General features: G+C 39.4%; 2 protein-coding genes across 5 annotated transcripts; one reads left to right on the forward strand and one right to left on the reverse strand.

The window, feature by feature from the left end:
• The first annotated feature begins 617 nt into the window (after positions 1–617).
• On the forward strand, positions 618–93,369 carry ZDHHC17 (zinc finger DHHC-type palmitoyltransferase 17). The gene is made up of 17 exons (XM_005606716.4): positions 618–890; positions 22,653–22,756; positions 26,988–27,110; positions 35,336–35,413; positions 36,004–36,148; positions 41,143–41,207; positions 41,862–42,024; positions 48,636–48,761; positions 58,771–58,913; positions 60,428–60,528; positions 69,374–69,498; positions 70,536–70,598; positions 84,344–84,437; positions 85,320–85,403; positions 86,669–86,826; positions 87,461–87,555; positions 90,534–93,369. The coding sequence occupies exons 1-17, from the start codon at positions 798–800 to the stop codon at positions 90,670–90,672; spliced, it is 1,899 nt and encodes a 632-aa protein (XP_005606773.3). The 5' UTR covers positions 618–797; the 3' UTR covers positions 90,673–93,369.
• Positions 93,370–98,314: 4,945 nt separating this feature from the next.
• CSRP2 (cysteine and glycine rich protein 2) lies at positions 98,315–116,689 on the reverse strand. Of its 4 annotated transcripts, none has more exons than XM_023631768.2 (6): positions 116,386–116,689; positions 106,197–106,309; positions 103,153–103,321; positions 100,007–100,136; positions 99,190–99,283; positions 98,315–98,618 (listed from the first exon to the last, which is right to left on the reverse strand). In XM_023631768.2, exons 2-6 carry the CDS (start codon positions 106,306–106,308, stop codon positions 98,542–98,544), a joined length of 582 nt encoding a protein of 193 aa, XP_023487536.1. In that variant the 5' UTR covers position 106,309; positions 116,386–116,689; the 3' UTR covers positions 98,315–98,541. The 4 variants fall into 4 exon arrangements, with proteins under 4 accessions (XP_023487536.1, XP_023487539.1, XP_023487538.1 ...); XM_023631771.2 differs by having other exon boundaries at positions 116,292–116,671; XM_023631770.2 differs by lacking the exon at positions 116,386–116,689 and adding an exon at positions 115,718–116,362.
• Between the last annotated feature and the right edge of the window lie 27,490 nt (positions 116,690–144,179).

Below are 144,179 nucleotides of genomic sequence, written 5' to 3' on the forward strand. Positions count from 1 at the left end.
CCAATGCTTTCTATAGTTGTCCCATCAGCACATTTCCAGGAAGCAATTCTCCCCCCGCTCACGCAGCCCTAATAGCCGTTTTAAAAAGCCGTTAGTCGTTTTATTTGCTTGGCATTTCAGCGAATTCAGTTTAAATGACTTCAGGTCTGAAATCCCGGGTTCCGTTAGAATGTAGCAGACGGGGCGTGCAGGCTTTGAGCGCGTTCACTTTTCCGGGGCAGCTGTGAACTCCAGACCGACGAGGACGTGCTGGGAGCAGTGCAAGAGGCTTCTCCAGGCGGCGCCCCCGGAGGCCTCCAGCGCGGACGGCCCCTCCGAGCTTGCAGGCCGCGCCGCGTCTCGGTCCGCAGGAGCGACGCCGTCTGCCTCCGAGCCCGAGAGTCCCAGCCTCGGCCCTCGAGCCGGAGGCGGGTCCCGGGTCCCGGGCGGGGCCTCTCGCCGCCGCGGCCCGCGCTCTCCGCTGCGCGCTCAGGCGCTCTGCACTCGCGTGCACGCCTCCGCCAGCGGCCGGCGGCCAGCGGCGCACAGCTGCCCGGCCGGGCCCGCCCCGCGCGGCGCCCACGCCCACGCCCACAGCCTGCCGCCCGCTGCCCGCGCCGTGCCGCAGAGCGCGGCCCCGCTCCGGCCGCCCCGCTCGCGCGCACGCGCGCAGGGCCCGCGCCCTCGGAGCGGGGAGGGGGCCGAGGGGGCGTCACGCCGCGAGGGGAAGGAGGCGGCGGCCGCGTCGCCTCCGGCGGGGCTCGCGCTCGCCCTCCGCCTCGCCCGCGCCCCGCGAGGGTGAAACGCTTTCTCCCGGCATGCAGCGGGAGGAGGGATTTAACACCAAGATGGCGGACGGCCCGGACGAGTACGAGCCCGAGGCGGGCTGCGTGCCCCTTCTCCATCCTGAGGTGAGGCGCCGCGCCGAGCGCTTTCCTCGCCCTGCGGCCCCCCGACCTCCCTCCCCCGGACTCGCGGAGGGCCGTGGCCTCCGCGTGTGGGGCAGTGGAGCGGGCCGAAGTTGGGGAGGGCGGGGAGGCAAATCCAGGCCCGGCGAGCGGATAACGGGGAGGAGATAGCGGGGCGGGCCCGGCCCGGGCCCAGCCGAGCCGGGAGGCGGAGGTGCGGTGGGCTGCTCGCGGGGCTCCGGCGGCGGGGCCTGGCGCTGGGGTGGGCCCGCCGCTTGAGCCCCGGGTCCTGCCCCGAGCCTCTCGGGCGAGGAGGAGGCGCGTGTGGTTTTGATTTCATCTCTTTCCTCCGCCCGGGTGAATGACGGTCTCTTCCTCCCGTTTAGCTCCCTGTGGGGGAGTGTAGGGTACGAGCACAGTTTCTTGGACAAAGTGATGTGCTTCCAGGTTATGCCCTAGGCAGCACCTCGGGGCACCTTGTGTCGGATGTCCTTATTTGAGCGTTTGTCCTTAACCGACTGAAAAGACAGGTCAGAACTTTTGGGACCAGACCGACTCACACATTAGCTTGTCAGAGTACCGTTTTTGTCTTTTTTGGAGCCTGGGGAGGACAGTGCAACACGTTTCGCATCACAACATGAGTATATTCCCATCTCAGTAAACAGTGCCCCGCTCCACGCTCAGTCACACTCTGTACTTGTTTACCTTAGTTTATAGCTGAGCTGGTGCTGGAAGCAGTTCTTGATGCATTCCGGCTTTTAAGGATCCACAGAGATGTGCGGATGGGGCAGCGGCGGAGCTTCCTGAAGAACTCCGGTAGTTTTTGCGACGTTAAGGGATGAAGAATCTTTGTGTTGTAGTAGGATGAGCAAACATGGAAGTCTCTCCCCGGTTACTCTGCATTAGGATGGTTCTCTTTATTTCTGGATTTTGGCTTGTAGCATGCTTATATTATTTTGTAAAATGTGAATAAAGACAAACACTTAACCAGTATTATATATTAATACTCAGCCACCCTCTCATTCATCACTTTGATTTATCAAAAACAGATGAGAGTGTTCCTTAGGAATATGCCATATTTTTCTCAATAGAAAAAGCTCCCCTGGATTTGTGACAAACAGAACTGTACAGTATGATTGAACATTTTTTTCCCCTCACTTTTATAGGGTTTATTTTGTTTTGTTTTTTTTGCTAAAGTGAGATCATGCTATATTGATCTGTGAGCCTTTCTGTTCATATGTTAAGTAAGTAAGTATTGAACACCTGACTTGGGCAAGGTGCTGTCTTAGGAGCTGAACCAGAGCGATGAGCAATACTGACAGGCCTCCTGCCCTCCAGGGATGTGTGTTCCAGGCAGCACCTGCTTGAACATTTTTTTTACCAAAGCGGTAACATTTTCAGGACTGGCGTTGGAGACATCTCTCTTTTAGAGCACACTTAGGCCCTAAAAATATGTCAAGAGACAAAGTAGTTTGCAGATGATACATTGAAACGTTGCTAAGGAATGTTTCTATTCATCTGTTACTGTGAAAGTGTTTCAGATACTTAAATGTTGCTTCTATGTGTTTTAACATAGTGTTCTCTTTTCGTAAAGCTTTACTTTGCGAAGTAGTTTATTGTTTGATACTTTAAGAATAATTTTCTCTGGTAACAAATGCAGAGCTTGCTTGGTATAACGGAATGGCCTGCAGGCTTGAAGTTCAGAGACCAGTCTCTAGGTTACCATATGATAGAATATGACTAGAAAATCGGCTTCCTCATCATTGAAAGTGCAAGTTGAAATAAATGATATCTTCCATTCCTTTTTACCTAACAAACACAAGATCTGATGAGTTTCGATGCTTGGAGTCTTATGCTCGTGACTCTGAGGGCTAAGGACTTTCTGCGTGGTTCCTCTGGTGAGGGCTGCGTTCTCACCTGGTGCAGACGTGGTAGAGTACTGCTGCTTCCTTGCAGTGCGTTCTTGGATAAACTGCTTCTCTGAGTTCCAGCTTCTTCTTTTATAATAATGGGATGAAATAATACTAATAGGTTATTGTGAGGATTAAATGAGAAATATATTCTTTTTGTTGTTCTTAAGCAGTATTTTCAGTCTCCCTTGGAAAGAAACCCATACTCTGCCTTGGTGAACAAATAAAATAATAGTACTTTAAACCCCTTTTTGGAGAGAACATAGACTTTTGGTCAGACAGACTTGAGTTTGCATTCTGGATGTGTAGTCCTTAGCTAAGTGACCTGAGACGAGTACTTAAGCCTCAGTTTGTTCATTAGAAAATGGGGATGTTGCCAGTTCACTTGACTGTAAGGGGTTAGGCAAGACTCTGTGTTGAGGTTCAAGAACTGGCATATTGTTGCTGCTCAGTTACTGTTGTTTCTTTTTCCTTTACCAGAACAAGGAGGGAGGTGTTACACATTTATTTTGGTTTTGGTGTATGGTTTAGAAACTTGTGGGGTTTTTAATTTAGTGGAATAGGATCTTGCAGAAGAAAGTTTTATTTTACTTCTTTCTTCAAATTTAATATTGTGTCACAAAAATAGTGTCTCATTAAATATTTGTTGAATAAATGAATTATTTGTAGGATAAAGAAATTAGTCATTCCTTAAATCTCCTCTTAGTATGCAAACTGCTCTCTGCTAAAATCTTTCTTAGGGGGATTATGTAATTGTGTGAGCAATGAACCCACCTTTTTAGAGGTATTTGCTATGAGAGAACCTTATTTTTTAATTAAGTAATTCATTCGTGTAGTCAGTCATTTAAACGTTTGTTGATCTTGTTTGGGTCAGGCACTGTACTGGACTCTTGAGACTTCGGATTTTTGTGGTAAATTCAGTGAGAGGCAGTATGGGGTACTGGTTAGGAGCCAGGCTCTGATGACAAACTGAGAAGCTAGGTTCTACTGCTTAATATCATCATGGTCACGTTATGCTTTTGTATTCATAAAATGGATGAACCGATTATCAGGGGATTAGGGTGCCAGTCCTGCCTCTGTGACTTGAGGCTGGTGGACATTTAACTACTCTTAGTTTCTTTGCCTTTAGAATAAAATTAGGACTAGACTAGATAATCTCTTAAGATTTCTTCAAACTCTAATGTTCTGATTGTGTGTTGTGATTTTTCAAGATCCATAGGCTTGAGCATCTGTCTATCAGAAGTATAGCACTGTGCTAGGTTATATGGGTGAAAATAAAATACATAGGATGGCTTCTGCTCTCTAGAAGTTAATGATCTAGTTGGGAAGATATATACACTTGAAACACGTAGAATCCAAATAAGTGCTGAATTGGTAGTGTAGCCTATAAGCAGTGTCAGATTCCTGTCATCTACAGTGCTTAGAAGAAAGACTTCAGCAGAACGATAGAGACCATGTGTTTGTCTACAGGTCCATCTGACTTGCTGTCAGCAGTCTTCCGTTTCACCCATTAGTACATCCTCAGTAAGCCGTCTCAGCTCTTTCCAGAATGAGGCCACCGTACTCCCTTCTGCTGGAGTGTCATTATAGGGGCTCTCTGTTTCAGCAAGATCTGACTCAGAGCTTTGGACTGGATTGCCTAGATTATCTAGGCCTTTCATCTCTTGCTTCCTTTTTGTCTCAGTTTCAAAACTTGTATTACTGCCTTTTCTCTCGTTTCTCATTTTCTTTTTAATGGTAACATTTTTTTCCGCATTAATTTTGTCCGTATTCATGTCTAATTTTTTTGTTTAGAATATTAAACTGAAGTATTACTGCGTCTCCTGTCTTCACAGATTTTATTAAATATTTTTTGAAGCTTTTCTTTAGTGAAAGTGATTTTGCCTTTTCCATTACTATTTTTTGACGTATTTTGTAGTTAGAGATATGTATGTGTACACATGTGTAAGTTAACTCATTTGCTTTCAGAACTCAGAAAATTACTTTGAAAATTGTTTTTCTTCTTCTGATAGTTACTGGTACACCCTACCTTCAAAGCATGTTTTTCCGGCAGTCTTTGGCATCTGATGCCTTTTTTTAATTCAGCAAAAATGCTATAGGTCATATAATTGTAATTTACATTTAAAAATACTATACCTCGAGCACAGTAACCACTAAGTCAATATACATAAAATTAAAATGAAACTAGTTAGTAACCGCGTGGATGAGAGCAAAGCCAAAGTTGAAAATTACTGACCTGTAGAACCAAAAATTATATTTTGTTGTGAGAAATGCCATTTAACTGTTTTGATTTCTTTGTTTTATTTTGCTGTTTTTATATAATTTGAGAGAATTATTCCAAAAGTGTTTATTAAGGGTGGACTGCGTGTGGGTGGATACAAGAGGGATATAGGTTAAAAGTGTGAGCGCTGGTGTTTGGCTGCTTGAGTTCAAATCCTAGTTTTGCCACTTATTAGCTGTGTGGCCCTGGGCAAGTTATTGAACTGTGTCCCAGTTTTCCAGACTAAAATGGGATTATAATAGCAGCTACCTCGTGAGGTTGTTGTGCAGATTGAATGAGGTAATACATATAAAGTTCTCTGTCTGGCACTTAGTGACACAATACATGTCAGCTATTAATGTTGTGGTAAGAAGTTAGTAATGTCTTAAGCAGTGGTGGTATACGTAAGTTAGATGGGGAGGCATTGACTAAGGAAGATCATTAAAATTGGTGGCAATTGAAGAGAAGACAGGCAGAGGACTCTTTATTGTGAGGCTTTTTTGCACTATTTAGTTTCCTTAAAGATGTGTGCTTTGATATGAGGAGTGTTTATTGAGCATCTAAGTATGATCTTGACGCTTTGCTAGGCCGCAAAGTAATGAGGAATACAAAATAAGGCATTGCAAAATAACAAAAGATTAACAGTAGGCCTCCAGATCCCTCAAGATAAGTGAAGGTGAGTGTGTGTGCGCATTTTCTTAAAAATTAAAAACGCACTGCAGACCTCCTCTCCTCTACAGAGTATCCTGTGGGTGTGGTAGGGTAGTTGAGTGAGTCAGCTAAGGTGTCTTGACGTAGTATGCTCTTAACAGAACCCCCAAATGCTACATAATCCAAAAAGGTGTTACTTCAGTATCAGGGTTATGTGAAATTCTACTTCTAAGCATCAGCTAATTCTAGTATTATGATTAGATTTTATGACAGATGGGTAATTCAAGAATAAACTACCAGATATTTTAAACTTTGGAGTTTGAAAAATTGATTCAAGGCAATATCATATTATAAAATATGCAAGTGAAATTCCCTCTCAAGGTAATAATTATCCAGTTGTAGGATAATATCTTCTATTAAAATCTCATTAAAATCGAGCTACAGGTGGCTAATTTGAAAGTACAGTGAAACTTCAGCCTTCTGTAAAGGAGATACTGTGAATAACTTGATTTCCTGAGTTATAGAGGGTTAAACAGAATATTTTTGGTTTTTCTTTCAACTGTTGTTGAAAATTTGCAAAATGACTTATTCTGTTTCCTAAGGTTAATACATACTAAATATGATAGTCTTTCTTTGATAAATCAGAATATTATAGTGTCTTAGGCTCATCTTTCTGATCATCGGTGGTTAGTGTTGAAGAGACGGAGATGATAGCGCTAAAGGTACCTGAAGGTTTTTTTGTATATATGTCAGATAGCTTGTGTTTTTTATCAATTGTTTTATACTACGAAAAATCAAGTGAAAAATGCTAACTACTGATTCTGATGTTACTATACTATACCCTTGTTCAGTTTTTAAAAATAACTTTCTGATTATGAACATTTGTTTAATTTAAATTTATGAACATTTAATGAGAGATGACCAAAACTGGTAACCAAAACTATTCTCATTCTCATGAAAAATAAAAGATAAGTAAATAAACCCTTCTATGAGCTGAAGACAGGAGTTGCTTGTTGTGTTAGTTAGAATCCTTGGGTTGCAAATATCACCAACTCTTTCAAAACTTACTTGGGCAAAAAAAGGGAATTTGCTGGCTCACATAACCCACACTCAGGAGGGCAGGGGTGCAGTTGGACTCAAAGATAACTGGAACCCGAGCTGAGAATGTTTTCTCTCTCTCCTCTTCTCTGCCTTTTGGCTTCATTTTCTCTTAACGTAGAACAGTATCTTTCTTCTGTGTAGCGGGGACCTGGATGCCAGCACTTTTTGCCATACATCTCAAATCTCAGCTATCTAGAGGGACTGCCTGTCTTCCGTTATTCCACATTGGAAAGGGGCATCAGGTTATCGTGATTTAGGTTATATGCCCCCTCCTGTGACCGTGGGATAGGGCCTGTAATTGGCCAGGATCTCTTGGAATTGGGGGAGGAACAAGTCCTTAAAAAAGGAATGCTAGCAGGCAAAACTGTTTCTGTCCCCTGTACTCTTAATATAAAGAACTGCTTATTTGCTTTGTTCCCAGTCTTCTCCGCACTTTAAGAGATGTTGTTGGGAATGTAAATTGGTGCAGCCACTATGGAAAACAGTATGGAGATTCCTCAGAAAATTAAAAATAGAACTACCATATGTTCCAGCTTTTCCACTTCTGGATATTTATCCAAGGAACATGAAAACACTAATTTGAAAAGATATATGCACCCCTATGTTCGTTGCAGCGTTATTCACAATAGCTGAGACTTGGAAGCAACTTAAGTGCCCATCAGTGGATGAATGGATAAAAAAGATGTGTTAGATCTCTCTCTCTCTCTCTCCCCCCCTACCCCCCCACGGTGGAATACTACTCAGCCATTAAAAAAGATGAAATCTTGTCATTTGTGACAACATGGATGAACCTCACGGGTGTTAAGCTAAGTGAAATAAGTCAGATGGAGAAAGCCAGAAAGCCGAATACCATACGATTTCAATTCATTTGTGGAAGATAAAAAATGACAACAAACACACAGATACAGAAAATAGATTGGTGGTTCCTAGAGGGTGGGAGAAGGGTGAAAGGGGTAAAGAGGAGGGCACATTTTTGCAGTGATGGATGGCCACTAGACTTTTGGTAGTGAACACGATGTAGTCTCTACAGAAGTTGAAATATTTTGTACACCTGAAATTTATATGATGTTATAAACCAATGTTACCACAATAAAAACATAAATTAAAAAAAGAGATGCTGTAATTACATTTAACTCATTCTTAACACTAAGAGTTCTAGTTGAGCTACTGAATAGCATTCTATCTGAATATCTAGACCAGGGGTTAGGAAACTTTTTCTCTAAAGGCCAGATAGTAAATATTCTCAAGTTTGTGGCCCATATAGTCTCTGTAGCAGCTGCTCAGCTCCGTTGGTGGTTGTATGAAAGCAACATGGAAATGATTGCCTGTGCTGTGTTCCAGTAAAACTTTTTATGTAAAATCAGGTGGTGGGCCAGGTTTGACCTGTGGGCTATGTTCACCAGCCCCTGATCTAGACAATGCATAGAAACTCCAAGAAATTTATGGTTAAATATATGATATTTCTGTGCACTGAATACAGTTAATTGCTGGTGTGCAGTAACTTCATCAGAACTGGATTTGTGTGGGAGATGGGTTGGGTGAAGTCAGAATGTGTGTGTGTATTAGAATCTTATAGAGAACTTTGTTAGAATACACATGCTTCTATACACACCTCTCAAAGTTTCTAATTTAGTATGTGGGTTTGTGGTATGTAGATTTTGAAAAAGCTCTGAGGTGATTCTGATAAGCACTCCTGTACTTTATCCCCCACTCTCTGATACGCCCTTGATGTGTGGGAAAAGTTTTATTAAGGAGGAGGAGGGAAACTAATTTGACATTTAATATGTAAGGCATTGTACTGTGTGCTTTTCATGTTCTCTCTTCAATCTGTTAGATAATAATAGTAATTGTTAACACTTAGCAAATTATAACTTTGAGCTAGCCTCTATCCTAAACAGTTTTGCATATATATTCATTTAATTCTCACACCTTTTTCACAAATAAGGAAATTGAGGCATAGAGGGGGTAAGTAACTTGCTGGTAAGTGGTGGAACTGAATTTGAATCCAGGTTCAAACTGCTTGAATCCAGTTGCTCCTTTTTTCTAGCAGCACAGTGTGATAGTGATGATATAGTTACAGTTGATTGAACATTATTTGCCAGGCACTGGTGAGCTGTTACTGCAAATGTCCTCATTTACTTTTTAAAGAAAATTTTTATTTTTTTAATGGACTTTATTTTTTAGAGTAGTTTTAGGTTTACAGAAAAATTGAGCCGAAATTACAGAGGATTCCCATATACCCGTTCCCCTCCCCCCCATCAACATCCTGCACCAAAGTGGTAAATATGTTACAGTTAGATGAACCTACATCGACACATCGTTGTCACCCAAGGTCCATAGTTTACATTAGGTTTCACTTTTGGTGTACATTCTCGGAGTTTTGCCAAATGTATAATGACATATATCCACTAATATAGTATCATACAGAATATTTTCACTGCCCTAAAAATCCTCTGCGCTCCACCTGTTTATCCATGCCATTTATCCCTCCCTCCCTGCCAGCTCCGGCAACCGCTGATCTTTTTACTGTCTCCATAGCTTTGTCTTTACTGTAATGTCATGTAGTTAGAATCACACAGTGTGAAGCCTTTTCAGATTGGTTTCTTTCACTTAGTAATGTGCATTTAAGGTTTCTCCATGTCTTTTCATGACTTGATAGCTTTTTTTAGTGCTAAATAATATTCCATTGTCTGAGTGTACCACAGTTTGTTTATCCATTCACCCACTGAAGGACATTTTGATTATTTCCATGTTTTGCTCATTTACTGTTGACAGTTGTTCTGCAAGTAGATATTATTGAACGGTTTACAGATTAAGAAATAGACTGTGAGGGGTGAGATAATTTATCTAAATTCACATCATTAGCAGTTGGCAGAGTTTGTGTTAGAACCTAAACTCTCTGACTCCAAACCCATAATTGTCATACATACTCTGCCATATAAATTAATAGGTCAAAACACAAATTATTGTTTACTAGGTAATAGAAAATCTCTATCAGAGTTACTATCAGCTCTCGTTAATAAAGGTGTTAGCAGAGGACTCAGTTTTGGCAGTTGCTGTAAGACCACTTCTTTGAGCTACCCTTTGACTTGAAATAATAAAACTAAATTCCCTTAAAAACCCTCACTTTCAAATTTTCTTTTATTCCATCTATTCTTTTTCTTTCTTTTTCCTGCTTAGTCTGAATTCGTAAGGTAAAATCAATCCCTTGCAAGGAAGTGAGAGAAGCCTCGGTGTGGTGGGGGCTGTAGGTGCACGCTCTCACGTTGCGGCGGTGGGGGTGGTTGACGGGAGGGCAGGCGCTGCTGCCTTAACTACAGGCGCCTCAGGCTCAAGCCTTTTTGAAGAGGCCCACTGTCTTGTGTATTATTTTTTAATCTCTTCTAAAGATTGGTTGCTAGACCACATTCTCTTAGTTAATAGAGCTGTTTGGTTTTTTCAGGGAGAATAATGTAGTTCAAATGTCACATCCAGCTGTTAGTAGCTGTATGATCTTGAGCAAATGACTTAACCTCTTGGTGCTTCAGTTTTCTTATGTGGAAAATGGGGGAAATAATAGCACCTACCTCTTAGGTTTCTTATGAGGTTAAATGCGTTAATATGCCATATTTTGTAGGTTTTAACGTGTGTATATTTTACATTTTAATCTCTCTGAAGTTGGAGTTTGTCTCACGGTGAGTGGGGCCTGGTGGTGGTAGTGATTAGTTGTTCCTGCTGGCGCGTGTGCAGTCTTTGTGATGATTCCTGATGGTGTGATTGTATACTTGCAGCCCCCGTTTCGGTCACCTGTCCGTTTCAGGAACATTTGAGGAAAGAATGAGAATCTTGGTTGCTTTCTGAAAAATGTTGATAGCTCTGGTAAGATCAAGAAAATGCCAGCATCAGACTTGAAGAATGGGTGTCAGCGGCTTGAGACAAAATCCGTGAGATAATAGTGACACCTTCTTTTAGGAAATGCTCTGTGTGTTCTTGGTGGCCCATAAAACAATACTGTAATGAAAAACAGTATATGGATATTGACAGCTCTAGGTTGAGAAGTGATTCAGAAGAGTCTGATCTTGAACATGTTTTAGCAATACCATAACCAATTTATTTGTCTTATCTATCTCCTTTTAATATATCCCAAGAGTAGTATATGACGAAAGTCTGTCACAATAAGTCTGTAAGAGATCTTTCAATTAGTATAAATAAAAATCCTAGGTAAGAAGAAAGCTCTGTGTTGTATGTAGCTCAGTTGGCAGTGTTTCTTTGTAGTGGTACATAAAGGAGTGGTGCATCTTAGAGTCAGCAGTAGCTTTCATTCTGTGGATTTGTCTCTAGTTTGGAACAGTACTTAGCACACAATTAGAGTTAGCTTTTATTTGTTTTATAATCTTTCTTTCTGCAATTTAAGATTATGGGAGAGCGTGTACAGCATTGTTAAACCCGTATCTACCTTGGAGATTTTATCTCCCTTCACTGTAATTAAAAATATCCATTAATCTCGATTTATAATTCTGTAACTATCATCATGAATAAACTGCAGGCATTATTTTCTAAGGAAATCTTGCTTTCTAATTGAACACTCAATATAAATATCTAGGATCTTCCAGCTGTTTATGTAAGAAGTTAATTAATTTGCTTTCATAAGTTCTCATTATTTAAACTTGTTTTTCCTTATTTGTCTGCTTTTTTTCCTGTGGATAACTGAAAGCAACCAAGTCCAAAAAAGGGCCACATTTGGGGAAAAAAAAACATTTGACAAACTAGAATCTAGCACTATATCGTAGCAGACCAAATAAAAATTTAAACTTTCTGAGCTGTCATCCTAACATCTGATTTATTCTATGTTGTTGAATAATCTATGAATTTTCAAGGTATCAGAAATTTAAACCCCAGCGTGGGTTTTTTGGCTTTAAAAAAAAGTGACACATGATTATTGTCAAAAATTTAAATAGTATAGAAGGGTCTATAGTAGAAAGTAAAAGCATATATAAATGTATATTTTATATACATACTACATTTATTTCTTTGTTTTTGTATGTAATGGTATCATACAAAATGTTACGAAATTTGTGTTTTTTCAGAAGAGGGCTCAGAGGAGTCTGACTGAAGTTTGGTTAATAGTGTCTTTGTCTCCATGGGGTGAACTTCACATTTCTCAGAATGCCCCACATGAGAGAGCCAGCAGTTGATATTTATTGCCACTTATTGAGGGTATTTGATAGCCGAGAGAAAACTACAAACAGTGCCCGCTTGTGTAATCTGGTTTGCCTCTACTTTTCACTTTTCCCCCTTTATTCCCATCCTATGGTAGGCAGAATTATTGCCCCCCCTACCCCCCCCAAGATATCAAATCTTAATCCCTGGAACCTGTAAGTATTACCTTATGAAGGAGAAACAGTCTTTGCAGGGATGATTAAATTAAGGGTCTTGAGATGGGGAGATTGTCTGGATTACCCTAATTGCAATCACATGTATCCTTATAAGAGGAAGGCCGAGGGAGATTAGAACACACAGAGGGGAAGGCTATATATGAAGTAGACCAGAGAGATTTGAAGATGCTGGCCTCGAATATTGGAGTGAGGTTGCCACAAGCCAAGGCATGCCAGGAGCCACTAGGGCTGGAAGAGTCAAACATGGCCTCTTCCCAGAGCCTCCTGAGGGAGCGTGGCCTGCTGACAACGTGTGGTATTGGTACTTGATTTTTGACTTCTGACCTCCAGAACCGTAAGATGGTAAATTTGTGTTGTTTTAAGCTACTAAATTTGTGGTAATCTGTTACAGCAGCAGTAGGAAACTAACACATATACCATCACACAGGGCTGTTTTGCGTAATTTGTTTGCATAGCAATAGGAACACAGACAACAGGACAGTTAACTCTGCCTGAGGGAAGCAGGGAAGGCTGTGGTGACGTGTGACTTGTGAATTGAAGGATTTGTAAAAGTTTACTGACTCTGAGGCGGGTGGGGTGTGCCTTCTGAGCAAAAGAGCTCACATGAGCAAAAAGATACTGAGGTTTTTAAAGGACGCGACTTTTTGGAGATTGGTTTACGTAAACATGTAGGATGCTTAGAAGGGAATGCTGGATACTAAAACTGGAAAAAGTAAGCTCGCACCAGGTCATGTGACTTTGTAGGATTGCTGAAATGTTCTCACTTTACCATATGAGCATAATTTTAAGGATTTTAAGCAGGAGAGTGATTGGAACAGCAATGTGGACAGACCATTTTTTGAGAGAATATTGTAGAGGCAAAACAGAAAAGGACTGATAGGGATTTGTTTTGAGAAAAGTAGTAGTAAGACGTGGTAACTGATTTTGGGAGACTGAGTGAAGGTTGAGTGAGTTTTTAGCTTGGACATTTTGGTAATTGGAAGTGCCTTTTAGTAAATAGGACAGGAAGGAGGAAGAATATGTTGTGGAGGTGGTGAGAAGGAAGAAATATCATTAGATGATCCTTTAAAATGACATATCTAATCCTGTTACTTCCTTGCTCAAAATTCCTCAATTGATTCTCTATTGCCTGCTGAACTAGATGCCTAAGTGCCTTTGTTTATTCTCAATTGAAGATGGGATTTGTGCATTCCTTCTTTTAGGATGTATAAGTGTTTCTTTGCCACCCACGTTTGTATTTTGGTAATTAAATTTAAATAACTTAATTTACATGTGCACGTGACTCATACAGTGAAAAAACAAAGTAACAAAATAACTTACAACACTTAAAAGGTACTACTTCAGAATTTTCCAGAAATGGGACATTTTGTGTCTGCCCCAGCTCTCTGGGGCCTAGTTGGAAATGTGGCCAGGACTTGAGATTGGGTTGCTGGTAAGAAGAGTTGACTGTGTATGTGAAGGGCAGAAGGGAGAGTAGATGACTTCCGTAAGATTTTTAGTCCGACTAGGAGGTGTATTAAAATAATGTGAGTCAGAATCCTATAGTTGGAGGACAAAATTGAGACTTAATCTCAAGTGAAATACGAAGTCAGACATATTCTGTAATGCAAGGGTGTGATAAGTGGGCATTTATATCCACATGCAGTGCTATTCATTCTCTGGAATGTATTTGAATAAGGACAATTTAACAACTTTATATATAATGGGTAAACAATAAAGGCATTGTCTTTTTAAAATGGAAAAAAATACAAGGAAATAAGGATGTATTGTTATTATTAATTTTTCCAATCTTGTATTTGAGGTGGTTGCCAATGCCATTTGCCATGGAAATGAAAGACCACACTTAATTGCAGGAGATTTGATTATATTCTTAGACTATTCAAAGAGATTGTTAAAAATCATAGTTTATATTTTTAACAATGTGGTCAGATACAAACGTAAATCTGAACATTGGTAGTACTGCCATATACTAGTTATAAAATACAATGGAAATGGTTTACATAGATCCCCAAATGCATACCACTTACCAAATAACTCTGAGTTGTATTAGTCAGGATAAACTAGGTTTTGCTGCAGTAGCAACCCTGAAATCTTAGTGGCTTACATGTTAGTGGTTTAGTACACATGCATTGTGGGTTGAATAATGGCTGCTTTAGGACCCACACTGATTATCCGCTCTCTGGAACATTGCCATTTTCCGTAGCAGAAGGAAAGAGAAAGTGAAGAATTGCATACTGGCTCTTAAAACCTGTTATCTGAGAGCAACATTTCTCTTTCATTCATATTCTCTTGGTTAAAAAAAAAATCACTTGGACTCAACTTTCAAGGGGCTAAGGGCATACAATCCAACCATATGCTTGGGAAGAGAACTGGAAATGTTTGATGGGTAGCGCTAATGATTATAGTAGTTTTAAATATAAAAGTCAAGACCAAAAAAGCCCAAGAAAAAGATTAATATATGTGACTATAAAAAGTGTAATCCTGGAAATATATTAAAAGCACAGATAACTCTAAAAATGGAACAGAAGTGTTTAGATCAGTATGAAAAAGATTAATATCTAATCTTCTCTATACAGAAAAATTTGACTCAAATATATTAAACAAATTTTAGGACTCATATAGAATAAAATGGTCAAAGGATAAGAGCAAGCAGTTCTCAAAAGACGAACTAGAATAGGAACATATATTTAAAGTTGAAATTTCAAGTATTATTTAATCTATTTAAGTTAGAGGAGAATTAAAAATAACACCTAGTGCCAGTGAGTTTATGGAGAGATGGTTGGTCATATATTGCTGATGGGATTACAAATATAATCCTTTTGCAAAACAATTTAGATACTGTATCAAGAACCATAAAAACATTCATACCCTTTAAGAATCCCTCTCCAGGAAGCTTCCTCCAGTTGAAAAGAAGAAATGTTAAATGAGTTGAAGTGTTTTTAGTAGGAAAATCTATCCGTTTTTTCATTTCGTTTAATGGCACTAATGTTACCAAGCCCTGTGTGTGCCATGCACTGGGAGAACACATGGTCAAGATAGGGCTCTTGCCCTGTCGTAGCTCACAGTCTGATGGTAAAGGGAATGTTAGGGGAGGACGTATAAGAGGAATGCCTAAGAAACAATGTCTGAGTTTAGTTAGGAAATCTAAGAATAACTTGAATGTTCAGTGATTGGGAAATATTCCAGTATGTTTCAATATATCAGTTTAATATTTTGCAATGGTTAAAAACAGTACTTATAAAAACTATGTGTAATGGCATGAAGAAATGTAAAAGGGAAGAATGTAAAAAATATGAGTACTATGATTACAGACTGTGAAAATATATAAACATTTGGGCAAATAAAGATTGTATAGCAGTGTTGAAAGAGATTTTCAAAATTAAGCTAAATTAAAAAACACTTCCTCATAAAAACACAACTCCAGTTTAGTAATGAAAAAAACATCAGGCATGTCCCAGTTGAAGGTCATTCTACAAAATACCTGACTATTTCCAGAACTGTCAAGGTCATCAAAAACAAGGAAGATCCGAGAAATTGTCATAGCCAAGAGGAGCCTAGGGAGTCATGCCAACTTAAATATGATATCCTAGATGATATCCTGGAACACAAGAAGGACATTATGTAAAAACTAAGGAAATCTGAATAAAGTATAGTCTTCAGTTAATAATAATGTATCATTATTGGTTCATTAATTGTAACAAATGTACCATACTGATGTTAGATGTTAACAATGGAGGAAACTGGATTGTGAAATATGGGAACTCTGCATTGGTTTTGTAAATCTTAAACTACCCTAAATAAGAATTCTAAAATTAAAATTTATTTTTAAAAAGATAGGAGATAGAGAAAAATAGACATATTGGCATTTGTTCATCAAATGTCTGTGGAAAAAAAAGTATACCAAATTTATGTATATTGTTACAAATATGTGTATACATATGGATTAATGCTAGAAGAAAATGAAGTGAAAACCAGTTTTTAAAGAAGCTGGAAGGTGATGATTATTTTCCTAGTCTAAAATTTGTTGAAAGCAGTCAAGGTTAATTTGATAGTTTGGATTGAAGCTATGGTAGTACTACAGCGTAAAGAGAACCTGTGCCTGAAGTTGGACTATGTTTATTAGAAACAACAATCATATAATTTTAGCCAGGGATCGGGGACCACAGCAGAATACATAATGTATAAGAAACCTATTGCTGACTAAGAAAATTGATTCAAAAATCTTTCCATTATATAACCAAATCATTTTTGTCCAATTTTCCCTTACAGTGGGTGCGTCAAATAGGTTAGTAAAGGATTCTGTCTTGAGTGTAATGCCATCTGCTGGCACTGTCAACTAAATACATTTTTAAAGAAAGCTATAATTTTCTAGTGGTTTTCCTTATCATTCATTGTTCACGTGGTTATGTGTGTTTGGTGCTTATGCTGTCTTTCTTTTCATTCTGTATAATCAGTATTCCTTTTTAAAAATCCTTACGGTATCCCGAGAGTTTGGTTCATCACTATTGCAGTTTTTAAGAAGGTCTCACATTTGGCTCATCAATTTTAGCTTGGACTTAAAAATGATTCAAGTATTCATGGAGACTTTTTTCCTTTCCTGTCTTCTTCTTGTTAGCAACCCTTTATGAAAGTGCTCTAATTTCATCTTACACATTTAATGGAATTAATTTTGAGCAGGTCAAAATTATATAAGTACAGTTAGCTTTTTGATTCAGAGTCCAGCCTGTTAGAATGATACCTGACAGCAGGTATTTACATAGTGCAAGTCGTAAACATATGCTTGAGCCCTGCTGTTTGCTAATTCACCTATGTATTTGGGCTATGCACCAAAGGCAGGTGGGTAACATGTGTCTTGTAGGTAACATGTGTGTGCCCTTGAATTTTATTGAATTGATTTCTCTCCCTCTTTTTTTTGTGGTTTAGAAATGCATTTGTTTAGTTAATTTAGGATTATGGCATCTTTGCATGCATATATTTGCCCTGTTGTATTTGGCCCTCTTGGAATTATCTTCATATCCTTTGCCTATTTTTCTTTCTTTCTTTTTTTTTTTAATTGCTTTTTCTCCCCAAATCCCCCCAGTACACAGTTGTATATTTTAGTTGTGGGTCCTTCTAGTTGTGGCATGTGTGATGCCGTCTCAACATGGCCTAATGAGCGGTGCCATGTCCGCGCCCAGGATCCAAACCTGCGAAACCCTGGGCCGCTGAAGCGGAGTGTGCAAACTTAACCACTCTGCCACCGGGTGGGCCTCAAGCCTATTTTTCAAATGTGGTGTTTTTTATGCTTTTCTCAGATTTTTAATTTAATTTAATTTAATTTTTTACATTAGGACTGTTATAGCCAATATTCTTATATTTGAATCTTTGGTCTGGCTGGAAGTTATCTGATATAAGAAGTGAAGTGGGAGTCTGTAGGAGGAGTCTTTAGGCAGACTGAGGCCTGGTCCTGCCAGGGGAGAGTCACATCTCTGGGAAGCTTGGGAAGTTGATCTGCAGTTTACCTTGCGTTGCAGTAAACATGTGGAAAAGTCCTGGAGCTGTTTTGAACAAGTTATTTAGAACTGGTGAGCACCAGGCATATGGCCAGAGTCTCTTGGACAGTCAGGAGAGTCCAGTGGGGCGCAAAGACTCCCCAAGAACGAGAGGGTGCGTGCTTCTCTCGCCAGGAGAATGGTATAGTCATCTTTGTGTTCTCATGGGGAGTGTGGCTGACCTGAGAAGCCTCCTGGGAGCCTGCTACCCTGAATTCTGCTTTGTGTGGCCCTATTTTTTCAGTATCATCTGCTGTTAAAGAAACTATATCTGTGGCTGTATTTGTTGACTTCTTTCCATCAAGGACACCATCCTTCTCTGTTGGAGCCCACTGAATTTTTTTTTATCGCAAATGGCTAGCCATTTGTCCATTTATATCATTTATTGAATAATATAGTTATGTGCCGCATAACAGTGCTTCATTCTGTTACGAACTGCATATACAATGGTGATCCCCTAAGATTAGTACCGTATAGCAAGGTGTGTAGTAGGCTATACCATGTGGGTTTGTGTGAGTACCCTCTGTGATGTTAGCACAATGACAGAATCGTCTAACGGCACATCTCTCAGAACATATCCCTGTTGTTAAACAATGCTGTTTATCTTTTTCTCCTGATTCTAATTCTCCTTCAAGCTCTGTTCCATGCTGTGACTGTTGATTACTGCAATGCTCTTATTTTTACATTGGTTTGCTTTCTAATATATTGTAATTGATGGTAGGGCAAGTCCCTTCTCTTACCCTTCTTTCTGAATATTCCTGAATTTACTCTTCTTGCATCTTTATTCTTTCAGTATATTCTACCGTAGAACCGATTAATGGAGGATTTTTTGATAAAGCACTTATAAAACGTCATATTTAGTTGGTAATAAACTAATAAGCTCTAGGCCATAGAGGATTCTTTGGTCAATGCTGCCTCCCTCTCTTTTTTAAAATGAATGTAAACTAAAGGTTTAATAGGTCTAGCATTTCAAAAAGGTTAACTAGATTGCACACAGACACTTGGTAACTAGTTGATTGGTTATATAATTCCACCTGGGCATGTGAATAAACATGTATTATGGCATCTATCTTCTTGACGTACAAGCCAGTGTTTGCCTATACCTGCTGTGTAAGTTTGAGTTCTGTCACATTGATGTCTCTTAGCAGCAGTGTATAGCAGCTGAGCTTCTCCCAGCTCTTCTCGTTCCTATCATTTCAACAGCAGATTTTGGAGGTGCCTTTTCTCCTTCCAGTTCTCTTTAACAACTATCAAGGCTGTAAAAACCTTTCGTTCTTTAAGGATCTTCCTAGTGGCTGTAATTTCTTTATTCCCATATATAAAATCATTGTATGTTAGCCTTAGAAGGGATCTTGGAGGACTTCTAGTAGTTTTTGAACTTTTTAAAAAAGCACCTGAATTTCTTTTATTAATTAAAGAAATCTTATGTAAAGCCCCAGTATCTAAAAACAGGATAAATAACAAAGTGTGTTGCTTAAGAAGGGAATGAATTGAGTGGGGCTGAAACCATGGAGCCATGGATGCCTTGATGTTGGTCCTTGAGACACCTCAGAGGACCTCTATGCTCATCTTAATTGTCCTCTTTTTACCAGTAAGCGACCTGAATCTTACAGTACAGTTGATTGCCTTGCTGAGTTATAGCCAGATAAGAGAGTGGCAGACTTTCAATTCAATAGCCTCTCAGTCTGGGACTTCTTCTATTACACCAAGCTACTTCTAAAGGAATTACAGTCATGCATTGCTTAATGGTGGGGATACATTCTGAGAAATGCGTCGATAGGTGATTTTGTGGTCAGCATCCTTGAGTGTACTTACACGGACCTAGATGGTATAGCCTCCTATACACCTAGCCTATATGGTACTAATCTGATGGGACCACTGTTGTATATGCAGTCCATTGTTGACTGAAATGTTCAGTGATGCATGACTACTGCATTCTTAAAAGTTACAATGACGTATGTATATATTTTTAAATTAGTATTACTTTTCTTGGTAGAAGTATCAATTAAATTGCTTCTTGGTTCCCATTAAAATCAAGGGAAAATGATAGAATTTTAAAGAGTGTCATTAATTAAATATTTGTATGTTGAAAATGTATCTGTTATGATAGTAACTTTGTAATAAAAAATTTAATATCTATACATTTATAAGATATACTTATTTATATCAACACAGTATTTTTTACATTTTTTGTTTTTAAAGTTTACAAATTACAGTTATTATTCCTAAGCCTAGTGGTAGTGATGGTGATCTTGACAGAGACTATTGTCGTTTGTCACATTGACAGCTTACTAGTTCTAGAGATGACTCAGTTTCCAATCTGTTTAAAAGTGAGAAAAATTTTCATATTATAAATTCTTTTTCTTTTGGTAACAAGATCAGATAAAACAGATCAGCGATTTCCTTACACCGTTTCTTCTACCTTTTAGTGGGAGTAACTCCTCCTCTCTAGAATCACTCTATGTAAATCCATCTTTTAAAAGATCAGACTTCTTTTACTAAAAAGTAAAAACAAAGAAACAATCCTTGGAGATGGGATAAACTAGATACTAGTATAGGTTTAATTTTAAAATGTTACAGGAAAAAAAGGTCCAATTTCTAGTACATTTGAGAGGTCACATTTGGCAGTGTTAGTGAAACAAAATGGACTGTAGAGAAACTGAGAATACAATTTAATCATCATGTACAGTAAGTGAAGACTCTGGGGGTAAAAATAAAATTAAAGTCATATGAAAGCAGTGCAATGGTAAGCCTTAAAGAGAGACTTACTTTTTATTTTGTGAATATTCATTATTTGCCTGTAAAAGCAATGTATTTGTCCTTAGAAGAGCAATTTGCCCTAGCAGATTTTCAAATTGAAAGAGCTTATAAAGTTATGTTATTACTTTGTGGACGGTATATTGTCTTTATTTAGATTTTAATGTATTATTGGAAAGCTCTCGCTTCTAATATTTGACTTCTGTTTCTTGTCTACTTTGTTCTTCTGCTCTGGTTTGTCAGGTCCTTGAGGGCAGGAGACCGTATTTGGTACATGTTTGCAGTGCTGCTCTGAGCCCCACTGGAGCCTGGTGCAAAGGAAAAATCAGCCATACTGATGCTGTCTGTAGTTAAAATGGTGATATTTGGGATTTTTTTGTATTGGTTTTGATTTTTAGAAGATAATCCATTAAAATATTTTTTTATCTTCATTACTGAGATTTTTGGCACCTCCTTAAACTTTGCCCTGGCCTCGCTCTGGTCTGGCTTGGAGTCTCAGTACATTGTAGAGTGCTTTATGCATAGCAGGCTCTCAATACAGGTTCTGTCAGATATGTTATTCTGTTCTGCTTGTAAACCGTAACCAGGTTTTTATTTTCCTTAAGGTGTCTTATAGCCCTATAAAAGTCAGAGTCAAAGTTTAAAAAATTATTTTCCTTGTGGTAGGGGAGAATAAAATTAGAAAAGAACATTTAGAAAGAAAGAAGTGCTACTGGTCTGAGAAGTGTCTTTCTTCACTTCGCTCCACTGAGTGTAGAGCATAGAGAAGTTGAGACCTGGAATTCAGTGGACAAATTAAATAGAAACTAGGTTTTAAAAAATTAAATAGGGAAGTTTTATGTATTTTGCTTATTAGTTACTCAGAATATTGCACATATCTAAAATATTATACCTCTTGTTGAAATTTAACTGAGTATATTTTAAAGGAGTCTGGGAACAATCTCTTAGAAAGTCGCTTAGTAAAGTATATGCAGTATGTATGTTGTGAGTCTCAGCTTAAAATTGATGTCTATTTTCTTTCTTCTGCTAAGTGGATTTATAATCATTACTGTGGTATTTTAATATTGGCTGTACCATTTTCATAAGGAACTAAGCATTTATCTGCTGAAATGTTATATATACTAAGCAGAATTTGCTTTTGTGAAACTTTTTAATTCCCTTCATTGAAAATACTCAGATTGATAGTCTTCTAAATTTATAGCTCAAACAAATTAGTTTTGGAATTCTCACACAAACTGAATGGCTAATCTAAAGATAATAGCCTTTTTCCTCCATTAAAATTTGTATTATTAAATATCAGTGGCCAAGAGAGCATGGATTGTTCTAAGGATTGAATTCTTTCCAATATCTTGTTATGACGTATCCTTTTATTTATATTTACTTTTGTGTGTGCGAGTGTGTATGAGGGAAAGATAATCATAGAAATTTGAATGGATAATATCAGAACCAGACATACTCAATTTTTCTGTTTTTATATAAAAGGAACATAATTGTATCTTAGCTGACTATGCACAGCAAGTTTTGTATTTTAAATAGAAAATTGCACACAGCATGTAACCTTTGAATTGATGTAATATTTTGTAAAACTCTTGATTAAATTTTTATGTTAAAAATTCGTTTCCTTAAGGGTGACGTTTTTAGAACTTCTCAAGTGGGTTCGTATTTTATGAGAGCTGCCTCGGTGTTCTTTCTTCACCCAAGGGTAGATGCTCAGCAAGCTGTCAGCATGGAGGAGGATAAGGAACGATAACGGCTGAGAAGAATAGGACAATCATCTCTCTGGTTTCCTTTCTTTAGGATCTGAGAGTTGGTTTGGCATGTGATGAATGTTTTAAAGTAGAGTATTAGAGCTAGGGATTATGCGGAATAATAGAAAAATTGGTCTGAGGAAATGAGAGTTGATTTGATGAAGAAGTAAGAGAGTTCTATGGAGCTAAAGATGAATTTCAGTTACCAGTTTTTCAATAATTTCTAGTCTTGCAGCTTTTCTGTTTTGAGAGTGTGTACTAAGGTAGAGCTATTTGAACATGCTTTTTTTCTAACAGACTTCAGAATAAGGTAAAACTTAATCATTTCAATAATGAGCGTTCTCAAAACAGCACAAAAGCAGTAGTAAAATATTGAAATGTTTCCTGCATGTCTTTTCTCAATTCTTGGCTCTGTGATTTTCTCTTTAACAGGAAATCAAACCCCAAAGCCATTATAACCATGGATATGGTGAACCTCTTGGACGGAAAACTCATATTGATGATTACAGCACATGGGACATAGTCAAGGCTACACAGTAAGTTTTTTGTTATAGTTTTCTTCTTTGACATCTGTATTTTAAGTGAAATATGAACACAGTTTCTTTCTCTTTGTTGATATCCTCTATAACAATGTCTGTGAGATACTCTTTTCATATGTAGGTTTTTAGACATGGTTTCATTTAGTTCTTTGTACAAATTTAAAATAGCTAATTTAAAGTCTTTGTGATGTCTGGGATTCCTTAGGGACAGTTTCTATTAATTGCTTCTCCTCTACCCCCTTATGGGTTATACTTTCTTGTTCCTTTGCCTGTCTTGTAATTTTTTGTTGAAAACTGTTCAAATAATATAATGTGACAATTCTGGATACCAGGTTCTTCCAGGGTTGTTTGTTGTTTGTGACATTTCTAAACTAATTCTGTAAAGTCTGTATCTTTGTCATGTGTGGCCACTGAAATCTCTACTCGGTTAGTTAGTGGTCAGCTGATGATTGGATAGAGACTTCTTAAATCCCTGGAACCGGTGAGTCTTGATCTTTGCTAAGGGTCTCTGTGAATGTTGGGCCACTCAACACTGACAGCTTACAGCTCTGCCTTAGCCTTCACTTTCTGCTTACACAGAACCTCGAGGTCAGTCAGGCGAGAGCTTAGGGCCTTCTCAGGTCTTTGTTGAACATGTGCCACCACCTTACACGTGTGCATGGTCTTCTAGATTCCCAAGAATATATCCAAGCTTTTCAAAACCCCTATGGATTCCTCAGCTTTTGGTTTTAAGCTTTTGGGTTTTTCTGTTGTTTGTTCCAACTGTTATCCATCCTCTGAAGCAACAGTGATGTTAAGATATTCAGCAAACACTCCCCAGGAAAGCTTTTAATTGAATTTGGGTGAGGTCAGATAGATAAGCCTTTCAAGTGAACTCTTCTGGGGAACCACCAGACAGGTCAAATAATGACTCCTCTTTGGGCATGAGGCTTTGAAAGAATTCCATCCTGGTTCTGCTCACTCTGGCACCAGTACCAGGAATACACACTTATTTTTCAAGGATACTGGATGCAGAGGATGGGGCTATGATATATTAAAACACTGCGCAGTTCAGTATTCTAACTGAAATTCAGCTGATATTTTGACTAAATGTTCCTTAGATTGCTGAAAGCCTTCTGCTAATTTCCAGAGGTCTGAAAAAGTTAATTCTGACAGTTTTTTTCAGTTTTTTCATTACTTTTGTGGAGAGGCAAACTTTCAGAGGTCCTTAGCCCACTGACGTCACCCTACCTTTTTGAATGTTATGTCGAAAATCAAAGCACATTGTGCCAACTGTATTTAGCAAACAAATTACACTGCCTGACTTTCATTTTTCCCTTTTGAGGTTTTACTCCTTTTGATATTTCCTTTCTCTCCTTTGTCATTAATCTCCCTCACCCTAATGCATCACTTCTATCAGCAAGTATACTCCAGCATCTTTCCTCTTAAGAGGAAAAAAAAAAACTTTTCTTTTTCTCCAGAGAAAGATTTGCCCTGAGCTAACATCTGTTGCTGATCTTCCTCTTTTTTTACCCCCTCGCCAAAGCCCCAAGTACATGGTTGTATATCCCAACTAGGATATGTGTTCTAGTTCTTTTATGTGAGCTGCCCCCACAGCTCCCTTGGAATATGGTGCTTGATCCCACAGCTGCCGCAGAGACACTTTTGTTTGTGGATAGATGCTGAATATTGTTGGAGGAGGACAAAATGATGGATGTCATATTCCCCCATGATGCTGATGTCACTCTGTAGTCCATTTCTAAATACTGTTTTCTCTTCAGTTTGTTTTATTTTATATAGTACCACAGCTTTTTAGTTATTTCTTAATTGTCAGCATTGTCTATGCTGTTCTTGGCCTTTTACTCTCATAAATGAATTTTAGGGTTCTACTTGGGATCAGTTCGTGAGATATTCATTTGGGATTTTAATTAGAATTTCATTGAATTTGTAGATTAACTTTTAGGTCTTTAATGCCTCTCATTAATCTTATTTACAGTGAGAGTAGTATAATTAAATGTGCTTCCTCATTATTATTTTAGATGGTTTAATATTTTATGCTGCAACCATATGGAAATCTGATCCTAAATTATTTTATTTGGATACTTTGTCTTAATGATTTGTTTGTTTTGCTGAAAAACGTTAACCTCACAAAGATACATAATTCCCTAATAGGAAAGTTACAATGTATGCTGTATTTACTAAGTCACAGTAATTACTTGAAGCAAAGATTTTACTGAATTTTACCTTGTAAATATCCATTTTCTGATGACAGTTCTTGCAAACTAATCAGGTTTTGACGTTTTAGTAATTACAACAAATGGGTTCACACATGTTAGAAAATTGTTTCAAAATTTTTTAGTGTGTCCACATGAGAAGGTTTTTATAGGTAATGTATTTAGATCTTTCAGAAACTATATTATATAATGATGGAAACATTTACAAACATATTTTTTAAAAAATACTCTCTTTAGAGCAGGTATTTTTCTGAAATAAAAGTACTTACTTTCTCACTGTGTCTGAAAAATCTCCTTTGCCTTGAAGGGGGACAGACTAAATATCTTTACCCTTCTTAAGAGCGTATAGTTGATAGCATACTACTCAGTCATTTGCCATCACTAACCCCCCTCCCCCCACCTCTCCTGAGAAGCCAGCAAATTTGAAACATCTGTGTGGTTAAAAAGATTTTCATGGTCACTTATTCAAAGTGCAAGGTAGATTCTACTCATTAAGGTAATATGCCTAGTTCACTTATTGGGCACATGTAAAGAATTTCCTGAAAAAGAAAAGAACTGAAGGTACCACTGTCATCGCCTGTCCATTGTGGAACTCTTGCCCTTCTCTTAGGTTGATTACCTTGTGCATGTGTGTGTGTACAGAGCTGGTAAGGGCAGCAGTGTGAAGGCTGTATTAAATATTAATGAAGCTTAATTTCTTTCTCTATTAGCTAACACATGAATATAGGTAGAAGTTTTAATATTTGCTTCTAGTGTCCCAATATTGTGCCACCCTTCCCCCAGCCTCACCCTGCAGTGTGCCTTCCCCATTTTGGAGACCACTCTAACAAATTACAAATATGGTCAAAGCTCATTTAAGTTTGTTTTTGTGTCTCATATTTCCAAGGACCCAATATTTTGTCTAGGATAAAATTGATGGTTCCTGAGGCTCCATGATGGATTCTTAGTGATTTATCATACTATTCTCTTTACTTTTGCTTATGCTTCAAAATTTCTGTAATAAAAAGTTTAAAAAATATTATGCTGGGGGCCAGCCTTGTGGCATAGTGGTTAAGTTCTGTGCACTCCACTTCAGTGGTCCAGGTTCGCAGGTTCTGATCTTGGGTACAGACCTACACCACTCGTCAGCCATGCTGTGACAGCAACCCACATATAAAGTGGAGGAAGATTGGCACAGATCTTAGCTCAGGGCTAATCTTCCTCAAGCAAAAAAACAAACAAAAAAAAGGAAGATTGGCAACAGATCTTAGCTCAGGGCTAGTCTTCCTCAAGCGAAAAAACAAAAAAAAAAAAAAAAAAAAAGGAAGATTGGCAACAGATCTTAGCTCAGGGCTAATCTTCCTCAATAACAACAACAACAACAACAAAAGTATGCTGCCACACAAGGACCAAGGGCAGACAGGGAGGGAGGGATCGGGCTCTCCGCATGCACCTCTCCTCTTTATCAAATAGCAGCGTCTTTCCTAAATGCTCCCAGTGGGCTTGAACGCACAGGACTCCTCCCCACCCACCCCTCTTCCCAGCCCCACGCATTCTTTTTATTTGCTTTCAGGAATATCAAAGTTGAATTTGTAAATAAAGAAACCTGAGGCTTATAAAATGTCCTTTCTTGATGTTCTTCTAAATCATTGGTATGCTCTTTGTTACTGCTTTTTTACGATTTAGTATGTTTTAACATAATTAGATGTATTTTTATAAACTGCCTTAAGTGTTTTGTGGAATAAGTGGTGATACTAACAAAAATAAGCGACTGATAGACTTTTTATTTCTAGTGTCATTTTCCCTTCTACTTAATGAGATAGTGCATTCTTATACATGAGACATTTAAAACGGTAAAATGGATTAGTAAAAACTGTTGGAATATTGATATTTTAAAGTGACATTTTATGTTGAGAAATCCATTTTGATTTCCATGTATCAAAACGGAGCATTTTTTCCTTCTGGAAATGTTATTTTGAGCTTTAAATTTCTTGTCAAAAGTAGTAACAATCGCCTCTCTTTTCTTTCTTGTCAAGATATGGAATATATGAACGCTGCCGAGAATTGGTGGAAGCAGGTTATGATGTACGGCAACCAGACAAGGAAAATGTTACCCTCCTCCATTGGGCTGCCATCAATAACAGAATAGATTTAGTCAAGTATGTGTTTTCTCTGTTTTTAAGTAATTAGTTATTATTATAAAATTATTAAAAATAATTATAAAAATTAATAATTTCTAAAATTCATACCTTTTAAAGTGTGTATTCTGTGTACCTTTTTTCCTGAAGAAATCTGTTTTTAGTGTATATTGAATGCTTATGTGCCAGGTACTGTACTGAGTGCTTTCCATGTATATTTCCTTTCATCTTAATTCTTGAAATAACTCTGTGTGAAAAATAACAATTACTGCTGTGCTGCTGCTGTGGAAAGTGAAGCCTGAAGACATTATGTACCCATGACGTACAGCTAATAAAAGTTGGGCTCAGGACTTAACTCAGGTGGTCTGACTTGCAGCTCACATTCTAAACATGAGTTCTAAGGGAAAAGCTACAAAAGGGAAGAGAGGGGTTACAAAGATAATAGGTAATAATAATCTGATTTAACTATTCATGCCAGCATAAGTGATGAATACTTTACATACTAAGTGTAAATGAATTTTATTCCTTATTGTTAATTTGCTCATTTAGTATTAATAAGAGGGAGTTTGAAAAGCAAGAGTCGGGATGATAGGAAGTCTTAGTAAATCTGGTTCAGTAGTCTCTAACAATTTGGACATGAGATCTTTAGATAAAGACATGAATCTGAAATGAACTGCTTGCTGATGTGCAATTAAGGACAGCACAGAATCTAGAGACAAATAGGATATTAATGCCAGGTAAAAGAAGCTGCCCATAGAGTGCTGAAGAAAGACTACGCAAGTGGTGACTAAAGTATTGAGCCCATGGATCACTTGCTTCCACAGACATTTCCATTTTCTTTGTTCCTTTTTTTCCTTCTTGTATCTCTAACCTTCCTTCTGCCTTCAGTATGGGTCTCCTGATGTCTAATTCTGTTTTTGTTTGTTGGAAAATGTTTTAATTTCATCCTCATTTGTGAACGAAATTTTCTCATGGTATAGAAATCTAGGTTGGCAATTTTTGTTGCATTTTTGTCTTTTTTACCCATTGAAAATATCATTCTACTCTTTTCTGGCTTCCATTACTGTTGAGAAATCAGTCTAAGTATTGTGCTTTTGAAGGCCTTTTGTTTTTTCCTTTTCTGGTTGCTTTAAAAGTCTTTCTTTGTTTCTGGTTTTCTCCTGTTTCATGATGATGTATCTAGGTGTGGATTTCTTTTTATTTGCCTTGAATGAGAATGCAAGGAATTCTTGATTCTGTAGATTGATGTTTTCATCAGTTCTGGAAAAATCTCAGCCATTAGTTCTTCAAATATTGCTTGTACCCTATTCTCTTGCTCTCCTTCTGGAACTCCAGTTAAACCTATGTTTGATGTTTTTATTGTGTACTCTGTGTCTTTTATCCTCTTCTGTGTGTACTATCCTTTTGTCTGCTTCCTTCTGGAAACTTATTTTGACCTATCTTCCAGTTAATTTATTTTCTATTTATGTATAATCTGCTAATAAATCTGTTCAGTGCATTCATAATTTTATTTTTTAGTTTTAGAATTCTTATTTTTTTAAACCTGTATTACTTAAGTCACTTATTGCTGAAATTTTCAGCTTTTCTTATATATGTGACCATAGTAAATATAATTATTTTAAAATCTGTTTCTGAGAAGACAGCCTTTGGAGTCTGCGTGGGTCTGTATCTGTTATGTTGTTCCTTTGCATGGCTGATTTTCTTTGAATATGTGCTAGACATTGTATTGGAAAAATTATTCATTTTTTTAATGATTTGAAGCCTAAGATGAAAAGATTTTCATTTGCTTCTGCTCGGCCCAACTTTGATTCAATTTCATAGCTTTAGATTTTCTGGATCACTCAGCTGAAGTCCACGCTAGAGCCAGATTTACTTCTGGTTCTTCATTACTTCTATGGCGCAGCTTGTTAGGGTCTCAACCCTTATTGTACTTTTGTCTGCTTACCTCGTCTCTTGGACACTCTTCTGCATCAGCAAATAGTCTCTAGGGCAGTTGGTGCCCAAGTGGTTTTCTAACTCCTTTGGGTTTTAACCCTCTCCTGAATCTTGGCCAGGTAAATGCTCTTAATCTTCTTTGGCTTTGCTTTTTAGGAATTGTTTCTTATATTTCATTGAGCCTTTTCAGTTTTCTTTAATAGGAGGGTTCAAATTATCTAGCCTTCTGCAGCCTTTGTAATTTTTTCAGTTAATATTATTTCAATCAAAATAGTACATAAACAATTTGAAAATCAACTACAGTCATGTGTTGCTTAACGAAAGACTTACATTCTGAGAACTTGATTGTTAGGTGATTTTGTCATTGTGCAAACATCATAGAGTGTACTACACAAACCTAGATTGTATAGCCTACTACACACCTAGGCTGTATGGTATTAATCTTATGGACCACCATCATATGTGCCCTCCATATAGGCCCTCCATTGTTGACCTAAACGTCTTTATGTGGCACATGACTGTAGTGCTTAAAGGCTTACAATGGGAAATAGCAGTCCCTCCCCACCTTCTGGGTCCTATACCTCAGAAGTAACTATTTTCAATACTGGAGCTGTTTTTTTCAGTATTTACTGTTATACTTTATATATTTATACTGCTGCTTTTATCTAGAAAGTTATTTTCTTTACATAAATGATAGCAAATACCTTTCTGCTTTTTCGTTTAATTTATATGTCTTCAAGACTTTTCATGTCAGTACAAATAGAGCTGCATCATTTTTTTAAATGACTGTATAATATTTTGTGGATTTACATATTTAATGATTTCCTTTTGATGGACATGTAGATTGATTCTGGTATTTTTATTATTACAAACAGTGCTATAATTAATATCTTATGCACATACCATTTTGCTTCTGTTCGTATATTTCTGTAGAATTCTTAGAAGACAGGTGAACTTTGAATTTTAATAAATATTGCCCACTTTTATGCTGTTTTTTGATTTATCAATTATCATATTTTGACTCTCTGTTTTGGTACAACTAGCTGTCCTAGATCACCTCGCTGCTTCTTCCTCCGTCCTCGGGTACAGTTTTAGTGGAATCACTATGCAAAGCTTACATCGTTACATGTAAATTCTCACTGCTAAGCCCAGAACTGTTCTGTGATTATCTGTCTGTTCTTTCCTGTAGAATTTTGACTTTTAAGTAACAGTTGCTTCATTCTTTTCATTTAATTTTCTATATATTGTACCTCATTCTTCCTGTTCTCTTAGAACTGTAAAACCCCTCTGTATGCACACAGTACCAGATAATTTATCAAGTCCTTTTTTGGAGGAGGGGGATGAACTCATTCCTGATTTCTCTACCTTTCTGCTCTTTAGAGCTACATTACAACCATTGTCTTGAGACTTTCCTTTGACGTCATTCTGGGAAATCCTTTTGCTGCGTTGTTGGTCTCAGTTTCCTGGATCTCGGTTTTTTGTCTCTGTTGGTTTGCTGCCTGGTTTTAGTAGAGCACGTTTTCTGATAGCTTTCTGAAAGAGAGTGCTTAGGAGGTACATATTTGGAAGTCAGTCTCTCTTCTGCCCTTGTTCCTTATTGGTTGTTTGGCTGAGCATAGGCTTATAGGTTAAAAACAGTTTTCTCAGAATTTTGAAGTATTACTTTATTATTTTCTTGCTTCCAGTGTCACAGTTGAGATATGTTTGATCTCATTCTGTTGATCAAAAAATTCACATTTGTCTTGTGTTTAAAAATAAACAAGAAAGGGGCCAGCCCAGTGGTGTAGTGGTTGAGTTTGCATGCTCTGCACTGGTGGCCTGGGGTTCGCTGGTTCGGGTCTCAGGTGTGTACATACACACTGCTCATCAAGCCATGCTGTGGTGGCATCCCACATACAAAATAGAGGAAGATTGGCACAGATGTTAGCTCAGGGAGAATCTTCCTCAAGCAAAACGAGGAAGATTGGCAGTGGATGTTAGCTCAGGACCAGTCTTCCTCGCCAAAAAAAGATAAAAAAAATAAACAAGGAAGTCTGAAGTGGGAAATACAGGCAAAAAGTCTTGATGCTGCCTGCCTTCAAATTGTTCCAAGCCACTTATGAACTAGTAAGGTTATAGAATAAAGTCAACAATTAGAGAGTGGGTTAATATTCAAAGTATCTGTGTGTATATTATATCCTCAGATGGGTAAACTTAATTTCTTACAATACATAGTCTAGCAAATTACTTTCCTAAAAAACATGGTGAGTAAATGCAGTTTTCAATAAGAAATGGTATTCATAGCCTCAAGATTAATTTTTACTCAGGTCTGGAATTACACCCTACTAAAAGCTACAGTGTGTTACTATTTCATGGACACTGGCAGAAGATGACTCAGGAAGAGACAAAGCTTTTATTATTCATAGCACAGCAAATAGCATGGGTATCATTTATACAGGACCCTCTTGCTTCCTAGATCCTGTGGCAGTGGCATGATATGGTCTAGATGGATGCAGCACACACTGTGGGTTTGTGCTGCAGCTTGGGGAATTTGGTGCTTTGACAGTAAGTGGTAAGCAAGCCTGCTGTTTGTCTCCGAGGGAGACATTGCCTCATCGCTCAGGGTAGCTTGAGAGAAACACAGCTCTGAGAAACGGCCCGCGTAAAGAGTGGTCAGGGCCTTGCACTCTTCTCACAGACCCAGCAAGATGCGTGAGGGCGTGAGCGATCCATGGAGAAGTGTCTCTTCTGACACTTAGGTTCCATCAGGACGTATTAAGGGAACTTACTGCAAATGCAGTAGGTGGGTCACTTTTGTGATGACAATAAGATATAAAGTAAAGTGTAACTTGGAAAAAAGGAGACTTTTACCCTAGCCTGGGATAAGTTTATATTCATAGTGTTTTCAAGGAAAGTGTTTCAACTAGTATTTCACAGCTTTTACTTTAATATAATAAAATAGAAAGGATTCGCTCAGGCTCTTGTCTTCGACAGTCTCCTGTTACCATAAGAGTCTGCATTAACCACAGCTGACAGCGCTTGTAGTCTCTGATTTCAGTTTGATTTCAGGTCAAGGCTCCATTAAAGAGTAGGCGTCTTTATCAAAAATATGGAGCTTCGAATTTTCTGAGAACACACTGTGTATGTGGCTTATTCTTTTTCCCCGGGATCATGTAAGTTTTTTTCTTTATCCCTGACTTTGTGAAAGTTTACATTATTGTGCGTTGATGTGGTTTTTAAAATTTATTTTTTTATTTTACATCCAGTTTAAGGCCATTAAGTGGCCACTTTTAATCTGGAAACTGGCCTTTTTAGCTCAAGAAAGTATTCTTCATTGTACCTTCAGGAGTGCCTCACTTCCCTTCTCTCTCTTTTTTCTTTCAGGAACTCTTATTTGTCAGATACTGGAACCAACCAGATTGATTCTTTTTCTTATCTTTATTCCAAGTACCTTTTATCTCTGAGTATACCTATTGTATTTTTGGGAAATTTTCTTGATTTATCTTCTAATTCTTCTTTTGCATTTGTAATTGTATTTCTTGCATTTTCAGTTTTCATGCATTCTTTCTTGATCTCTGTCCCCACCCCCACCTTTTTAAAATATTTTGTTCTTATTGCGTGGGTATATTATCTTCTCTTATTTTTGGAAGATAGCAATTATAGTTTTTGTTTTGGGGTGTTTTTTGTTTGTGTTTTGGTTTTTTGGTGAGGAAGATTGGCCCTGAGCTAACATCTGTTGCCCTTCTTCCTCTTTTTTTTTGCTTGAGGAAGATTTGCCTGTGCCAATCTTCCTCTATTCTTTGTATGTGGGATACTGCTACAGCATGGCTTGACGAGTGGTGTGTAGGCCCCTGCCCAGGATCTGAACCCATGAACCCCGGGCTGCCAAAGTGGAGTGCGCAAACCCAACCATTATGCCACTGGGTCAGCCCCTTTGTTTTGTTTTTTAAATTTGTCTTCTCTGTATATGGTCTGTTCATTTTGGGCTGCTTCTGTTTATTTTGGTTTCCTTCCGTATTTGAAGCTTGCCTCAATTATCTGGTCTTATTTGACTATTTATATTTAGGAGAGACATAACAAAGCCGATTGGAAGTTGTGGGACTTGGAACGTTCGCAAAAGGAACCTCTCAAATGTCTTCTAATCTCTTTGTGAGGAGGGGTTGAGCATCTGTCTGGCTGCCAGCTGATCTGGGCAAGGAGAGGGCCTGGGCTTCTTGTTGTTGAGCATGTGAACTTTCATTGAATTGGATGTTTTCAGTACAGTGTCTCTCATGGTTCTCTGGTTTAGCTTCCAGAGTCTTGGACTTGTCTGGTAGAGGTGCCTGAGCACACCTTTGGAAGATGCTGAATGGTTGAGTGTGAAAATCAACGTGAGCCTGAGGCTGAAGCCGGGAATTACCACCATTCAGTTTGAAGTTTAGGAACGAAGAATGATCCTGAACTTTAAGAGTTTGAATTATTACTGCAATAATATTACAAATTTGAGTAGTCACATTTTAAGATTTAACATTACAGTGCACGAAGAATGCTTTGTCTAGTACTGTCTGCTGCTTGATTGCTTCCGTGTCATGAAAATGCCTATTTGTGATGCTAAATAAATACTCACTGTCAGTGAGAATAGAAGTTAGAAAACAATAATTCTTTGGCCACTTATATTGACTTTCAACCAATGTTTCTGTTTACAATTCAGCTTCTTATTACTTTCTTTGGAGGTGACAGTTGCCTTTAATTCCTTAGCCTTTCCAGGGTTTATGGTGTATTCTGGTTTGCTTCACATTGGTGTCCTCTTAGAGACATTGCTTCTCATCTTTCAAATACTTGTTGGTGTTTCCTGTTCACTGATGGTCCCTGCTGAAAACCTAGGGGTCCTTAGTACCCACAAGAACATTCCTCGATGATAACTTTCTTGTAGTGCTGCAAGGAGGCGTGAGTTCACAGAGAAGTAGTATACGATCTTCTCACAAGGGTCTTAAGCTACAAAGAATAACATGTTATAAAAGTACAATCCAGGAGTTTACAATAAAAAGATGATAGAAGTTATTCTTTTTTAGCATGAAGCAAAGAGTTTCCCTATCCTTGTTAAAAAAACAGTTATACTTTAGAACTAGTTTGGAAATCACTTATTGCCATAGCCCTGGCAAGGATTTGAAATCTGAGTGAAAATAACTCTCAGGAATAGATAGATTGACTATAGAGAAGTTAATAACATTGCTTTAAAAAACATCCCAGTTGGAATTTTTAAGAAAATATTTTCTATCAAAGCTGTTCTTTGGCTGAGCTATACTTAACTTTGGTCTCAAAAAACCACTTTCAATTATTATATAATGTCTACTAGGTACCTTAAGAAACAATTTAGGAATAGTTAAATCTTTGTGTTCAGACTATTGTCTGATATTTTAGACTGGAAATATTTTGTTTAGTTACTTCAAACTATTTTACATGATACAGTGGGCCTTTCATTACATAATGCTTTAAAAGCACCAATTTAACAAATATTTATATAAAGCAGAAAACTTCTGAGTCAAGCATTACAGTATAAATATATTAAATGTTTAGAACTATGTACATTAAAGAGTGAATGCATTGGTGATCTAAAGCACTGACCACTTGCAGCAGTTTAAGAGCCTCAGTGGAATACGTGCGTTAAGCATTTGACGTCACATACCTTGAAATCCTTTATGTTCAAGACTCATTGCACTGATCAGTCCCAGAGCACACGTTATAATGTGCAGCTAGATCCTGTTCATTTCAGAGAGTATCAAGCTGTTGTGACATCAATATATTAAGCAATGAGGTTGCTCTTTTTAGAGCAAGACAACTTTAAAGGCATAATAAATAAGCATCATAAAGAACCTGTATGTTATACTTAACTATTTATAAAATTCTTTCACGTATATTGTTTGATTTAATCTACAGTAATCTTCTGAGGAAAGTAAAGCTTAAAAAGCTGAACTTTTACCCATGGTAGACTAACTTTCTGGCCTATTCTACAACTATTCTAATTCCAAGATGCCATTTGCTGCTGCTCTCTGATCCACATTTTAGTGGTTTTCTAACTGCCTTCTTCTTTATATGGTTGCTATTTGGCATTGCTATTCTTTTTTGTAACTTAAAAAAATTATTTTCCTTTTACTTCTGAAAGAGAGTGTGATGTGTTTGATTATAAAATTCTGCTAAATATATTTTTAAAACTATCACAAGAGATTGTTTATCATCAAAGGCATAAACTAGCATGAGATCTAAAATGGAAAACATTTTTTCTTTATTTTTCACATAATTTCTTAAAACTGAAAACAGAAGTTGTCTAAATTATTTAAAATTTTGTCTTATAGATACTATATTTCGAAAGGTGCTATTGTGGATCAACTTGGAGGAGACCTAAATTCGACTCCATTGCACTGGGCCACAAGGTTTAAATTGCTTCTGAATTATTTTTCCTTTGGTTCCTTTATTAGTCTATAACTAAGCAACTTTTTTTTAATAATATGCTAAAATGAATGAGAACTTATTATGTCAATAGTTAATATCAATAATGTACTAATGTATTGCTGATCAGTGTTACCTTGTTACCTGCATTGGAAGCAAACCTATTGTCCAAAGTGTTCTTAGGAAATTAACCATGCTGATATTAATCCAGTTAGTTATAAGATTGGGTTAAACTTTAGATTTGTAAATGTAATCCTTTTGCACATATATATATTTACAATTAAAGAAGTTTCCCCATTCATGGGACAATTAAGATCATATTGGAATAGGATTAATAGAATAAAGTAACTATTTATTACATATTTAAAGAAACTATAATTTTCAAAGACTGTTATGCCAGTCAAGACTTATGAACCATAAAATCCTAAATGTATTGACATATACTTATATTAAAACAACTTTAAAAATATTTGTGTAATCTTTTCCACCATTACCCTATCTAAAAAAGATCTTTCCAGAGGATCCTGTTTCAAATAACTTTATATATTTAAGTGTTTATTCTTTTGTGTTTTAGACAAGGCCATCTATCTATGGTTGTGCAACTAATGAAATATGGTGCAGATCCTTCATTAATTGATGGAGAAGGATGTAGCTGTATTCATCTGGCTGCTCAGTTTGGACATACCTCAATTGTTGCTTATCTCATAGCAAAAGGACAGGTAAAAAAATCACAATGATGTGGATTTTAATCAGATGTTCTTCATAGTTTAAATGCCTAATATCATTGGTGTTACAACTGTAACAACCTGGTGAAATTTAAATAGTGCTTTCTGATGGATGAAGAGAATAAGTAAATATATAGTTAGTTTGATATTTAATGTAGTTAACATAAAAATAAGAAAGACAATGATGAACCAGGTAATGATCCATTAAGTTGGGTTTTTTATTTCCAAGAGTGGTAGAGATGAATCTCAGAAAGGGAGAAAATTTAAAATGGTATCTATTTTTTTCCTTAAGTATGTCTTTTGAATATCATCTGAATTCATTTAAACTTTTTAAAAGATATTGCTGGTTATTTTATGTATTAAGTGCCTCTCTAAGGGGATAAATTCTTTAAGATTGGTTTCTCAGTTTCTGCTGTATAAAATAATGCTACTGCCTACATGTCAGAAACTTCTCATGATTTAAGTGGTTCTTTCTGATTTTCCTTGAGTATGTAGTGACTGTAATCACATCAGTATTATCACTTTATGTCTAGCATGGTTTGCAATAAATGTATTTGTTAAAAGTAACGTCACAGCTTTACTTCCATGTGTTTTCTCTGTTTATACTTAGACAGTGCTTTTATAGCTAATGATCTCATCGTAAGAGTAAGACAAATGATTTTAATTCCTTGCTATTAACAATTGTTATTTTAATTTAAAATTCTGTGCTGATTTATAATTTGAATAGTACTTATTTTATGAATCCTTTAAGGTATTTATTGTTGGCGGTGCCAGGCAATCACAGTTGTGTATTGCATGTTATGACTTAGGAAAAGAGGCATAAACTAGTTAAGTTAATTTCTGGAAGGGGGAGTTTATTATCTATTACTCTGTTAACAGACTACTAAAATCTAATGGCTTTGGAACAACACCAGCCATTTATTAGATATCGCAACTCTGGGCTTGGCTGGGTGGTTCTTATCCTTGTGATACTATCTGGGGGCTGTAGTCAGCTGGGGGCTTGACTGAGCTGGAGAATGGCTCACTCACGTACCTTGTACCTGGATAGGAATGGCTAAAAGTTTGGGCTCAACGGGGATACTAGGACAGCTTGGCCTCTCTTTTTCTCCAGGCAGTCCCAGAACTTCTTCTCAACAGTACGCCTCCACGTGGTCTCTCCAGCAAGGGAACTAGCCTTCTCACATGGTGGCTCAGAGCTCCCCAAAAGAACCAAAGCAGAGGCTGTCTGCCTTTTTTTGTCTTAGACCTTGATCTGGCACAGCAACATTTCTGCTCCATTCTGTCAGTTAAAGCAAGTAACAGGGCCAGCCCATGTTCACTGCGGGAAACCAAGGATGGGAATACCAGGAGGTGAGGTTTATTGGGGGCCATCTTTAGAGACCAAGTGCCACGGGGGATTATCTTTTTCTTCCACAGTTTCTTCTAGACTGGGGTTGGAAGCATTCGATGGTGCTGTAGCACATGACAGTGTCTTTAGTGGCCTTCTCTATTGCAGATATGAATTTACGCACACTCACTTGTCTTCTTAGAGTTTTTAACGAGGTAGGAAAAGTACTGTAAATTTTTGAATCTTTTTGTTAGCTTATTCACTTTGGAGTTTGGGTGTTTTAGTAATCTTTTTACCCTGGTATAGTATGTAGGCTATAAAATTCTGAAAGGGTAGTGCTTTCTGTCTGTCACAGTATCTTTTGTACAATAAATGCATGATGATGGTAATGTCTGACAAATAATTTTCTTTTTCATGAGTAAATTTTTTTGTTTATAAAAGTAACACGTGCTTATTGTAGAATATTCAAACATAATAGAAGAATATGACTTAGAAATGAAATCCCACCTCCCCCTTTCCCCTTGCCCCCAATTGAGATCACTTCCTTTAGCACTTTAGTATGTGTTTTTCCAGAACTTTTTCCACGTATACACTAATATATTGTAAAAGAAAACCTCTCTAATGTACATTACATCATCCTTCAAATGGGGTCCAGAGTCCTTCTCTGGCCATGTGTGGTAGTCCAGGTACCACTCGAGCTCATCCTCTATTGTCTACCCTCCCTCCCTCCGCTGTAGTCACACCAGTCTTCTTGCTGTTCATTGAACAGCTCTGCTAGACTGTTGTCTTAGGTAGGGCCTTTGTGCTTCTCTTCTCTTCTGCTCCGTAAATCCTTTCTTCAGACGGTCACACAGTTTTCACTCTTCCTCTCTCTTACTTCAATCAGGTGTTTGCTCAAGTTTTATTAGTTCTGATTAGTTCCCAATGATAAGCAATAATAAAATTAGTATATTTTAATTTTTTCTTTCTCTTCTCTGTCTTTCACTGACTTTAGTCAATAATATTGTTTTTCTTAGTGTTAACTTTGTTCTGATAAATATAACTGCATTTCTGTTACTTTTCAGCTTTAAATAATATCCTTTGACTCATAGCTATTACACATTAGGCGCTTATCATACTTTCTTTTCAACCTTCTTTTTCTATTTTTTCCCCATTTTTTGTTAATTGTATCAATTTTACATTCTTAGGGCATATAACATTTCCATTCAGTTTGTTGTTCTGTTCTTCACAATTGTTTCGTTTTAGTTATACTGTTAAATATATTCAGTGCTCACTACCGATTCTTTTGGATGAGTTTCAGGGGAAAATGCTAAGTTATGGAGCCCTGTTGATCATGGAGTTCCCATAAGCTTTTGATCTGGGCTTGGTTAATTCTTCCTAATAGAGAATACCCATACATCCAGGCTGAACTTCGAAAAGAAGTACCAAGTTTTAAATTCTGACCCAAAGAGAGAAAAGGTTGAATTTCATTTTTCTTTTAGTACTCTTGAGATTTGGCATAACTTTACATTTTTTATTCTATTTATTGATATTTTTAAGACTATCACTTTTTTAAAAGGATGTGAAAAGAGTCACAACTAAGAAGGAAGAAGAAACTTAAACATAAGAATTTACATCTTTGTTTTAATTGGACATTAAATTTAGTTGAGCTTTCTTGAAACCAGGACAGTGAAGAAAGTAAAATAAGTTACAGTACTTCACTCTCATTGAAGAAACAAGGAAGTTTGTCATTTCTTCAGAGAAGATTTTTTAAAAGATTTTAATTGAAAAAAAGTCAATGTGTATATTGGAAATATTGAGTGAGGTTACATATGTTGCCAACAAAACTTAAACTAAATCCAGAAATGGATTTGTAATGGCTAAGACGTAACATTGGATTACGATGTTCATGATGAAGGACTAAAACTAATGACGTCCGAGAATATGTGTTCTAGTTTGAATGATGTAGTGGTTCTCAGCTTTTTTCCTGCCTCAGTACGCTTGGATAGTGTTTGCAATTGAGACATCTTCCCCTCAGTAATAGTGGCTCGCAGAGAGCTGCTGCATAGAAATAGGAGGTGTTTTATAGTGTACGCGCTCTATCTCTGTCCTCCCTCCATTGACTGGTAAGTTAGATCACACAACTTGGATTAGAATTGCTGGCGCATTGTAATTCAGGAATGGAAGGTGGGGAAGGGAAGAAGAGGAAACTGAATATTTATTGAATATCTCTTATACCTGAACTGCTTTGCTCACATAATTCCATTTAATCATCACAAGGGTCTTATGAAGCCATTATGTGTATTCACATTTTAGATGAGGAAGCTGAGACTCAGATAATTAAAGTAATTCTGCCAGTCTTTTAGCTATTAAGGGGTGGAGATAGGAATTCCAAACCATGTCTGTCTTACTCTAAAGCCCAAGCCTTTCCCAATCCTAGAATAACAGACAGATAAACATGTCTTTTCATATAACAAATGGTTTTTGATCATCTGCTCTGCCGGCAATGAGAAAACAAAGATGAATTTAATATAATTTTGATCCTCAAAGAACTCCTCATCTAGTTAATGAGGTAGATGCCTCAGACGTATGGGGTAATCAGTCTGAATTGGAGCCGGGTAAAAGTAGGATTTTAGGGAAGTGAAACTGATAGAATCCCTGATCCATCACAGTGTCTTGAGTGGAAATTTAGATAACTAAGGAAGAGTTTTGGTTGAATAGTTGGTAGTTTTAATTCTCATTTGCTAAAAAAAGCTAAGCGAAAGAGGGGAAAAGAGTACTAAGGAAAGCAGAACGTTGGGTAGGAGAGGAAAAGTAATCCTGGTTTACTATGTAATTGCTGGGAATAGTATTCATATATATTTATAATAATGTAAATACCAAATATTTGTAGAACCAGAGTAGATGTCTTGAAAGGACAGAATAGGAAAGGTGCATATTTTGATGGGGCAGGGAGAGGAAAGAGAGAAATTCTCATTTTGCATACTGAGGAGTCTCAAAAGATAATGCCTACAACTGAAAAATCAGAAAGTAGTAATTCATCCTATTTTAAGATATGGAGGTAAATGCCAAAATAATGAGATAAAAAAGGTGAAAATGGTGGGGAGTAGGAGAATTGCTTTATCAGGTTGCTTTTTCACCACATACTTTGCAGAATCATTTAACTCTAAAAATGTGCATGCATGACGATTAAGTAAAAGGCAAACAGACTTTTTTGAGTTCATTAAAATGATAGGTCTTTTTATTCTTTATTTTGAAATGCCTAGGAATGAACAGTTTTATTATTTCTTCCTATCATGAATTAGTATAAATAAGTTTTTCAGAGACTTAAATCATTTGACCTGTCGTTTGTGGCTGAAAGATGAAGAATAGGTCAAGATCTTTAAATGCAAAACATTGAAAGGCTGTTTAAAGTATCTTAAAAGGGAAAACTATAAATATACGTTAATTAAATATATATTTACTATATATGTCAAATATTTATATACATAGTAAATAAAATATTTAGTGACAATAAATAGTTTTATTTTAAAGTTAAGAAAGAAAAACTTTCATAAATCACCCTTGATTGAGTAGTGTTATATTGACTTCTCCTGTGATGTGTAAATTAGATTTTTCAAAGTAAATTTGGTAGGAACTTAGCAATTTTTACTGCCTGACTTTTTTCTTTTTACTCTATCAGGATGTAGATATGATGGATCAGAATGGAATGACACCTTTAATGTGGGCAGCTTATAGAACACATAGGTATGTAACCATTATAAAATACTTATTCAGATCATTTTCAACATTAATCAAATGTAAAATAAGTGATGAGGAAAAGCAATTAATATTCTACTTCTAATATTTAAAATTTTTATTATGAGTATATGGTATATAACATAAATAACCTTTTTGGATGTTTGTGTCTCTTTGCTTACCTTTACCTTGGTAATTGTAGTATCTTTAATCTGTTCCTCTTTTAACAATTTCCACGAATGGGAGATGTTATCATCTCTTTAAAGAGTAATTTTTTCATGTAATTTGCATGTTTGCAAGTTTAATATATTAATAAGTTGCCTTAAATCATTTTTGGAACAATCCAGATTTAAATTAAAAAATTTAATTTGTTTAATTATATAGATGTTAAATGATATTAATCCCTAGATCAAAAATTAAAATTGTCCAGACCAAGAATGCTCCCCCTTGGAGCTATGTTACTTTATATGGCGTTGCACATTCTTAATACTTCCTATCTGAATGTTCTCTCATTACCAATTGTAAAGTTGTTGAGTATAGGTTAGAATAGAAATGTTCAAAGATGGAATGCATATGCAGCCACAATCAGTTTAGTATCTGTAATGATTTCTATAATTGAAATTAGGGTTGTTGTTGTTGTTTGTTTTTTTTTTTCCTTTTCAGTGTGGATCCAACTAGATTGCTTTTAACATTCAATGTTTCAGTTAACCTTGGTGACAAGTATCACAAAAACACTGCTCTGCATTGGGCAGTACTAGCAGGGAATACCACAGTCATTAGTCTTCTTCTGGAAGCTGGAGCTAATGTTGATGCCCAGAATATCAAGGTAAAAATAACCCAGATTGATATGCTATGTGAAATGTGGCTACTAAGATGTGAATTCCTCAATAAAACATAGATTTTTTTCATAGACTGTCAAAGATGGAAGAAATGTGTTATTTAAGCTCAGCACTTTGCTTCCATGCAAGAATTTATTTTGAAAGATTGGTTTATTTACTTCATCTTTTACTATTCAAGTAGTTTTAAGATTTTAGTGGCCTTTTCATTACTGAATTCCTATGGACTTTTGGAAATTAAATTATATAATCTGTGTTTTCGTAGCTGAAGGGAATAGTGTTTTCTGGTTTCTTTAAGAAGACCACTACAGAGAATCACAAGTTTGTAGTTAAACCACATTATGCACAATAACTTTAGTGATTCTTTGACTTGGTCATTTGTTGTCTTATTTTTTTAAAGATCAGGACCTTTAAATTTGATGAACACCTTTATGATGTTTATAGGAGAACCCCTCTCCCTCAAATGCTGGACTAATCCAGGAAAAGTATACACTGAGAGCAAAGCACAGTTAGCACTTATACTCTGAGTATTTAGAAATTTGTAGACATTTATGAATACCTGCAAGAAAATTCTGTTGGTGGTCTTAAATTTTGGTTAACTATGCTTATTTTTAAGCTTCAAGATCCACAACATCTTTCAGCAGCAGTCTCTTTCTGTGAAATGACTTTAAACTTTTAAACATCTTTTAATAATGTACATTCATAAATAAGTTTGTGCCCATTGACAAATGTTCTTTAATTTTAACTATAAATCATATTTTCTGAGTCATATTTCTTAAATTTCTAAAGGATATGTGCTAATTAAATATGAAAGGGATTTGAACCACATAGTAATCTGAAATGGCAATCAAAAAGTAGGTTATCTCCTGCTGGATCAGGGCATCTATTTATGTTCCAATGAATAGTTTATCTCTATTTGATTACTCTAAGAAGAGAAGGTTATACTACTAAAATAAGATAACTTAGACTAGTTATATGGAGCCTAATTTAGTTAGGATTTTAACCAGTTTTTAGAAATGAGTCTAATTTAAAATATTTTTTCAAAGTAAATATCAAATATCTTACTGGAAACTGTAAGAAATTGAGAAAACCGTTTCTTTTCTTTCTTTTTTTTTTTTTTAAGGAAGATTAGCCCTGAGCTAACATCTGCTGCTAATCCTCCTCTTTTTGCTGAGGAAGAGTGGCCCCGAGATAACGTCCATGCCCAGCTTCCTCTACTTTATATGTGGGATGCCTACCACAGCATGGCTTGCCAAGCGGTGCCATGTCCACACCCAGGATCCGAACTGGCGAACCCTGGGCCGCCAAAGTGGAATGTGTGCACTTAACTGCTGTGCCACCGGCCTGGCCCCTCTTTTTTTCGTTTTTTTTTTTTTTAAATTTGAAGTCTTCTTGTCCCTATCCAAAGTAATCAGAATGATCTAGTATCTGCCAGTAAACATACAGAAAGAGTAAAGTCAACGTACTATAGTACCTGACACCTAATGGGCACTCTAAATATTTGTGGACTGACTGAATGACAATTTGTGTAATCCTGAGCCTTACATCTAAGCTAGTTTTCATGACTCTGCTAGAATAACTCTCTGCCACTTCTGAAACTATAAAGGGAAATTTTTCCTTTTCCAAATGTTTTTAACTAGGAAGCTCTGAAGAGTTCATAACACTGATTAGTAAATTAGACTGACCCCAAGGATAAGAAAGGAGGAGTTTGACTAAACCTGACCAGTATCCCCATAAGAAACAATTAGTGAGATTACCTTATGTTTTGTTATCTGAATTGCTTAGGTTACTTTTCTTCTCTTTGATACCAGACAGCCGTTCCTAAAGTGTTCATGCCCCAGGAGTACATTTCAGGATAACTTAGTGTTATGTCATTGCAAAGATAGAGCCTGTTTCACTATGGCAAATGGTGAGTCTCCATGGACTCTGCCAAGAGCCATATCAGTATATTGAAATTACAGGAATACCAAAGAATTATGATAGGATGACTACACAGTTCTGGTCTTTGAAACTAGTAGTGTATATTTTTAGAGCATTTAAAAAATACTGTTTTCTATCCATATAAAATTGTGGATAACTTCTCTTTGATTATGATCTTTAAATATTTGAGTTGTGTAATTTGTAAATTTAACATCTTTTCAAATAAAAGTAGCTTCTGGAGTGACATTATTATGCTTTTTAATTAATTTTTTTAAATTGAGATGTAATTGGCATACAACATTCCACTGGCTTCAGGTGTACAACATAATGATCAACACCTATACACATCATGAAATGACCACCACAAGTCTAGTCAACATTCGTCATGCTACACAGTCACAAAATGTTCTTTTTTTCTTGTGATGAGAGCCCTCAAGATTTACTCTCTTAGCAGCTTTCAGATATGCAGTGCAGGGTTGTTAACGTAGTTGCCATGCTGTACATTACATCCCCATGACTTATGTATTTTATAAGCCCAGCCCCCAACCCCCTCCTCCCCCGGGAAACCACCAGTCTGTTCTCTGTATCTATGAGCTTGGTTTGTTTTTCTGTTTTTTTTTTTTTAAGATTCCACATATAAGTGAGGTCATATAGTTTTTATCTTTCTGTCTGACTTATTTGGAGAGGCATTATTTTTAAAGAAAATAAAGTGTAACAGGTTGCTTCAGTTGCTCAGGGAACATTTATACTTTCAGAGTAAAAATAGTCTTTTTATCTACACTGGTGAAAAAGTAGGTTTTTGTTTTAAAATGGTCTTTTTATGTAATTAAAAAGATGAAATAGTATCAATGCGTTTTCTGCTAGAATCTGGCACTCCTAATATGCTGGAGTCCAGTCACCACCTTCTGATGGAAACCTTTTATTCATTCATTCAGCACATTTGTTCAGTTCTGGGAAGTCATGGTGTTTAAGACAGATGCAGTCCTTATTCTCTCACCGCTTACGTTGTATTGAGGAAATAAACAATAAGTAAATTAAACACACACACAGACAAACGTGGTAGACTGAGGAGGGCTGAGGAGGCCACATCACGTGAGAGGTGAGAGTGATTTGTGAATGCCTTTGAGGAGATGACATTGCTTTGAGACTTGTTGGCTGAGAAGGGATCAGTTAATGCAAAGATTTGTGGGGAAAAAACTTCCCATGTAGAGGAACCTGCAGATGCAAGGCCCAAGGCCAGGAATAAGCTCGCCATGTTAGAGGTTCAGAAATGACAGCCTGGACCGAGTGCAGCGAGCAGGGCGTTGAAGTCACTGAGAATGGCAGTTGCCAGGTCATGCAAGGCCACAGTAAGGAGTTTTAATTGTATTTTCAGTCATGAGAAACAATTGGAAGGATTTTATGTCGCCTGGTTATATAATCTTTGTGTTTTAAATATTTTTACAAGATTGCTTTGGTTGCTGTGTGGAGAATGCTTTGAAGAATTAAGAAAATGGAAGGGGCAGATGAAGATCAGTTGGCTGTTGCAATAAATCAGACAAGTGATGATGTTAGTTTATCTGTGATTGTGGGAGTAGAGATGGAGAGGAATGAATGGATTTGGAAATGATAGAGTAGAAATGAAAAGGTAGTGTAGATGTGAGGGTGAAAGAAAACAACCTTGATCACCTAAGTTTGGATTTTAATAACTGAATGTCTTGTGATGTATATTGAGGTTATGAAGACAGAAGGAAAAAGATTTTTGGGGGGTAAACGTGATGGGAATTGGTTCTGTTTTAGTCATATGTAATTTGAGTCACATATCATTTTAGCTATGTGGAATGTCAAGCTAATTAAGTAAACTTAAATTGCTACGAATTTTGAAAGGGAAAAATTCATTAATTAAAAAAAACCCCTAGATTCTTTGTCAAATGGAAAAACATTTTTTATTTTAGGTCTTAAGAGAGTCTGATTGATAATCACAAATTATAACAAAAAGATGTAGCCTACAAATCTGGATATAGCTTTAACAGCTAGTAAAAGTTACATTCTCCAAAGAATATGAAAAATTATACTTTGTGTTATAATAGTTACATAATTATTAGTTGATCCTGTTTCTTCTAAAATAGCTATTTCCTAAATAAGATTAGGCTTAAGTTTCTTAGAAATCTATCTTTATATTAACTAGATGTTTACTCTTGTGAATTAGTTATTTGAGTAAGGAATTCAATTCTTTTAATATATAAACAAATGATTCTTTTATCAAAATAAGATAGAACTTATTTTGGAGACAAGTAATATTAAATGCTAGATAACTTTAAAATGGCTATTTTGATCCTTAGATGGATCAGGAATGGCCATATACCATAGCTTAGAGGTTCTTAATCTGGGACCCACCAGTGAAATTTGGTTAGAGGGTGGGTTCATGGACCCCTGAAATTGTTATAAAAATGTTACATGTATTACAACTTTCCTGGGGAGAGGGTCAGTGGCTTCATCAGATATGACTCAAAGAACCATGGCCCTAGATAATAGTTATATAGAATAAACTCAAATTTTGTTAAGTAAGAACAGTTGGGGAGAAAAAGTGATTTGGGATACTAAGAATTAACAAAAAAATACACATACGGTCATCCCTTTTTATGGTAGTGTCACATTTGTGAATTTTTAAAAAATAATATTTTGCCCCCTTGCACATGTTTTTGGTTATATAGATAAATTTAGGTGAATTGAGTTTTGGGGAAACAATCTCTGAGTGCTGCCCAAGCATTTATGAATTTTTCTTTCTAAAATTGTCAAATGACATAATTTTTAACTTGTGCAGAATGTAAAATTACTGAGCTTTGTTAATTAATATATTGAAAGACTCACATGGTTTCTTGAAATGAGGTAAGAAGCTGTTTTCAGAAAGTAGTTTTCATTACTTCTTAAGTACCTGACCTAGATGGTCTCCAAGGAAGAATTTTCCTTAGTTTTAATAATGAAATTCAACCTTGCTTAGGCAAAAAGTGATCTTCCACCCTCTACCTTCCATTATGTTTATCTCCCCAAACCCTTGAAGAATTTCTTTTATTCCCAGTTACATGGTCTATAACTACTCCATGATACTTGTTGTTAATGCTGCTGTTGTTATCGTTTACCATTTTGGCTGACACATGGAGTGATCCAACATAGACTTGATTCAGAACCCTGGGTTTAGTATATTTTTTCAAATTAATTGCTTGTTTATTTTACCAGCTGAATAAAAGAGCTATACAAAAGTAGTCAGATGACTAGAAGAGTAGTTGCAAGATTTCTTAAAGCTCCCTCCATCTTTTTGTCTAGGCGATCCTTAGGTGTCACTGGCCCTCTAGTGGAAGGGATGCTCAGCTGGACCGAGGCAACTGCAGGATATTCTCTGGGCGTTGTTACCCAAGGGATTGCTTTTATTCAGGTAATCTTTATAGTTTGGATTAATTAGCTGGTTCTGACAATTTAGGTAATAGAATTTTTGAATAGGTAAGGAGATATTTTAAGGTAAATATCCCTTTTTGTGGAAGACTTATTACCAAGATTAGCCCATTCCTTGTTAAATACGATTGATCTTTTTATTAAAGGATTGGTTGGGCTTTTTGTTGTTATTGTCGTGTTGTTATAGTTGTTACTATTGGTGGTTGTGGTGTGTTTATTTTGCTTCTTTTTCAGTGTGTTTTTTAAAAAATAAATTGTACTCTAGTTAAATAATCATCCCTCATAAATAAGGCACCCCAAGTCTCCTTATTACTTTATTTTCATTCAGTTTTTTAAAATACAATTTCAATGTTTTTTTTTCTTTTTTCTAAAGTGGTTTTGAATATTCATCTATACATGCTTGAAATTTTGGCAAACAAAATTTTGAATTTCACTTTTCTGTTTAAAGAAGTAATAAATAGTGGAGAATTTTAAATAGAATAGAAATGTAGGTATCTGACTAATTTACGAAAGGAGAAATAAGATTTTAAATTAATAAAGACAAAAAGAAGCATAGATCCAGAATTGGGGATGCTTATTTCTTGTTTCTTACTTCTTTTAAAACATTTTAGTTCTATTCACTTACACTATTTGGCATTCTTTTTCTTGAGGTTAAACTACAAGTCTATAACTTGAGTTTCACTATTTTTTGTTATTGCTCTTATTCTCTTTGAAAATTTCTGGATGGGTGGATGAATTTAAGACGATCAAGAATGCAGGTCTTGTAGAAGTAGAATTTGACTTTTCTTTTTCTTCTCAAGCCTCTTCTTCAGACTTGTCATCACTGAAATTAAACTGAGAGATTTCTGGCAATTTGATATTATAGCAGGATGTTTTGTGGCGATAGCTATTACTAATGAAACCCTTAAAGAATATGAAATATCTGATAAACTTAGTGATAGCCTCTGATCCAGCAGGTGCTAAAATACCTACTTTTTGATTTACTCTCTAAATCAAAACGCCAGCAGAAGTAGAATCTGTTGAAGACGTTGGGTGATACATTTTCTGATTGTACCTTGAATGGGAAAGCATAATCAGTAACATGTGATTATTTAGATTCTTTTAGTAATTGACTTTGCCCAATGTAAAAACTATGTTAATGGATGAATAGTGTAGTCAGTTTATTTTTATGGAAGTGCTTTAAAAGTTACTAACTAAAATATTCTGCTTTTTCTTCATTTTTAATGTGAATTTCTTCTGCTTATTTTATCAGGGTGAATCAGCACTTGATTTGGCAAAGCAGAGAAAAAATGTGTGGATGATCAACCATTTGCAAGAGGCAAGGCAAGCAAAAGGATATGACAATCCATCTTTCCTTAGAAAGCTGAAGGCTGATAAGGTAAATTTATGACTGAAGATTTTCAATAGATAGTCTTTTTAAGCTAGATTCATAGGCATACTTTCTTAGCATGAGTATTTACAGCCTTTAATTTTGACATTGGCCAGTGTAATTTTTAAAATACCATTTCATCTAGGATAAAATGAAAGGAGATAGCAAAGTTTCTCAGGGCTCTGCCTACATGGGTGATGGACTGTTCATATTATCTGATAAATAGGAAAGCTGTCTAAATCTCCATAGGCCACTAACATAAATGTTAGTTCGTTAATTCAGCTGGCTTTCTTTAAGTAATAGAGACATCATAAAAGTTTTTCCTGTTTAAGTGCATTTTTTAGTATGGTAATAAATTGTGAAAAGTCTTAGTCCTAATACATATCTGTTTTTAACTACTCAACTCTCGCTCTAATTAATTTAAACTTTCCATTCTTATGTGATGTGTTGTAACATTTTTTAGAGATAGAAACGTATATTCTTTACTTCTCTATAGAAAGTCTGTTTTAGATCTTCCACATGCCTTCAATTTTAAACTATTGGTTCAGTTGCCCGATTTTAATAATATGATACCAAAACTAAGAAAATTTCTGCCAAAGAGGAGTATATATTTCTTTCCTTATAAAAGGAAAAATTAGCTGACCCACAATTTCTTTATATAACTAATTGACAAGATATTTGCTAACTTGTCAATAATCACAACTTGAATGGCATTAAGCCTTGAGTACCATCTTATGTATGTCTTATTCAGGGTGTTCTAGTGGTAATACTGTTTGTTTAAAGTTAAGATTGATCTGTCTGTTAGAACAAAATGACAAGTTTTGGATAAAGGGAAGCACACTTGAAAGCATACCTCACTTATTTGTGGGAGTTCAGACTTCCTTAGTAAGCTGAAAAGTCCATTGGTCCATTACTTAGACATCAAATGAGTTAGATTTATGATTTATAATCTTGCCTATTTTCAGTCTGTTAGTTGAGAATAATGAGTAGTTTTTGCATGTCGTGATAACTCTCTCATTTCACTATTAAATATAATACAAAAAATGATTTATTATTTATTTACTTTGATGCTGCTCTGTTCTCTAGGGTTTTTTTGCTCCAGTTTTGCTCAACAGAGTGGAAAATGGCTAATGTCTCATAATAATGAGCCTAGTAATAAAAGTGTCTTATATTACTTTGGAAAGTCCCATAATCTTTATGCTTTCATTTTGTTTAGTGTAAATATTCTAAAGATTTTTTAAATATATATAGTCAGGTGAAAATGACTTTGTAAATTTTAAATGTTTATTAATATATAAAGTTACTTATTATAGAAATAATGAGCTATATATGTGTTTAGATGATTTCTTTTGAAAAAGAGAGCTTCATTAAAAAGTTTAGCACAATTTTATTGACATTTGTGTATCATTGTGATCAGTTCGGAAGTTGAGTACCCCCTGCACTTTATTTCTTGGGGTTTTTTTTTTTTTTGCATTAGTAACTTTAAATATAATATGTTTTTTAAAAAGGTTACTAGATAAAAATATATGATGGTTGGGGATTTTGTGACGTTAAGTATTTTTAATTATGAAGACTGTTGTTCTCTTTTCATTTCACGTTAGAAAAATTTAAATCATGTAGGTGACTTGATTTGCTAGTGTGAAGTATGTTCTTTATTTAAACCTAGGTAAGAAATCAATGATAGCTAGGTCACAATAGTATTTTACTAAAAAATAAGTCATCCCAAAATGGAAAGAATATATTTTTGGACAGTGCTAGTAGCTAATGAGATATGGAGGAAATCTTGATTTAGAAAACTGTTTTTAAAGCTCTTAGATTTTTTGAGGTTAGAAGATTTTAGACAGATTTATGGTTAAATGAGTTTACTTCTGTAATAATAAGTTAGAGGGAAATCTCTAAATTAGTATTTCTTAATATTTAACAACCCATGATCCCTTTTGTTAACAGTGGAAGTCTCACATATCTTCCTCTTTAATGTTTATTGATTATGTGAAAATAAATCTGGGAAGATGGAGTAGATGTACTTTTCCCTATTCCTCCCTGCTCAGTAAAACTGCAAAATCTGGACATTATGTACAAACAAATGTAAGAAGACTCTGGAAGATGGAGAGAAGAAAGCAGAGCAGCCAGGGAGCTCAGAATGGCATGGTGGTGGTTTCCCTGCATTCTCTTTTTTCGCCTCATGTATCCCAGAAGAGGAGCTGACAAATTCAACAAGCCAGAATCACAAATGGGTGCAGACGGAAGAGGCCCCAACGAAAGCCTGCTCTCTAGCCCAAGGACCGCAAAAGAGGCAGCTTAGCAAGATAGAAACTTTTAGAAAATAACTTTCTACTGCAGCTGAACACTACAGAAAAAACTGTGGGGGCCTCCCCTCCTGCCCCGACTCACCCTAGTAAAGGCGTAACTTTTACCGTTACCAGGCTGTAGTAAAGTGCCCCAACTTCTCTTCTGGGGTGGTGTCAGAGAAGGTCGGGTAGAGAGTTGAAAATTTCATCCTCACTGATTGTTGAGGTCCCATAGCCTGCTGTATCAGTGGAGACCACACAGGAAACAGTAATGTGGCACTCCTGACCCTCCCAGCCAGGGAGATATCAGTAGAGGTATAGTGGAGAGCTGGAAGTCCCACCTTTGCCTAACAGTATTGGGATGCCCTCCTCAGGTGTCAGTGGAGGTCAGCTTGGGATCCTGGACTACCACCCTACCTGGCAGTAATGAGAAGATGCCTCACTCCTCTCCCCTTGCCAAACTACATCAGAGGAATCCTTCTAAAATGAAAAGTTTAAATAAGATCCAGTATCTCATAATACCCCAGATGTCTAGGTTTTGAACGAAAATTGCTCATCACACCAAGAACCAAGAAGATCCAAAACGGGCCAGCCCGGTGGCACAGTGGTTAAGTGTGCACGTTCTGCTTCTCATCGGCCCGGGTTTCACCGGTTCGGATCCTGGGTGCGGACATGGCGCTGCTTGGCAAAAGCCATGCTGTGGTAGGTGTCCCATGTATAAAGTAGAGGAAGATGGGCACGGATGTTAGCTCAGGGCCAGTCTTCCTCAGCAAAAAGAGGAGGATTGGCAGCAGGTGTTAGCTCAGGGGTAATCTTCCTCAAAAAAAAATAGAATACCAACGACGTGATGACAGAGATGTTAGAATTATCTGACTGATTTTAAAGCAGCCATCATAAAAAGGCTTCAGTGAGTAGTTATGAACATGCTTGAAAAGAAATAAAGAAATAGAAATATAGAAAAAATACAAAGAAGAACCAAATGGAAATTTTAAAACTGGAAAATTACAATAACCAAAATAAAAAAGACTCAATGGATGGACTCAACAGCAGAATAGAGGGGACAGAGGAAAAAATCAGTAACCTTGAAGAGAGGACAATAAATATTACCCATTTTGAAAAACTAGAGGCAATAATCTGAAAAAAATAAAATGAACAGAGCCTCAGGGACCTGTGGTTATAACAGAATATCTAATGTTAATACAATTGGAGTCGCAGAAGAAGAAGAGAAAGAGGGTGGGGTTGAAAAAGTTCTCAAGGATACAATGGCCAAAAAAATCCCCAAATTTGGCAAAAGACAAACCTATAGATTAAGAAGTGGAAGGAAGGCTAAACAGAATAAACTCAAAGACATCTTCACTGAACATGGGGTCAAACTTCTGGAAACTAAAACCCAAAAAATAAAAATCCTGAAATCCCCTTATAAATGGGGCTAAAACGATTCAAATGATAGTGGATTTCTCATCAGAAACCAAAGAGGCCAGAAGGAACTGGCACATTTTCCAAGTGCTGGATGGAAAGAACTGTCAACCCAGAATCCTATACCCGGTGAAAGTATGTGTCAGAAGTGATGGAGAAATCAGCACATTCTTAGATAAAGGAAAACTAAGAGAATTTGTCACCAGCAGACCTACCCTAAAAGAATGTCTAAGAGAATTTCTTTAACCAGAGAGGAAATGATGAAAAACAGAATCTTGGAACATAACATCAGGGTAGGCAAAATTATGGGTAAATATGGTAAACTTTCCTTCTCATCTTATGTCTTCCAAATTATGCTTGACAGTTGAAGCAGAAATTATAGTGCTGTCTGATGTGGCTCTAAATGTATGTAGAGAACATATTTGAGACAATTTACAGTATAAACCAGGGAGGGCAGAGGGACATAAAGGGAGGTAAGGTTTCCTCACTTCACAGGAACTGGTAAAATCAATGACACGAGTACATTGTGGTAAATTATGTTTATATAATGTAATACTTAGAGTAACCACTAAAAAAGCTATAGAAATAGATATACTCAAAAACACTATAGATAAACCAAAACAGAATTCTGAAAGACTTCCCAGTAACCCACAAGAAGGCAGGAAAAAGGAAATAGAGAAACATACAGAGAACAAATAGAAAACAAAATACAAAATTATAGACTTAAACCCTAACATATCAATAATCACATCAAATGTAAACAGTCTCAATATACCAATTAAAAGATATTGGCAGTATGGATTATAAAATATAGCCCAACTATATGCTGTCTGTAAGAAACTCACTTCACATATAGGAATATCAGCAAGTTGCTTGTGGAACTAGCGAGTAGCAGAATGGAAACAGTATGTTACCCTGATACCAAAGTCAGGCAAAGACAGTACACAAGAGGAAACTGTAGACTAGTCTTCCTCATTATAGGCTCAGAGATCCTTAACCAAGTGTTAACAAGTAGAAGTCAGCAATCTATAAAAGGAATTATGCATCATGGCCAAATTGGGTTTATGCTAGGGATGCGAGGCTTGTGTAATATTAAAAAATAATTCAGTGTAACCTACCGTATTCACAAACTAAAGAAGAGTAATCTCATGGTTATATCATCAATCAATGCAGAAAAAGCATTTGATAAAGATCAATATCCATTCATGATAAAACTCTCAGGAAAATAGGAATAGAAGAGAATTTCCTGAACTTTATAAAGAACATGTATAAAACCTTCAACTAACGTGATACTTAAAAGTGAAGGACTGACTGCTTTCCCCTAAGCTCAAGAACAAGGCAGGGATGCCCTTTTACTGCTCTCACTCCACACAGTGCTGGAAGTTCCAGCTAGTGGAATAAAGCAAGAAGAGGAAGTTAAAAGGCATATAAATCAGAAAGGAAAAAATAATAAAATTGTTCCTATTTGTGGTTGACATGACTGTGTGTAGAAAATCCCAAGGAATCTACACAATAAACTCCTAGAACTCATAAATGAGTTCAGCAAGGTCACAGGATATAAGATAAATATGTAAAAAATCTTATTTTATTGGGGCTGGCCTGGTGGCATAGTGATTAGGTTTGCATGCTCCTCTTTGGTGGCCAGGGATTTGCAGGTTCAGATCCTGGATGCAGACCTACACACTGCTCATCAAGCCATGCTGTGGTGGCATCCCACATATAAAATAGAGGAAGATTGTCACAGATGTTAGCTCAGGGACAATCTTCCTCAAGCAAAAAAGAGGAAAGTTGGCAACAGATGTTAGTTCAGGGCCAATCTTCCTCACCAAAAGAAAAAAAAATCTTTTATTTCTATATATTTGCAATAAACATGTGGACATTGAAATTAAAAATACAGTACTACTTGATACAGTATCTTAGTATTGCTCACAAAAGAATTTTAAATACTTAGATGTAAATCTAACCAAATAGGTAAAGTACTTGTATACTGAAAATTTTAAAATGCCAGTGAAATAAATCAAAGAAGATTTAAATAAATGGGGAGGCATACTGTGTTCATGAATTGAAAGACTCAACATAGTAAATATGTCAGTTGTCCCCAAATTGATAGACAGATTTAATGCAATTAAGTAAAAAGTCCAGCAGGATTTTTGGTCTATATAACCAAGATTATTCTAAAATGTATATGAAAAGTCAGTAGACATGGAATAGCTAAAACAATTTTGAAAAAGAGGAATCACTCTACGCAGTTTCAAGACATGCTGTATAGCTACAGGAATCAAGATTGTGTGGTATTGCTGGAGGAATAAACTGGTAGATCAATGGAACAGAACAGACAGCCCAGAAACAGAACCACAGAGAGGTGCCCACTGACTTCTGAGAGAAGTGCAAGAGCAGTTCAGTGGTGGAAAGATATCCAAAGGCTCTAGCATCATTTGTTGAAAAGGCTGTGCGTAGGCAAAACACAAAACAAAACAAAACTCAAATGTCACACCGTGTAAAAAAATTAACTCAAAATGGTTCACAGACTTAAATGTAAAACATGAAACTATAAAACGTTTAGGAAAAAACAGAGAAAATTACCAAAATCTAGAACTAGGCAAAGAGTTGGCTTTGACACAAAAAGCACAATCCATAAGGGTAAAAATCGATCAGTTGGACTTCATCAAAATTGGAAACTTTTATTCTACAAAAGACCATGTTATTAGGATGAAAAGACAAACTACAGACTGGGAGAAAGTATTTGTAAGCCACATATCCAACAAAGGACTAGTTTCCAGAATATAGAAAGAACTTTCCAAACTCAACAGTGAAAAATCACACAATCCAATTAGAAAATGGGCTGAAAACAAGGAGAGATATTTAACCAAGGAAGATATAAAAATGGCAGATAAGCACAGACAAGATGTTTGACATCTTTAGTCATCAGGCACAGTGGCTAGGTGACTTAAAGCCACAGTGACTTACTATCACACACCTATCAGAAGAACTGAAATAGAAAGCTGTAACAACGCCGAATGTGGTGAGGGTACAGAGAGACTGGATTACTCATGCATGCGTTGCTGGTAAGAGTGTGAAACAGTACAGTACCCTGGAGAACAGTTGGCAGTTTCTTCTTAAAAACTTAACATGCACTTACCATACAGTCTAGAAACTGCACTCTTAGGCATTTATCCCAGAGAAATGAAAGTTTATGTTCACACGCAAACCTGTATGTGAATGTTTATAGCAGCTTTAGTCATAATAGCCCCAAACTAGAAATAACCCCAAAGTCCTTCAATGGGTGAGTGGTTAAACTGTGTACATTCGTACCATGGAATATTCCTCAGCAGTAAAAGGAAATGAACTAATGGTACATGCAATAACCTGGGTGAAACTGCAGATAATTACATTGAGTGAAAAAGCCAATCTCATAAGGTTACATACATACCGTATAATTCCATTTATATAAAATTCTTGAAATGACAAGATTATAGAAATGTAGAACAGTTTAGTGGTTGCTAGAGGTTCCTATGGAAGTGAGAATAGGGTAGGGGGGAAGTTGCTATAAAAGGACATGAGGAATCCTTGCAGTGATGGAAATACTCTGTACCTTAACTATAAATGTCAGTATCCTGGTTGTGATATTGTACTACCGTTTTGCAAGGTGTTAACCATTGGGGGAACATGGGTAAAGGGTACTTGAGATCTGTCTGTATTAATCATTACAACTGCATGTGAATCTATAGTTATTTCAAACTAAAAACTTGAATTAAAAAATTGATTACTGAGGGGCTGACCTGGTGGTGTAATGGTTAAGTTTGCATGCGCCACTTCAGTGGCCTGGGGTTTGCAGGTTTGGGTCCTGGGTGCAGACCTAGCACCACTCGTCAAGCCATGCTGTGGCAGAATCCCACATAAAATAGAAGATTGGCACAGATGTTAGCTGAGTGACAATCTTCCTCAAGCAAAAAGAGGAAGATTGGCAACAAGTGTTAGCTCAAGGCCAGTCTTCCTCACACACACACATACAAAAATTGATCACTGAATTGTAGAGTCTAGGTGGTTGATATACAGGTATTCACTATAAAATGCTTTCAAATTTACTGTGTATAGTCAGCCCTCTGTATCCGCAGGTTCCAAATCCACAGATTCAGTCATCCTTGGATCGCAAGGCCTACAATGGTTGCGTCTGTACTGAACATGTACAGTGTTTTTCTTGTCATTATTCCCTAAACAATACAGTATAACAAGTATTTACTTACCATTTACATTGTATTAGGAAGTAAACGTAATCTAGAGGTGATTTAAAGTATATGGGAGGATTCGCATAGGTTATATGCCAATACTATGCCATTTTGTATAAGGGACGTGAACATCGCTGGATTTTGGTAGCCGTGGGGGTCCTGGAACCAGTCCCGTGCAGATACCAAGGGATGACTGCATTTGAGAATTTCTGTAATAAAATATAAGTGAAAACAGATTTCTCATATCTGTAGAAGCAGTGCGTCACCATTACATCTTTATAATACTATAATATATATGTTAAATGACAGTTTGAAAAACAAATCCAGAAATCCCACACATGGGTCTTTGTCCAAGTGAAATCAACTTACATTCACACAAAAACCTGTGCACAAATGTTTATACTGGCTTTATTCACAATCATCAAAAACTGGAAACAGCTGTAATCCCTTAGCTGGGGAGTGGATAAACAAACGGATACATCCTGTGATAGAATGCTACTCAGCGTTTAAAAGGAACTCACTGCTAACACAGGCAACATGATGAATGTCGAATGTGCTCTCTAAGTGAAAGAAGCCGGGCTTAAAAGATTGCATTCAGTGTAGTTCCGTTTATATGACATTCCTGCAAAGAGAGTATAGAGGCAGAAATCAGATTAGTGTTTGCCCGGGCCTGGGACCAGGGCACACAGTGGTTCAGGGCTTGAGAGAGCTGTTCTGTGTTTTGATTTTCTTGCTGGTTACACAGCTGTGTAAGTTAACCAAAACTCAGAGAACTGTACACAAAAGAGGATGAATTTTACTATATGTAAATTGTATATTAATTTTTAATAATGAAAAAGTGTGGCCATTGCTGAGGGAGACCAGTATCTTGACTAAAAATAAGCAAAATCACAGGTAATTTTAGTAAATACTTTTTCAAATGACACATGTTCATCTTCTCTCCTATCAGTACCCACCCTTTCTCATACTCTCTTTTCCCAGTTATAAATCTTCTCTAATGTTTTGATGTAAAATTCACACATACTAGAGGTGAAAAAACAAATTGGAAGGATTAGTTATTTTACTACAGCATAAAATTAAACTCTGAAGTTGATATGTTTAATTATTAGTCTATGTTGAAAGTACAAATTGAGTTCAGAAAATGAATTACAGTGGCTATTGGGGAAGATGTGGCCATTTTTACTAAAAAGTGTTTCACTAGAAGCCAACAGGATGAAAGAGATGCTAAAAAAGTGTAATATCATCTTAGCCTCCACAAAGGTAAATATTCAATGAGGAAAGTAATGTTTACACTTTTAGCTTTATTCTATCACAGCTGGGATATCTTAGATCTGTCAACTAAAGTAACTCAGAGAGACTGGATAGCTGCCCGTGAGTTTGTGAAGGCTGTTGTGTGGAAGAGGCAATAGATGGACCTCGTGTTGCTCTGAGGATACAGTTGTGATAGATGTCACGAGGAAGTAGATAGGTTTTATACTTAGAAGTATGGACTTCGTGACAACCAGACCAGTACGAAAATGAACTGGAACTACCTCTGGAATATTAGGCACTCTGCTTTGAAATGTTCAGAGACACAGTGTCCGTTCTCTGGACTCTGGTACCCTGTAGATTGACTTTATTTTGTATCTCATTTTACGGTTTTAATATACTGTTTATATGTGTCATTCCAAATCTCTTCTCCAGGCTAAGCTTCCTCAGCTTTCCTTCTCTGATACAGTTCTTTGACCATCAGTCCTTCTGGTCCTTCCTTGTCTCTCTAGTAAGCAGTGCGCCTGGTAAAACAGGGTGGTATTTGTCGTGACCTGTCTTCTAGCCTGTCCACATGTTAGCAGGTGGTACTGCTATCTTTTATATCTGACTGTCTATAGACCCAGTCTTAAACTTTTGTTCTCATTTTCCACAATTTTAACTATGTGCTTTTAAATTTTTTATTTAGTGCCTTGAATAGTACCTGCACATAGTAGGCATACTTGAATGGATGAATTTCACCCTCTGTTGCGTGTTTTCACAAAGGTAACAATGGTTCACATTGAGGTTACTTGAAACATGCAAAACCTTCTAACTAATTGTTTTTTTCTTTCTATACAGGAATTTCGGCAGAAAGTAATGCTGGGAACTCCTTTCCTAGTTATTTGGCTGGTTGGGTTTATAGCAGACCTAAATATTGATTCTTGGCTCATTAAAGGGCTAATGTATGGTGGTGTTTGGGCTACAGTACAATTTCTTTCAAAGTAAGTATGTTGTTTTTAACTATATTTTAACTTTACATGAGGGAGTATAATTTGGACCTGCTATATAAAATTAATATTTTGTATGTTTAGAACATTGGCTTTGTGTAACATGTTTGATCTTAATTTAATCTTAAAAAATTTTGTCAAATTTGTGTGTGAAATCTTTTAAAATTTTAACATTGTTAAAATGTTCCTAAAGGTGCTTTCAGTGACAAAGTCTAGCATCTAATTTGTAAGGCTGAAATGGTTTTAAAACATTTTGGTAGACGTGTACTTGCATTTGTTGAACTCTAAATGTAATATACATGGTGCTTGTTTTTAGGTAATCATAATGCTTGAGCTTACCTTTCCATACGAGTTATATTTTCTTTCATCATAGGCAGTATGTAAGAAAGAGGTTTGATTTTTAGGAGCAAAGTAGAGTCTAAGCATGTAAAGTAGGCTCCGTTTTTTCTTTTTAATTTTCTCTCTCTTTTTTCTTTAAACATTATGATCATTCCATTTTCTTTCGGTCCGTAGATTTCCACTTAATTTCCATTCCTTTAGTACCTTGTTTTTACCTAAATTTCAAAAAAGAGTTCTGAAAATAACACACAGAAACAAAAATGACTTGTAACACACTTGTGTTAACTCTCAAAAAGGGGCTTAATTCTGGGTAATTAATCTCAATTTTAGTATTTCTAGGAGTTCCAAGGGCTATTATAAATAGGAAATCACCAAGACTTTCTATTTAGCCTACATGAATGATTGATCCTGCTTATGTTTTAATAAGATTTATTTTTCCTAAATTCTAAATACTGTAAATAGTGACCTTCAATTCCACTAAATTGTAGCCAGTTCATTCTGTTTGAAAAGAGGTGCTGAAGCTTAATGGGAGTGTGTAGGTAAAGAGAAATGAGGAAACAGAGAAAATATGAGGATTGCTTTCTACTCATGTGTCAAAATTATAGTATCTTTGGTGAATAATACGCTGAATGATACAGTTATATATGTAGTCATGTGTCATTAACTATGGGATATGTTCTGAGAAATGTGTTGTTAGGTGATTTCGTCGTTGTGCGAACATCATACCATGTACTTACACAAACCTAGAGGGCATAGCCTACTACACACCTAGCTGTGTGGTATGAATCTTGTGGGACCGCTGTTGTGTATATGTGGTCCGTTGACCAGAACGTTGTTATGCGGCACGTGACTGTATGCTAAAGTGAATTGTTGATTTAAAAGAAGAGGAATAGCCTGAAATCCTGAAGGTGAAAAGTAAAGGGAATATAATTTTAAGTCTTGGTGAACTAAAAGGAGCTCAGAATCTTGCTGAGTCATTCAACTGTGAACTCATTTATCATTGATTACTGTGAAAAGAGCCTTAGGAGTTAAGTATCCTGGACTTCTGGATTTTAGTTAAACCAGAGTTTGCTATGTAGAATGTGTGTCAAATTTTCATTTAGATAAATAAAGATTCATTTTTACAGTGAAATATAGAGCTCAAATTTTACAAAACTTGTGTTTTCCAGATCCTTTTTTGATCATTCAATGCATAGCGCATTGCCCCTTGGAATATATTTGGCAACCAAATTCTGGATGTATGTGACGTGGTTCTTTTGGTTTTGGAATGATATCCTTTGGTTATAAAGATCGTATCTAAAGCAATTTTTGTTTGTTTTTAAACAAATGTTTAATAGTAATTTAACATTGGGACCGAACTACTCACGATTTGCTGTATTAAAAAAGTATTCTTAGAAAAATAAGTGGGAACTAATGTAAATATTGTTTTTAAATGTTTTATACTGAATAGCTTGCTTTTGAAAGCTGCTTTAGATAACAACATCAGTAATAATAGCTGCCATTTACTGAGTGTTTAAGGGCATTTTCTTGAATACTTTGTACTCATTTAACATACATCCTATATTTTAGTATTGTTATCTCCATTTTATTGATGGGAAAATTTAAGTTTAAACAGGGTAAGCTGTCATCCTTGCTCAGCGCCACATGGTTGGCTTCTGGGAAAGCTGGGAAAGAAATACGTACTTGTTTGACTTTATAACACGTGTTCTAAACCTTTCTACTAAACTTCTGATTTTCATGTTTTAGTATCAAACTTTTCTCTAAATATTTTCTTAATTTCACAATTATTTTGCTGTGGTAGGTAACGGTTAATTTTCTCTTTTGCTTCATGGAAAGCATGTAATGCTGTATCTTCAAATGTTTACTAACGAGCAAATTATTTCAATGTAGTATACTTTTAAAAAGTAACGTAGTTGGAAATTATGAATGTGTGTGTGTGAACATGTGTGTGTATCAAAGAAATAAGACCAGTGTCAACTTTTGGTATTGTTGCATAGGTCAATCAGTAGGGCAGTCTGATTTATTATAATAAATAAATTATTATAATAAATAAATTTCATGTTTGTTCATCATTTTTCAAAACATAAAGTATATAAAATATGTTTTAAACAGTATGCAGCTCTCGGGGACTTGTAACTGTTCTGAATGAGTTTAATTAATACGTGGTTTCACTTCCCAGTCTTGCGTGGTATAATACTGTATTCTTTTTGTTCAGTTGTTTTGTATTTTAATTGAAAACAAAACATGCTTATTTTACTTTTGAGAGTGAGGCACAGAATTGAAGCTACACTTGTAGTTCTTTTATTCTTACAGCATTATGTGATTACTTTCAGAAAGTATACTACTTTTAAAATACTTTCTGGGCATAAGTATCTATTGAAATTTTTCCATGTGGCAGTTTTCGCTAGCTCATTCTGGGTTAGTATTATACCTTGACATAAAAATTGTTTTTCAAGGATTTATTGAGTATTAGAATTGTGGTATTGGGACATTTGATATGAGTAAAACAGATCTGCTTATTTTCATTACCTCATCTGTTTTAGATGTATAAAAAACACTGACCTCTGAAATGACTTTAGTATTCCAGACATATTTTCTAACTTTGTTTCCTAAATTGGACAGTAAATTTTATGTTCAAGGAAAAAAGTCAGATTCACATCTCAAAATAATTTTAGACTGTTGCCGTACTCTTAGTCTGTTATGCGTGTAAGTGAGAAAGGCAGAAAAATTAGTAAATTACCAAATAATGAAAACTTTACACCAGACAAAAATAACCAAAGCAAAAAGTAACACATGTTGGAGAGGTTGTGGAGAAAAAGGAACCCTCATACACTGCTGGTGGGAATGCAAACTGGTGCAGCCACTATGGAAAACAGTATGGAGATTTCTCAAAAAATTAAAAGTAGAAATACCATATGACCCAGCCGTCCCACTACTGGGTATCTATCCAAAGAACTTGAAATCAGCAATTCCAAAAGTCCCATGCACCCCTGTGTTCATTGCAGCATTGTTTACAATAGCCAAGACGTGGAAGCAACCTCAGTGCCCATCAACTGATGATTGGATAAAGAAGATACGGTGTACACACACACACATGCGCGCACATGCGCACACACACACACGATGGAATACTACTCAGCCGTAAAAAAAGGATAAAATCATCCCATTCACAACAACATGGGTGGACCTTGAGGGTATTATGTGAAGTGAAATAAGCCAGATAGAGAAAGACAGTCTCTGTATGACTCCACTCATATGTGGAAGTTACACATGTAGACAAAGAGAACAGATTAGTGGTTACCAGGGGAAAGGGGGGTGGGCACAAAGGGTGAAGTGGTGCACCTACAACATGACTGACAAACAATAAGGTACGACTGAAGTTTCACAAGGTTGTAAACGTATCATAATCTTTTTTTTTTCTTAAATTTCACTTCTTTGTTTTGTTTTGACTCTTTTTTTAAGATTGGCACCTGAGCTAACAACTGTTGCCAGTCTTTTTTTTTTGCTTTTTCTCCAAAAATCCCCCCAGTACATAGTTGTATATTTTAGTTGTGGGTCCTTCTAGTTGTGGCACGTGGGACGCTGCCTCACCATGGCCTGATGAGTGGTGCCATGTCTGTGCCCAGGATCAGAAGCAGCGAAACCCTGGGCCACTGAAGCGGAGCACGCAAACTTAACCACTCGGCCACAGGGCCGGCCCCACTATCATAATCTTAATTAAAAGTAAAAAAAAAAAAAAAACAATAAAACCTTTATGCCAGAGAGTTTTATATAGTATAATTTGAATCTTTTGCTTTGCTTTATTTGGAGAGAGTATAAAATAGCTTTGCAAGTTTCTGAAGCTGGGGAGTTGAGAATGTGAAAGGTAGATTTTGAAGGGAAGGCTAGAACAATCAAGTCTATTTAACTTTCCCTATTTGAATAATTCTGGCTTTAAAATAGAATGGCATATAATTCATTTTTTAAATGCATTGAGTAAATTTCACATGTTAATTTTTCGAATAAGAATTGTAGTATGAGCAGTGAGCATACTAAGTTCTATACTTGTCTGTAACGGAGGGCTGGTCCTAGCGCTCTCTCACAGAATTCTTGAAAAGTGGAATATACTATAGTGTAGGACATACCTGACATGTAAAGTGTTGCATAAGTGCATATTATTGTTTATGCATGACTCTTAAATCTAGTTAAGTTTGTGTCCAAATGGACTTTAAATGTGCATTTATAGTTTCTTTTGAGTGTATGTGTATGTGTGCGTGATATTCATGGAATGTAGAATGAAATCACAAACAAATTTAAATTCTGATTATCCAAAAAAACTTGACACTTCTCTATGTTATAAAAGAACATATATAGGGGCTGGCCCCGTGGCCGAGTGGTTAAGTTCGCGCGCTCCGCTGCAGGCGGCCCAGTGTTTCGTTGGTTCGAATCCTGGGCGCGGACATGGCACTGCTCGTCGGACCACGCTGAGGCAGCGTCCCACATGCCACAACTAGAAGGACCCACAACGAAGAATACACAACTATGTACCGGGGGGCTTTGGGGAGAAAAAGGAAAAAATAAAATCTTTAAAAAAAAAAAAAAAAAAAGAACATATATATATCTAGGCCCTGTATGATTTTAGAGCTACATTTTTTGTTTTTTGGTATTAAATTTTTGAGACCAGAGAGTGGAGCAGAAAGGGAACAGAAAGGAGCCTGGAATAATTTATAATGAAAGCACAAAGGCTGTTAGACAGGAAGGAGCTCTGAGGCTCATAATACGAGGCCAGGATTAAGGTGCAGCGAGAGAACGCAGCAGCTGGCAGGGTCCACCGCTCTGCTGTCCTCAACCTCTTTGTTGTTGCTTTTACCACTTGCCTCGTGCAACTCATGATTACATATCCATAATTAAAGCTGGTTAGACTAGTTTTGAAAAATAGAGTTAGAGTCAATTTTCATTATTCACAGTACTTATGTTCTGTAAAGTCTCTGTGAATACTGAATTAGCAAATACTGAACCTATTACTCCTGGGGGAAGAAGGTGGTTAGATTACTGCAACATTTTTGTCAACCAGTCACTACATAACCTTGTTTTACATGTTTCTGTTTAAACATCAAATTTAATATTTATTGTTGATCATTAACGTTCAACTCATGGCCAACAGCACTATAACCTATGCCTGAACAAAGCATATCTGACACACACATTGTAAGGCACGCATTTCTCAGTCTTCTTGCACTTACAAACATTAGACAGCATTTGAGCACTACACTTGGAGGCCATTTTAAAAAGCAGACTCATCAGGGGCTGGCCCAGGGGCGGAGCAGTGGGGTTCGCATGCTCCGCATCCGTGGCCCAGGTTCGCTGGTTTGGATCCCGGGCACAGACCTATGCACCACTTGTCAAGCCACGCTGTGCCAGGCGTCCCACATATAAAGTAGAGGAAGATGGGCATGGATATTAGCTCAGGGCCAATATTCTTCAGAAAAGAAAAAGCAAAATCATCAACAAAGAGCACAAAAACTGCAAAAAATGTGGGACTAAATAGACCGCGGAAAGGACACTTGTTTACAGCATGAGAGTTGAAACAGGAAGGCAGAGTGTCACCTTGTCGACTCAGCTGGGAATGTGTGCGAAGGAGATTCTTACATTTGCCGCTTTGTGCATGTCCACGGATGACTGAAAATCACCGTGAGTGTTGATTGTGGGGTAACAGATCAGTTGTAATGAGTTGGCCTGAGGATCACCTGTGTGAACCTTTAGTTTTCATAATATGATATCCAATAAGCATTTTGTGGTGATAATAAATTTCATGTTGATAGAAACTTTTAATAAATAAGTTCTTATTCTTTTCTACTATTCATTAATTATCACCCCATATGTACTTTACATTAATTCAGTGCTTTTTTGTTTATAGCTCTTTCAGATACATTGTTTTACTTGTTTCTCAGAATAATTCTTTGAGACTAAAAAACAAACCACACAAATCATAATGCTGTTTTCTAACTGATGGAAAAACGGAAGTTCAGAGAAGTTGTACGTCTTGCTCAAAATCACGTAGGTGATTATCAAGGGTCTGGGGTAGAACCCAGCTTTTTGCCCTGAGACAGTGTATCTTCAGATGTCTTTATGTTAGACTCTGAGCATGATTTTAAATTCATAAAGCCCCCTCAAAAGCAACTTGACAACCTGTAGAAAGAGCTTTAAATCTCTCTTAATGATTTCTTATTCGTAAGTAAATAATCAGAGATATGATCAAAGATTTATTTACCAGGATGTTTATTATTGTACTATTAGGATAGGGAAAAAATGGAAACAACCTGAATAGGGGGATAGTTCTATCAGTTACACTACATAATAGTATGGGCTAAAATAGCAATTAAAATACTTTGCTAAGATTTAGGGGCTGGCCCAGTGGCATAGTGGTTAAGTTTGCATGCTCTGCTTTAGTGGCCCGGGGTTCGCAGGTTCAGATTGTGGGAGTGGACCTACACACCACTCATCAAGCTGTGCTGTGGTGGCATCCCACTTACAAAATAGAGGAAGATTGGCTCAGATGTTAGCTCAGCGACAATCTTCCTCAAGCAAAAAGAGGAAGATTGGCAACAGATGTTAGCTCAGGGCCAATCTTCCTCACCAAAAAAGAAAAAAAAGCTTTTCTAGGATTTAATGATATGAGCTGATACTTAAAGTGTATATAATAAGCAAAAACATTATATTTATGGAGTGATTCTAATTTTGAAATGCAAAAAGGATAAGAGTGTCAAGTGAGTACATATAATTTTAGCTGTGGTTGTCTCTGGGTGTTGGATTCATGAGTAGTTTTATCTTGTTTCTTGTCCTTTTATTTATTTGAAAATTTTGTTTATTGACCATATAATATAATAATCATAATAATCAACTGTAAAATTCATTGTCATAGCCAGGACAGTCAACTGTGGTTGGCACCACTTTTGAAATATTATTTCATTATAGAAGGTTATTAGATTTCTATTTCTATTTCTATTTCATTCTATAGGTTATTAGAAATTTTATGTCTAAAAATAAATCATTTTTCAGTCATATTTTAAGTTAAATTAAGTTTTTAAACTAAAGATAGACATGAAGAGCTTTTAGAGCCTGGGATGATTACATATATAAAAATGAGGAGAGTGTAAAATTATCATTTTCCTCTATGCATTTTCCTTTTAACCATTCTTTTCTATAGTTTACTCTTAGGACTCCTTCAGTTTACTGTGTATTTTTCCTAGTTTCCTTCTAATATCCTCTAAGCTTTTTAATACCTATCTTCCAGTACCCAATCACCACCTTCTATGAATTCCAACAATATTGTTATATTCTTGTATATCTTTTTTTGTGCGCTTGTGCAAAAGTTCTCTGAAGTCACTAAAGATATTCTCTTATTTAAGATCTTATCCTGTATATTTGACACTGTGTATAATGAATGATGGGGAGGAGCAGTATCTTTCTTGCCTATTAGAGAAGCCATTGCTTCGGCGTACTCTTTCCTCGTTCAGTTGTGGTATCAGCCTTGACATTGCTGGCTCACATGGCAAGGAGAGAGCGAGAGAGATCTCTCCCTCTTCTTTCACTTATAGGGCCGTAGGCTTGTCGGCTTAGAGTCCTACCCTTATGACCAAATTTAACCTTAATTACCTCCTAAAGACCCTGTCTGCAGATCCAGTCACATTAGAGTTCAGGGCTTCAGCATGTGGATTTGGTGGGGGCCCTATTTAGTGTCAGAGGACCCGGGTGAGATTGATGCAGATTCTGACTTTGTCTTCTCATCTGCGTTTTTCAGACTGCTTCTACAGGTGGAGGCAGGATTAAGAACTACGCAGGCAGCCTGCCTCCCCAGAATCTTCTTCTTTCCTTGACTTCCAGCGTGAACTCTGTGGTATACTGTGGCTTGTCCCCTTTCCAAAGTTGTTCTGGTATTTGGCTGGGCAGTTGGTTTGTTTGATTTACTATTTTTGGTTCATTTTGTAGGGTATTATGATAAGTTAGAGCTGCATTTCACAGCAGGTATCGAAGTAACATCCAAGTAGAGTAGAGAGTTAAATGTAAAAAAATAATTCCATAAACATTTAAAAACATCTATGACAAATACTTGTTTTATCTCCAGTTGGAGGACTGTTTACAATAGAATAACACTTCTTTTGCCTCTAAAATTGGCAACACTTTTTTCTTCACTCAATGATCAGTATATGCTGCTAGTGTGGTTATAAATTGGTATATCTTTCTGGAAATAATCTGACAGTATAAAATATATATCAAGCCTTAAAAATGTTCATACCTGAAGATACTGCTCCCATAATATTTAGTGAATTAGGACATTCTGCTCAGTGCTTCGAGGAAGCAGAATAGCATTGATAATAGGAGCCTGGGTTTTAGTATCAGCTCCACCTCTAATTCTCTCTTAACCTTAGACTACTTAATTAACCTCTCTCTCAGTTTTGTCACCTGTAAAGTGGGGATAGCAGCAGAATTTATCATAGGATTCTTGTGCAGCTTAAATGGCACATAATTGGTGATTAATGTGTTATTTATTTTATTAGTGTTAATAAATACACTATGGTCCCAATTATGATAAAAAACACACTGCCAAGTAAGAGAAGATATCTCTGGGTGGAATTATTGTTTTTCTCTTTATACTTCTTAGTGTTTTTTTAATTTTCATCAGGAATAAAGGTTGTTTTAAACCTTTACCAAAAAACTCATGCTATTTATAGAGAATGCCTATTTCAGTTAAATTTTTAAAATTAACTGGTCTGAACCTGTTGCTGAAGCTAATTTCAAACCACCATTTGAAGATACCTAATCTCTTTGCCTTTAAAGAACAAGCAAAGAAATTCTTTAAGTTCATCTGATGTTTAATTCCTGAATAAATCCCTTTGAAATCTATAATCATTTATTGAGCTGGTAGTTAGCCCCTTACAAATTTAATCCTGGCTATAAGAACCTGACCTGTTATTTACTTGTCAGCAACTTTTTGAAACTTACAGTAAGTAAAGGTACTGCCCCTAAAAAATGCCAGGGTTTCAGCATTCTTCACACATACATTTGCTCTTTATTCTCAAGAGATTTTTAGCTGGTGGAGCAGCTGAAAATTTGACTTCCTATTTATTCTGTGCTTATTGTATCAGTGGATTTTGTGGAATACGGATGGTGGAAGTGGGGAGAAAATAAAGGACTGGAAAAAGAGACATCGCTTTTGTATATGGCAGGTGATAGTAACTACTCTTATCTTCTTCCTTTTTTTCTCCTGTATTTTAAGCGATTTTTCAGTGTTTTGGTAATTAGCGAACAAATATATGATCATTTCATTCAAGAAGCTGTTCTTTTTATCTTTGCTTCATAAGAAATATAAATAGTGAGTATACATGATAATGTCAAAAAATCTTACAAGATTCTTGTATTATGCTTGTACCTACATAAAGTATTGAAAATGATATTTGAGTAGCCCAGATATTTTTTCTCATAACTGTGTTGCTTTGGCAACATTGCTTTATTTCTCCTAGTGTTATTTAAAATAGTCTTTGACTTTTCACTTATATTTATAAATACCTAGTAGATTTCTTATGTTTTCATTAGGTAGAAAAATGTGAACATAGAAACTATTTTTATTTTAAGCAAGTTTATAAATATCTTTTCTACAATTAAAGTCAACTTGAATGTGTTCAAAAAAGGCAACAGAGTATTTAAAAGCAATCTTTAAAATAGATGGGTGTGATAACTGAAGTGTTTGTAGATATATAAAGATTTTAATGCATATAGATACAGTAATATGTTAATAACTTTGAACATGAGAAGTCCCTTCATTTTTGTCAAAAGAAATAATGATCATTTAAAAATAATGTGTTCACTGAATTTTTAATGTATTCACTGATTTTTTAAAAGTATCACATAAGCCTAACCTACATGATTTACAGTTTGTAAAGAAGTCATTATTTTTACTTTTTGTGTTAAGTAATATAATGGAAAAATGTATCTATTTTGATGTAATAGATAAACTAGGTTGTATTTTTTTGATGGTAGGTGGTTTTTTGTGTGTGGTAAAATTTTGTGGATTCTAAGTTTACCTATAATCGTAACTCATTTATCATTGCTTCTTTATATTCCTTGACTTCAGGCACATCTCAACTTTTTATTTATCCACCTTCCATTCCTTGCTAATAGTGTTGCACTTTTCTACAATTTTGGAAAATCTTGGAAATCAGATCCAGGGATTATTAAAGCTACAGAAGAACAAAAGAAAAAGGTAGCAAGATACAATCTAACTAGTCACATGTGTTTAACTGCCAAATTATCAGTGTTTATAGCAGATAGAGCACAAAGGAAGAAACTGTTTTTTAGAATATGGAGAAGTTTCAAACCAAACTGAGATCATGTGTAGTTTCTGCTCACCCTGGTGCTCTTGTGATCCTGTCCTTAACGCTTCCATGACGTTTTATAATTTCTTGTTTCTCTCCGTATAGGGCTACTGTGATTGCTTTGAGGGACGAATACAATATTTTAAACATTTCTATAAACCCTCAGCAAATAATAACGCATTCACTAAATGTTTGTTGAAATACGGTATAAACTTGAAGGCCAATAAATTGGTTGATAATGCAGATATATTGTTCCAATAACTGAAATATTTGTATTTATGATCCAGGGAACCCCCTCATCTATGACCCAGGTACTTAGGAAACCAAATTTATAATCTAAAGATGGCACGTAAGTAGAGACTTGGACAAGAGGCAATTAGATTATCTTAAGAGCTCTTTTATACAGTTTCTGAAAGCAAAACAAATCCTGATGAGTTATTCCTGTCCACAGTAGATAAAAACACTGGCACGTTCTTATGGTTGGGTTCCCCTTTTTCTAGGCTGACAGAAATTGCTACCCTTATGTTAACAGCTTTCTTCAGACATTACTGCTAATTGGTTTGCCAGGTTATCTTAGTCATAATCTAGTTCTGAAGATCACTTTTTTACTGGAGTTAGGTTTATTTTCATGTCTTAATCATCAAAACCCAACCATTTCTTAGGGTAGGTAACTTAGTTTGATTGTTGGAGGAGTATTTCCGTAATTAAATTTAGGGTTGCCTCTTTACAAATCCAAGAAATAAAATTCCTGTTTTCATACTGTAATGAAATAGCAGAAGTAAATGAACATAAGATTTTATTATTTTGAGCTGACAACATTGGTTAATTGATGACAAGCATCATGTTCACTGATTCATGTTGATGGCACAGTAGTTGGTGAACATTGTTCCATTTTGAATAAAATCTCTCTGTTTTTGATTCACAGACAATAGTTGAGCTTGCAGAGACAGGAAGTCTGGACCTCAGTATATTCTGCAGTACCTGTTTGGTAGTATTTTTTCTTTATGCTTTCCCCTCTCCTCTTCCCTTGGCGGTGGCAGAGCACAGAGGTTGTGGGGAGTGAGGAGAATAGTTTCTTTCTCTGAGCACACTTCATGCCCCCAAAAGTGCCTTTTAGACTGTGGGACAAGAGGACAGGTGGCGAAACGATGTCTCCTTCCCGCTGTGCTTACTCCTGACCTAGCCCCTGACTACACTTCTGATTCAGAGCTGCCATTCATTCGTGTTCATTCTTACTCTTTTTCTCTTTTAAAATGTAACTCAAATAAAAAACTAAGTAATAACGTATTTAAAATCAAAGGTTTACTGTGATTCGCTAATATGTTCTCCTAATTACACTTTAAGAAACTTTATTCTTATATTTAAAGGTCACAGTGGGAAAATCCATTAGATATCTTCTAAGATAACATGACCTCTAAACTGGTTCAATTTGAGTAGTGTTTGCCTGTATTAGAGTGTTTATGCAACTTTGAGCACTGTTTTATCATTTCTATTAAAAGTTGTCATCTTCAGGTCATAGATAAAGATATAAATGAAATTAAATAGCATTTACTTATGGAATCAGATATAGTAATATTGACATTGTTTCTTATTATAGACATCAAATTACTATAGAATAATACTGTTTTGTGATTTTATTTTCTGCTTAATTTTTATAATTAGTTCTTGTGAAACATGTATAGACTGCCACAGTGGTTAACCCATGTTTTCTTACACAGAAACTGAAATAGCCCCAAATCATACCTGAAACTAAAGGCTCTTACAGTTATATCTTTAATTTCTACACTGCAGCTGAGCTAATATCTTAATATTGGAATAATAGTAAAATAATTGACTTAGAGTTATGGAATAAATGTTTTTGAAACTGAGCTCTAATTCTATGGATTCCTTAAGTTGTTCATTTAACATTCTTTGACGAAACAGTAGTTGTTTTGAATATTCAAAATACATGCAGGGGCCCCCTGGTGGTGTAGTGGTTAAGTTCACGTGCTCCACTTCAGCAGCCTAGGGTTTGCAGGTTTGGATCCTGGGAGCGCACCTATACACCGCCCATCAAGCCGTGCTGTGGTGGTGTCCCAAATACAAAGTAGAGGAAGATTGGCACAGATGTTAGCTCAGGGACAATCTTCCTCACCAAAAAAAAAAAAAAAAAAGGGAAAAATATATATAATGTATTACTTTTGGTAGCAACTTGAGGGTGCTGACTAGATTCCTTTGCATTTTCAAGCATTCTTTTAAAAAGTTTTTGTTTCTGTGCTTTACAATGGATAATTTACAAGATTGTAATTCTTTTTTTTTTTGAGTTCATAATAGTTTACATCATTGTGAAATTTCAGTTGTACGTTATTTCTTGTCCATCATCACATAAGTGCTCCCCTTCACCCCTGTCCCCAGCTCCCATCTCCCTTCCCCTGGTAACCACTGAACTGTTGTGTTTGTGTGTTTATCTCCCACATATGAGTGAAATCATATGATGTTTGTCTTTCCACATCTGGCTTATTTCACTTAGCATAATGCCTTTCAGGTCTATCTGTGTTGTTGCAGATGGGATCAATTTGTCTTTTTTTATGGCTGAGTAGTATTCCGTGGTATATATATACCACGTCTTTATACAGTCATTGGTCACTGGGCACTTGGATTGCTTCCACATCTTGGCTATTGTGAGTAGTGCTGCAATGAACATAGGGGTACACAGGTCACTTTGGATTGTTGATTTCAAATTGTTTGGATAGACCACCAGTAGTGGGATAGCTGGGTCATATGGTATTTCTATTTTTAGTTTTTTGAGGAGTCTCCACACTGTTTTCCATAGGGACTGCACCAGGTTGCATTCCTACCAGCAGTGTATGAGGGTTCCCTTTTGTCCACATCCTCTCCAGCATTTACTTTTAGTCTTAGTGATTATAGCCATTTTAAAAGGTATAAGATAGTATCTTAGTGTAGTTCTGATTTGCATTTCCCTGGTGATTAGTGATGTTGAACATCTTTTCATGTGTTTATTGGCCGTCTATATCTTCTTTGGAAAAATGTCGGTTCATAATATCCTCTGCCCATTTTTTAATTTTTATTTTTTTTTCTTTTTTGAGGAAGATTAGCCCTGAGTTAACATCTGTTGCCATTCCTCCTCTTTTTGCTGAGGAAGACTGGCCCTGAGCTAACATTCATGCCCTTCTTCTTCTACTTTCTATGTGGGACGCCTGCCACAGCATGGCTTGCCAAGTGGTGCCGTGTCCACATCTGGGTTCTGAACCAGCGAACCCTGGGCTGCTGAAGCAGAACATGCGAACTTAACCACTGCACCACTGGGCTGGCCCCCCCCACCCATTTTTTGATCGGGCTGTTTGGTTTTTTGTTATTCAGCCATGTGAGTTCTTTACATATTGTGGAGATTAACCCCTTATCAGATATATGATTTGCAAATATTTGCTCCCAATTGGTGGGTTGTCTTTTTGTTTTGATCCTAGTTTTCTTTTGCCTTCCGGAAGCTCTTTAATGAAGTCCCACTTGTTTATTTTTTCTTTTGTTTCCCTTGTCTGAGAAGACAGGGTATTCGAAAAGATCCTTTTAAGTTTGATGTCACAGAGTGTACCACCTATATTATCTTCTAGGAGTTTTATGGTTTCAGGACTTATCTTCAAGTCTTTGATCCATTTTGAGTTTATTGTTGTGTATGGTGTGAGAGAATGGTCTGCTTTCCTTCTTTTGCAAGCGGTTGTCGGGATTCTCCAACACCATTTATTAAAGAGACTTCCTTTTCTCCATTGTATATTCTTGGCACCTTTGTTGAAGATTAGCTGTCTCTTGATGTGGGGTTTTATTTCTGGGCTTTCACTTCTGTTCCATTGATCTGTGTGTCTGTTTTTGTACCAGTACCATGCTGTTTTGATAACTATGGCTTTGTAGTACATTTTGAAGTCAGGGATTGTGATGCCTCCAGCTTTGTTCTTTTTTCTCAGGATTGCTTTAGCCATTTGGGGTCTTTGGTTGCCCCATATGAATTTTAGGATTCTTTGTTCTATTTCCATGAAGAATGTCATTGGGATTCTGATTGGGATTGCATTGAATCTGTGGATTGCTTTGGGTAATATGGACATTTTAACTATATTTATTCTTCTGATCCATGTGCATGGAATCTCTTTCCATTTCTTTATGTCGTTATCTTTCAATAATGTCTTATAGTTTTCATTGTATAAATCCTTCACCTCCTTGCTTAAATTTATTCTTAGATATTTTATTCTTTTTGTTGCAATTGTAAATGGAGTTGTATTCTTGGGTTCTCTTTCTTTAAGTTCATTAGTAGCGTCTAGAAATGCAACTGATTTTTGTAAGTTGATTTTGTACCCTGCAACGTTGCTGAAGCTGTTGATTATTTCTAATAGTTCTCTGATGATTTCTTTAGGGTTTTCTATATGTAAGATAATGTTGTCTGCAAACAGTAAGAGTTTCACTTCTTCATTTCCTATTTGGATTCCTTTTATTCCTTTTTCTTGCCTAATTGCTCTGGCCGAAACCTCCAGTACTATGTTGAATAAGAGTGGTGAGAGGAGGGACACCCTTGTCTTGTTCCTCCTCTCAAAGGGATGGCATTCAGGTTTTGCCCATTGAGTATGATGTTGGCTATTGGTTTGTCATACATGGCCTTTATTATGTTGAGGAAATTTCCTTCTATCACAATTTTGTTAAGAGCTTTTATCGTAAATGGCTGTTGGATCTTGTCAGATGCTTTCTCTGTGTCTATTTAGATGATCATGTGTTTTTTATTCCTCATTTTGTTAATGTGGTGTATCACACTGATTGATTTGCGGATGTTGAACTATCCCTGTGTCCCTGGTATAAATCCTACTTGATCATGCTGTATGATCTTTTTGATGTATTGCTGCATTCAGGCTGCCAGTATTTTGCTGAGGATTTTTGCATCTGTGTTCATCAGCAATATTGACCTGTAGTTTTCCTTTTTTGTGTTGTCCTTGTCAGGCTTTGGTATCAGAGTGATGTTGGCTACATAGAATGTGTTAGGAAGCATTCCATCTTCCCTAATTTTTTGGAATAGCTTCAGAAGGATAGGTATTAAATCCTCTTTGAAAGTTTGGTAGAATGCTCCAGGGAAGCCATCTGGTCCTGGGCTTTTATTTTTGGGGATGCTTTTGATTGCTGTTTCCATCTCTTTACTTGTGATTGGTCTATTCAGATTATCTATTTCTTCTTGATTCAGCTTTGGGAGGTTGTAAGAGTCCAAGAATTTATCCATTTCTTCTGGATTGTCCATTGTGTTGGCATATAGCTTTTTGTAGTATTTTCTTATAATTCTTTATATTTCTGTGGTATCCATGGTAATTTCTCCTCTTTCATTTCTAGTTTTATTTATCTGAGCTTTCGCTCTTTTTTCTTTGTAAGTCTGGCTAGGGGTTTGTCAGTTTTGTTTTATCTTCTCAAAGAACCAGCTCTTTGTTTCATTGATCCTTTCTATTGCCTTTTTTGTTTCAATTGCAGTTATTTCTGCTCTGGTTTTTATTATTTGTCGCCTTCTGCTGACTTTGGGCTGTGCTTGTTCTTCTTTTTCTGATTCAGTTAGGTGTAATTTGAGATTGAGTATTTGAGATTTTTCTTTTTTTGATGAGGTAAGCCTGTATTGCAATGAATTTCCCTCTTAGTACTGCTTTTGCTGCATGCCATATGAGTTGGTATGGTGTGTTTTCATTTTCATTTGTCTCCAGATATTTTTTGATTTCTCCTTTAATTTCTTCAGTGATCCATTGGTTGTTCAATAGCATGTTGTTTAGTCTCCACATCTTTGTCCCTTTCTAAACTTTTTTCTTGTAATTAATTTCTAGCTTCATAGCATTATGATTGGAAAAGATGCTTGTTATTATTTCAGTCTTCTTAAATTTATTGAGGCTTGCCTTGTTTCCCAACATATGGTCTATCCTTGAGAATGTTCCATGCACACTTGAGTAGAATGTGCATTTTGATGTTTTGGGATTGAGTGTTCTGTATATCTGTTAAGTCCAACTGATCTAGCTTTTCATTTAATTCCACTGTTTCCTTGTTGACTTTCTGTCTGGATGATCTGTCCATCTATGTGAGTGGAGTGTTGAGGTCCCCTACTATTACTGTGTTATTAATAATATCTCATTTTAGGTTTGTTAATATTTGCTTTATGTACTTTGGTGCTCCTGTATTGACTGTATAGATATTTATAAAAATGTGTTATGTCTTGTTGGTGGAGTGTCCCTTTGATCATTATATACTGCCCCTCTTTGTCTCTCTTTACTTGTCTTATCTTGAAGTCTACTTTGTCTGACATAAGTATAGCAACAATTGCTTTCTTTTGTCTCCCATTAGCTTGGAGTATTGTCTTCCATCCCTTCAGTCTGAGCCTGTGTTTGTCGTTAGAGCTGAGATGTGTTTCCTGGAGGCAGCATATTGTTGGGTCTTGTTCTGTACTCCATCTCACCACTCTGTGTCTTTTCATTGGAGAATTCAATCCATTTATGTTTAGGGTGATCATCGATATATAAGGGTGTAATGCTGCCATTTTATAACTCATTTTCCAGTTCTCCTGCATTTCCTTTGTTTCTCGTCCTGTGTATTTTGGTCTGCCAATTGAGTTATGTAGTCTTTTATGTTGGGTTTCTTTGTTTTCTCCTTATTTATTATTTGTGTCTCTGTTCTGGTTTTTTGTTTAGTGGTTACCATGAGGTTTGTGTGCAAAATCTCATAGATAAGATAGTCCATTTTCTGATGGCCTCTTATTTCCTTACACTAAACCGATTCAATCCCCTTCCCCTTCCCCTCCTATGGTGTTTTTGTCACATCTTAGTCCATCTTGTGTTGTGAGTTTGTGGTTAAAATGATGAGATTATCTTTGTTTTGGGTTTTTTCTGTCCCTTTATCTTTAATGTTATACTTTAGTATTTCCTTCTTTTTTATGGCTGTTAATATTTCATTGTATGTATATATACCACATCTTCTTTATCCATTCATCTGTTGAGGGACACTTGGGTTGCTTCTATGTCTTGGCTATTCTGAACAATGGTGTAATGAACATAGAGGTGCAATACATCTTTTTGAATTATTGATTTCATGTTCTTTGGATAGATATCCGGAAGTGGAATAGCTGGATCATATAGTGTTTCTATTTTTAATTTTTTGAGAAATCTCCATACTGTTTTCCATAGTGGCTGCACCAGTTTGCATTTCCACCAGTGGAATATGGGTGTTCCCTTTTCTCCACATCTTCTCCAACATTTCTTAGTTTTTGACTTGTTAATTATAGCCATTCTGACAGGTGTGAGGTGATATTTCATTATAGTTTTGATTTGCATTTCCCTAGTAATTAGTGATGTTGAACATCTTTTCATGCTCCTGTTGGGCATCTGTATATCCTAGGATAAATGTCTGTTCATATCTTCTGCCCATTTTTTGATCAGGTTGTTCATTTTGTTATTGTTGAGTTGTATGTGTTCTGTATATGTTTTGGAAATTAACCCCTTGTTGGATATATGATTTGCAAATATTTTCTCCCAGTTTGTGCTTTTTTTTCCATTTTGTTCCTGGTTTCCTTGCCTTGCAGAGCTTTTTTGTCTGGTGTAGTCCCATTTGTTTAGTTTTTCTTTTGTTTCCCTTGTCTGAGTAGACGTGGTATTTGAAAAGTTGCTGCTAAGATCAATGTCAAAGAGTGTACAGCCTATGTTTTATTCTGGGAGTTTTATGGTTTCAGATCTTAAATTCAATTTTTTAATCCATTTTGAGTTGATTTTTGTGTATGGTGCAAGATAATGGTCTACTTTCATTCTTTTGCAAGTGTTTGTCCAGTTTTCCCACTACCATTTATTGAAGAGACTTTCCTTTCTCCACTATGTGTTCTTGGCTCCTTTGTCGAAGATTAACTGTCCATAGATGGGTGGTTTTATTTCTGGGCTTTCAGTTCTGTTCCACTGATCTGTGTGTCTGTTTTTGTACCAGTACCATGCCGTTTTGATTACTATATGGCTTTGTACTATATTTTAAGTCAGGGAGGTGATTTCTCCAGCTTTGTTCTTTTTTCTCAGGATTGCTTTGGCTATTTGGGGTCTTTTCTTGTTCCCTATAAATTTTAGGATTTTTTGTTCTTTTGCCGTGAAGAATGTCATTGGGATTCTGATTGGGATTGCATTAAATCTGTAGATTGCTTTAGGTGATGTGGACGTTTTAACTATGTTTATTCTTTGAATCGATGGGTATGGAATATCTTTTATTTTTTTATCTCTTCATTGATTTCTTTCAATAATGTCTTATAGTTTTCAGTCTATAGGTCTTTCACCTCCTTGGTTAAATTTATTCCTAAGTATTTTATTCTTTTTGTTGTGATTGTAAATGGGACTGTGTTCTTGATTTCTCTTTCTGCTGGCCTGTTGTTAGTGTATAGAAATGCAAGTGGTTTTTGTATCTTGATTTTGTACTCTGCAACTTTACTTTATTCATTGATTATTTCTGATAGTTTTTTGGTGGATTCTTTAGGCTTTTCTGTATAGAGCATCATGTCTTCTGCAAATATTACAGTTTTACTTCTTCCTTTCTCCTTTGGATCCCTTTTATTTCTTTTTCTTGCCTAATTGCCCTGCCTAAAACCTTGAGTACTATGTTGAATAAGAGTGATGAGAGTGGGCACACTTGTCTTGTTACTGTTCTCAGAGGAATGACTTTCAGTTTTTGCCCATTAAGTATGATGTTGGCTTTAGGTTTGTCATATATGGCCTTTATTATGTTGAGGTACTTTCCTTCCATACCCATTTTATTGAGAGTTTTTATCCTAAATGGATGTTGGATCTTGTCAGATGCTTTCTCTGCATCTATTGAGATGATCATGTGACTTTTATTCCTCATTTTGTTAATATGGTGCATCACGTTGATTGATTTGTGGATGTTGAACCATCCTTGCATCCCTGGAATAAATCCAACTTGATCATGGTGTCTGATCCTTTCAGTGCATTATTGTATTAGATTTGCTAATATTTCGTTGAGGATTTTTCATTTATCTTCATCAGTGATATTCACCTGTAATTTTCCTTTTTTGTGTTGTTCTTGTCTGGTTTTCATATCAGGGTAATGTTGTCCTCGTAGAATGAGCTAGGAAGCATCCAGTCCTCTTCAATATTTTGAAATAGTTTGAGAAGGATAAGTATTACATCTTCTTTGAATGTTTGGTAGGATTTGCCAGAGAAGCTATCTGGACTTGGAATTTTGTTTTTTGGGAGGTTTTTGATTACTGTTTCAATCTCTTTATTTGTGATTGGTCCTTTCAGATTCTGTGTTTCTTCTTGATTCAATGTTGGGAGGTTGTATTATTCTAAGAATTTATCCATTTCTGTAGGCCATCCAATTTGTTGGCATATTGCTTTTCATAGTATTCTCTTTAATTGTATTTCTCTGCTATCCATTATTTTTTCCCTTTCATTTCTGATTTTATTCATTTGAATCTTCTTTTTTTCTTAGTGAATCTGGCTAAGGATTTGTCAATTTTGTTTATCTTCTCAAAGAACCAGCTCTTAGTTTCATTGATCCTTTCTATTGTGGGGTTATTTTTTTGTACTCTCTATTTTATTTCTGCTCTGATTTTTATTATTTCCCTCCTTCTGCTTACTTTGGACTTTGTGTGTTCTTCTTTTTCTGATTCTGTCAGGTATAGTGTAAGATTGCTTATTTGAGATTTTTCTTGTTTGTTGAGGTAGGCCTGTATTGCTGTAAATTTCCCTCTTAGCACTGCTTATACTTTATCCCATAAGATTTAGTATGTTGTCTTTTCATTCTCATTTGTCTCAAAGTATTTTTTTATTTCTCCTTTGATTTCTTCATTGATCCAATAGTTGTTTAGTAGCATGTTGTTTAGTCTCCACATCTTTGTGATATCCCTAGCTTTTTTCTTATAGTTGACTACTAGTTTCATAGCATTGTGGTCAGAAAAGATACTTGATATGATTTCAGTCTTCTTAAATTTATTGAGGCTTGCTTTGTTTCCCAGCATATGATCTGTGTTTGGGAATGTTCCATGTGCACTTGAGAAGAATGTGTATTCTGCTGTTTTTGGATGGAATGTTCTATATATATCTAGTAAGTCCATCTGGTCTAGTGTTTCTTTTAAGTCCACTGTTTCCTTGTTGACTTTTTGTCTGGATGATCTATCCACTGATTTAAGTGGGGTGTTAAGGTCCCTTAATATTATTGTGTTGCTGTCAGTTTCTCTCTTTACATCTGTTAATAATTCCTTTATATACTTTGGTGCTGCTGTGTTATGTGCATATATATTCATAAGTGTTATGTCCTCTTGTTGGAATATCCCTTTTATCATTTTATAATGCCCCTCTTTGTCTGTTGTTATGTTTTTTATCTTGAAGTCTCGTTTGTCTGATAGAAGTACAGCTACACGTGCTTTCTTTTGCTTGCCATTTTCTGGGAGTATCATCTTCCTTCCCTTCACTCTGAGCCTGTGTTTGTCTTTAGAGCTGAGATGTGTTTCCTGGAGGCAGCATTTTTTTGGGTCTTGTTTTTTAATCCATCCAGCCACTCTGTGTCTTTGGTGAGTTCAATCCATTTAAATTTAGAGTGATTATTGATATATGAGGGCTTAGTACTACCACTTTATCTTTCATTTTCCAATTGTCCTATATTTCCATTATTTCTTTTCCCTTGTGTTTCTGTCTGCCATTTGAGTTTGGTGGTTTTCTTTGATGTTTTTCTCAGTTTTCTCTTTATTAACGATTTGTAACTTTGCTCTGATTTTTTGTTTATTGGTTACCATGAGGTTTGTATAAAAGGTCTCATAGATGAGATAGTCCATTTTCGGGCATCCTCTTATGTCCATTAGCCTATATATTTTCCATCCCCTCCTCTTCCCCTTCTGTGTTTTTGTTGTCACAAATTATTCTTTTGTGTGTTGTGAGTTTTTGACCAAATTGAAGTGTTTATAATTATTTTTGATGCTTTCTTTCCCTTTATCCTTTATGTTAATTAAGTATTTCCTAACCTATTCTGGTACAGAGCTGCAATTTTCTGATTCTGTCTATGTGTTATCTCTTTGCTTAAGGTTTTGTTAACCTTTGCTTTTTAGTTTCTGATGGGAGGGCGCCTTTCAGCATTCTTGTTAGTCAGGTCTAGTGGTGATGAACTCCTTCAGCTTTTGTTTATCTGAGAAAGCTTTTGTTTCTTTGTCATATGTGAAGGATAATTTCACTGGATAGACTATTCTTGGCTGAAAGTTTTTGTTTTTCAATATTTCAAATATATCATTCCACACTCTTCTAGCCTGTAGGATTTCTGCTGATAAATCTGCTGAAAGCCTGATGGGGGTTCTTTTGTAGGTTATTTTCTTGTGTTTTGCTGCCCTTAATATTTTTTTTTGTCATTGACTTTTGTGCCTTGGAGAGGGTGTTTTTGCGTTGGTGGAATTAAGAGTTTTATTAGTTTCCTGTATTTGCATGACAAGTTCCTTTCCCAGGTTTGGACGTTCCCAGCTGTTATTTCTTTGAATAATAAGCTCTCTGCTCGTTTCTCTCTCCCTTTTCCCTCTGGGATCCTCCTTCCTACTTGAGTTGGATATGTCTCAAAGAATTTCTTCATTTTTTAAAAATCTTTTTTCTCTCTCCTCCTCTACCTACTCATTTCTAGATTTCTGTCCTCAAGCTCACAGCTTCCCTCCTCCATATGGTTTGCTCTGTTTTTTATGCTTTCTACATGATTTTTCATCTCAGTTATTGTGATCTTCTTCTCCAGAATTTCTCTTGGTTTTTTAATGGAGTTTCAATCTCTTTGGTAAAGTAATCCTTCAATTTATTAATTTATTCCTGAGCTCATTGAACTGTCTTTCTGACTTTTCTTGTAACTTGTTGAGCTTCTTTATGACAGCTATTTTGAATTCTCTCTCAGTCAGAGTGTAGACTTCTGTGACTTGAGTTGGTTTCTGGAGAGCTGTCGTTCTGCTTCTCTTCTGCCATGTTACTGCAGTTCTTCATGGTGTTTGGTGAATTGATCCTCTGCCAGTGCTTTTGTAGTAGTAACCACCTTTCTTATTTGTGCGAGGCTTTGGTTACTTTGGTTATTTGCTGCTTCTGGTTGTATTTGAGAGCCTGCACTTTCCACCCTTCACTGCCTTTACCAGGGTCATCTTCAGTGCCCTCCTTGTGCTGCTTCTGCCTCTTGGGTTGCTGTTGCCTTTCCTTTAGTCTCAATTGTCTCCACCAGGGTCACCAGGCTGCAAGCTCTTATACTGCTTCCAGGGTCACCTGGGTTTCATATTCCTCCACTGGCTTTCTAGTGGAGATGCTCAAATGCTGCTACTCCGTGCACCACCTGTGCTGCTGCTGCAGGGTTATCTGTGGGTGCTGGTTGCACCACTGCCAAGGGTGCTGGGTTCATGGATGTCATTGTCGCTGCCAGGAGCCCAGGGACCTGGGGAATTGTATGCAGCCCTCGCTGCTGGTGGAGCTGGTATCCGGGATGCCACCAATGGGAGCTGGTTCACCAGTTCTGCTGTGGTTCTTGAAACCTCTGGTTGCAGGTTCCACCTGCCACTGCTAGGGGGAGCAGGGGCTAGGCAGGGAGAGGTTTTTGTTGTTGCTCACTGTGTAGCCTCTCATCTCTGGCACTAGCCAGTGTGTTTTAGGAATTCAGGTCATAGCACCCCACCCCAGCCAGGAAAATCCATGTTTTGTATACTATCTCCACTGTTGGAAAGACCCGGCTACTGCTGGGGGAGCAAGCGGCATGCATGCTGGATTGTCTGGGAGATAGGCAGGTAGCAAGCTTCCCCGCTTCTCGCCCCTGCCAGTACCACTCGCAGGCAAACAGGCTAAGTCCACTGGGAAACTGGCAGGTAGTAAGCTGGCCCGACTTCTCTATCCCTGCCGGGACCACTTGCAGGCATGTAGGCTTAAGTCCTCTGGGAGGTTGGCCAGAGGCACCCTGTGCCTGTTTTCTCACAGGTGTGCTGGCCAGTGTGGGGATCCTTGTGCTGGATTGCTGCTACAGGGATGGGAGGGCTGCTCCCCTAGTTCCACTGCCTCCTGGGGGTCCAGTCCACCCACCTTCAGCTGTATAGATGCCTAGATTTCTTGTGTGTCCTGTTGTGCTATGTAGGGAGTCTCTGTTCATCAGTGGCTGTCCAACTGATTGTAACTCAAGTGGGAGAGACAAAGGGAACAACTTACTCCACCATGATACTGTTGTCACTCTCTAGAATGTTTTTATGTTTTGCTATTCTGTGGAAATACTATTCTCTTCCGTAAAGTCAAGTATGTATTGCTGGTATATTTGCGGAATGGAAAACAAATTCTTCATAGAGTCACTCAATACACTTTCATTGTTAAATAAATATCTGATGGCAAGAACAAGACTGTTTTTGTCATCATAGTATTAACAGTTTTTTATATATTATGTTATTGTAAGCCCTGTAGTTCTGGATAGATAATTTGGTGTTGTAAAGTATAGAACATATCCTATTATAAAATGGTTCAGATTGCCAGAGGTATTTATCATTATATGGGTATCCTTCACTTTGATAAATAGACAAGTCCCTAAGAAGACACATATAGATCAGAAATTTCCTAAAAATGAATTATTCTGTAAGTGAACCAAGGAGACTGTTATGTTCAGGAACCTGGTGTCAGTCTTTGTTCAGAATTCGTTGTCAAATGTTGCCCAAAGGGGATATGTAGCTGAGCGTTGGAAGTGAGGGTAGAATTTGTTTGATATATCCTGCTGCTTTCTCCTAAATAAATTTAATCTCATATCTGTGGTGAGGAATAGCTTATTCTTTCTTTCGTCCACAGATGATTTTAGTACATGTCAGAACTGCACAGTCCACTTATGCTTTTTTCTTGGTACCTCAAAATAGCGTATAATCTTATGCAAACTGTTGGGGAAATGGCAGTGCTTTTGTTGAAACACCAATGAAGGCTATTATGAATTTTGTGTCTGGAGTGGGTTAATACCTGTATCTCTTGTCATGTATCCGCATTGAGACTGCTTGTGTTCGCTTGGCCAATTTAGAGCAAAATATTTTACAACACTTAAGGCCCCATAGACATGAATTCTTTATTGCCCGTCAAGAGCTGAGTAATGTATTTTGCGATCTTTGCAAGCAGTAGAGACTGCCTAAACTTCCTAAGCATGTTGTCCTTTCTTAGATCGGGGCATGCAGTTCAGCAGGGGAAGTGCTATACCTTCATCTGAGATCTCAGGACGCACTGAAAGAAAAGAGATGTGCACACTTAGTGTTTGTTGTTAGTTTTGTTAACTTTGGGAAGATGTATTTTATTGATGATTTTGAATTTTAAAAGCTGCTTTTATTAACTTCTGACTTGACTTTCCTTTTATTAAGGAACGATTTCATTTTATTAAAGCACAGCCAATATCATAACCATTAATCACAATAAATTTTCATTTAGGTGCCTGGAGGTTGATGTGTTTTTATTATTCAGAAGTTTGAGGGATGTAAATTATAGTACCATTCATTGCAACAGCAAATTGGTCTTTGATTCTTATTTGTTTTTTGTAAATTGGTGGTTCTACTCCATTCTTAAAAGTTTATATTCTAGATTACCCTTGTCTTTTTCATCTTATTCTTTTGGAAACCTTGGTGTAATCTTTTTCAAAAAATATAGTTTTCTTTTTTCATAATTGTATTTTAGAAAATAAATGTTCAGCTTTCCTGTCTTTAGTATAATGCCTTTCATAATCTTTTGACGTGCCTATTAACAGATACGGAAACCAGTGAGGTCCAAACATTGTGGTGTGTGTAATCGCTGCATAGCGAAATTTGATCATCACTGCCCATGGGTGGGCAACTGTGTAGGTAAGTTTTATTAGCAGTATCTGAATATGTTGCTCATTTAAGTTACTCTAGGTAATTAATAAAGTGCAATATTAAGGTAGATAGTGGGAAGTTCATTCCTGCACCCTACTACACCCCCCATCCCCTCAATTACCTCCTGGTTGACGAAACAGCAACTCATTTGAGAGAGAGGGAAAAAGGTTCTAAAATCAGTGCCTAGAAAAGATTGATATCATTTTTCTATCAGTTCTTTCTAGTACCTACTCTTATCTTTTCCATTGGATAATGGTGAAATTGATAAGGAAGCAGATAGTATTCCTTTTTAGTTAAACTAGAGAATGTAAGGCTTTTAACAATATTTCAAAGGATGTGATGTACAGAGGCAGAGGAGAGTGACAGATGAGAACTCTGCTTACCTCAGTGTTCAGGAATGGTGTGGTCTGATGTACTAGGTGGGCTGAGAGATGGGCCTGGGGATTTTATGAGGTGACAGCGGGAAGCCTTACGAAGATTGTGGGGATCTGTTGGGGAGAAGTCTTTGAAAAGTTGGATTATAAAATTTATAAAAGTGAGATAAAGTAGGGTTCTTTGATAGCTCACAAAGCAAGCAGTAGGGTTAAAGCTCAGAACTGAGAGTCATTTGGCTTATTGGGGCTCTCTTGCCTTCAGAATGAGCACTGTTGCAGTCATCACGTCTTTGTGTGCAATTATAAGCATTTTTATTTTAAGACTTTTATTAAAACATTTTTTTCTTGAAGAAAAATTTATAAAATACTTAATATATGTGATTATTGTCAAAGTTGTATCACACCCTTCATGGCATTTGCCTCCCATCCCCCCAAAGGATGTATTTCCAGTTGTTTTTTCTTAGCTGATAAAAATTGCTTCTGTTTTGTTTTTTAGGTGCAGGCAACCATAGATACTTTATGGGCTACCTGTTCTTCTTGCTTTTCATGATCTGCTGGATGATTTATGGTTGTATTTCTTGTAAGTACAATTAGTTTTTTACCTTCTTAAAACACAAATGTTTGCATACTCATCCTTACCATATTAACCGAAAATATAATGACAAAAGTCTTTTAACCAAAAATTGTTGCTTGGGGCTCCTCACTATAATGAAGCATAAAGAAAAAAATAGAACTATCAAACATATTCAACATGTAGGATAAGCAACAGAATTATCAATTAACCACCTCTTAATACATGTATGTGTGTCCTCTGAGAAGCTTGTTGGCTTAATAGGCTTTGAAAAGCTTCTGGGTAAAATACAGCAACATTTTTCACATCATGTGCTTGCCTTACTCTAGTAGTTGATTGGTTTTGTGATTGTGCCAGTTGCTCTTTCTTACCAAGCAGGGAAAATATAGTTGAAGTTAAGTTTGCACAGAACTTGAAATATTTTGAAAAGTAAGATATAATTATTATCTGTTAGAGAATATTAAAAGGTATTAGACGTTACTCTTTTAAGAATAAGTTATCATTTACTTGATCATATGGGTTTAGTATCTTAGAGGAAATGATGGGTTTTTGTTGCATCAAGAACATAATTTGGAAAGAGTTTAAATGAAGAGTCTAGTTACTGTGCTTCAGGGCTTGGTGGTATTTAGCATAAAGATGTATTAAATCCTAGCTTAAAAAATGTCTTGGAAGGATGATTTCCTAATCCTTCTACTCCCAAGATATTAAGAATATTCTCTGTTATTGCCCTAATGAAAAGGGAGGCTAATTCCTCAAGTAGAGATTAATAGAAAGACTTAGTCAAAGATCTTGACCTAATTTCTGGGCCCAACACACCTAAGAGAGAGGACCCATCCAGTCTGTAACAACAGTAGTTCTTCATGGCAGCAGCTCTCGAAGAGTCAATTTTGTTTTGGAAAAAGACCCGTCACCAAGGTGATCTTGTGTTATATGCCTGCCCTCCAAAAATACCTCACTTATATATATATCATCTTAGTATAAAGAAAATGTTTGTTTAAGTATTGATGTATGCAATTGCAACCAATAAAAACTGTACGTTGTTACAGTCCAGTAGTTGGTTTTTTTAAGATTGGCTGCTGCTTTTTCCGTTTCTGTCTCTGATGTTTTTTCACTAATGTATAATGGGATTATTGAAGAGTATAAAAAGTGTACATGGAAAGTCATCAGTTAAAGCTGGGCTCTGGACCCTGTTTCCAGAGTGGTCCCTGCCACAAATGCCTACACAAGGTGCTTGGACGATTACTGAGCACATGTGGGTACTTCTCTGATTGTAGACTGGGGGCTCCACTGCGAGACCACGTACACCAAGGATGGATTTTGGACATACATTACTCAAATTGCCACGTGTTCCCCGTGGATGTTTTGGATGTTTCTGAACAGTGTTTTTCACTTCCTGTGGGTGGCCGTGTTACTCATGTGTCAGATGTACCAGGTACGTGTAGGTCCTTCATTTGTTCTTTGGTGACTCAGTCGACTCTAAACTCACTCCTCGCTTAAAAGGTAATAACCTATCTCTTTTTAACCACTGCTGCTTCTCAAGGATTACAATCTTCAGTTTACCTCTTTCCCTCCCCCCTCCCTCTTTTTATGTTGTAAACTTTGACTTTTTATCCTATCAACAAAACTTTTTATTTCTGTTGCTGATTCACCTACATCCAGCTGGACATAAGTGTGAGCTTAGATTGATGATGCCATTAACTTTATGTTCATTTTAATAGGAATGTTGTATTACCCATAAATATCAATATTTACTCAAGAGTTCAGGGTTTTTTAAATTAAGGATTTTTTTTTTAAAGCTCATTCTTAAATGGAGAGGTGGTCTGTGTGCATAGTCTCCATCTCTCCACAAGCACAATGCCAAATTACTTGTTTTTAAATATTTTCCCCGTTTAACCAGCTACTTTTCACAGAGTCAAAACATCACGTAAACTCGCTTTATAATCTCCTGATGGAAAGCAGAAACAGACTTCATCAGTTTCTCTCCATCTTGGGCCTCTCGAGAATTAACTTATTGTATACGAAATATTCAGAGACAGTTTAATGGTTTTCTTTTTCTTGCCTCTTAGATATCGTGCTTAGGTATCACTACAAATGAGAGGATGAACGCCAGAAGATACAAGCACTTTAAAGTCACAACGACATCTATTGAAAGCCCATTCAAGTACGTAATGCTTAGAAATGTACTGTTCTCCCTTGGCATATAAATTTCCTTACTCAGCAAGTATCTAGTGAACTACATCACAGAGAAGTAGTTCTGTAGGTATGGCAATAGGTTATTAAGCAGAGAATATTTCTTATACTTAGCAAATGTAAAATAGCCTGTAAATCCTACTGAATTCTCAGATTTCTGCCACATGTAGCATTGGTTAGTTCACCATAACTCTAGAATTCATCACATTAAATATATGTTTGTGATATTCTTTTTTTTCTTTATTACACAATTCAAACTTTATTGGCCAACTAACATTTAGTATTTGTTCTTTCACCTTTCCTCAATTTACAATTTATTTTATTTTGTTTTTTTTCTGGTGAGGAAGACTGGCCCTGAGCTAACATCTGTGGCCAATCTTTCTTTTTGCTTGAGGAAGATTGTTGCTGAGCTAACATCTGTGCCCATCTTCCTCCATTTTGTTGTGGGATGCCACCACAGTGTGGCTTGATGAGCCGTGTGTAGGTCCACACCTGGGATCCAAAGCCACAGATCACGGGCCACCAAAGTGGAGTGCACAAAACTTAACCACTACGTCACTGGGCCAGCCCCTCAATTTACAAAGTTTTATTGAGAAATGAATGTATTCAGAGAATTGAAATAAGATTTTAAAAAATACAGTCAATTGAAATTCATATTTAGGGAAATTTTCCAGACTCTGGGGCAGCTGCTTTTCAGTGCGAATTATTTATTTGCCCTCTGAATGACACAAAAGTTCCTACACACATAGGTTTTCTTTTTCCTTTTTTTTAAATTCACATATAACATTATATTAGTTTCAGGTGTACAAAATATGATTCGATACATATACATTGCAGAATGATCACTACAAGTCTAGTTAACATCCATCACAACACATAATTACACAGTTTTTTTCTTGTGATGAGAACTTTTAAGATCTCTCTTAGCAACTTTCAAATTTACAATACAGTATTATTTACTGTAGTCACCATGCAGTATGTTACATCTTCATGACTTATTTATTTTATAACTGGAAGTTTTTGCCTTTTGACCCCCTTCAGCTGCTTCACCTACCTCCCACCTCTGGCAGTCACCAGTCTGTTCTCTGTATCTATGAGCTTGGTTGTCATTCCTTTGCTTGTTTCTTTTTTAGATTCCACATGTAAATGAGTTCATATGGTGTTTATCTTTCTTTGTCTGACTTATTTCACTTAGTGTAACGCCCCAGTGTCTGTTCATGTTGTCACAAATGGCAAGATTTCCTTCTTTTTTATGGCTGAATAATATTCCATTGTGTGTATGCATGTGTGTGTGTGTGTGTGTGTGTGTATGTGTATACACACATACATATTTTGATCCGTTCATCCATCGATGGATACTGAGGTTGTTTCCATATCTTGGCTGTTGTAAATAATGCTGCAATGAACTTAGGGGTGCATATATCTTTTTGAGTTAGTGTTTTCATTTTCTTTGGATAAATAACCATAAGTGGGATTGCTGGATCATATGGTGGTTCTATTTTTAATTTTTTGAGGAATCTCCATACTATTTTCCATAGTGACTGCACCAATTTAAATTCCCACCAACAGTGTACAAGGGTTCCCTTTTCTCCACATCCTTGCCAACACTTGTTATTTCTTGTATTTTTTATAATAGTCATTCTAACAAGTGTGAGGTGATATCTCATTGTGGTTTTGATTTGCATTTCTCGGATGATTAGTGATGTTGACTACCTTTTCATGTACCTGTTGGCCATCTGTATGTCTTTGGAAAATTGTTTATTCCATCTTCTGCCCATTTTTTAATCAGATTGTTTGTTTTTTTGATATTGAGTTGTATGAGTTCTTCGTATATTTTGGATGTTAACTCTTATCAGATAAATGATTTTCAGATAGTTTCCCCATTCAGTGGGTTGCCTTCTCATTTTGTTCATGGTTTTCTCTGCTGTGTAGAAGCTTTTTAGTCTGATGTAGTCGCACTTGCTTATTTTTGTTTTTGTTGCCTTTGCTTTTGGTGTCAGATTCAAAAAGATACTAAGACCAATGTCAAAAAGCTTACCACATGTTTTTTCTTCTAGGAGTTGTATGGTTTCAGGTCTTACATTCAAGCCTTTAATCCATTTTGAGTTAATTTTTGTGCATGGTGTAAGATAGTGGTCCAGTTTCATTCCTTTGCATGTGGCTGTCCAGTTTCCCCAACACAATTTATTGAAGAGACTGTCCTATTCTTTATATATATATATATTTAAAGTTTGCATGCAGCTTGCTGCTTAGAAACAGTAGTACTGTTTAATTATATGAAATAGTTAAAACTGGGAGTTTTACTCGAGCTCCTTGCCTAATACCTTCAAGCTTTTGCAGTGCTGTTAATAATTACATGCTTCTAGAAAGCAAGCAAACCTTTAAATAAGAGCAAAAGTAAGAGTCAACTGGGTAGTATTATTTCCCCCAGGAGGCACAATAATTACATAAGCTGGAAAACTGACTGCTTTTCCACACTTGTTCTTGAAGTCCTAAAATTCCGTGAACTTTTTCCTTGACATTTCTTGTTTTAAATTGTTACTGTTTGGTACACTGCCAAATTCATGCTATTTGTAATTATTTTGTCTTCTACTTTCTCAATTTTGGATGTAGTTTGTCTCCTTACCAAAGAGCTACCAATCAAGGAAAGGTTCTTATCAAAAATTGTCCATGACTCAGCAATGAAAGGAATGCACATTTAAATAACTTTAAATATAATTGTGTAACCCATTAAATTAGCAAAAGACAAATCAGTGTTGGCAGAGCTGTGAAGAAATATGAATGCATATGTAGTTTGTAGAGTTATAAACAAGTTCTTTCCAGCAAGTAACCTGAGTTTTTAAGTTTAGAAAATAATATATTTAACACCAAAATTATATTAAACTCATATTAAATCATTATACTAACAGACTTTTTCCTTTCCTTTCCTTTTTTGTGGGGGGTTTTTAGCCATGGATGTGTAAGGAATATTATAGACTTCTTTGAGTTTCGATGCTGTGGCCTCTTTCGTCCTGTTATCGTGGACTGGACCAGGCAGTATACAATAGAATATGACCAAATATCAGGATCTGGGTACCAGCTCGTGTAGCAGCATCTTTACCTTATGAAGCATATTGCTGAGTGGTGCCTGAAAATCGTGTCTGTCTGTGTCTCTCTCACGCTCGAATCCACATCCTTTGAATAATAGCATGCTATATGTAGGGCTAACAGTGAATTTTACAGTCTTTTTTTCAACACTTTTATTAACAAAAGTAAACATGGACAGAACACACTGCCACTTCTGGGAAGAATAAAGATCTTACAAAGAATTTTAATGGTTCTTAATGTGGGAATTATAACATACTCAACTTTTTGGTTTTCTCATAACATTTTTCACAAAAAGAAGAGTGAACTTATTCTGTTGACAGACATGGTATACTGATCAGAAATGTTCGATTCTAGTAAAACTAAATTTATGGTATACAGCTAAATTTTATGATGCAATGTACTAATAGTATTGCATTTAATTTCAGGAGAGTTGTCTTAAATTGATTCAGACTAGTATTATGTACATTTCAGAATGTACATGTAAATACTGTGGTGAAAATCATGTGGTTTTATTAGGGATCTCCTATAACATGTCTTCAAAGGTACAAGAAAATAATGTTCACAAAAAAAGTGCTAACAATATTTATTGCTATCAGCTGTTGCAATGCTGATATATTTCTAGTTCAGTGAAATAATTTATAGCAACCTTGCTCTGAGGTTTTATGGTCTGATAATAAAGCACTTGCATGAGTAAGTCATGTTATTTTGTTCAAACTTAAAGCCCTACTAAGTGCATGATACACCTCATAGAATGTATACTAGCACATACTATCCAGTAAAGCCTAAATTAGAATTTAATGTCATGTGCAGACGGTCCAATTTTTAAGAGTTGAGGCATTTTCAAGAAAAGGCAGAAGAAGTAATGCAAAATTCTCAGTAATGGAGATAAATGGATATACTTTTTAAATTCTGAGCTGCAAAATGACTTGTGGGCAAAATAATGGAGTTTAGCTAAAGATGGAGCATGATTTCTGTACATAGCACATGTGACTAAAGGAAAAGCTAATGGTATATTCTGGTTTTAAAAAAATGACCTATCAGAACTTAATCCCCAAGATTATTTCAATGTTCCCAATATTGAATGTTTTGAAATGTGTTAATGCTGTCTGAAATAATTTCAGAAAGGTTTTCTTCCTGTTCACCGTGATGCACTGATCAATTTTTGTTGCAGCATTTCCATATTCTCATGGTGAACTGTTAGTCACTGCTTCCATAAATACTGTTTACAGAGTGAGACTTGGCTTAGTCCTCTTAAGTGCTGTAGCAAACTGTGGTTCGAGCAACCTGTGGGAAACCTGAGAGGGGCTGGGCTGGGGGAGGGGGGGAAGGGGGTCAGATGGCAGATCCTAGACCCGTGTAAAGATTGTGTATCTGTATATAAATAATTTATCAAATAGTTTTCTCTTTGTGTATGTGTTAGTGTATTTAAAGCTGCTCATTTCATTTTATCCAACCAAAAAGAAAAGGGAGATAACTAATGAGCTTCTAGTGATGTTCAATATCGCTGTTAATAGGCATTATAATCTGCAAGTTCACTGCATGTCTGATGCTTGGTAAAATTAGTATTCCCTGTAAAATGCAGATTACAGGTCTTAAAGCAATCTAGTGGTGTACTCGCCCCTTGCCTTAGTGAGAGGAGCAGTGAAATGTATATAGTTGATGTTCAGTATTTCCAAGTACCATTTTTATATAGTAGTTTCTTTGACCATAAGTCACACATCAAAAAGATTACCCTTAGTGTATGTGAGTGTTTTAATATTAGAAAATTGGCATACGTACTTTATTTTTGAAAAGGGAAGAGATGGGTGTGGGATGGCAATAGCATTGTGCCATTTTGTCATAGAATGTGAAAAATTGGTTAACTTTACAAATGTCTCTGCTAGTTTTGACTACTAATTGGGGGAAATTTTAGATAATTTTTAAATTCAAAATTATTTATAAAAGGCTAGAATTTGTTTTAATTTTTTGTATTTTGAGCCACTTCACATGAAGACTCAGTTGCAATTTTTAATACTTTTTTTAACAGTCAAATACAATGGTGGTTTTCTCAGAGTCTGGATGAGAGTGTTGTTACCATGTTCTTTCTTTGTGGTACAATATTCTTTTCAGTGCAAAAGAGGTGTCTTTCAGTTAAATAGAAAAAAACTCTAGATGTATAATTACATGGAAAATATTTGCAACGTTACTGCTTTACTACTAACCGTCTCAGAGTACCAGTGAGATCTGTGATGCGAAAACGGTCGGATAGTCAGGAGCCAACTATGCAGCAGTGTACCGTCTGTGTAATTACTGTGTAGGTCTTGCGTGTGGCACCAGCTTAACCCAGTTCTAAAGTTGTGTATGAAGGTGACCCTTTGGGGAATAGTTCTGTTCAGCTTAATTGGATACTTTCAGCAAATAGGAACTTCTTTCTCAGCTCTGAACATGAATTATTTCTTTGGAGTTTTTTTCTTCATATTTTTGTTGTTCCCAGCAATTTATTTGAAATATTAATAGGCGTAAAACAGTATCATTATACTTAAGCTATGGATACTTTTATATTTTATTTATAACTGTGCCAAGTATTATTTTGCTACTTACCGTGTTACTCTGTGGAAAGAAAAACCTGTAAAGTGTTTAATAAATTAGCTCTCCTTACATAAATTAAATCTGTCAAAATTTTGTAAAATATTAATCAGAATAAATATTGACTCTTAAATGTGTGCTTGTTTGTTATTTTACTCAGTTCACTTCAAGAAATTGATGAGACACTGGTTGTGGTACCTATGATATGAAAAGATTTTTCTATATATTTCTATCTGGGTCACTAGGATTCAGGTCACAAGACGGTAGAAATTGGCAAAAGTAAAACGTGGTAGGAGTATTCTGGAAAAAACTCCAGTTCTGTATGTATGTGTGTATGTAACTAATTTTTTTTAATAAAGAGAATACATTTTTCTTTAAGAATTTTGGATTCCATGGAGTTAATTAGGATCCTCAGGGACTATGTGAATCTCCAGGTTTTAAATATATGTATGTCTAAAGGCACTGTAGTGAAATATGGCAAAAGGAAACCTACCAAGCATTGATCTCATTTACTTGAGAAGCTATGCGTGACAAAGAAAGCATCTTTATTTGGGACTTTTAAAAGCAGAAATCATGAAGGAACCCTTTTCTGTTGTTCACATGATGGTCTGTGGTTCAACTGAGAACCCAGTGGTAATGAATGTTTTCAGATTGGACTAAGACTCATTTCATTATTATAATATTGAAAGTAATCCCTCCAGAGCTATGTAGAGCTCGAGTAACAATATTTTGAACCAGTTTATAAAATCAAGGCAACTCCACAGCAGGCCATCAGTTTCCATCCCGGTAAGGTGCCTGTCTCCTCCGCCGTGTCGACTGTCTGGATCCCCTGGTCCTGCCCAGATTGGAAGACTACCTATGATGTGGGTGTCGGGGTCTAAGAGTGTCGTTACAGAGGTAACTGGAAACAAGTGGTACATACCAGGACAAGAAATCATAGCTTCTGTCAGAAAGCACACCTTTCATTTCATAAAGTTCTTCTTATGTGACTTTTAAAATAGAAAAATTTGTAATTCCAAGTGGAACACTCAGATGTCCCTTCTTCCAGGTCAGCTAAGTCACAAACTCAAGGAAACTGGATGTGTCTCTTAGAAAACCCTTGTTGCCTTTGAATTGGAGTTTGAATGTTTTGCTCAGATAAATTTTACTAGAAATCTGTCATCAGACACTTACGTGGATTGACAAATACTTGACAGACAGCAGAGTTTCCAGGGCTCAGAGAGGGACGGTTTCCAGTCAAAGCATCGGAAGGCTCACTGCTGCTGCCGCTGCTGAGATCTGCAGGTTTACCGTCTTCATCAAATTGGGGCATTTCTCAGTCATCATTTCTTCAAATACTTTTCCTGTCCCCTTTCTGGAGACTCCAGGTACACATTTATTAGGCTGCTTGAGATTGTCCTACAGCTCACTGATCAATTCATTTTTTAAGTTCTCTTTTTTCCAGTGTTTATTTTGGATAGTTTTTTTGTCAAGTTCACTTAAATTTTTTCTGTATGTCTAGTCTGTCATTAATACCATTCAGTGTATTTTTCATCTCCCACATCATAGGTTTCACCTACAGTATTTGATTTGGACAATTTTCCTATGTCCTGGATCTCTACTTAACTTTTTGAAAATATGGAGTACAATTGTAATTAATTGTTTGAATACCTACCTGCTGATTTCCACATCTGTGTCAGGTCTGGGTCAGATTTGGTAGACTTTTCTCCCTCATCATGGGTCAGATTTGCCTGCTGCTTTGCGTGCCTGGTCACTTTGGATAGGGTGCCACACTCTGAATTGAGTTCTGGCTATTTTTGTATTCCTATAAAAAATGCTCTGTTGTGGGATGCAGTTATTTGGAAACTGACCTTTTAGGCTTTGCTGTTAAACACAATTTGTTAGGACCGGAGCAGTGTTCAATTTAGAGCTAATTATTCCTCGTTACTGAAGCGAGACCTGTGTACTCCATCCAAAGCCCCAGGAATCATTTCCTACTGGTGGGAACAGGCGCTCTTCCTGGCTCTGTAGGAGCACCAGACAGCGTTCCCTTTAAGTCTGTCACATGGCTTTGTCCATGGTCTTGGGTAGTTAGCTGACACGCACGTGCTGTCAGAACTCAGCTGAAGACTCGTGAGGTAGGGGCTGAGCAGTGCTCTGTGTTTCGTTTCTTGTGCAGCTCTCTCCAGCTCCTCGAACTCTCGCGGCCTTGTCCCTCTAGATGCCTTCCAGCTCCACCCGCGTTCTCCCTCCTTGCACTGGAAACTGGAAACTCTCAAAGCAGTAAGCTGTGCTAACCCTAAGACAGATGGCATTTTCCCCGTAACTGTTCTTGGGTGCCTCCTGTCCAGTGTCCTGAAAACCATATTTTTTTAATGTAATTTGTCTGTGTTTTTGGTTGTTTGAAGTGAGAGTAAATCTGGTCCCTGTTATGTCCATTTGGCTGTAAGTGGAAGTCTGAGTTAATATATTTTTTAAAAATTTTGTTTAATTTCTAGTCTGGAAAATATTGGTAGATATAACTGTCATAAACAAAAGCTCTTTAGGGTCCTCAGTAATTTAAGAATTGGAAAGGGGTCAAAAAGTTTGAGAACCAAGTCCTGACCAACATTTCCCAGTGTTCCTTAAGATGTCACTGGGTCCGTGGACAACTGTCAGTGTAAGGTTTTCTTCAAGTTCAGACAGGCTTCTCAACAGGATCTTGAGGCCTTCCACGTGCGAGTGTGCACCGTGCACCTACAGGGATGCAGACACGCAGACCGCTGGCTGCAGCACTCCCCACGCCCAACGGATCCTGACTTTCCGCCATCAGAATTGCCGGCAGTCCTCTAGAAATATACCACCCCACCACAAGGGGCTGAAAATATCCCAGATGGGTCATTTTAAAATAACTGTTTATTTCCCATGCAGCACCTTAATATCGCATTTGGATTACTTTGAGGCCACCCCGTCAACTTACGACCACATGATGACGTGATTCCTCACCGAAAGAGCGAGTTCTGCCCAAAGCCAAGTCCCCTTGTCCCCTCTTGGAACCTCTGGAAGCTAAGGTCACAGTTTTGGAGCAGCTGTTTGCCACAGCTCCCAATTTAAGGATGATTTTAATTTTGAATGGCTGTCTAAACTGTTTATCGGGCAAAAATCTCAAATTATCACGCACCTGGCAACTTCACTGTCTTTTCCTCAGATAGGAACTAGCATTTCCAATACAATTTGGGAAATGCAGTCGGTGTGGGAAATGCTGGCTCTGTGTGGGGAAGTTTAATATCTGTAGAACATTCTGGTTATCTATAGCAGCCTACCACCCCACCCCAACAGTTAGTGGCTTAAAGCAGTATTTTTGTTCACAGACCTGCCATTTGGTCAGGACTCAAGAGGAATAGCTCCCTTTGCTCCACTGGGTGTCAGCTGGGTGGTCGAGAAGCTGGGGACTGGAGGACCTGAAGGTGCGCTCACATGGCCGATGGGCGAGACCTCAGCTGGGGTATGGCTGTAACACCTACATGTGACCTCCCCATGTCGTCAGGGTTTCCTCAAAACACAGCCGCCGAGTTCCAGGAGTGAGCATGCCAAGAGAAAGAGGCAGGCAAAAGCTGTGTTGTCTTTTCTAAGCTATTCCTGTCCATCATATTCTGTTAGTTCAAAATGAGTCACCAAGGGGCCGGCCCAGTGGTTGAAACGTAGTGGTTAAGTTTGTGTGCTCCACTTCAGTGGCCCAGGGGTCACACTTGGGAGTGTGGACCTACACACTGCTGGTCAAGCCACATTGTGGCAGCGTCCCACATAGAAAACAGAGGAAGATGGGCAGAGATAGTAGCTCAGGGACATTCTTCCTCAAGCAAAAAGAGGAAGGTTGGCAGCAGATGTTAGCTCAGGGCCAATCTTCCTCACCAAGGAAAAAAAAAAAAAAGTCACCAAGGTTGACCTTTATTCAAAGGGAGGGGAATTACTCTTTTGATGGGACTGTCAAAGAACTTGTAGGCATGTTTTAAAACTACCACATATAGAATTAGAAGTTACTCCATAACTCTTCAATTCAACCTTTCTCCTTTATTGGTGAATAATTTCCCCAGCCTTCTTAACAAAAAGGCCCTCCCCTCTCCCACAATGGAAGCGGTATGCCTTACAGAATAGGTGAAGTGCTCAAGGCTGGGATGTCAGCAAGCATGACTTCTTTCACCTGGTATACCCTTGCTCAATCTTCCTAAGTTTCTGCTTATTTTTTTGATGTCATACATAACACACCCCCGTTAGCTTTTCAAAATAAGCAATATAGTATGTTGAAACAGGCTTTGTAAAAGATGGTTTGTTCACAGATCGATACACATGACAGGCCAATTTCACACCCTACCCCTGAAAAATAAAGGGTTGGATGAGTCTTTGGTAAAGAACTAGAAGTTTCTAGGACAATAAAGCAGATACTCCTTATCATCTAGTGCTCCTTTTCTCCCTGAGCCCACTGAATGTGCCAGGACAGCGCAATGTTCTTTGCTACTGATATAGAAGTGAGATGTGAGAAAAGCACCCGTTTCCAGATTTAGTAAATCACCGCCTATCAGATTAGAGTGGAGAGTCTAAAAAAGTCACATTCAGCCTCACGTTCCGCCGTGGTCTGTAGGTGGCTGTTGGTAATGATCTGTAGGTACAGAGAAGGAATTTTTAAGCGCTTGGGTTTACGGTGTGCCCACCCTGGGTCAGTGTGCCTTTCTGATGAGCTTGTTGAAATGGCTTCTGGGACCCTGCCCCTAGAGACTCTGCTTCTGTGGGGCTGAGTGGAGCCCAGGAATCTGCCTTTTAATGCTCCCAGGTGCTTGTAATGCACGTTGTCTAGGAGCTATGCTTTAGGAAACTGCTCCCAAAGGGAGACAAGTAACCACCAAGCGAGAGGAGCAGGCAGGAGACATGGCCCTGCTGAACGCCAGCTCTGGGAGCCTGAACGCTGCGGCCTGCGGCCCGCACTCTCGAGTCACACTTGCCAGTTTAGAGAGAGATCTTTTCCAACAGCTATACTGCAAACGTGAACCTAGTGTGGCAACTGTGCAACGGGGTGCACTCCATCTAGTAACATGCAGGTAACTGAAAGACAGTGAACACCCCAGTCAAGCTGCAGTTTTATTTAAAATGTAAAAGAAATGGTTCTCGAAAATGCTGATGAATAAAGCAGAAGGATACAGTGCTCTTCCTACGCGTCAGCCAGCCTGTCCCAGGACAGGGCGAGACACAGTACTTCAGTGCCCGCAGAGGTTCACAGTAGTTTAGTGCTGGGTTATCTGTGCCTAGAGACGTAGAGATCCTCCGTTTGGGACCCGGCTCTGGGGTCACACCTTTACTGAGCGTGAACAAGGGCTCCTGCTCCCTGGCCGTAGCCGAATCCCTTGGGCCCGAAGTTCTTTGCATAGCATCCTACAAAAGAAAAGGGAGAGTGAGTACCAGTCCATTAAGCTTTGCTAGCATTGCTTAAGACCCACACATCAGACCCCATAACGTAAAAAACTGTTGGCTATGCCCAAAAAAGTTCGCCTTGCATAAGATGTGCCAGGTAGCAAATATCTTACAGCTGCCAGGGCCAAGTGAGGCATCCTGGTTCCACAGTGGGTAGTCTCGGTCCCACTGCATGCCCGGCATAGAAGGCAGGCCGGCAAATTACATATTTGTCTACTACCTTCTCTACTCGTACATAGAAAGCACATCCTCACAGGCTTTGCTTAAAACATGAAGTTGAAAGAAGACTGTCTGTGGTGAGGTTTTCTGTTTGCTTTTATTTGCAGGGGAGTTTTAAATGATCAGGAACTTAATTGTATCATTTAAAATTGTTCTGTGCTTCCGTCATCTGAAAGCATCTCTAGATCTTTTCTTTTCAAATAGCCAGAGACACTATCCCCCTCTTTCCCCCATCCGCAGAGTACTCTTTTGTTCTAACCAATAGCCAGTGTGGGCTATTCACATGGATAGCGATAACTGAAATTAATTTTACCTTTACAATAGATTTCACCTTCTTTCTCAGTCAGAGTTGTTGATTCAAGACTCTTCCCACACTTGGCACATCGGAAGCAGTTTTTGTGCCAGGGCTGGAACGGACAGAAGAGTAAGGTTGAGAGGCCGGTTTCCTGGAGCACAATTTAGATGCTGATGCTGATGCCGATGCTGATGCTGATGCTGTGGCAGGAAGGGGCTCAGAAAGATCCACCCAAAGCAAGCGCCTGGGTGCCATGGTCCAAAGCCCACTAGCAGGCTGGAACTGGACCTGCCCAGTGTCTACATTCTTGGTCACCCACAAAACGGCTGGGTTCGGACTTCCTTCATGGAAGACAAGGGCTGGGAGCTGTGCCTGAGGGCGTTTCTCTGGGTGCAGTCTTGGACCTGGCCGCAGGCCTGTGCGCCCATTTGAAGCCTGAGAACACTGCAGCTCAAGAGGTGATGTGCTTATGGAACATTTCCAAATCCACACACCGCATTAGCATCAGGGGTCCTGACTCTGGTTCGCTGCTTTTCTTCATTACACTGAATAAAACTGCAGGGTCCCAATTTGTTAACAGTCCGGCCTTTTTAGGTAAGAACCTTCGGGAGCACCCCCCGTGAAAACAAGTTTCTTTTAAACATAGATGTGATCTGTCAAATAAGGGCATCACCTCAAAAAATTAATGATTCAGATGGAAATTTGATTTAAAAAAGTTTAATCCAAGGCATTATTTATGAGACCGAGTGCCTGCGTGGGATGTGGCGGGTTCAGGGGAGGAGAAAGGGCGTGGAGAGTAGTCTTTCACTGTCATTAACTCACAACGGCACCGTACCTTTCCAGCTCCAATGATCTTCTCGGCAGCATACACGGAATCGCCACACCTGGAGCACTTCTCCGCGCCTCCGTATTTCTGAGCAAATTTAGAAGTGTTTGGATTTGTTGTAGGCCTGTGAGGTTGAACACTTGTGGAAAGGGGGAAAATATTAGGCAAGATTCTCCAAAAGGCCCGTCTAAGTCCACAAGGCAGCACGAGTCTCAGGTGCTGGTCAGTTATTACTTGAACCTATTTATGGGCTTATTATTAGTACAGACGGACAGACAAGGCCCCAGACTTAACATTTCTGTCCCCGAGTGTAAACTCATCGAAATTCACCTGCTCCCCAGAGCTAGCCTCTGCACTCAACAATTATTCTGTGCTTTATAAAAACCTACCGTAGCACGTATTTTTACCCCAGACTCATATATTAGTACCACTAGAATCGCATCTAGCCTTTCATGTCACGTAAGATTGAAAAATCATTAACTTAGCAGTTAAGTTTCTGCAAATGGGTCCTATAAGTAAGTAGTCTACAAGTAAGAAAGTTAAGTATGTTTTACAGATACTTAATTTCTTAGTATGTCTCAAATAGGGGAAACTGAAAAATTATTTTCTGCACGGAATATTTTAGAAAATCTGCCTATTCCTATGTGATCTATTTTTACTTTTTCTCTGGGTAGAGTGGTATTTTTGTCATTATTTACAGGTCACCCGGTAATCCATATTTTCCTTGCTCTAATTTTTTCCATTCAAGATGCAGGCGCACCTACTATGCAGAACACCATTCTGGGCTTTGGGAAGATTTAGAGACCCTTCTAGAACCTTGTAAGTTTGTAGAGCAGCTAAGATCTAACCAGTGGGCAAGCAGAAGGTGGTGCCCAGGTCAGTTCTCCTATGGGAACAAACGTTTTCTAAGTTCCATTTTATGAAGTTACAAACACACTTAAAATAAAATGTTAATTTAGAAATACTGCCGTTTCATAAAACAGTTTCTTCAAACTCTCCAATTGCGTCTTCAGTATCTTCATCTCCACTTTAGCCACTTTTGGGTCATTTAACAGTCTTCTGTGCCTCCACCCAAGCTATTTAATACAAGGCATTTCATGAACCGTGTTTGGGGTGGCCACTGGAAATTTTATTCTAAGCAACAAATACCAATTCAAGTACTAATTCACAGCATTGGTTTTTCTGTTCCTAATGTAGCATATTACAAATCATCTCCACAACCTACTGTATGTGCCTACTTCCAAAAGTGATTTTAAACGCTGTTCAGAAGGATAGCCAATACTTGCATTTATGAGTTTCCCGAGAAAAATTTCCACATCTGCCGATTATGTTAACAAGAACCTCAGAGAGATTCTCTTTCCCCTGCATTCTCACAACGTTGTAGGCTATCGCTACTGGTTACCTCGGATTACAGATAAAGAACTGGGGGCTTAGGTATTAGGTAACTGCCTGAGGGCCTAGAGGTTGCTGAATTGGTGAACAGTGCAGGCTGGCCTCAGGGGCAGTTCTGCCCACTCTGCCGCCTCTCCAGGAGATCCTCGGAAAGACGTTTGGTCCCCAAAGCTGTTACAATTACCACATGCCACCAGCATGGCCCAGACCACAGGTGTCCGCGAGTGCAGTCTTTAAGAAAGGCGTCTTGGAAAAGGAAGTCCCTCTACCTGGTCCTGAAGGAAGGCAGCCTGTGGCCAGGCTAAGAAGAGGAAGAGTTCAAGGCACAGAGCGAGTCAGGCCAGCACAGAGGGCTCGCCAATGCCTGGAGAGGGTGGGCAAGCAGGAGGAAAGAGGTTTTATTCCCAGTGAAATCTTGGGAAACAAGAATGAGTTTTAATAACTCAGAAAAGGAGAGCAGAGCAAGAACAATGAACTCTAACAAAGACAAAGGGAAGCCGGGCTCCTGCAGGTGACGGCACGCACCAGGAGTGAGCTGGCCCTGTACAACTGCTGCAAGGCGCCAGGGCTTGGAACCAGGGGGGAAACCGAGGAACAGAGAGGTGGCCCCAGTGCCATGGAGAGAGGACAGGTTTGGGAGCCAAACGGACACAAGCTCCAATCCTGGCTCTGCTGCTTACCTGTGTGACCTGACCCTGAGTGTCCCATCTACATGATAGGGGCCAAGTATCTGAACTCTAACAGTTACTGTGAGGATCATCTATGATGAGCACAGACGGTCGGCAGACAGTAGGCACTCAATAATCATTATTTCAGGCATACCTTATGCATCATGTTTTAAGAGTGCAAGCTTTGGGGTTACACTAGGTTAAGTTCCAGGCTCTACAATTAACTAGCAGTACGATTTTAGGCAAATCACTGAATTCTCATTGTCTCAATCTGCTCTTGAGTAAGACGGGAAGCCCTGCCTTCAGGGTTGTTGCAAGCAGTCCACGAGTGAACACGTGTTATTAGTCCAGCCTGGCGTCCAGCCCACAGTAAGGACACCGTTAATGGTCTTATCCAATGGCCATCTTCTTGGGGTATTACACCAATTTTGACATCTTCAATATAAAATGGATGTGAAAAATGTGAGTTCATGTGGGGGAATTACTGGACCAAAAATAGGGATTAAGAGGAAATTCCAAATGAAGAAATTACATAGCCTGAGCCTGAAATACTAAGAGAAGTTTAGCAAACTTAGCACTTTGCTACTGAAACCTTTAAAGTTTAACACTAATCTTTCAAAGAATCAAAAACAGAAAATCATTTCAATTTTTAAGTTATAGAAAAGCAATTTCTTGATGAGGAAATAGTCTTACGCGGAAGGAGTGACAGGAATTTTCATTGACCGCTCAATTGCTCATGAGACACGCATCTCGTGACTCAGATGCCACACTGCTCTATCCTTTGAGCTCCTGGCGTCTGGTCCCCAAGGTGCTGTGAAATGAAGTAAATTCAGACCTCTTTTGGGAACATCATGACCCCCTGACACACCTTAGAATGCTCTAAAAGCAGGATTAGGAACCACTGGAAAAGTCAGTAAGAACTGTGTCAGGTCCAAAACTCAGTATTTCGAGCTTAAAGAATAGTCACTAATTTACACTAGAAAATTAGTCATTTACTTAATTTAAGCTATAAATCCGGAAACTCCCAGATCCCTGTTCCCCAAGCACATGAATTGTTATAACTCATTTCTAGGGTGACACCTAGTACTCACTCACCTCTCCGGCTTGATGCCCAGCCTCTCGCCACGGTCCATGTTGAGCGTGCCCGCGCCCTGGCCGTACCCATAGCCTTTGGGCCCATACTTCTTCCCGTAGCAGGATTTGCAGTAGATCTCTTCATCATGAATTGCCACTGTGGTGCTATCTAAATTCTTCCTGCAAACCACTGAGGGGGGAAAAGCTAGACTTTAAAAGTGTGTCAAAGATGCCTTTTTCCTTAGAACAATGGCAGCGCTGACACATGGTCCACAAGTGGTAAAGGCACAGGCTCGCTAACATTCCCTGTTTATTCTGTGGCTTCCCAATAGCCAGGGGACAGCATCTGGAGGCTCAGCCACGCTGGATGGCGATTTGCCTTCCTCTATGGATATGACAGTTGTTTCAGAAATATCTCGGAACGTTAACATCCTGAAGCCTCACACATTGAATATGGGTTGCCTCTCGGGCAGGAGGGAGCCAATTTCAGAGATGGCAATAATGACATGAATAAAAGGAACACTGTGCTCCCGACCCTCAGCACCACCTTTTCAGCATCTTCATCCAAGGACTGTTGGATCACAACCTAAGACAGAGCAAAGGGAGCCGAGTGCACCTTGGGGCAGCTGCCTCTTTAGACCCTCGTGCCCAGAAAGGACCCCCTGGGACAAAAACAGTTTGCAATCCAGAAGTTGAGGTTGCATCACTAGTCTAAAAGGGAAACAGCATTTCTCTCATCTCGGCCCGCTTCCCCCGCAGCGCTGAGTGCGCTGGAAAACGGCGAGTGCTTTACAGTCTGCATGTGTTTCCTCTTCTGTCCCAAAGGAGAACACATTCATTCTTGATGGAGTTCTTGCCCCATTTCCACGTATCCCACTTCATAAAACTGCCAGATGTCCTCATGTTCTATCCAGACATTATTTCACTTTATAAAACTTCAATTAAGCTTGAGAAAAAAAGAAATTATGAGGGAGCTCACTGGTAGCACAGTGGGGCAGCTGGAAATCCAAGATGAGTGTAGTAGAAAAGGAGATTCTCCCCCTTATTCAAAAGGGGAGAAACAAAAGGAGGAAGGACAGACAGAAGGACAGGGAAAGGCTAGCCGGCTGGTTTAAAGGAGGGGGAGGTGACGAAGTTTGTATTGTCTGGTGGAATAGAATGCTGCTGAGGCTCAGAATGACGCATCTACTTCAGACAGCTACCCTAAAACCACACACTGCGGAAGAACAAACACCCTTAGCAGGCAGAATAAATATATATAAATATAAAAAGCTTTGAAAAACACATATCTACTAACCAAAGCAAGTTTAAGCATATGAAAATGTTCCTCTCGCCACTCTCGCCCCCGCGTCCTCGGCCTCCTCCGCAGTCAAAGTCGTCTAGGCCTGGAGACCCCTCAGAACCACTTCCTTACAAGGCTGTAGTGCACAGAGACAGACCTTAGGAGGAGCCCGACGTTTAGTAAACACTAACTTTTGGTCTAGCCATCATGGCTTCACCCAGATGAAACTCACAACAGTTTCTAAAGTATTTGCCTTTCCTCTTTGTTCACGTACTCTTTTGGTTAGAAACCTGCCAGAAAAATACATTCCTTAAGGGAAAAAAAGGAACTTCTAAGAGAAGAAATGGTTAAGGCAAATCTGCGAAGTGGCGGCGAGTCTGGAGGCACACAGCAAACACGCATCTGCTGTCTTTCTGCTCTCTGTAACTGACCTTCTGTGGCCTGCTCCCGGTTGTCCGTGAAGCAGTGATGCTGCAGGCAAGCCCTGACCCCTTGAAGACTGGTGCCGGGAGGGAAAACGACAACTACAATTTGAGAGACAAGTTTTTCCTGAAGATTATTTCTTAGTGTGACGTGATTTATGTTTTATTAGATGCAGTTTCTAACAGTAATTTTCACTGTACGGTACTATAGATACAGCAAGTGTCTGCACATACAGGTGAGTTCCTCATCTGACAGAGCCTGCACGAAAGAAAATTTTGTCATTTGAATCAGGTGATTAATGAAGAGCTTTCTGAAGCAGCTACTCTCCTGTTTTAAAACTGAAGACTTTGGGGCCGTCCCGTGGCCAAGCGGTTAAGTTTGTGCGCTCTGCTTTGGCGGCCCAGAGTTTCACCGGCTTGGATCCTGGGCATGGACATGGCACCACTCATCAGGCCATGTTGAGGCGGCGTCCCACATGCCACAACCAGAGGCACTCACAACTAGAATATGCAACTATGTACTGAGGGGCTTTGGGGAGAAGAGGAAGAAAAAAAAAGATTGGCGACAGATGTTAGGGCCAATCTTTAAAAAAAAAAATATTTAAAAAAAACAACAAAAACTGAACACTTCGTTGTCACAGAGGGAATGGGCAGAGCGACAGCTCATCTCTTGTTCTGTTTCTCTTGTTATCAGGCACTCTGTCTTTCGAGCATATGGGCACGTGCTGTTTTATGTCCTACTTCCTGTCTATATCAGACACTCTGATCATTTCCCATCTATAAACAAAGTAATTCCCAACTTGCTCTATGAGATTTTCATATCCTAAGTTCCTTTCCCTCCAATTTAGGATATCAATAACCAGAAATAACTCTGATTATTCACTACCAAAGGAGACAATTTGAGCCTCTAGAGAAGATGAGCTTCCAGACATCTGAATTTCAACTAACAGTGTGGTAAGAAACAGCAAGTAGATGTCAGAGAAGGAGCCCAGCCAGAAAGCAAGCTGGGGCGAGGAGGGGCCATCCAATCAGAAGCCACAGCCAGGCCCACAGGACGCGCCAGAAACTGCGGGTGCCAGGCTGTGAACGACCCGAGCTCTGAGTGAAGCGGGGACGGAGGTGAGAAGAAGTCAGTGCAGGAAAGGCCCAGTGGAGGCTGAGAGCTCTGGGGACACTGGAAGGCCAGGTGTCCCGGTCACCCCTGCTGCCCTGGCTGCTGGGCTGAGCATTTACAATGTCTAGGGGGACAGACAGGCAAAAACCACTTGTGCTTCTAAAATAATCTTTGTTAACAACACCACAGCTTTTCCCTTCAAGAAGTGAACCGAAGCTTCTCAGCATCAATTCCGGGAGGTACTTACTGCACAGAAAGCAGCAGCGGTGGAAGCTTCGCCCATCACACTGCACCTCCTCCGCGTGGTACACGGTCCGCCCGCAGGCCCCACACTTGTTTCCACCTCCCCACACGGGCATCCTGAAGGAACAAAGACTTCGTCAGACTGTCCCGCACCACATGAGGTGTCTTACAGATGCCCCAGAGGCTGTTTAAACCCAGGGGCAGCTGCAGACTGTGTTTACGAACCGCTCTAACCACATCTGGAAAAGGCCTGCCCTCCTCCAAAATAATCTCATCTCCCAAATTACAGCTCTTTCATTAGGAAACTCTGGCTTGTCATAGGCGAGCTTTTTTCCCCTACAAGACAAAGGACCTGCATTCACTAGAACGTACAGGTCACCAGGCACAGAACTAACTCTGCCACTGGAACCCCTGGGCATGAAGAAAGGAGCACACTGCCCCCACTACCATCTTAACGCGTGCTATCTACACTCAGCGAGGAACTGACATGGCGTTGGGGCGTTTATTACACGTTAATTCATCGTGCCACCACCAAATTCTTAACGCTGAACACGTACAAGCTATGACTGGCTATCTAGGGAGGAAGACACTGTCGTCCTGCCCTGTAAGAGCCGGCTTTATATTTGTCGGCTGCAGTTAGGCAGGCTTACAGCCCGAGCAGTTGTGTCTGTGACTCGTACAGCTGTCACCACAGCAAACAGCCATCCAGGTGGGGGTGACCGCAGTTTCTGTGCTCCACTAGTCCCAAAGTCCCCTAGTCCGGCCGACAGTGGCTTTCCTTCTTTGACGGGCCTGTCAGTCCACACAGAACACGCTACCAAGAACCCGTGCCGGCGAACTGCAGTGCCGCTGAGTATGTCAGAATAACCTCTGGGCAACGGGCCTGCGGCGGTGGGGGGCCCGAGTGTCAGTGCCAGGCTCTCGTGCTGTGACGTGCGGCTGACATGTTCTAATCCCCCTTCTCACGAATGCGTCTGCAGGGACCCAGTTTACAATGCCTGCTTCCGAATGGCCAACACACCCAAAGGCCTCGGCCAGGACAGAAAGTTGCCCTGCAAGGACAGCATGTCATGTCTGCCTGGTGTCTAAAAGCACAGAGAAAGTGTGCCTTTCTGCCCACCTTATTTTCACTCTTCCCTTCGGCAAGTGGCGCCTGCAGCCCTGGCCTGTCAGTCTCCTGGCACGAGCCACATGCCTCTCTAGGGGACAGCCAGTTCTCCAGCAAGCTGAGACCTCCTCACTAACTCAAACCTGAAGAATCCACAATCCTTAAACTAAAAAGGGGGCTGTAAATTCTCACCCTACACCAGGAAGATGATCCAGAACCCAACCATTTCCTAACACTGAGATGAGGCCTCTCCAAATGATGGATTTACAGAATTAGTCATTGTGTTGGGCATCTCTCTGCACAGGGCATTCTCGCCCCCTTCTGGTAATAGTTTCCCCGGATTTCCTTCCAGGAAAGTGACCATCTTTCTTCGTCCATGTGGTTCAGCAATGTACTTAACAACATGTGGTCTCTTGGTGATGGTCCCAATTCCAGATGAAATTCAGGTAAGCATCTAGAAACTTTAATACAATTTTATGCCACAACAATCAAGAGCGTGATCAGCGGGCTCATTTTGTTGAACACAGCTGAGTTAGAGAATGTCTGTACTTGGAAATTAAAACAAAAATAAGAAGTAGTTTGAGAAACACTAGTTTAGACAGTACTGACACTACCCCCAACTCCAGGGCTGGGCACGTGACTCATCGTGGCACTGAGATCCCTGTGTTCCCCTCCTGCCATAGTGACTGCTAAGGAACGGGCTCATGACCCGGGGCTTTGGTCAGAACTGTGCGAAAGTAGGGCTGGAGTTGCCAGCGGCTGTGTAGCGGCTGTGAGCAAAGAACCTAAGCATGAAGCCAGCACAGAGGAAACCGGGGATGGAGAGACTAGGTTCAGACGCTGTTCAGCCGTGCCTCGTCTGATCGTGCACTCCTCTCTTACGTGAGCCAGTAAATTCCCTTTTTAAGTCATCTGGAGATGGAGCTCCTGTTCCTCGAAACAACAACACACACACACAAAGAGACCTGGCTGGTATGACCAGTTGTCACTGACTTGTCAGTCTCAACTTGCAAAACGTCCACTTCCATTATTCAGGCAGGAACAGAGTAATTCAAGGGTCCAGAAGTGTTACCAGGCCACGGTGAAGGCACCCATATGGACCGATATCAAGCGACAACGGAATACCTCTGCGCGCTCCCCTTCAGCAGTTGCATGAACCTCTCATTCCTTTCCCTGGAGACCAGCGCTCCTGTGTTTAAATCAACGGTGAACCTTCAGCCTGACGGTGAAACCTGACACAGTCTTGACCCCAGCAGCCTGCACTGGCTTGGGTTTGGAGTGCAATTAGTGGTACTGATTTTGCCCCATGGCTCCAAAGTTACGCATGTTCTGGAATGCTCACGGACGCCACAGACATCTGCTGGAAGGACCCTCGTGATTCCTGAGGAAACCAAGACCCAGATCCAGGACTGCAGGTAAAGACATGACAACTACTTAAAATTGGATCCCCAGCGTCAGTAGCCCAGCTGCCTTTTACAGTATGTTGTTACTGCTGCAGCATTTCTCATATTAGACAGTGTACTGTTTAACATCCGTCTGGCATCTTAGTTTTCACACATACTGATTTTGCAGCAATCACCTTCAGGGAGCCAGATTTCCATCAAGGCTGATGCTATCCCTGGGTTGTTTCTGAATTACATTTAAAAATAAATTTTTAAAAATGAACTCATCATTTTATGTTATTCTCTATTAAAGAGCAGCGTGGACTTTTAAAAAGGGGAGAATATCTTCCGTTGCTTCATCAAGGTTACTTAAATTCACTTCTCGTGAGTCAAGTTTAACTTCTATTGTATATGCCACACCAGCCAAATGTGAATGTGTTCTCTTTTCAGGAAATACCTATCAAAGTTCTACAGCATTCAGCTTCTTACTATGTTATGAGCTTCCTCCCCTTGAGGGTGGGGACCACATCTCTGTATTCCCCACACCACGTATCAGAGGACTTGGCATATATCAAAATATTTAATTTTTATTGTTTTAAAGAATCTTTCCATTTTCAACTTGTTTGTACAATTCCCAATTCAATCTTATGCTTATCAAGACAAGGCACTGTCCTACTTCTCTGTCACTTTTTTTTGGATTCTAAGTAAAATTTCCAAGTCATTAACTTTTTATTTCCATCCAGTTTAAACGCTTTCCTATGAATTTCTGAATAATTCTCTCTGTGGTCCAGGCAAATAGTATAATAGAAAAAGCATCCTCTGAAAGCTTCAGCTGCATTTATGTTTTATTTTTTAAGCTGAATAGTAGGTATCTGTGTGTGTCTTATATTATTTCCTATTCTGTACATCTGAAAAGGGAGAGAGGGAAGGAGGGAGGGAGGAAGGGATGGAGGGAAGGAAGGAGGGAGGGAGGGGAAGGAGGAGGGAGGAAGGAAGATTGGTTTAGAGAGATCTGGGTTAACTTCACTATTCTAACGGTTGTACAACCCTGGGCTTAGTTTCCTCATCTGTGAAATAGGGAAAGGCAGCTCTCGCCACATCACAGAGCTGTTGTGAACATAAAACAAGGTAAGCAGATGCCTTAGCAGACACCCAGGCACTGTTAGCTTGAAGACAGAGGGGGCATCGCACGCTGTCCATCCTGCTATCAGTACTCCAGGAGGAAAACCCACTTGGCCACAAACAGGGTAAAGAAAAAACTCAGCTGCTTAGTCACCATAAACCTCCTTTTTCTGGGACATTAAAACACACTGCAAGCAGAACAATAGTTCCACTTGTGAAGACTGTCTAAGAAATGAATTTCAAATGTCTACTTTTAGGGTGAAGCCCTGTGGACATTTCCCGAATTTTGCAGGAGGAAGGGTGAGGATCTTCCGTCCCTGCCGCTCTTGGCATGGCCACGCGTATAAAGAAAACCGAGGTTTCATTTTCCCTCCATGCCTCTGGCTGCATTGCTCCCACAGCTGACATTAATCACAGCACACTGGATCTGCATGGAGCAGTCCGGGCTGCGTGCCTTTCCCGATCCCATGCCTTAATTTACAAAATGTAAGAGGAGAAATAAAATCCCACTTTACACACATCTCACAAAAGAGGCCAAACACAGGTTCCTTCTGTTTCCTAGTCTTGTTCTTTAGTTTTCCATGTCTGAAAGAGTCTCAGCACTAAGATTTATCCACTGCATTAGATTAAAAAGCTTGCTTTACATCTGAACACCTATGTGCAATTTCTTTTTGCTGCTTCTCTCCAGTCTAAGACACCACCCAAAATTCATCAGACTTACCCCCAGAAGAAAATTACTGTCGTCTAAACCTGAGGCACCTTCTGTGGTAACGTTACCTCATCCTCTAGATGCCCAGCGAGAGCAGCGGATGGCCACATGGCTCATTCTCACCACCTGGGCCGCACTGTCTGCTTTTAGAATCTACATGCCTTGAATCCGTGAGTTTCGTGTCTACACGTCGCCACTTGCAGTGTATGTTATTTGCTCGGATACCAAAGGTTTGGAGTGAATCCATCTATAAACCCAGATTCTAAATGCTTCCAGAAGCTTTGACAACTTATTGCTACATACAGGGCTTTGTTCTTACTCTAGAACCTGGCTATAATCCAATTTCCTGAAAGGGGAGCGTTTATTATAAACTAGTTTCATCTTGAGCTACATCCAGAGGGGTCGCTTATTAAAAAATATGTAAGTTGGTAGCATTGTCTCCCATTACAGTAATTTTTAACAAGGCTGGAGTTTGAGAGCTGTAGTTAATTGGAAATTAAGCTTTACTCAATGTCCATTCTAAAATTTTTTCTTCTGCTACCCTGCTTATTCTCCTTCCCTATCTACCACTGAACCAAGGACAGACTCATCATGTCTTAGCAGTCAGCTGGTTTCACGTTCCATTTGGTTCTTCTATCTTCAAGCTGGCCTTTAAGACAGCTCAGCCCAAGGGTGAATTAAGAGCATGGATCGTGGAGTTAGCACAGTCTCATTTCCTTCATATGCAGAATGAAGATAACAGTACCTTATAGAGTTATTAAGAGAATGAGACCAGAAAATGCTTATAGTAGGCGCTCCATTACTGGTAGCACGTGTGTGTGTAAGACTGGCCTTGAGCTAACATCTGTTGCCAGTCTTCCTCTATTTTACGTGGGATGCCGTTAGAGCATGGCTTGACAAGCAGTGCTAGGTCCACACCTGGGATCTGAACCTGCAAGCCACAGGAGTGGAGCACACAAACTTAACATGCCCCTGGGCTGGCCCATGGTAGACTCTAACATCATGATTTCGCAATGTTCAGTCTTTGTCATCAATGCTCCTCTTCTCCTGCCCGTCTCATATATCCATCTTTTCCTTATGCCCCTAATCCCTCCACATGAGGCCAGCTCTCACCTCCCTCCCTTGTCCAGCTGCCCCTGACTTCATTTCTGAACCTCAAGCAGTTCTTCTTGGACAGGGCAGCTAACAAACGCTGTACGATGCTTTACTGTTTATGAAGCCCTCAGAGAAATGTATCCATTCAACATTTTACAAGCCATATCCTGGGCTGGGCTTATAGGAATTCCACTTTGGTGGTAGAAATATGTAAACAAACAAGAGCAATACAGTATAACCCATGACCTAGAGGCACGCAGAGAGGGCTCTGGGAAGTCTGCATCCTCTCCTTATACAGACAGGACGGCGAAATGGTATCATCTTGTAGATTCACTGATAGTGGGTTACTCAAACTATGTTGAAAACGATTCCGGAGTTCAGCTGAGGTTCTGCATTAAAGATTATTTTGATTAATAATGTCTGCCATGGAAATTGCAGTGCGCGTGCCACCTATAAGACATTCCTGGTATAAGAGAAAGAGTGTGGAACTTAGAATCAGATAGGTCTAAGTCTGACAGGCAGTTACCAGATCTGTGGTGCTAACCTCTGCGCCTCCGTTTCCCCAGCTATAACTCGGAACTGGATGCGCACTCGCTCATAGGGCAGTTATAAGGATGTAATGAGGTAACTCTGTAAAGTACCTGGCAAAGAGCCTCACTCCACAAATGTTGGCTTTCTGTTCCTTCAGGAGCACTACTGGGCCTGACATTGGCTAGGAAAAGTTCAGTCGTTAGGTGACTTGCTGTCACTGACCTCCAAAGATGCAAAGCCAGGCTCAACCATTCATGTCTGACTCCAGAGCCACAAGCTAGCCCCAGAACTCCACAGCTGATTGAAAGGTTGAGGCCATTCAAATCACGCGAGAATTATCAATTCCTGAGTTACCTGCACATAGGAACACTTCCCCTGCCCAGCCTTCATCCATCCAACTAGCCCTTAGTAAGTGTCCAATGTGTGCCGATCTCACGCTCCAAGTGCTGCTTTCAACCCGAACAGCTCTCTACCACTCCTCTCCGCTAACCCCAGTCTGACCTCACAGAGAGACCTCCTTGCAGCCACTAGCTGTCCTGGGTTCACTACAATCACACCGTTAATTACTAATTCTGTACCTTGTTACCAGTGTCTTCAACTTGGAGCACAGCAAAATCCCTGCCAGATCTGGATACTACCTGCCAATCCCATGTTGTCATCAGAATCCAACTATGCTGTAAACTCGGTCACCCCGACTTTCAGCATCTGCCACAGCAATCCACAATCTGTGCAATCTACAAGACATTTATTCATTCAAACAGTTCAGCATTTATGTGATTTTTACATGGAGTCAGACCGAGATTTATATGCCAAGATTACTGTTTATTTGCCAAATGATCTTAGGGTGGATATTTAATCTGCTAGTTTTCTCATTTTGAAAAATGGAAATAACTTATTTATATCATAAAGCTGTTCTGAGATTAAATAATATATGTAAAGCCCTTAGAATAGTGCCTGCCACATGATAAGTAACAGTGATTACAAACACTTTCATAAAGCTTACCAGATGCCTCACTTCTGTTAAGTAACTTACTTCTATCACCTGATTTACTTCCTAGTAACAATGGAGGTGGGCATTATCATCATCCCCATTTTACAGGCAGGCAAGCTGAGGTAGAGAGATATTAAGTAGATTATAACCGAAACCAAACAAAATTACCAATTCAACTTAAAAATTAATACCAATAAAATTCAAATAAACTGTATTGAGCTTATTTGACTGATGTTTCGCTAAGACTAAACCACTGCTGAGAACGCAAATGCAGTACTGACTTTGTGGCTCTGGCCCGGGTTCCTCTTACCCTGGGTGCTTCCTGTACTGGTGTGCTGCATAAGGAGCGGTTCACTCTGCTCTTCTGGAAGGACGCTGAAGCCACCAGGAAACCCTTCCCAGAGGGAACTGGGAAAGTCATTTGGCCCTAATGTATTACATGGTATCTGTCCTCTTCTTCTTAGTGAAGGCCAGTTAGTCGCACTGTTAGCATGAGATGGCAAACAACAAAGCAAGAAACCTGATACCATCTGCAAGGATTCAGTGTGCCTCCTCCGTCGCCCACACCAAAACCTCAGGACTTGTGCCTGGCTCCTCCACAGTCCAGTCTGAGAAAACGCCGCTAAGGCAGGGTTCTTAACCCAAGGATTCCTTGAAATTCTGGGGATTGGTGAACTTGGTACCGTGTACTTTATGCACTTAAGATTTTGAGCAGGGGTTCTGGGGCTTCACCAGACTGCCAGAAGGGTCCACAACACAGAAACAGTAAAGTATCACCATTCTACGTAATCAAGGCCCTCAGGGAGTCTGGGGACTCGCCACCCAACAGAACCCAAGGGAGCCCATGCAAATACCAGGCCAGGAACCACACAGCGCCTCGAGGAGCCGGTGCCAGTCAGCAGAGGGAACGCTGGCTTCCAGGCGCTGCCTCGCAGATGCCCTCCCTCGGGAGGCACGCTGCTCTGGAAGAGGCGCCCCAGCCGGCCGCATCCCCAGGTATTCCACCACCTGTAGCTCAGCGGCTAATGCCCAGGAATCTCTCCCAGGCTGGGCTGGCCTTTGTGCAACGATCAATGCGCCTTCAGCCAAGCCTGCCAGGTCTGCTATTACAGCCACTTCACAAGATGAAGTAACTGAGGCCAGAGGGTGCTGGAGCTGGGACGTGAATGTGGGTCTGCCCTCCTCTCCCACAGGGGGCTCACAAGCCCCAGCTCATCTGATTTACCTAATTTTTGACAGAGAAGGAAAATGAGAGGCCCAGACCTCCACAGCCGTTTAGCGGCAGCCTTGAGGCTGGACCCAGGCTTCTAAAGCTCCTCATTTACTGCTGCCCCCTCTACTCTATGCCAACATTCTTGCTGTTTTAGTATAAATTACAGTTTCTTCAAACCCAAGTGATTTGGCAATTCATCAGGACAGATCTCCAGTGAGTACTGCTTTCAACACAGTAGTTAGCATATACCAGCATCAATCAACGTTTGTTGAATACCTTTGGAGGAATTCAGTAAAAAATTATGACGGAAGCCTTGGCTTAAATCTGCTAATGTATCTATTGTCTGTCCAATTAAATTCCCAATGGCCACAACTGCAACTTTACTCCGTCTTTCATTCAATTCACCAATATTGGCCCTGGTCCAGCCGTGCTCAAGGCACCCAAGCAAGCACCGTTTCACAGACTCACAGGACGCAGACACTGTCGCTACATAACTTCACTCTAAAGAAGCAAAGGACACTAGAACCCAGAGTAGAAAGAACCCGGAGACATACTGACAAAGTAGCAGCGGCAACAGCTTGAGAGTGATGATCAAGCGGAGTGGGGGAGACCAGAGATGACTTCATAAAATCGGTCCTAGTGTGGTACGCAGTTTTCAAATGACGTGAGATTCACCCTTTTAGAATCTACCACCCATCTCTTTCCTGAAAAATTTGAGTCAAATTATAGCCAGCTCTGTGGTTGTCCTACTCGAATTCTTGGCATTTTATAAGTAGAGCTTTAAAACAGGTTAATCAGAAAAGTTAAGAACTAAGACCATTTCTACTGCCCGAGTTAAAAAAAAAAATCAGTATTCAAAATAAAAAACATTGGGCCGGCTGTGGAGACTGGGTGAGCTCGCGCGCTCCGCTTCGGTGGCCCAGGGTTTCGCCGGTTTTGATCCCCGGCGTGGACACGGCACTGCTTGGCAGGCCATGCGGAGGCGGGGTCCCACACAGCACAACCAGTAGGGCCCACAACTAGGATATACAGCTATGTACTGGAGAGCTTTGGGGAGAAGAAGGGGGGGGGTGGGGGGGAGAGAAGACTGGCAACAGTTGTTAGCTCAGGCGCCACTCTTAAAAAAAAAAAAAAAAAGAAAAAGCATTTATAAAATGAAAACGTGCTTGGTGTGCAGACTGCAAATCAAACACGTTTAACATTTTGGGTAACCATTTAAGCAACAAACGTCCTGGCTTGGGTGGGGTGTCTATCCACTTAGAAAACCCCCGTGCCCCTAGGGGCTGCCTGCGTGGAGCTTTGGAACCCAGGATATGATTTGCAGGACCTGTTGCAGAATTTCACAACCGAGCCTTCTTGCTTTCCTGGTTGTACCTGAATTGTAGAAAGTTCCGGAAAAATCTGGGAGTGCTCAATCTGACGTTTCACCGCTGTTTCTTCAACATTTAAGGTTGAGTGCTTGGCGGGCAGAGACCAGCAAACAATGGGGGTGCCAGGAGCTCAGCACCGCAGCCGGGAAGGGTTCTGGACTGGGGGGCTGTCGAAGCCCCTACCGCACCCCCAGGGCTCCTAAGCAGCCCCCGGGGAGGTCGCCGCCAGCGCCGCCGCACTCGGAGCAGAGGAGCCCCCAGACTCGGATGCCGCCCCCGCCGGAGGAGGACGGCGCGGGCTGAGGGGCCCTCGGCTGCTGAACGGCGGGCGAGCGACGCCGCGACACTCTCGAGTCGCCTCCCTCCCGGGGAAACGGTGTGCTGGGCGCGCGCGGTCACCTCCCTGCCCCCGCGCGCGGGCTCCGGGGCGGCCGCGGGGAGCCGCGCAGGTGTGCGGAGGGTGGCTGGGGGGCCACACGGGGAGCGCGACAGGGATGTCAGAGGGGCTGGGGGGCTGCCTGCGGACCCTGAGAGCCCCCCTCGGGGTCAGCAGACACGCCCCCATCGCCGGTACTCACTCGAGTCGGAGCAGGACCACGCAGAGCGGGCGGAGAACTGAGGCCGAATCAGGGGGCGCGCGAGTCAGGACGCCGCGGCGGCGCGAGCGCTCACCTTTTAAAGACCCCCCGGTGGGCGTGGCCTGCGGAGCCCCGCCCCGGCGTCCCGGCCGAGTCCCCGGCCGCTCCGCGGGGTCGGCGGGGCGGCCGCGGCTGGCTCGACCCGCCTCCGGCTGAGACCGGCAGACAAAGGCCAGAGGCCCGCCTCTGCCCGCCGCGTCCAGCCGCCGGCACCTCCCACGTCCCGGCTCCGCTCCCGCCGCCGCCGCCCCTCGGCACGGGCCCGGCCGCTTCCAGGAGCGCCCGGGAGCTGGGAACGCAGACCTGCTCCCCTGCCGACGGCCGGGCCGGGCCCCGGGGCGCTGCCGCCCCCTCCGGAGGGAGCAGCCCAAGGTGGAGGAGGCTCCAGCGCCGGGAAACTGGCCGGATCGGGGCGGGGGGTGGGGGGGTTCCAGCACCCTCCCCCTCGCCTCGTCCTTTTAAGTAAACTCTACGTGATTGACTTCCCCAGTGGACAAGCACTCTCTCGGCCGATTTCCAGCTTCTGGGAATCCGCAACCTTCCTGTTCTTAAAGAGCAAAATTTCTCCTCTAGACTAAATAAATGACGTTACGAAAACGCCTGGTTCCCCAGGGATTTTGCTTTTCCCACCACAAGGGCTCTGCTGCGCGCGCTGCTGCGGGGGAGGAATCTCACCCAGCCGCGGGCCGGGCGCCCAAGGGCCCTGGGTTTCGGTTTGTTGATGTCAGAAAAGCCCCAGGGACGCCAGTGACAACCGAGGGAACCTGATACCTGAGCTACAGGATGATTTATTGTTTTAGACAGAAAGAAAAATAAACGATGCCGTCTCTGGTTCACGTTCTAGGCCTTCTGATGACCTCTGTGCGGGAAGCGATGATGCCTGAGAAGTGATACTTGGGAGAGTGGGGAGCTCCAAACAGCGGTGACCAAAACCACCCCTCAGGCCACAAATGCAGTAGCCTCTTCTGGTCCAGGGCGTCTCCACCCCGACGCTACTGACGTTTGGGGCTGGGTCTTTCTTTGTGTGGGGACCTGTTCTGTGCATTACAGGATGCCTCTGCCCCCTAGATGCCACAGCACCCCGCCCTCCACGTTGTAACGATCAAAAACTTCTCCAGTCCACGTGCCCTCTCGGGGAGGGGGAGGAGGCCATTGGTTGAGAATCACTGCCCCGGGATAGATCTGCGTGACAAAGTACAGAACTGGCTTATAATATTATAGTTTTATTTTATATGCTGGGGCCAATCCAGGATAAACTCATTATAATAGCAGCCTTATCGTATCCACCAAGCGCTGTGCAAAAACACGTAGTGGTGATTGACATCTCCTGATTTTGCGGCAGGAGGCTGGAAGTATTCCTGCCTGCTGTGAGCTTTTCTAAATATGGGCAATCCATATTTTCATGATACCAGCAAATGTGAAAGTGACGACTCCTGGGGCTGACACGAAAATTCTGCCCTTTAGATTCTACGGTCAATTTAGCTCTGCTGCTTACAGTACTTATTTTTTCTTGCCTAGGTTTATTAGTGTTTCTACTGAATGAAACTATATAGGTGAATTTCACTGCCACACTGGTCTTCAGCAACCATCGTCCTTTCTCCCCCTGGGTTCTTGGGTTCTTCTTGATGCTCCAGGACCTGACCTGTTTGCTTTCTGACAGGCTTGTGTCGTCCCTAAATTCCACAGCCACATCCTATCATTTGCAGCTGGGCCTGCTTCTGACCTAAAAGTATTTCTGCTATCTGTCCTCCATGTATTTGTCTCAGTATATTTTACAGTGAGTAAAATGTGATTATGAGTAACATTTGATTTTGAATTTAATTTGTATTTAATTATCAACATTTTTAAAAGTATTTTATTTTCCATTTCTTTCCACTGTTGACTCTTTTCATTATAAATGTTAAGAAGTTCTTTTCAGTTTATTTAGACAGAGTGGTGCAAATGACAGTGTGTGGGCTTTGGAATCAAACAGACGTCGTTTCAACCCACTAGCTGTGTGAGCCTGGCCTAAGACTTGACTTCTTTGCACCTATTTCTTTATTCGTAAAAGGATGATACTACACACCTGGTAGGATTATTAGAAGGATTAAATCAGATGATGTGTGCAAAATGCCAAGCACATGGTAAACGCTCAATAAATGATGGTTGTTCTGGTAGGCAAGGATATCTTGATGTCCTTTTCTGCCTTGAGAAAGAAACTGACACTGTGTTTTGCCCAGCATTCATCTTATGTTGCCTACTGAAGGGTTTGGTAGTAAGAAGGTATTAAGTGTTTCCCCAAACAATTAAGAGCCTTCTAGTAGAAAGTAAACTGTGTGCCCAGGGAAGAGCTAGTGGGAGAGATTCACCCTCAGGGAGAATAAGCCCTTCTTAATTCCATGTGGTCCTGGTCTGTCTGACCCCCTTCAACCTCTTATGAGGCAAGATCGAAGGTTAAACGTTTCCAGCAAGGTTTCCTTTTCTCAAGAAATGCACATTATACTTGTAACAGCTCCTTCATTCTCTGGAACCCATTAACCAATTTCAAATCAAAGTCCTTTGTCAAGGTCATTGTCCTAAGGCAAGATGAACCAAGGTCGCCTTTCTTCATGACCTTATGCTCCAAGTTGAGATTTTTCAAATATTTTTATTATTTTTCTTTCATGCTACTTTTTCTTAACAAAACTCAGAACCAGATGAGTGTGAATATAAACAAAGGGCCTCCTTACTTTATTTCAGGGCAAGGATTCCTTCCCAGAAGCCATCGTTACTTAGGCTATCGTGAAGAGGGATTTTTTAGAATATGTTAAATAAAGGAAAAGATAAATTCTCCCTTTGCTAGTCTACATGCTTAATAATAAAAAAAGAAGCCGCTGTTCCACCTGACTTCTTTGTCAAGATTTAGCAGTAGTGGTGGGAATTAAAAATTACTCCTAGTCAGGGGCTGGCCCCGTGGCCAAGTGGTTAAGTTCCCGCGCTCCGCTGCAGGCGGCCCAGTGTCTTGTTGGTTCAAATCCTGGGCGCGGACATGGCACTGCTCATCAAGCCACGCTGAGGCGGCGTCCCACATGCCACAACTAGAAGGACCCACAACGAAGAATATACAACTGTGTACTGGGGGGCTTTGGGGAGAAAAAGGAAAAAAATAAAAAAAAATTACTCCTAGTCAACCCAAATACTCTGTGATGCATTATCTGCAGAGAAAAGAATAATATGGAACATATGCTTAAATTTGGAAAGGTAGATTAGAATATCTTATTCTTGATATTTGTCTTAGTTGCTTTTTTTAAAACTTGCTTTAAACTCCCACTTCCTTATAACTTGAATTATTTCTTAACCTCTTTCTCCAACGAGTACTATTTCCCTTCAGTGCTGTTATCTTCCCTTACAGCATTATTTAGGTTTTCTCTTCTATCAGAGCTTTCCAGCTTTTCTAGCCCTGCTTATGCTTTCTTATGAGAGCAGAGTTTTTCTAGCTCTACTAGCATGAAAAATGCCATTAACTTTAGCCTCTAAGACAGCCCATTCAATCCATTTTATCTCAACCCCTTAAATGCCCTATTTGACTTCCCCCCTTATTTTCAGTTGGTGACATCACCTGCTTCATTCTCATTCCCAACACCACCAGCGGGGGTTGCCTCAGCCTCCCTCCCCTTTTGAAAATCTGACTCCATATTTTCTCGTATCTTTCCACTTGCTGTCCCTGGTCTCAGAGGAACGGTAGTTCTCCAACTCCTTACCGAGAACCACTGTGCCTCCGCTCTGGGTCTGTGTCTCCAGCGTTCGTAGTAACATTCCCTTGCTCTTCAATTTCTACGTCTCTACTACTTTCTTGTCTTTCAGATTACAAAAACGCTGTCTACCCAATCTTTTAAAAAGCTGACAAAAACCTCCCTGACTTTTGTAGTAGGTATTCACGGTTGCCTCTGTAGCATCCATTCCTCTTTTCCCCCGAGGCCCAGGTTTCTGTTTGGGGCCCCTGTGCTTTCAGGGAAGGGTCACCACGGCCCTGGTTCAGGGGTGGAGCACTGGAACCAATCAAGGCCTCCCAACGCCTGGTTGAGGCGGGGAGGAGTGTCATGTGATCCAAGCCCATCCAATCAGAGTGAACCTCTGACCTCTGGGGGATGCTGAGGCAGACCCCCCCCCCCCCCCCCCCCAGGTGCTCTGGAAGGGAGTGAGTGCGTGTAGAGGCCTAGAGTTGCTACAGCCATTGTTGCTGGTAGGCAACCAGCCTGAGGATGCTTCAACACAGAGGGGACAGAGAAATGGAGCCAGAACTCCGAGCAAACCGCTCACGAAACTTGTCTGCCTGCAGGGTCTTTTCGTTTGGGAAGCAAATAAATTCCCATTGTTTATTTCGTTTTGAGATGGATTTTCTTTCAGTTGCAGTTAGGATTCCCAACTGATTGTGGTGCTTTAAAACTATGGCCGCAGATTCTTTGTACTCCTCCCTTCACCAGATGGAATTGACTTCCCCTCCCCTTGAGTGTGTGCTGGATTTAGTGACTCGCTTCTAGAAAATAGAACAAAGTGTACGATTCTAAGACGAAGACTTCCTCTTCATTCTTCCCGGTCCCCCTCTCTCTCCCTTTCTCCCCCTCTCCCTCTCTCCCTTTGTCTCCTCTCCCCGTCTCTCCCTCCCTCTCCCTCCCTCTCTCCCTCCCTCTCCCTCCCTCTCTCTCTCCTCATCTCCCTCTCTCCCCTTCTCCCTCCCTCTCCCTCCCTCCCCCTCTACCTCTCTCCCGGATCATTTGCTCTCGGGAAGCCAGCTGCCATGTCAGGAGGACACTCAAGCGCCTTTGGACGGCCCACGTGGTGATGAACAGAGGCTTCCAGCCAACAGCCCTAAGGGAGGTGCAGCCTTCTGACATTAAAAACGGGAGTGACATCGGAAGGAGAGCCTACAGTCCTGTCAAGCCTTGAAAGGACTCCAGCCCTGGCTGCGGCTTTGACTGCCCCCTCATGAGAGACCCTGAGCCTCTCACTGCAGTCATTAGGGGACTCCTAAAGGCCAAACCAGTTGCTGATTTTTAGTCCTTATCCTACTTCCCCTCTTGGTTATGGGACAACATTGAATAACCATATGATTGGGCGTACATGCACAGAATGGATTCTTCTAAGAAAGGGCACGCTTCTGAAGTGTCACACAAATGTTAACTTCTGTCTTAAGATTCTGTTCTGTGAGAAATGGGAATAAATTCTGAAAGTCACAGCCACTAGAAAACTTATTTCTCCCTGCCTAAAAACTATAATATGAGGAACAGAGCATACTAGAGGATTTATTAACTAATTTTTATTACCTGTCTTGTGATAAGAAACACCAGACACTTCCAGGAAAATAAAATAAAATGTACATATTCTAACTTTTACATAGAATTTTTTTCTTGCTAAAGATTATATAAAAATACGTGTGTATTTATCTACCAAAGCTCAAAAAAAATTTTAGAATTTTCAATAGGGCTTATCAAAGAATTTTGATTTTTCCCTATGTTCCGAAAAATACTAATTAATCTAATTTAGGATTTAAAAGTTAGCATTTAGGTGTATATTTCATTTCAAAAGTAATTAAACAAGATTTCCATATGTATTTTGATCATTGAGCAATGCTCTAGAGAAAACACCTCATAAAAATTTCCAATTAAAACCATATATATACATATGTGTGTGTATGTGTATATACATATATATATGAATAAAATGCTTCTCTGGGAAATGATGTAAGGAACGTTAACAGGGTTTTGGAAACAATGCACAATGCTGTAATTGATAGGCACTTAATTATTTATGGCATATGCCTGCCAGGATTTTTGTGTAATCCTCACATATGGGATTAAAAGTCATTTGTAAAACGAACCTTTTCTTGTAAAAGAAAATAAAAGCTGTCATGTTTCTGCAGCTCTCACCTCATAAGAAAAGTGTTGAGCTGTAGAAAAAAGGTTAGTACTTTTTAAAAAATAATAGCTCCTATAAATTCTATATTTAAATGTTTATAAGGAGAGCTGGCTTAAATTTTACTTTAAACGTTATAACCTTACACCACTCCAAAAAGACTGTGGGAATACCTAATTCCCATTCCTAATTCTTAAATAATGCCATGTGTTAAAAGACTCCAGCTTTTGATTTATTTGTTCCTGTGTTCACTCCGCTAGAAGGCTGAGGGTCCTGCAGCAGAGCCAAACTCCGGTGACCTGCATGGCTGGAGATGAGCTCAAATACGCATGTTTCCATGGACTTGAAAAACCATCTGAGTCCTCTGTGAAAGGGCACAGGGCTACCCCGGAGTGCTCATGCTCTCCTGTGCAAACTCAGCTGTAAAATCATAAAGGGGAAAAAGCCAAAGTACACACCATCAGCTGTTCTTCAATAACAATAACTATTTATTGACTGTCCCTTGCATGTCAAACATTATAGGAATAATTCTTCTGGTCCATACAACAGCCTTTCCATTTTATAGCCTTTCACTTTGAGAAAGTGAGACTCATGGAAATTGAGTAACTTGTCCCAAGGCCTTATAGCTCGTAAGTGGCAGAGCTGGGATTCAAATTCACTCTGGATCCAAACTTCACACTCTTTCCACTACTGAGTGGGGACTGTCAACAATGATTCTTTCCTGTCTTACTAGCAGAGCTAACACGTGACTTTTGCTTGACGGCGCTAAAGAGTGCTGGTTCCTTGGGAGCTAGTATTCATTCAGGCAAATCAAACATAACCATTTCCAGTCGGAGGAGATGCTCCACACCATGGCTAACTGGAATAAAGTCTACAGGTTGTGGCATCATGAGAAAGCCTAGCTGGTCTTAACCAGGGGCGCAGGTCTGGGGAGGAGGGCCTGTGCCTGTGGGGGAGGGGTGTAGTAATGGAGGTGGACGCCAAGAGGCGGCAAACACATTAAAAAGGCACCACACTCTGACTGTCCTCTTTGGGCTAAAGGCTGCCAGACAATGGAGGAGCATGTTATGCAACCCAAAAACACCCCCGTTTAACTTAAGGCACAGCCATTTTTGTCCCATCTCTTCACTGGGGCACAGGATGGAATAAATTCCTAATATAAAGTGAGAATAAAGAGACTTGCATGTGCCCTTGCCTCCACCACTATCCATCCGTCTGAGGGAACAGATGGTTAGCTTCTTTAAGCTTAATTTTCCTAACTCTAGCTGATCACTAAGGTCCCACGTAGCTCTAAAATTTTATGATTCTCCCAGTAGCAATTATATGATATTATAGTCATGTATTTTTTCACACAGAAAAGTGTTCACATGTATTCACTGGGATTCTTAGTTGCAGATAACAGACTTTCCAACAGGAGCAGGGAAGCAAATGATGCTATATAACCAGGATGGACACCTGACCCCAGTATGGCACAGCGTTAAAGGAGACCCCACTGCCGCCTGCGCCTGCCTGTCAACATCTCTTATGCTAGAGCCTGAGGGCAGACTTTCTACCTCACCTCCCAGAAGACCTGCCGTCCCTGACCACAGCCATCACCTCCTGTTACTCACTTACCTTCCAGGTCTGGCTCAGGGTACGTATCTTCCATCAGCACTTGGTGGAAACTAGGTTACAAGTGGAACCCAAGCTGAAAGAGAGTCTTGGAAATGTTTAGCTTTCTAGCCTCTGGAGTACAGGACGCTGTGTTAGAGGCATGAGAGGGTGTTGAGCCTGAGTGTGTCTGCCACACCATGTCACATTGCTGAGTGCAAAAAGAGGAAAAAACTCATATGCCCACCATAAGCCCATCTTCACATGTACAGAAAAAATCCTATATATAAAAGTTGGAAGGGTATACATTAAAATTTTAGTAGTATTTTGCCTTGATCAGAAGTATTACTGTGTTTTTATCTTTTTTTCGTTTCTCTGTATGGACTGATTTTTCTACCATGAATAAGTATTACTTGTATAATTTCTTAAAAGAACGATGCTTCTTATTGATGTGCCTATGATTCTACATGACGTAGAGGTGATGTCCCTGCCTTTTTGTGTCTTGTAGAGATCTGTCAATATATAGGCCAGAGGGGCCAGCCCCGTGACATAGTGGTGAAGTTCAGCGTGTTCTGCTCCAGCAGCCCAGGCTAAGTTCCCGGGCACAGACCTGCGCCACTTGTTGCTGACCATGCTGTTGTGGTGAGCCACATACAGAAGAAAGGAAGATTGGCACAGATGTGAGCTCAGAACTAATCCTCCTCAGCAAAAAAAGAAAAGAAAAGAAAAGATACAGCCCGCAGAATTAGACTTAGAAAATAACTCTGAAGGGCATGTAAATCATTATTCCAATTCATATTGTGTTATCAAATTTCTAGATATTTGAATCAATTCCTTAGTGAAGACTCAGAGATAATATAATAATGACAGGGAAGCAAAGTGGGGTTTGAAGAAGCATTATTATCTAGAGGAATTGTTTTTTTCTCCTCATACCATGTTTCTCATTGCCCATTTTCAAACAATGATAATTTTCTTATGAAGTGAGATCTGGCCGTCTCTTTGAGTTAAGGAGATGGATTGGGCGTCCAGGGAGACGAAGGCAGCTAGAAGTTTCAGGGCAGAGTACCAGAGAAGAGAAAGCTGCAGAGAAGAAAGACCTAGAGAGCTGCTGAGCGTCCCCCTGAAGTCACAGTGGAGCCCTGATTAGAGCCTGGGTGTGACGGAACTGCCTGAGGCACGGGAACAGTCCACCCCAATGGGGCAGAGGAGACAGTCCCTATGGCTCACCCAGGGCTGGGGACCGGGTGTGCTCCCACCAGCCGGAGAGGAAGAACCTTCTAATTCACAGAGCATTGGTAGAATACTCTGAGGGTATTGCCTCCATACTGGGGAACTTTGGGGATCTACTAAAAGCTGCTCTTGTCTTGACTAATAAAGCTTAAAAGCAAGTCTTGAAGGGATCAAACTATTTCAAAATAACAGAATTGCCTCTCAGAACAGAGTTCTAGAATACTGATAGGAAAACTCACGACTGGTATCTAATCAAAATTTACCAGGCATGCAAAGAAACAGAATAATACGATCCATAATGAGGAGGAAAAAAAATCAACCAATAGAGACAGATCCAGAAATGACAGAGATAATAACATTAGTAAATAAGGACATTAACGCAGTTATAACTATACTCTGTAAGTTCATATGATAAAGTAGAGACATGCTTGAGCACGTTGAGTAGAGACATGGAAAATATTAAGAAGGCCCATATTGAACTTGTAGAGATGAAAGATATGATGTCTAAGGTGAAAACTGCAATCTATTAGATTCAACAAGATGAAAGATTAAATAACTTATAGCAACAGAAACTATCCAAAATGAAACCAGAGAAAAAAGACTGGAAAAAAATGAGTAGAGCATTAGTGAGCTGTGGGACAACTTTGAGTGACCTAATACAGGTACTGAGTCCCCAAAAGAGAGTGGCAGAAAGAATGTTTGAAGAAATAATGACCAGAAATTTTCCAAATTTCATGAAAATTATAAATCTCCAAATCCAAGAAATTTAACAAACTCCGAGAATAAGAAACATGAAAACTACAAAGGCATATCATAATAATAATTATTCGTAATGAGAAAAATCTTAAAAGCAGTCAGAAGGGAAAATACCTCAGCATAGGGAAAAAGTAAGAGTTGACAGCAGATTTCTTGTGGGAAACGGTGCAAGCCACAAGACAGTGGAGCAATATCTTTAAAGTTTGTTGTTGTTAGTGACATTGAGTTGATTCCTACTCCTAGAGAGGCTGTGTGCAGCAGAGCGGAACCCTGCCCAGTCTTTTCGAGCCATCTTCTCACCTTCTGGTGCTGTTATCAGACAACGCTCCTCTGCTTTTCGCTGACTGGGACATGAAGCCTGGCCTCAGTGGTGAGAGCACCGAATGCGAGCCACAGGACCCCCAGGGCTGGCTGTGTTGTTAAAGCTCTGAAAGAAGAAAAGGGCTGTCGACCTAGAATTCAAAAACCAGTGGAAAATATCTTTCAAAAATGAAAGTTAGTAAAGTTTCTTTCAGGCGTATAAAGCTGAAAGAATTCATCCCAGCAGACTTGAACCAAAAGAAATTTTAAAAAGAAGTCCTTCAGGCAGAAGGAAAAATGATACCAGAAAGAAATCTGGAGCTACTTAAAGGAATGAAGGCCACTAGAAACAGGACATAAATAGGTAAATAAAGAAGTTAGTTTTCTTATTTTAAAAAATATTTACAAGATAATTGACCATTTAACAACAAAATGCAATGTACGCACGGTATTGTAGGGTTTATAGTATATGTAGAAGTAAAATGTATGACAGTCACAGCACAAGGGCCGGGAAAGGAAGCGTACTGTTGTGAGGCTTGTGTACTGTGTGTGAAGCTACATGTTGGCACGGGACAGCCGACTGTAATAGATTAAGGATGTATACTGCAAACCTTACAGCAACCTCTAAAACAAAACAAGACAAACAGTTATAGGAAATAAAAGGGAACATAAAAATAACCCAAACGGAAGCAGAAAAATATAAGAAAGAGAACAAAGGACAAATGGGTCAAATAGAAAACAAATTACAAGGTGATAGCTTTAAACCCAACCGTATCAGTAAACACTTGGACAAATAAACAAGGTTTTTTTGCCTATACTTTTAGGCAAATAAACAAGTTAACGCTTATCTCCTATCAGCATTAAATTTCTTTCAAAAAGTTGTGCAGTGAAAGATTAGAAACTTGAACTAATCGTGGTTATAACAGCATAATGATCTTGGCAGTGATTCCTGGTCTGACTTAAGCACATCACAGAAAGATGTCTAACGAGTTCAGCCAGGAGACACCGTGCTGAAGGCACGTCCATTTCTTTCTTCAGAGCACTTACGTAACTCAGTCTAACAACCCAGGCATGGAGTGTTCGAAAGGGATTTCTTCCTCTCAAGGCTGGGGCTTAGGAACACTATTAAAAAGACTTTCCTTTGTTGCCCTGAGACTCAAGGAAACTATGCCAACTTTGGGGCCAAACTCTCTCGTGTGGTCATCGGTGTCTGCTCTTTTGCAGTCCCCTGCTTGAGGATTCCCTGGGCCTTGTCCTGTGGCGTGCTCTCCTCACTCTGAACACACTTGCTTCCTTTCGGTTCCTACCTTCCTCCGGGCTCAGGGTCTTGTCCAATGATGTGTTCCTCCTCCGCCAAACCCATTCACGTAGTTCATTCTTGTTCATCCTGTAGGTCTTAAATCAAAAGTCTGCCACTGTTCCCCGTCCTCAGCCCAGATTCTTAGGACATTTCGAAGTTACATACCGTGGGGTATGATTATCTGTGGGGCAGAGACAGAAGAAAAGACTTTATAAGAGTTTGTATTTTTCACCTCCTCCGATTAAAACAGTCCAGTCTTTCATAACCACTTGGTCCTTCCCACTCCCACCCCCCCCCCACACACCTTTTAAGAGAATTTCTGCACTTTATTATGCAGATGGGGTTAATTAGGAGGGAAAACTTGAGAAACAGGTAACCTAGAAGAGCCACACTGGGGAAGGGAAGTACTAGAGGTAGTGGAACGGTGGCTCCGGATGAAGGGAGTGGAGGCACAATCAAGGGGGGAGGCCAGCAGGGCTGTGAGCCGGGCTTGGGGGGAATGTGGGTAAGGACCAGACTGTAGGGTGTGCAGAGAGGCACTGGGACCGTGTGGGATATGAGAGCTGTTGAGAGTGAGAGGAAAGGGAAAGGAGGTCAAGATGCGCGTCTGTGGGCTATGTGGTGAATCCCCTTTGACAATCTTTTTTTAAAAAATATTATTTTATTGAGGTCATATTGGCTTATAACATTGTGTCCATTTCAGGTGTACATGATTCCATTTCAGTTCCTGTATAGACTGCATTGTGTTCACCACCAATATCTAGTTTTTATCTGTCACCATACGCATGTGCCCCTTTACCCCTTTGACAATCTTTGAGAGGCGCCATTAAGGACAGAAGTTGCTTTTAGTGGAATTTTGGTTGCTATGTTTGTCTTGAGGAGTAGGAGAGCACAGAGAGACGGGACGCACGGAGAACTGCAGTGGACAGGGTGGCTTGGCTGCCAATGTCCATTTCACTTCCTTTTGGTGGGGCGCCCCCAATGTCTTCTAGGGACCAACCCTCGTCCCTACTCTCAATTCCAAGACTTCTCCTGGAATTGGCTCCGCTGGCAAGCCTGAAGGTGAGCATGTGACCTAGGCCTCGCCAATCAGAGCACCACGGCCCCCGGCAGGATTAGCTTAGGGAGCGTGCGTGTGTTCTCTTCTGGGCCAGTGAGATTCATGTCCAGGATGTTTGCTGGGAGAAGAGAAGCCCTGTTCTTTTACTACTGGATTTCAACATCGGAATGAAACCAAAACATAGGTGAAGGGGCCTGAAATAAGGAGAGGCACTAGGTCCCGGAGAGAAAGTTGGAGCCCCTCCCCCAGTCCATGCTTCAGCTAGCTCTCGGCTTTTTAACTACAGGAACCAATAACATGCTTTGTTTTACTTATGTGAGTTGGGTTTTTGGCCACTTAGAACTGAAAGAGTTCTAAATTATCCAGCCTTCAACGTATACCTGTGCTATAGCTGATGAAGGCCCAAGCTTCTTAAGGACAGGGTCTGCGCTGCTCTTGTTCCCTGCTGCATTCCACCTTGGATGGCGTCTGGGATATTTGTTGGACAAATGATTAACTACATCCTGTATAAACACATTGTTTTGTGACTGGCTATTGTCTGTTTCCCTACTAGGCTTTAAATTCTCTGACGGCCAGGATTTTTTTGTCTGACTCAATGTGAGCTCCCAGCCTAATGCACAAGGCTCAGAGTATATTAGGTGCTTCATAAATGTTGGCAGAATGAATGAACAAATATAGGAAAAAAATATGAAATCAAACCAGAGCAAGAGATTACAGCGCCCATCATGAAAAGGCCAATTAACTTGGTTTTCTTAAATTGATTTCCCAGATATATATATTCGGTACCTACAAAGTGAAGCCTAGTACCTAGAGAAAAACAACTGGGACACTCCGGTGGTTTTAATATTAAAAGTTAAGGCAAAAATTCAAACTACATAAGCTATAAAGATTATTTAAAACTCTAACTTATAAAACTCAAAGAAGTAAATATCCAGTAAAGGCCCTAAAAAACCCACGAATTGGCTAAAAAAGTCAATTAGAAGTGATTCAAATCCCTACTCAAGGACCCATGGAAGCAATGAGTCTATTCTGAGAAAAGCGAGAGAACTTGTTTGTTTCCTCTCCCTGTTTAAGTACTGTATATGATTCAAAAAATAAAACAGAGTTTTCTGGAAAAGACCTGGATGGTGTGAGTTCCCCAAACCATTTTTAGTAGTGGAGAGAAAAGGCTGAGATTCCAGGGCCATCTTTTTGTCCAGGCAGCTTTGGCGAGCAGGCTCCTGACACCAGGGAAAGCTTTCCTTTTCTCCAGAAGACTGAACCAAACCAAACCGAAATCTCAGGAACAAAAACAAACAAGCAGAGAACAAAACAGGACTTCCCTTTGCTAGTTTGTGATAGTCTCTCATCCGTTCCACCTTTTTTTTTCCCCTCTTAAGTGAAATGACCCACTAAGGTCACAAAGTTGAGCTATTGCGCATGGGAATCTCAGATTTCTTCGGTTGATTTTATCAATTAATTAATGCATGACGTTGTTGGAAATTGGGGGAGTCAACTCCCGTCTTAATGAGCTCTAGAGAATATAAAAATTTTCAAACAAGAACTTTAGTTTTAACGAATTCATGGTTGGAAAACAAGTCTGAAAGAAGTGATTGACAGTTATTCCCTTTGTGATGTGTTAACAAGGAGGAAGGATGGCACTCAGAGAGAGGGAAATGTTGCCTTCTCTGCGTTAACTTCCAGAGCGAGGACTTCAGACTTTGTACAACACAGGAAGGACTGAGCGCTTCTTTGACATCAGGACAGAGGAAACGTGTGGCAGGCAGTTACCGTCCAGCTTGACTCTCCCTTCTGCGGGAAACAATCACGAACTTGTCAAGTAATTCTTTTCTCAAAGAGAGACGTGAAAAAGTATTTGCCGTCCTGCAGGAGAGTGTGTCGTGATCAGAGCGACAGCACACTGATGCTGTGAGTGTTTTGCTGTGATATTGATATATCTGCTCTGTAGAATCCTTCTTCATGATGGTATTTACTATAATAGGATTTTATTTGTGTTGTTAAAATGGTATAGTATCAGTCATTATAATATTACTTTATCTATAACCTAAATAGCTAGTGGGCAGTGAGTCCTTAGTATTTGTTTGTACCAGATGTATCATAGATACTCGTTACATGATAAAATAAAAGGATAAAATGTTGATTTGTTTTAGCAAGTATTTATTAAATAATTCCTCTAAATTCATATCTGGCTTTTTGGTAAGAGTAACCTGATATGATTTAATGTGTTTATCCCTCCCCAGTGATGGACATGGAGATCCCACAGATGTCTGGAACCCACGAACAGTCTCCTTAATAGTACATTTAAGCACTAACTACCTTACATTGTCATTTTAAACGCCTGGGATGCCAAAGTTAGTTAATGGTCTTCCCATGCTTCATACACGGGAAAGATTCTTTCTGTGTTGCTTTCTCAGGGCGAGTTTTGCAAAGTAAAGAGGAAAAATCTGATCAAGCTTTTTTATCGCCAACTAATACCTTTAAATGGGAATCCATGGGATAAATATAGGGGGAATTAGAATGGTTGGTTATTCAATTATCAGTTATTACCAAACTGAATCTTTGAGACATATTATTTTAGAGAGGATTGATAGTAATAGAACTTCTCTCTTAAACTTACGGTGGCCCTGGAAGTCTGCTGTCCCTGACTTTAGCCATACGGATTCAAGGTGTAAGGAGGCTGAGATAGGTGGCAGAATGTATTTTCCAAAGATGGTCCCGCAAGATATCCACCCCTTGCAGTGTGATGTTGATACTCCTCCTATCAAGAGGTGGCATCTATGTTTCCTTCCCTTCAATCTGATGGGCCTGTGACTGTGGTGGAAGTGTCCCTATGTGACTTCCAAGGCTGGGTCATAAAAGGCAATAAGGCTTCTGATCTGGGGACACTTTATCTTGAAACTTGACCACCATGTTGTGAGGATGCCCAGGCCACACAGAGATTGTGTGCAGGTGTGTTCCAGACTACAACTTTGGCTGACGTGCAGCCAATAGCTGGAATCGATGGGCCGTGTGAATGAAGAAATCTTCACGATGACTCCGGTTCCCAAACTGTCAGACTGTGGGAGACAAAAACTCCAGGAGAGAATTGCCCCCCTGAGCAGAGAAAATTTTCAGAATTGTGAAAGATAACAGTAATAAAATGATTGTTGTTGTTTTAAGCCAGTAAGTTGAGGGGAACATGTTGTTCAGCCATAGATAACTGGAGCAAGATAGAATGAAGTTCCCTTCGATTTCCTCAGTAGGCTTTTGTGGTCTAAAGATTTCACAGCGTTCTCTATCTTTTGAGAAAGTGTTTCCTTCTGATCACATAGCATCAAACTGTGGAAAGAGAAGTCAGACTGGACTGCCAATTACGAACCAATCGGTAATCATCTTATCTCTCCGTTTAGTCCAGAGCACTGGAAATCCAGAAAAGCTGGACAAAGCTAGGGGAGTGCTTAGAAGAACTAGCATAGAGAAAAAGCCAATTACAAACAGTATGAAAACGAGTCACATTTTTGGTTTTAAAAAATGTATTTTTTTGTATATAACTGAGCTCATTGAGGGTATAGATTTCTGTCTGTTTATTCCTGCTGTCCCCTCACAGCCTAGAGCAGTGCCTGGCACAGAGGCTCAATAAAATTAGGCTTAACCAACGAGTGAATGTAAACACATCTGGCAGAACAAGCACCAGAATTTGTTTCTGGCAGAGAGAATTATGTGTGTTTTTTCTTCTTTGTTTTTCCTAAATTCTCTGCCATGATCATGAATTACTTGTGTACTGTACTTGTAAAAGGTCATAGCGTTTTATTTTAGAATAATAAAAGCTTTCAAATGCTTACATGTAAACATATATTCAAATCTTTTTCTAAGCGAAATATCCTCTTAGGAAAAACAAAAGTGCAACAAAGCAAATCTGAAGAGAAGGCTCTGCATCATGCGTGGGGCCAGCAGTAAATGCCGACTTTCTGAGCTGCCACAAGGATTCTCTACAAGGTATCGCAAAAACACCGAGTTCTGTCAAACAGTGAATTCATTATTTCACTTATTTTACTGCCTTATCATGATCACTTTTTTAGCCCAGCTGGGATTCCTTTTGTCTGCCAATTTAAAGACATCGGGTCATCACCTTATGCCAAAAAAGGCCCCGAGAGAAAGTCTCTTGGCACTGCCACTGTTCAGGTTTAGAAGGGAAAATAGATCTCAGTTTGCGTGCCAGTTCTGATCGACTGTGCTGGTGATTGCCTAGCAGGCTGTGTGGGAAGGGTCCTAGGTGACGATTATGCCTGGGTGATCAGCACTGTCTGCCACGGATCAGGTCTGGAGGAGAGGAGGCGAGATTGCCTCCTGAGTATGCGACCTGGTCCGTTGCTTTCTCAGTCTGTCTTGTATCAGGCCCACTTCTTTACAAACTCTGGTCCTAAGTGGCTTGTCAGGGTGAGTTCGCACCCTGTGAATAATGTGATAGGCAGAATAGCAGCCCATAAAGATATCTACGTCCTCACTCGTGGAGCTGGGAGAATAGTCTTGACTGAGCCGAGAGAGAAAATGTTACTGATTGTGACATAATTGCAGTCTAGTTTAAATTCTCTTCCCATAGTCTGTTACTGTGTGAATATGTTATGTCACATGGCAAAAGGGAATTAGGGAGCAGGTGGAATAAATTGCTAATCAGCTAACCTTAACATAGGAAGATTACCCTGGAGTATTCAGGTGGGCCCATTTTCATCGTAAGAATCCTTAAAAGTGGAAGAGGGAGGCGGAAGAGACAGAGTCAGAGGGAGAATGATTATGAAAAAGAGAACCAGAGGGTTGGTAGCGTGAGGAAGGCTCCGCTTGAAGTTGCTGGCTTTGAAGATGGAGGAAGGGAGCTGAGCGTCAAGGAAAGCAGACTCTAGAAGCTGGAAAAGGCAGGTAAAGGGTTCTCTCCTTGAGCCCCAGAAAGGAGTGCACCCTGCCAGCACCTTGCTCTTAGTCCCAATGGATCCAAGTCTACTTCTAACTGCATGGGAGGAAACTAAATTTTCCCTCTGCTGTTCTGAGTTCTTGGCTGAGACCTCCTGTAATAAGAAACAGACAGGAGAAAAACAAACGAAGGTTATTAACATGTATACTTCATGTATATATGTGAGATACCCAGGAAAAATGAGTAATAAAGAGTTAACTGTAGAATTCAGGATTGAATCCATCTTAATAGGGGGAGGGGAGGGGATGTGGGCTTCTTAGGGGAGAGTAAATGACTTTTATGAAAGATGAGTGGGCTGTTAGAAGAACAGATGGAAAGTATGAGAGTTGGTGACAAAGTCTGTCTGGGTGTGATGTCGACTTCTAGTCTCCTCTCCCGAGATAAGAGTCAGTCCTCCCTGGCTGATGGAGCTCCCGGGGGCGGGATTGATGACAAGTGAGTCCCTTTTGGAGGCTCTGTCTTTGAACAGATGAGGGGAGTTCAGAGAAAGGTTCTCCCTGCATTTGCTGTTTTTCAAGCGCGTACAGCTCAAAATAATCAATATGCCAAAGAGGCATATTTTGGGGCTGCACATTCTGTGGCCCTGACCAACATTCAGCGCTGTAAGATAAGAAACTTATGTCGTTTAAGCCACCAAGTTTGTGGTAATTTGTTACAGCTGCAATGGAAAAGTAATACACATGTGACTTATTCTACCATTAAAAGAAAAATGCAATTCCACACCCCCGCCCCCCCCCAGGCAACTGCTGACCCTCTGATTTTCTGGAGGTCACTTGCAAATTCATGGCCAGTTTCTTCTAACAATTTTAAGGTCAATCTCTCAACTTAATATGTTCTATTAAATTGTGTGAGAAGCAAGCAGGTTTTATCACTGCTGAAAAATGGTCTGTTTAATTTCCCTTTCTATGAAATAATTTTTGTCCAGTAAGACCACATTCATTGAATAAGTACAGAATGATACAAAATAAAGCATTTGAAATTGGAGTGCTGCGTAAGGGAGAGAGATTAATGTTAGCTAGAACTATTGGCTATGGCTTTGAAAAAAACTATAATCACTGAATATTGGATTTTAAAAAAAGTTATTTATTAAAAATCAACTATTGCTTCATATACCTTATTTCAGTTTATCTTTAGAACAACCTTCAAAGGGAGGAATTATTGCCTCCATTTTACAAATGAAGAAATCAAGCTCAGGAATTAATTTGTCCAAGTTGGAGTCGGACTGTGGAAGTTCCCTTGATGGATCAGATGACATTTTCCTTTGGGGTAGAAAGATCTGCCCTCTGGCCTCCTCTTCTCTCAAACCCTTAGTTTAAGAACGTGATCCACCTTCTGGAGGAGTTGCCTGCAGGCTGTCTCCCTCGGCTGTGTCACGTACACGTAACTTGCTGTGCTCTCAAGAACTACGATTGGCGTCAAGAGGCAATAGCCCTATTGTGTAATTATAGCCAAAGCAATGTCTACACCAGCAAGACAAAATTTCAGAAGCACCTGGAGAACTTTTTAAAATCCCAGGGTCTGGGCTACACGCCACACCCATTAAATCCTAAACTCTTGGAGCGCGTTGAGACATTAGTGTTTTCATAAAGCTTTCAAAGTGATCCCAAATTTAGGAACTCCTGACCTGCAACCAGGGACTTTATCTGTGGCATGAATTTAACTGGTTTATGGCATGTAACGTTTAGTTACATGAGTGCACATTTTTTTAAACTAGCTTATTTTGAGGGCTCGCCCTAAAGTTAGTTCCTCAGGGTTAGAAGCTTAATGAGATTCAGGTTCTCAAACTGCAGATTCATTGTAGTGGGTTTTGGATTTCTGAGTCTGTTGGTGAAATGTCCTTTTTTCTTAATTTGTAATGTTTTTCATTCACAATTCTTCTAATGCCTTCACTCTCTTTACCTTCTCTATTTATATCACTGATACCTGTTTAAGAATCTTGAGCCAGCCCTGATGGCCTAGTAATTAAAGTTTGGGGCTCTCACCACTTCGGTGGCCCCCGGGTCATTTCCCCCGTCGGGGAACCACACCATCCCCCTGTCAGTAGCCATGCTGTGGCAGCAGCTGACATAGAAGAATTAGAAGGACTTACAACTAGGCTATACAACTGTGCTCTGGGGCTGTAAGGAGGGAACAAAAAGGAAGATTGGTAACAGATGTTAGCTCAGGGCAAATCTTTCCCTGCAAAAAAAAGATTAGTGCACCTTTTTTAAAAAAAGGAAGTCTATCTTTCTAGTGGTTTACTGTTACAGTGGTCACTGCACCTTGCAGTTGTCTGTTACAATGATATATTGGCATTAAGACAAAAACTCAGAAGCAGGAAAACCTTTTAAAATAGACTGTAAATAAAGGAAATCCAAACAAAGACACTACTCGTCTTGTGATCTGGGGGTAGAAAGCTCATGTCCGGGTGCGGCCACACAGGAACTCTACATTGATGAAATGGACTAGTGTTTTTAAAGAGAGAATGGGAGGGAGGAAGGCAGGGAGAGAGCGAGCGAGGAAACAGCATGTAGGGTGTCCCTTGTTGCCAGATCTTCCAATTTTTAAAGAGCAGCCAGAAATTAAGCCTTTTCTTAAGTGTCTACACATTTTTAATGACTGTTCAAAACATTTGAAAACACTGTGTCATTCAAACAAAATGCGCCTGTGCTGGGGCCTCAGCCCCCTTGGCCTCGGATTTGCATCGTTTTATGCGCAGAGCATGGGGGGTAGACGGGGCGGGCATCCTCCAGTGAGCCTCCTTGGGGTCCAGCCTTGATTGGAAGATGGCAGATGGTGCAATCCTGGTTTTTGTTTGTTTGTTTGCCTGTTCTTTTTTGACTCTAGAGATAAGATCATTGACTCCTGGACATTAGTGATAAAGGTAAAGATTATTTATGTGAACTGCATTAGAGCAAGACAGAATACACATTTTCTGAAACATAGCTGTTTGAAATTATGATCAGAGAGACTGTCATGAGACTAAACAATTCTGTATTAGTTAACATAATTGCCTGCAATATATGCCTGGTTTTGTATGTTCTGCATAGCTGATATATATTATTTAACAGCAATATCGATCTGTAAAGAATTAGGGAATGAAGCCCAATCCATGGCTGTGGAAGGTCTCATGGAATGGTGGTGACAGTGGCTTTGAGATAGAAACAGAGTTGACAGACAGGGTGTCAGAGGGCACGAAAGCCTGAGAACCCAGGAAAACTGAGTTTGTGTCTGAGGGAAACTGGTGAAATTATCTACATAGAGGAGGTTTCGATGAGGATGGAAGACTTTCAAAATTCCATTTTTAGAAATACTTTTGTATCCTGCTTTAATCTAGTCATTATCATCAAACTCAGAGCAGACATTCTTTTTCCTTTGTTGCTTATTATTTGCAAAGCACACGTAGACCTGATTCCGTCTCTCTGACATTCCTCCCCTACCCCATTCAGCCTTCATTTCCTGTGTGTTCCATGCTTTGAACTACATGTAATAATACAGACTGGCTGTAGCTGATTACTTCTGAAGGGTATTAAGATTAGTCACCTGCAATCCACAGTGGCCATAGGCATAAAGAATCTTTTGCTTTTTAGTTTGCTTAGCCACTGACTTGCAAAAATGCAATTTCTCAGTAAACCTACTACTACTTCTAGCTCCAGCCTCTCTTCAGTTTCCTGACATTTGTTAATGGTAAACTCTTAATTCCATATAATAAAAGTATTGTTCAAAAAGGCCAGTTGATGTTAGCCCCTTCTGTTGTAGACTTTCACCTTACTACAGCACTTCTCATGGTTTCCAAGGCATTTCCATATTTGGTCCTTTTAATGGCACCAGGCAACAGGCAGGTTAGGAACTATTATCACCTTTTACAAATGAGTAAACTGAGTCTCTAAGGTACAGAAATATGTTCAAGTTCAAATAACTAGAATCAGAGTCTCCATCATATTCAGGGCCTCTTAGAGGTGAGAACACCCAAGTTAGTTCCATCGCTTGAGACTCTCAATGTCTGTAAAGATGAAGAAATGCCCAAACAGGATCACATTTATTTTAAATGTTTACATTGAACAAATCATTTCTTTTAACACAATCCCCACCCCTAAAGACTACTATAAGTATAAGCTCACCTGGAGATAATGTCTAAGGTCTACATTTCAGATTTTAGTGAATATGAGGGCCAAGCTAAGTTGTCTTTTTGGATGACCCCTGACCTTGGTGGAGGTGGGTATGAGCCTTGATCCTTAGTCGGGGAAGGAAGAGAAGAGGCACAGAGAGGCTGTGCGTCCATAGCTCCCTTCATCTGATACCATAGCACCTGCCCAAATAAAACACTTAAAACTTTGCGTTTCTTAGGCAGCTCCATAATTTCTATGCAGAAAGGGCAACAGTGACCGGAATCTTTGACTTGAAGCAGCATTTGCATAGTGCTTTAAGACTGAGAACATTATCAAAGAATGAAGATGTGGGTAGAGGGAGGAACTGGGAGAAATTATGAGTTGTGAATGGAGGAGGTTGGGTGGGGAAGAGTGGCTAAAGCACCCTTGGCTCCTCACCTGTTTTTGACTCAGTGTGGACTGAACCACCAGCCACCTTCCTTCCCAGGGAAGGAATAAGATCCCAGCCCAGACCTGGGAACGCTTCCTCCCTTCCTCTCTCCCTCCCTTCCCCTCTCCCTGCCTTCCTCTCTCCCCTCCTCCCTTCATTCCAAATATTTTTATCAAGCACTTCTTTGTTCCAGGCCTTGGGCTATGGAGTTGAAGTGGATCCAGAAGGCCCTACTCATGGGGCTTAGAGTTTAATAGGGAGAAAAAGGTGACAAATACAGAAACAAATAAACAAGATAAGTAATCAGTGGTGTGATGAAAATAAAAACAAGGCAAGGCGATAAAGAGTAGTTACCACACTGGGACTAGGCGTTGTTTTCCCAAAATATTTCCTAGCCTCCTGTGATAACTCACTTATCCTTTTCACTCTAATACAGTGCTGGTCAGAGATAGTCAAATTTATATCAGCCGCTCCAGGTAAAGCAACAATAGCCTAAAGAATACTGAAGAATGCATTCCACGATTGACAGGTGTGAACCCGCAGATATAGATATGTACACCCAAGAACACAGATGCAAATGCATGAAATGTAACTGTGCTGTAGTGTGACTGCTTAACCGTAGAACCAAACCGGACCTTGCTCAGTCTGTCTGAGAAAGTTACCTGCACAGCTCCAGCTGAAGCCACACAAGGATTACACTGAAGCTGCCATTGCTAGAGCAGTTTGAAAACCATCTGTCATTGCCCGTGATTGAAGACCTGTGGCACTTTCTTTTGAATAATCCCCAGTGACAGCAAAAAGTCACTCTTTAAAGACAGATTTGAGTTTTGGCAGGAACTAAAAATATTTGGGGGCCAATTCAGAGTAATATCATTTTAGTTTATAAACAAAATGTGAAGCAAATCTAAAAATGTTTCAAACTGGGAAGGGGGGAAGTCAGAATAAATGTGTGTATTTTGAAAAAGACACTAAGTGTGGTTATTTTGAGGGAGACAACATTTTATTTTAATAAATATTTTCAAATATATTTGCTTTCTATTTCACTTACCTACTGGAACACTTCTTAATTTTTGGCAAGACAGATTTAGATCCCTGGAGACCAGGGTTAGTTGCTTAGAGATTACCAGTTCATTAATTTTAATTCCTTTTTGCCTCATTTCTTTCTTTCTTTTTTTTTTGCTGAGGAAGATTCACCCTGAGCTAACATCCATTGCCAATCTTCCTCTTCTCGTATGTAAGCCACTGCCACAGCATGGCCACTGACAGATGAGTGGTGTAGGTCTGTGCCTGGGAACCAAACCCGCCCGGGCCACTGAAGTGGACTGCACTGAATTTAACCAGTAGGCCAGCTGGCCCACCTCATTTATAACAAAGAGGATTCTGTCCTTATATTATTGATTGTGGCCTTAAATAAAGAATTCTTTAGATTCCCTCCTGCTCACCACCTCTGGCTCTTTCCAGACCAAGTTCCAGAGCCCAGGACCATAATGAAAACCAGTAGAAATATCTATCTCATCTCACTGTAAAGATCTTCATAGTTTTTAATACATTTTCACATTTGGTCCTTTTAAAGCACCATGCAATCAGTGGAGTAGAAATTATTATCCTATTTTACAAATGTTAAACTGAGTCTCTGAAGGTATAGAAATATATGCAAGGTTACATAACAGTGACCCAGAAACAGATAGGTCCCACAGTTTTGTTTCAATTCTGTAGATTCTCTAGAAGGATACTTTGCTAAAGATTGAGAGAGAACTTGGGAGAAGTTCATGTCTGATTTTAAAATTCAGGATATTTTTATCATGTTTATCACAATTTACCCAAATAACTCCAAGAGTTTTGTGTGGTTGTGTTTTAGTTTTTATGAAATCATGCAGCTATTTTTAACCAGTTTGTTATTTATGTTGGACTCTGCTCCAGATTCTGCTTGTACTGCAGTTTCTCATTAGCCAGCTCCCTCTGGGCTGTTAGCTGCTGTCATGACTAGGACCAGCTTAGGAGAGACTCAAGGCCAACTCCAGAGTTATCGGTGTTCTTGCTATTCAGCGTTTGATTGGTGGTTTCTCAGGAATACTCATGGAGATGGCACCACTGATGAACATGCCACTGAAATTACAGTCTTTCTTAAATCACGGGAAAACCATTCTTTTTTGACATAAAACAGCTCTTCTAAGTGCTGGAATGTATAATTTGAGGCTCTGGCTACTACTATTTATTTTTCCAAAGCGCTTTCACATATGTTATCTTTACAAAATCCTATGAGTGAGAAGATTATGTACAATTCCTTCAGTTTTCAAATTAGGAAAAAGAAAGGCTAAGTTTGCCCAGGGTCATATAGATGATTACCGGCAGACAGAAACGCTCCCTAGCTCCCCGTTTGCCTTTTGACCATGCTTCCTAAATGTCGATGGAGCAAGGGAGCTGTGATTGTGGCCAACCAGCTAGCTTTAATATTTGAGGAAAATAATAGTTTCACCCTTTCCTTCTGTGCCAGCTACCAGCTCCTTTCTTTGTCCACATTAAAAAAATCTTTGAATCTTAGATCTTAGGAGCTCCTTTTTTTTTTTTTTAAAGATTGGCACCTGGGCTAACAACTGTTGCCAATCTTCCTTTTTCTTTTTAAGGATTGGCAGCTGGGCTAACAACTGTTGCCAATCTTTTTTTTTTTTTCCTGCTTTATCTCCCCAAACACCGCCACTGTACACAGTTGTATATCTTAGTTGCAGGTCCTTCTAGTTGTGGGTTGTGGGACGCCGCCTCAACGTGGCCTGACGAGCTGTGCCATGTCTGTGCCCAGGATCTGAACCCTGGGCCACCAGAGCAGAGCGCGCGAACTTAACCACTCAGCCATGGAGCCAGCCCCTTTAGGAGCTCCTTTTTGATTTAAAACATTGGCTGCTCTCTTTTCAGAGTCCTCATTATCTGTGGTATGTATTCTGCCACTTGGTTTGTATTTAATTTATCTCTCTTGTACGTCATTTGATTTTTTTTTTTTTTTTTTTTAGTTTTATGTATTTAACCCTAGTCTTGCCAGTATAGCAAGGTTTTTATAGGTAGGGACTGACAGATTTTTCCTTGTGCATTCTTAAATTCAACTACTTGTTTTATTTCTTCTTTTAGGTGTCTTGAGTTTGGCTTAGTAAGACATGTATTAAAAGGAAGATTCTTTCCCTCCTCTTTCTCATCAGTCAGTCATCTTCTCCTACAGGAAAGATATTTAGAAGGGACCACTGCTAGAAGCTGGTTTCTTTTTACATGCTACTCTTTGAATTTTCTTCTTAGTGAAAGGATCAGCTTTTGTTTCCCATTAATGTCCTGATTCAAATGGGGAAGCGTCAAACAACTATTATCAGGGCCAGCTGCATAATTTGTGATGCCCACTGCAAAACGAAAATGTAGGGCCCTTTGTTCAAAAAGGAGAGAAAAGTGCCGCTAAAGGTACTAAAATAAAAAGCTTTTGGGGCCGCCCCGTGGCCGAATGGTTGGGTTCCCGAGCTCCGCTTCAGCGGCCCAGGGTTTCACCAGTTCTGGTCCTGGGCACAGACGTGGCCCCACTCACCAGGCCACGCGGAGGCGGCATCCCACATAGCACAACTAGAAGGACCCACAACCAAAAATACACAACTATGTGCCGGGGGGCTTTGGGGAGAAAAAGGAAAAATAAAATCTTTAAAAAAAAATATATAAAGCTTTATTCTTGAAAAATATCTGATTAATTATAAAACATAATAGAGATAATAGTGATGCAAGAGTAGCAACATAAACTCATCAATTGCAAAAATGAATATTTTTGGTGTCATAATTTTATACACTAAAAAATGATACTTTATTAATGTGGTATTTTGATTGATCATAACATTTTTCTGGCTTAATTTTGTGCAAGTTTATTTATTAGATCATCAAAATTTATACTTTTCCATCAATGTATTTAAAAGTGATGTCAATTACTCTTGGCAGATGCAAGATTGCAGGTAGTTTTCGATTATTTGTAATTTTGAGAAGAATCTTTTTGCTGATGCAACTCTTGCTGGAGCCGTGAAGAGCACTTTATAGAATGTCACACTATTAGGACACATTTCTGATAAATTATTTTGATATAAATTTTAGTACAGCTAGAGCTGATGATTCTTGGAACGATTTTTCTAAAAAAATGTTTCACTTCCTGCAAATCAGTTTTGTCTGTCTGAATTTAATTTTAAATGTAAATTTATACAATGGCATTTAAACTTTTCCTCTGGGCTTTCCAGTACTTGTGGAGGTCATACAAGAAACCAAAAGAGGCTTTAGGATCTGTATATTGTTGAAAACACTCGTTTATTGATTCTAAAGTGTATCTTCAATTACAAGAACAAAAATAATTTAAAAATTGCCTTCCGTGTTAAAATTTGGTTCAGCCAAGCTTCACACGAAATAGTGGTCTTTCTCACTGAAGATGACAATTTTAGAGTTTTACTTTCATTTCTAAGCCTGTAGATATTTGCTGTCCAGCATTGCAGCAGTTTTCAAAACCAGGGCTTCTGAACTCTTTGCGGAGTTCTAATCATCTTCTGATGCGCTTTATTTGCATGTGCACGCGCCCACTTTTCTTTTGTAATAACTCACCAACTAAGTTTACTGCCTGAGGGCGGGCACTTACCTCCCAGTGCTCCAGCCAGAGGGAGAGTTTGTGTTTGTGCAACGGGCAGGACGGGTTCCAGGCACAGACAGGTGAGCTGGCCTGCCCCTGCAAGGCCTGGTGCTGCCCCATCCACGGCCCTTCCCTCTCCTGTGGCTGTCGCTGCCACGGCTGCCACTTCTGCCACTGCCGCTGTGGCTGTTGCCATTGCCAGTCAAGGCCCAGGTCCCAGCCCTGCTGCCCCCAGAATGCTACGTGTGCCTGCAGCCACCCGTGCCCGTGGACCCGAGCCAGTGTGCGTGTGCTGCTGCGGACCCCTGAGCTGGCCCACACGCCACCCAGGTATGTCCTCTGCTCCTGCCCATGTTCCATGGTCCCATCAGACTTTGCTACAAAATGCAAGTTCAAAAATAAAGTCAAGAATTTTAAGACAGCAGAACGGAGCATTAAACCAAGAGCGGCCCTGTGCAAATACGCAGACTACACGCCCCTGAAGCCAGCGCTGGCAATTAGGCCTGTCTGAGCAGCTGCTCCAGCCCTGAAATCAGAGCTTACTCAACACACTTAGCACTCATCGGTCTCCACTGCCCTGCTTGGCTTTGTGACACTGTCCAACATCACACCCTCCCATTCTCTTCTGCAGACCTGCCCCAGCAAGGCCTGGCTCCTGGATCCCACCTATCCTTGCTTAGCTGCTAACACAGCTGGCTTTGAGGCTGTTGCCCCTTCATCAGTTAGTCCTGTGTATTGACCTTCCTATCTTGCCATTTCACTAACTGTTGTTTATTTCATTCCTCTTCCTCCCTCAGTCCTGATGCCTAGCAGCACTTTGCAAATAAACTACCTGCATGCATGCCTTTGTCTCACGCCCTTCTTTCAAGAGAATGCAGGTTCTAACAGTTCAGTGCTTGGAGATATGATTCTCTCTCTCTTTTTTTTTTTTTTTTTTGCTGAGGAAGATTTGCCCTGAGCCAACATCTGTTGTCTATCTGCCTCTTTTGGTATGTGAGCCACTGTCACAGCATGGCTACTGACAGAGGAGTGGTGTAGGTCCACACCCAGAAACTGAAGCTGGACTGCTGAAATGGAGCACGCTGATCTTAACCCCTAGGTCACCAGGGCTAGCCTTGGAGATGGGATTCTTGAGGGGGCTAATTGTACTCCCTCAATGATCAACTAGACCTCCAACCATGCCAGCAGCCCCATTTTCAGATACCAACATTCATTCATTCAACAAACATTCAGCGAGGACTTACTCTGTGCCTGGAACAGAATAGTAGGAAACAAAAACACCCAAACTCCTGCCTTTGTGGTGCTCAGGTGAGAAGGGCTATGAGAGAAATAAAGCAGAGGAGGAGGTTTGGGATTTTAACTAACGTGTCAGGCACCGAACAGGACTGAAGGAAAGAGGGAGCCGTGTGGAAGCCTGGGAGAAGAGGGTTTTAATCCAGGGCAAGGACAAACGCAAGAGCCTTGAGGTGGTGGGATGCCGGGCTGTGCTTGGGAAGCTTCACGGAGGCCAGCGTGGCTGGGGAGCCGCGGTTCAGGCAGAAGGCAGGAAACGAGGGAGGGAACAAGGCCAAGCCGAGGAGGACCGTGAGCACACCATCAGGACTTTGGTGTTTACAAGGGAAACCGACAGG

The sequence above is a fragment of the Equus caballus genome, chromosome 28 (assembly GCF_041296265.1).
Source record: "Equus caballus isolate H_3958 breed thoroughbred chromosome 28, TB-T2T, whole genome shotgun sequence".
NCBI lineage: Eukaryota > Metazoa > Chordata > Mammalia > Perissodactyla > Equidae > Equus > Equus caballus.

Coding starts and splice junctions, on each gene's coding strand:
- ZDHHC17 (XM_005606716.4), top strand. CDS start 798: ATGCAGCGGGAGGAGGGATTTAACACCAAGATGGCGGACGGCCCGGAC. Junction 41,208..41,861: donor GCAGCTTATAGAACACATAG/GTATGTAACCAT, acceptor TTTCCTTTTCAG/TGTGGATCCAACTAGATTGC. Junction 58,914..60,427: donor ACAGTACAATTTCTTTCAAA/GTAAGTATGTTG, acceptor TGTGTTTTCCAG/ATCCTTTTTTGATCATTCAA.
- CSRP2 (XM_023631768.2), bottom strand. CDS start 106,308: ATGCCCGTGTGGGGAGGTGGAAACAAGTGTGGGGCCTGCGGGCGGACC. Junction 100,137..103,152: donor CTGGGCATCAAGCCGGAGAG/GTGAGTGAGTAC, acceptor CCTTTCCACAAG/TGTTCAACCTCACAGGCCTA. Junction 98,619..99,189: donor AGGTGAAATCTATTGTAAAG/GTAAAATTAATT, acceptor TTTCTTTTGTAG/GATGCTATGCAAAGAACTTC.